The sequence below is a fragment of the Trachinotus anak genome, unplaced genomic scaffold (genome assembly GCF_046630095.1).
Source record: "Trachinotus anak isolate AG129_WGS33_773 ecotype Australia unplaced genomic scaffold, CSIRO_AGI_Tana_v1 ptg000032l, whole genome shotgun sequence".
In the NCBI taxonomy this organism is placed as follows: domain Eukaryota; kingdom Metazoa; phylum Chordata; class Actinopteri; order Carangiformes; family Carangidae; genus Trachinotus; species Trachinotus anak.
Window position 1 is genome coordinate 7,199,355 of NW_027273883.1, and position 112,906 is coordinate 7,312,260.

General features: G+C 43.0%; 2 protein-coding genes and 1 long non-coding RNA gene across 4 annotated transcripts; 2 read left to right on the forward strand and 1 right to left on the reverse strand.

The window, feature by feature from the left end:
• Nucleotides 1-3,460: 3,460 nt before the first annotated feature.
• iglon5 (IgLON family member 5) lies at nt 3,461-99,483 on the forward strand. The gene is made up of 8 exons (XM_071470067.1): nt 3,461-4,135; nt 77,929-78,007; nt 81,037-81,269; nt 83,198-83,317; nt 89,140-89,271; nt 89,541-89,661; nt 90,783-90,934; nt 92,481-99,483. The coding sequence occupies exons 1-8, from the start codon at nt 4,075-4,077 to the stop codon at nt 92,582-92,584; spliced, it is 1,002 nt and encodes a 333-aa protein (XP_071326168.1). The 5' UTR covers nt 3,461-4,074; the 3' UTR covers nt 92,585-99,483.
• Nucleotides 99,484-103,252: 3,769 nt separating this feature from the next.
• Nucleotides 103,253-105,851, forward strand: LOC139613026 (uncharacterized). Its single transcript, XR_011686676.1, has 4 exons — nt 103,253-103,976; nt 105,343-105,429; nt 105,515-105,556; nt 105,711-105,851. It is a non-coding gene; the product is annotated as an uncharacterized lncRNA (long non-coding RNA).
• LOC139613024 (free fatty acid receptor 2-like) lies at nt 105,467-109,702 on the reverse strand. Of its 2 annotated transcripts, none has more exons than XM_071469314.1 (2): nt 109,631-109,702; nt 105,467-108,984 (listed from the first exon to the last, which is right to left on the reverse strand). In XM_071469314.1, exon 2 carries the CDS (start codon nt 108,734-108,736, stop codon nt 107,726-107,728), a length of 1,011 nt encoding a protein of 336 aa, XP_071325415.1. In that variant the 5' UTR covers nt 108,737-108,984; nt 109,631-109,702; the 3' UTR covers nt 105,467-107,725. The 2 variants fall into 2 exon arrangements, with proteins under 2 accessions (XP_071325415.1, XP_071325414.1); XM_071469313.1 differs by having other exon boundaries at nt 105,467-108,987.
• Nucleotides 109,703-112,906: the final 3,204 nt, after the last annotated feature.

Below are 112,906 nucleotides of genomic sequence, written 5' to 3' on the forward strand. Positions count from 1 at the left end.
CCTCTAGTAGCCCATAATAATTTCAGATCCCCTTCAGTCAGGCCCTGCTCTGACCTAGCCTTAACATACGTCTTGGGTGATCCGATCAGAAGTGGACAGCTCTAGGTAAATGTGCTCACACCTGCCATTAAAATGCGTCTCCACATGTGTCTCGAGTGACCACTTGTGATCGGATCTCTCTTGCCCGCTCTATATGCAAATAAACAGGTACGCATTGTATTGGAAACATGGGGCTGTTGTCAGTGTGTGTGCACGTTTGTGTGTGTCTGTGAGAGAGAGAGAGAGAGAGAGAGAGAGAGAGAGAGAGAGAGAGAGAGAGAGAGAGAGAGAGAGCAGGGTAAGGACAGGTTGAGCAAATCATTGTGCTGTGCAGAGCTTTATAGTGACATGAGGTTTTAGCCATTTGAAACAGTAAAATATTTTCAGTTTTTAGACTGTGTGCTGTCCTTCAGTGTGGCCCAGGACACATTTGTGTTCACACTGCTAAATGAATGTGGCCACATGTGGCCCATACCACCTCTGTATGTGTTCTGAGTGATCAGATTGCACATGTGTCCAGAAATGTGTCTTTGGGTGCGTTCACACCTGTACTTAGAGTTGTCCATTTGTAATTGCACCACCCAAGAAACATGTTAACACCAGGTCTAAACAGAGTCTCGCAAAGTCTAGCAAAGTACATCGGAACTGGCCTCATGATCATGACAGACACTATAGTTGGTCATATGACATGTTGTCCTTACTCCCAAGCCTTCTCATTGGCTCTCAGGCCTGGAGTCCCCAGCAGGAAAGTCTGTAGCCTATTATTTTGGCTTCAGTTTTGCGTAGTGGAGAAAGTGATGATGTCTAGTCTTCATGGTCTCTGCTTCGTACCCAGTGCAGCATCATTTACAGTATGTGCTCCTGCTACAGAAGAGAACCAGAGTAGGTATTGTGACAGACACCCAAACTGACGATGTCCATGTGAGAAATTAACATGTTACAGTTAGTACTGCATGTGTAAATTAAAAAAAATGCAAAATGCAGCAGCATTTCCTTTTGGTGATGCATGTCTTTCCAAAATTATGGCTGGATCCAAATGTATGGACTTTACCGCACTTCATCACAAACCTAATCGTCCTGTTCCTGGGAAGTCTCTGCATGCTTACGTTGGTCCAAATACACAATTCATCAAGTCCACAAGCAGCCTCAAGTGGACTTTCTGCAGACTTCCAGAGACTTTCAAAACAGACTTTCTTTCCAATACAAATGCTGTTAAGAACCATTCAGAAAAATACTTTGAAATAAGTGTAAGGCTCAAAAATTTCAGTTAACCTCCATGGAAACACATAAGGGCATTAAACCCTCATCTCATATAGTGCATTTCATTCCCTCACAGTCCAGCACTCTTGCAGACTTGACCTGATGATAGTTAAGACGTTACTGTGCAAAAGTCTGCGAGGGCTCAGTCTGAAAGTGCGGAGGGATGTTTGAATTCAGTCTAAGAAATATTCCTCCATCCCAGCCTCCCTGCAAACCCACTGCCACTGTGCTGAGGATGTCAAACAGTATGATGGGAGCTGCGAGGTCTGAGGGTAATTGGCTTTGTGAAATCTGAGTCAAAATGCAAATTTGTGTCAACAATTTTGCAGGTGTTTCTACTTTTATCTAATAACTTGGAACAACACAGTACAAACAAACTGCAACTCGTGACAGGTCTATAAATAATATCTGTAAGTACATGGAAACCCAGCTGAATTACAGATTGCAATCATGAATACCATTAATGAAGCTTTGCAACTGCATATACTGTATCTCTTGTTTAGATCAGAGTCTCGTGTGTCACACAGAGGCAATGTTTCTGTGCCAGTGTGGAAGCTGTACATTGTTGTCCTGCGGCAAATATTGTATGTTCAAAGGAAGAGGAGGCGGGGGACATGCTGATTAGAGGAACATAGACCATGCCGTGCTGGGCTTAATTGTTTAGTCCAAACAATGGCATATAGTTAATGGGTATAAACCGTGTTTGAATTGGTGTTCCCCTCAGGCCAAAAAGACCTGAGCTCTATCTATCTATCTATCTATCTATCTATCTATCGATGTAGTGATGTAATTTGCCAGTGGTTAACGTGAACATGACTGACTCCTGGTTCACACAATCCAATTAATAGTGAATAATAAAGTATTTACAAAGAAATCACACACTATAAATAACTATTGCTGGGCTTTGATCAGCTGACTCATTCATCAGGCCTGGGTTTTCTTAGAGTTTGCTTGTTCATCTTCCTCCACTTTTCATCTGGGGCTGATAAGCAGTCAGTTTATCCCCCGTTGTATTTATTTTAATTCCGTCCAAATACTGTAGATCAGCAATTGGTGCTTTATTACTTATGTACTCAGCACTAATAAAGCATTAATTGGTTATTTGGGGAATAAAGAGTGTATTGGTCAGAAATAGAGCAATACAATACATCAGCTAATATGGAAAGAATAATTCTAGGAATACAGCAAATATGGCAAAAAAAAAAAAAAAAAAAAAAAGGACCCAGTGGGCACTGTGTGAGCTGTATTTGATTTGTTTCTGACTGAGGAGGTCCAGTGATATGATGCAATATGACTGTAATGAACTACCAAATGTTAGGAAGTTAGTAGTTTGACAATCAAGTTTTCTGGGAGTTACACAGCTTCTTGTGCAGCAGCCATTGTCTGTCTCAGGCTTCCAGCTTTCAAGCAAGATGATTAGCTCAACATGTGAATTAGATCTTTACTAAAGGCAACTGCTTCTTGTGCTTTTAGTAGGCTACCTTACGCAGCACCGACTAAGAGACTAACATGTTTATAAATGGCTCATTAGTACTTCTGCTTAAATACAAAGTGTCTTCCTAAATGGGTTATGTTGCCTTCCATTAAGTCAGCAGGGTGATCAGATGGTGTGTTTTCTGCAGTGCTGTTACAATCTGCTCAGCATCTACACTCTGCCCAGTCCACCCAGTCTAACCAAAACCTGCAGTCTATGTATGTGGGCAGTTTTCTCGCTCATTTTACAAGCTTCTCCTCCTCTGGTCTGACAATATTGATTTCCAGCATTTGAGTAACATCTGCTCATCAGCGGCACAACCTGTCATTCTAGCTCATTCTCTTTTCATTTAGCGTCTCCGAAACCCATATGGTTCCACCTGCCCCTCACTCGCCCCCCACCTCTGTCCCTGTAGTTATTATGCCCGCCTGTCCCCCTGTGAACTGTTTTCTCTGAGTACTGCAGCAACACCGAACCGGCTATAAATCACATTGCATTATCACCGCGCCGTGCTTCGCCTCGCGTTTTGCCCGCCCACAGCGCGCTTCCGATTGGCCGTGGACGCTCCTCGTCCGGCCTCTCCGAGCCCTACATCCGTGCAGTCGTAAATCCCGCCTCCTTCCTTGGGGCCGGTGATTGGGAGAAAGGGGCTCTCCTTGAACTGTCAATCATGCTCTTTCTTGTGCGCCTCGCTTTCAGTGCTGCTGCCTGCGACGCACTGAGTGCGGAGCCACAAGACGCGCTGCATACCAACAGAGACATAGCGGAGCAGGCTAATTAAGGCACAAGTGGCGACTTGCGACTGATCAGGACGCACAGATCACATCCTGTTCTCTGTCAAAGAAAAAAAAAACAAAACAATATATTTATGTTAAGTCATTGGACAGTTTGAATTTTACCTCCTCTTTCCATGCAGCTTCTGAAATATTTTCTCTTTTCCTCAAGGCACTGAGAGCCAAACTAAGTGTCTGGGATATTTGTTTTTTTTTTCTGCTCTAATATTTTTCTGGTTGACAGATTCTAGACAGGAGAAGATAAACAGCCCCCTCCGCCTCTCTTTCTCTCCGACGGGGGTCATCAAAAGGAAAAGTCAAGTGGATAAGACTTGATGTTTTCGTCCAGTCACATGTAGAAGCGTTGGACTATTGCTGTTGACATTCATCCACTGGGTCGTTTTTTTTTTTTTTATTAAAAAAAAAAAAAATAAAGGCTACACAGATTCCCCGCAACGGTACCATTAAGGAGGAATACCAAGGCATCTGACTGCAAAAAACAAGCAGAAAATCAATCACAACTCCATCATGGGCTGCCCCCTCTTGTGGAACGCGTTTGCTGGCTTGGTCCTGGCTCTGCTGTCGAAAGGTAAGTTCTTACGAGCGACTTCGCTGCGCTGCTGCGTCTCTACGCACGTATCTTCGCATGTATTTTCTGAACACGGTTGTGGAGGTGAATACTAATGATGAGAAGTGGTGGGGGGTGTGTGGTGGTGGTGGGTTGGGGGAGTGGGAGTGGGGGTGGGGGTGGGGGGTCGTCTACCTGCCTGTGAATCACGCGTGTCTGGCTGTGCCACTGCGCTCACAGCTTTCCCATTTGCTCACATTAAGACAGAAATGTAGAGAGAGAGAGAGAGAGACTCTGTGTCCGGGTGTGTGTGTGTGTGTGTGTGTGTGTGTGTGCGTGTGCGAGAACGTTCGTGCGTGTGCGCGTGCACGCGAGCGCGGCAGCAGGTTCATCTCGGAGCCAGCCTCGTGGCTCGGCGTGGGCAACGGGCGATGCATGTTAAGATGTTTACTATGGAGGAGGAAGGAGGAAAAAAAAAAAAAAACAGACTCCCATCCCCAGTCTGCTGTGAACATTCCTTTACGTGACGTGAATTGCCCGGTATCCCACGCACACGACGCACCACCATAGCAAAGAGTCGGGGGGGGGGGGGGGGGGTGATGGTGGTTAATGTCAGTAGAAGCAGAAGCGATGCAGAGAGACTCAAGAGAGAGAGAGAGAGAGAGAGAGAGAGAGAGAGAGAGAGAGAGAGAGAGGCACAGTGTTTTGTTCTGACTTCAAAACCAAGGTCGTAACAGACAGAAAGAGATAAATGGTGAAGGATGGACAGTTGGTGGGAGGTGGGAGGTGGGGGGGGTGCATGGAGGTCTAACATGAACTGACTGAATAGTCAGGCCTTAGTTCTCTTGTATTCTTTAATCACATTCATTTGATTCAAAATTTCTCCGGTTAAAACCTTTTTACAGTGTTGACATAACTTGCACAACCTCAAGGTTCAGATGGGATTTTTAACTGCTCCAGTCTGAATCACAGTCAGTGTAGTTGTGTTGTTGTTGTCCACAGGGAACACTGACCAGGGAATATTTAAAAACCCTTTTTCATTTTTCATCATCCCATCCATGCTATGGGATGTCCCACCATATATTAGTTGTGCATGGCATTCTCACCATGTAGTCTAATTTCCCCCAGCCCATCTAGCACGAACACACATACACACACCTGGCTCAATTAGTCCTGCCTTCATCCTGTGGGAAATCAGTATATAAATAAATTACTCTGGCCCTTAATAACAATAATTGATGTGTCAGTGCAATAAGATGTGAGGTTAACAGCCTGCAGATGCAGACGGGCTATAGCCTCCTGCTCCTGAGCTCCTTGTGGGCAGGAGAGCCCAGCTGGTCATGGTCGGCTTGCCACAGCAAGCCCCTTCCACACCCGGCAGAGAGCAGACGGACGGCCCTGCAGGACGTACACAGCACACAAACACAATGGGCCCAGCACCACACAAACCAACCCCACAACCATATTGAGACTCATTTCAGCTTTCAGCCCTCTGAATTTGGAACCTGTGGGTTTTGCGATGTGAAGGTATGTCCAATCACGTCAGCCACAGTTGAGGAATGATTGGATATTGATGTGAGTTGTGCACATTGCAGCAAATGCGAATCAGACTCATCTTGGAGAGGTTTCCTGCCTGCTGCTCTGAGTTGCTGTTGGTCCACAGCAGGTTCGTCTTTTAAGGTGGAAAGCATGCATTATAAAGGAAGAACATGACTGTTAAAAGGGCACTGTCCGCTGCTTGATAAATCATGCAGCAGTGGAATAATCCTTTGTATCTGTGCCCCTGAGAGTCAGGCTAGTGTGGTATGTGGTTGCATAAAAGCTTCCTCTCTACTGTATAGCAGATTGTGTGTGAGTTATTATTGCCCAGTTAATGATGTATAATACAAATGCCTCTCAATGACTGTACTGCTTCTACAGCATTTTATTCATCTGAAGATATTTCTTCCTCTTGACAGTGATTATCACTCATTTAGCCACTTCACATTATGCATGACAAATATTTATTAAGAGAGAGTACCATTTTATCTTTAATAACCTCAGAAACACATAGTGCAATGCGGTTCATACACTGTACAATATTCTGGCAACCAGGTTGAAAAAGGGCTTTTTCTGTGCTGCAGAACACCATTAGGCTATTCAAAGGCTTCCTACTGGCTTGGCATTGGAATACACAAACCACAACCCCACCATAATGGGTGTGACGGTCAGTTGCTGGCATGCCATCATACTTTTCCCCTCCTCATTTACTCTCAGTTTTTATTTAAAATGTCTGAGAACCATAACCACTCAGGAAAGGTGGATCGCCAAGCACCCACTCAGACATATAGTAAAATATCTACGTATTTCTGGCACACAAGCTGTCTGCAATTAATCAAAACCTGTCTCATCTATGAGACCAGACATTGTGAGGCTTTGCTGCGTTTCTGATGATGGAACATTAAGGCTGTGAATGGACCCACACGCACCTCTGCCAGAAATTAAACAATTTACCCTTTGCTCAGAGGATCTCTGTTGTGACACAAACCTGCAAGCTCTGATCATGAGGATGATGTCGTCATTGATTCAGTGAAAAATGAAGTTGACAGGAGAAATTGCCTCCGCTTACTTTGTCACAACAGAGGACATTTAAGGTTATATCTCAGCGGATTTTTTTCAATGCTATATTTAGATAACTAAGAAACAGATTTCTGCCGCACAGGTATCATTTACTGCAATTCTACTGCAAGAAATCCCATTCGCACACATTGTACATCACTAATGTTCAAACAGTCCAGCAGATGGGTCTTCCCACCAACATGCGCTGCTGTGATAGAGGTTCTGGAAGAGGAAATGTACAGGGCAGGGACAGGCGGGGTCGCTTTGTAGCCGACCATCCTTCTTGTTTCAGCAGCATATGGGGGCCAAGTGGGGTCAATGCGCATTGCACATGTTAGCATGTAGCCACCCACCTTCTTCCCTGCCCCCTCACAGACACACACACACACACACACACACACACACACACACACACACACACACACACTCGACTGGATCGCCACTTTGGCTTGGGGATGAAGAGAAGGGAGATGCCAGCATCAACAGATGCCTTGCGCTCTTATTCTGGAGGGGCCTCTGCTTTTTCTCCCTCCCTTTGAAATCCGTGGTTTCTGTGTGCTGTTGTTCTCCATGTTTGGCTTCGAAATGCTCTACCATTTTGGCAGGTTTTATTTATCTGGAAGAGTTGGAGTGAGAGGGCCTGGGCCTGGTCTTGAGAGCCTCAGGGACAGGGGTTAGAGGTTTAACCAGCCTGCATCTGTGGTGTGAACGTTTCTTCCCCTGGGTTTCCCTTTTTTCTGTTTCTCTTGCTGGTGCGTGGTGGCCTTTGGTGCAGTGCATCTTCCACTGAATCTATACCTCACATGTAGTGGAACCAATAGAGTACTGTAACAAAACACAGCTGTCCTTTGACCTAGGACTGGCACAGAGGTACTGTGATGGAAAAAGAATAGGTGAGTACAGAAACTTAATGTTAATTAATGGTTGAGAATTGAAAATTAAATCATGTGATCTGATAAAGATAGAATAGACAAAAATGTTGGTTTGCACAGGAGAAGCATTGTGAGTTATGTTTCAGTTTTAATTGCAGTGTTACTAAGTTAAGAAGTTTTGCTACATGTGGGCACTAGAGCTGAGCAGGCTGGTCCCCGGTTTGACTCCCGGACATACTCTGTCCTGCATGTCATTTCCCTACTCTGTCACTCTCCACATTCTATAAATAAAGGCCTACAAATGTCATTAAATAACTTAGAAAACCGACTACTGTTGGTGGTTGCCAGGTTGGACGTGATTCTCTATAGCAGTTTTGCCCAAGATGGTGATCAAACTCAGTTGTGAGTGGTCTGTGTTTCTGTGTGTTATGTAATGTGAATAAAGGTGGGTTTTCTCCTCTGGCGTTATTGTTCCAATTAAACGTGGATTTCCAGCCGTCTGCCTCTCAGTTGGATCTGGCTCCCTGGGGCCTGATACGACAGGTGACACAACTTAAATGCGAAAAAAAAAGGTTTCCATATGATTTTTATGAAATATTCCCTTGTCAGATCTGAAAAACCACGTCATCCAAGCGTATACATGTTTTGTGATATTTGAGAGTTTTTTTTTTCGATATTCACATGCTTCCATTACTTGCTTTTAAATTTGCAATTTCAAATTGCGAATAAAGCAAGTTAATAGAAATGATTTAGAGGTGTTAAGGATCCATATCAAGGACTGTAAAATACAACCAGCTCAGTTTATTTTTTATTATCCCAGATGGGAAAATTGGCTTGCAGCACAGCAAAAACAAAGACATGAAAGCCAAGGTAGACACAAAGACAATAGGACAATAAAACTGGGATTGTCTTTTTGCTATCTGCAAAGAGTGCAAGTTAAGTGAGCCTGTTGCACATAGTAATAAAGAAATGTTTGAAACTATTGCACCAGGGTCTTGGAAGTCTTTACCTGCACCGTAAAAGAAGCAGCTCAAACTCTATATTAATGAGTGCTAGGTATCAGTAGAAATACTGAAGGACCAGAAAAGAGAATAAATTTAAGCTGTATTCATTATTGTACCCTCACTATGTGGGTTTTGTAGCATTTCCAATTACAGGCAAGACAGAGATCTATAACCCTGTGAGCTAGTGACCCCACAACCTGCCAACCTGAACTCTGCATCTCGTTGTGTTAGCAGCTCTCTGGAAAGAGTGGTGACCGGGAGGTCACAGGTCCAAATCCTTCGAGGATGGTTAGCCTCGGCGTTGCCGTGGACGATAGGTGGACGCAGGACCAATTCGCTGCCCTTGAGATTTCTCCTGTCGGTTTTGATAAACACTTCACTGGGCCTCACATATTGGTTCGGGGGTTTGGCAATTACACACAGTGTCAGTGTCATAAATAATGATTACAGCAAGGCTTGTTTGCAATTATAATTACAGTTATAATATATGGAGTTCAGTGTAATGGAAAGGAACTGGGACCGCTTTCAGCTCGGGACAGGTAGTTATACTGTGTTTAATTACTGTAGTAATTCGCTTCGTTACAACCTCCCCTCTTCCTCCCCGTGTCCCAGTCCCAGCTTAAAGACCTGTGTCCGTCTGGGTGTGAATATGAATGTGAGCTGTGGGTTCTCGGTGTAACAAATGAAAAAGGGTTATGTTTTATTTAGTGTAAGGGAAGGATCGTTCAAGAGGGAGCAGAGTGGCTGTAGAAGCGGGGATAAGTGGTGGCTCATGTACTCACATCAACCATTGCCCACGCAGAGACACACACACGCACACCCACACGTACTCTCACAGAGAGATAAACGTATGCATGCAGACACTGTGGAATAGCTCCTTTACTTGGGCTGCTGGGAAGATGAATTTCAACTATTTGCCCGCTGAAGGTGTGAGCGGTAAATCAATGAAAAGCCAATGGAGCCGAGCCACGAGGGAGACGAGGGGACATCTTTATACATATACACCTAAGCATGGATATTAAAATCTCCCATTGATTCCTTTTCAGAAGCGTTCATATAGGGAAAAATCGAAGAAGCCCCAGCAGCGTGGAAATTTCTTCCCTTTGGTTTTCGAGGCTTCAGTTCACACTGCAGATTGAGCTGTCTGCAGGGAAAAAGAGAGGCAGAAAAAGAGATGTTTTCTTGTTTGCTGATGTGCAGATGTTTCACATTTAAGAGGAATGAATACTGTTAGAGGGGGAGAGAGAGAGAGCACTGTGTGATTTTCTTCTCTCTATTCCTCCTCCTTCTAGTCTTTTTTTGTGCCAGGGAGTTAGCATCATTGGAAACACAATTCAGATTAGTGCTGGCTGCTTGTCCTAGGGGAGCCGGGAGGGACGAGGGTCCCGCTTCTCTCCCTGTCCTCATTACCAAAAGACAAGGAGCTCGCCGGCAAATCAATGGAAAAGGCTTAGGCACTAATGCAGGCCATGCCTGGTGATGGGACTTGGCTTTGTGTATGTGTGTGTTTTGTGTCTCAATGTGTGCATGTGTATATGTGTGTGATCCTTCCCTTGTGTGTGTGTGTGGAAGTTTAATCATTTGTGCGACAACAGAAGGCTGGAGAAAAACATTAGTTTCAAACGACTGCTGAATTGCTCGCCGTTGGAGTAACCTCAAAACTCCTGGTTAACTGCCCTGATATTTACCACGGGGACATATACGACAGCACGGAAGCCCTTTAATTACGCAAAGATAACGTCAGATTCATCAGTGAATCCACTTAGTTTAGTACTAACACTGTTACCATTTTAATTATAACTGCTGAGGGCATTGTTGCCATGACTACTACTACTACTACTACTACTACTACTACTACTACTACTACTACTACTACTACTACTACTTCAATAGCCTACAGTTGTGTACAACTTCCTTTACACTGACAAAAAAAACAAACAGAAAAAAGAGCAGCACCTTGGTGTTTCCTGTCAACAACCCCCTGCAGCGGATATAAAGAAAATATGCCAAACAATCCACCTGTCTCGCGGCTCAATCTGCGCCGCATCTGTTCTCGCCGTAGCTATGCTGTTGTTGTTCTCACATTTGCCTTCATCCAACCCTCGCGCCTCTTGTTTTGTTTACACAGGTAAAACTACTGGGTGCAACAAATGCTAAATAATGGTTTCATGTTGTGGATTTTCAGCCCCTCCGCCGCCTCTGACATCTTGTGGTGCTGGAGGTGTTCCTGGGTCTTGTGTGGAGGGGAAGGGAGGGCAACAGGGAAGAGAGGGAAATAAATAAAACTGAGGAAAACAGATCAATAAATATTTCAGCAGCTGCTCCCTTCACAGACTTCTCCTGAAGCCATAAGAGGTGGAGGGAAAGACAGAGAGAGGGATGGATGGATAAAGTGCAAGAAAAAGAGAGAGAGAGAGAGAGAGAGAGAGAGAGAGAGAGAGAGAGAGAGAGAGAGAGAGAGAGAGAGAGAGAGAGAGAGAGAGAGAGAGAACAGGGGTAATTGTGTTCCAGACTCTCATTCACAGTGAGCGAGAGAGATGGAGGGTGAAAGAGAGAGAAAGAGAATGGGGATAATTGTGTCCCAGACTTTAATAGACAGAGAGAGAAGGCATGAGTGAAGGGTGGAGAGGCGACACAGGGTGTGCTAACGAGCACCACATACCAACATTGTCTCCTATGGGAACAAAAAAAAAAGGCATACGAGAGGCTGGGCCCCCAGACTTTGGCACTACATAATAGTGACTGTAAGAATCTCTCTCTTCCGGACTTTCACATAATTCTAATTCCTGTCAGGAGTTAGCGACAGACCGTGTGGGTGTGTAGTTTGTGCAGCGAGCAGCTCTAAATGATAATGAGTGGGCCAGCAGCTGAGACGACTAACGTGTTGCTGTGAATCAGGCGTGGCCAGTGTCACTGCCGCCGCACTCCAATCATCAGCTGATCTGTTCTCACATTGCCATGAAATTTGCCCACACAAGATGCACATTACATGCGGCGCGCGTAGCGTGATATGTATGTTTAATACTGAGAGCGAGAAGCAGCAGGAGGGAAAAGACAGAGGGAGCTTATGAGGGTGGACAGGCCGGAGAGATGGAGGAGTTATGAAAAAATGATTGAAGGAGGGATGCTGGGGAGGGAACGAGGGAAGAGAGACAGATGGTGTGAGGGAGGAAGGGGAGGAGGGACTCAAAGACCCGCAACAGGCAGTGATCGAGATGGATTGATTTTGCAGGCAGATGATTAGGTGGGATAAAAAAAACATGGCAGGTTTATCCTGCCAATGAAAACTGTTTGGGTGATATTGCTGTGAGTGGGAGTAGTAAAATTGTTTCAGGGTCACTTGTGTGATATTGCAGCGTTAAGGAGCTGGTGCTAATGTGATATGCTACTGGTTAGGGAGTCGTTCCAGCAAGGCAGCACACCTCTAATAAGAAGCTCATGCAGTGCACCCACAACATAATAAGTGGATTGGAACTTGTCAAGAATCCACAGTTTACATAAAATGTTATATTGAGATCCTCTTTAGGATTGTCAGGATATACAGCAATCAAATACCACCGTTACATGTTTTGTTGTTGCTATTTGGATAGCAACATAATTAGGAACACAAACCATGCCCAGTGGTAGACAGTGCTTGGCGTATGTGCCCTCCACTCAGAGCTTGTGCTGCGAATTGGAGATATGTCACAATTCCCCTGTCGTTAAAGGCCGACACGTGGCTCCGGCTCCAGCTGTGAAGGTGCCGGTGGGATTTTCTTGTAATAAAGTGTCCATATTAGCGCGACATCCTGACAGTAAAGACTCAGTTAGGCAGAATTTCACCAAGGATTTGGCTGTGATAGCCCCATAAATGGACTTAGAGCAAAGGCTCCACAGCGTCTTGAAAGATTTTTTATTCCTTTCTCCGTGCCCTCTGGGTATTTGGGTGTTAACATTTGCAAAATATCATACACAATTCTTTTTTTTCCTTTTGAACAAAGCATCATATTTGTGATACTGTGGTGCTATTGTAGTAAGTGGGATATTAGGTGAGATTTCATCAAACATTTTTGCTGAAATAGATCATTAATTGGGTTTGGGAGAATATGCTGCTGTGTGTTATTGTGTTATGATATTTCACTAATTAGATGCAGGCTTGGATAACGCTAAAAGCCTGTGCTGCCCTCCCAGTTCTGTAATGCACTGAGTGAAATTCCATTAGTGCTTGGGCCTGCATTGGGGAGTATGTGAGCACAATATTCAACTCAGACATTGTTTAAGACATTTCAAGGATCTGGTGTGCTTTTAAATTGTCCTTCAATTACATTTCATTCCTTTATTCACTGAGGGATTTGGCTGAATAATGCAATCTGATTTGTTGTGTAATATCATTCCAGGGGTGCCAGCGTGATTTCCAAATTCCGCACAAAAATCCTTTACTTTAGACTTTTCAAGGCTGTGGCACTTCAAAAACACATGTCAATTACTTTTTTTTCCCCCTCTTGTGTTGGAGCAGCACTAAATATGAAGGAATCTGGCCAAGCTGTGCTCATTAAAATGCATAAAGTCAGTCCTGAGATGCAAGTCAAATTTCCAATTAAGATTTCTCATCATGGTGTCCTAGATGCAGTAGTTATTACAATACTAGAGGAAATGTAAATGTATCAATAAATTATCATTGCCTGAATCTGATATTCCCGGTCATTCAGTGTTCTGGGTTAATGCTGTGTTTGATATACTGATCAAATATAGTCCTGGAAGCACCCGGAAGTAGATTTAGTACATAAAAACAAACATTTTAGCAACCCTTCCTTTAGAAATGACTCTGTGAAAATCATTTTGTCACAGCAAACATCATACTCTCTCCCCATCATGGGGTTACTGGCTGTATCGATGTGACCTTTATCCGGCCAGCCGACCTCCAATTCCATTACGAAGTAATGAAGGTGTCAGAAAAGGGCAATTAGCTGCTTAATGTTTGGCAACAGTACTCTAATATAACACTTTTGCTGACAAGTCAATATCTGTACCTGACAGCAACTGCTGTACACTGAGACACGATAACAATCATTGGAGTTGTTGACATTATAGAAATTAATTTCTTTATTTAGGCTCAACTGAGTCTGTTCCACTGCATTTTTACAAACTAAAATATTTCTGGTGAGATAGACAGGTTGAAAAAATAATCTGTGATCGAGATGTCCATAAAACGGTGCCATTAAATGGTCAGAGACTGAGTGATGATGTGTTGACAGGCCACCGATGCAAAATAAAACATGATAGGGTTCAAGATAATAATAATAAAAAATTTAAAAAAGCTGTTTTGCCAAACAGCAAAACAAAATTGTTATCAGGCCGATGTGAGAGCAGGACCCACAATATTGAAGATTTAAATCATATCTGAACCACAGAAGATAAACGGCCCAATTCAACACTTGTTATTAGGCTTCATGTTGCCCTATTTCTCGTAAATATCTGCTTTATCAAACCTTCAGTTACCTTTGTTTGTTATTTTGGGTTTGACAGCTGTAATCAGAATTGATTTGGATACTGCTGGGAGGCAGCTAAATCAGACATGACAAATGTGGGGCAGACAGTGCAGGTGTTTTCTCAATCAGGCCGATGTGATTCATCCTCTCATGAATCCATCATGATCAAGTCTTATTGACAGTGGGCTTCTATTAAGATTTTTTTTTTTTTTTTTTTAAAAAGGGACAGAAAAAAATAGACAGTTGATCGACTACATTGCCAAAAGTTTCAGCAAAAACATGCATTTCAATTCAGCCCTACAGAGCATTTATAAATCGAAAAATGTTGGAAGGAATTCTGCTGGTGCTATTGATTTTCCTTTAATTAGATTTTTTTTTTTCTTTTTTTTTTTGGTTTTGTGTGGTGAATTAATGTGGAGAGTTACGATGGCAGATGACTCGCCTTAAGGTTCAATTATTTCAGACAGTTAAAGCAATGACATCATATACTGTATATAATGGTTTTTACTTTATGAAAACATGTCAGTAAAACTTGGCGTGAAATGCTGAATGTGATGCACTTAAGCAAATATGTTTGATATCATGTACTGAATAAGAGGCTCTTTAGCCGGAGCCTGTCATTTAATGCCTCATTTCTGCTCCCTGCATCACAGTGAGGTTTTTTATTCTCAAGTATATAGATGTCTGTTGTCAGCATTTTGACAGTGCAGTTTGATGTAGCGCAGTGATGTTTTTTAAAGCAAGGATTTCAAAATGAGCAGAGATTCTCTTTCATACAAGTGTGCCGTACAGGCTGAAAGCAAAGATGGCACAACACAACTTGTCAAGCCATATAGAGTGAATGCCTTTGAAATGCTGCGTGTTTGAAACTGCAACATTTCAATTCAGAGGACAGCAATTACACAGTCAGGCATGGAAGTGGGTAGAATTGCATTACAGTAGCGCCGCATTTATTGTAATGTAAAAGCCAGCCAGTTTGTGTTCTGTAAGTTATGCTTTGTTGCTCAGCCCTGGGGCCCCTTTGGCTTTCTGACTGTGCCCATTCACCCATCACCGCTTCCTGCTTTCAGCTCACACTTGAGGCCATCTCTTTGCTGGTTCTGGGGCCTTCTGATGCCTACAAGTGATATGGACATAGGTGATAACCAATACCATCAGAGCTGTCAGCCTTCTGTGACTGCCCCGATTACCTACCACATCTTCACAACTTGTAATAAAAGCTGTGCCTCCCCTGCTGTGTTGCCCCCTGGAACATACTCCCTTTGCAGCAGGTTTAATTTGAATGTGTGCAGATATTAATAACTTCATTCAGTCATGCTTGTTAGAAAATGACACCAGCCAGTCGTCTAACCAAGAGGTATATCACAGCAGATGTTAGTGAATTTACTCTCCATGATCACAGCATGACATTACTCTAGGGCGGTACAATCTGGCTGTTATCACTGTCACGATGATAATCTTTTTCCTATGTCTATATGTGTCTTAAAATGGCAAATATATGCATTTTATAAATTAATCAAATTATACTCCAGTTCATTGCATAACATCAGACAAAACTCTTTACTGTCAAACATTTCATTTTCTTAATTGTTAACTACAGTTGGGTTAATTTGAACAACAAAAGTGTGTAAATTGATAACAGGATATAATCATATTGTCAAGTTGGGATATGATAATATGTAATTATTGCCCAGTCTTATGTCACTCAGACAAAAACAGCAATAGTATGATGGTAGTATGATGATACCTCACTCAGTAGAACCAGGAATTAGCTTCACAAATAGCATTAATGGCCTAATTAGGTCAATATAAATAAAAATGACACTTTTAAACACAAAGGGGGTATCTTAGATATCTGTGACGTCTCATATTCTGATAGAACCTGACACGTTACGCAGACAGTTGGTAACACAAAAAAAATATGTGAAAGCATTTATTTTTTTAATATACCCGAGGGATTCTGGCGTGGCATAGAGGAAGAAACTCTCTCCAGCCATTTCAGAGACGCAGGTTTGATCCGTGATTGCAGTGATTCCAGCTCGGCCGGGCACTCCATTGAACAGATTTTAATGTTGGCTGATGGGAAGCCAGCGAGCAATCTGTGTGTATTAGGGGACACACCTTCACCACAACAAAACAGGGCATTGGCAGTGATAAGAACTGTAGAGCAAGGGCAATGTGTCTTTCCAAAAAGTGCATAAATAATATTTTTCATTCTACAGTTTCATACACACTCCCCACAGGGGCTCTGGACTCTGTGTTGCAAACCACTGACTTTGGTGTGACATTGAATGGATCCATCTTGCATAAAGTCTGGGGAATTGATTAATCCTGTTTGTAAAAAGGTCAGGGGGGGCAGCACCTGTAATGGTTCCTAAACATAAGGAAGTAGATGGTGAGAAGAAGCCTGCGACACAGAAGGTAATTGGCTGGGCTGGAAAGGGTAAGGCCACTGATGGGATGCACTCTGCTTTGCACAAAGGATGGATGGGCCAGATAGAGTTGGTTGAGACAGAAGCACACCATATGGAGCACTGTGTCTGGCTGTGGCTGGTTCTTTTATTTATTAGCTCTGCCAGGTTGGTTGCCACATTCATTTCATGCCTGTGTTACTCCACCTGCAACTTCGGTTGGAGCTGCTGATTTTAAGTAGCTCCATAACAGGTGAACACTGGCTTTCTCTCAAACCGCAGAAAAAAAATTCAATAAAGCAATAGCAATCTGGCATTTATTGTAATTACAAGTGATTAATCATGTTTAATTTTTCCATATTAGCTTTAAGCTTTTGATCCTGTGCACACACTCGCCTTTGGATCTCATATATTCCCTTTCAGATATTCTGGCTTGTGTCATTGAATACAGATGTGCTTTACTATAACCCCCAAATCCTGATTCGAGCAGCACAGTGGCAAGGTAACTAAAGCTGACAGATCAACTCAGCAGTCCTTCACTGACTAATAATAACTTACATCATGTTCCCTGGCATGTTATCTTTATTTTCATTTCTCACCAGTGCTCCCTGCAGTTGCTCATAATGTCAGACAGTTCTCAGTCACTGATTGATTGAAAGAGAATTTGTTAGAATGGAAATAAAAATATTTTCCGACAAAATATATTGAATATGACAGCCATCCATTTCCAAAATAAGACACAAAGGAAATATCCGGGAGTTGGATTTGAGCTGCATACAAATCAGACTCATGCCTGTTGTGTCACATGCTCAGAAAATTGGGTCTGTGAAAATTCAGTCCTGGCCAGAAAGGTGAGTTGTTTGTTAATTGCTAGGGACAAACCAAACTGAAGGGCGGTGGAGTCTAGTGGTGAAGAGAGGAGTAAAGTGAGGAGTCTGACCTCTTGGCCAATCAGTGAGAATTAGTTCGGAGAGGAGGGAAGAGCGTTTTCTGTCGAAAAGAAATACACTCAGCCTCAAGCATCCAAAAAAGAAGGTTATGTCATTAAGATTTGACACAAGATCTGTTGTTTCTCCATTGCAGGTTTCCACAAATAAAATCTGCAACAAGTGTGTCTGACAACTGAATCCCCTCTTGGCCTCTTTTTCTGTCTGCAACAGGATGACCTACCTATCCAAAAGATTGTCTGGGTCCGTGATCCAGGTACTCAACACTAGTCTCGTCTCATGGTCCATCAGGGCACACTGGGGAAATGGCTCTCCTCTTTCTTTTTTCTCTTTATTCCTTCCCCCATATCAAACAGACAGCCACTACTAAAAGATTCATGCATGTGGACTTTGGGTCATTAAAGAATGATCCACAGCAAAGCTGTTTTTTCACCCTCATAATGAAATCCAATATTCATGAAATGGATTTTCCTCTCTACTCTCACACTCACTCTGGCCACAGATGTGTGTTTGCTGGTGTATTTAGTCTGTGTTTGCACAGCCTTGTTAGGCTAGCATGGGTTAATGGTATCCTAAAGGCGCATTTTCAGGCCACCCAGTTAATTACACAGGGTTGACGAATGACCTTGCCATACATTACCTGTGTAAAGCAATGCAGAGTTAGGGCATATCTGGGCTTTTCTAAGATTGGGGTCAGAGTAAAAACCAGTTAATCAAACCTTAGTTGATGCAGTCCAGTCCTCACCATACTGAGCTTCCAGTTAGAGGGACCAAGACAACACAGTCAGATTGGTACATGTGCATTGGTACATTATGCAAATTTGGACATTAAAATAATACTATTAATACATTTTCGTACCTCATTAATCTGTTTCTTATCCTGCTTGTGCATGTGTAAAGTTTCAATTTTGTAATGTTCAGAATTATTTGAGGCATATATAATTTCCTCAGGGCACAACTGGTGCATTTATCAATCATGGGGATGGGCTTAATAATAATAATTATTGTTATCATCATCATCATCATCATCATCATCATCATCATCATCATCATCATCATCATCATGATGCAACTTCTTTATACATAGCAAATTCTATACAAAAATACAGCATGAGATGAGATTGATATTCAAAAGGTAATGATTTAATTTTGGATGCAGTGTTCACGACACCCTGTGATGGTTATTACATTGTGTCTACAGTTGGTCTAAATACAACAACCAGCCCTCCACCACCTCCACTGGTGTAGCCTCAGTTTGTGAAAACAGGCTTATATACTGTGCAATTGGATTTACTGCATGTATGAGGATCAAATCATCACGCAGTGACTCAGACATAAGTTCCTCCCCACTCACAACACCTGATACTCTTAATCCAGTCAACACAATGTAATAACTCCTGGAATAATACCCAGGGACCCAAGTCAAGATTCTTCCTCTAATCAGCCGGTAATACACTCTGGCACTGGAGTCGTTCTGGAACTGACCACTAGATGGCATAAAAAAGAATCTTAAAAAAGAAGAATTTTTTTTTTCCCGGTTTGAGCTTGTTAATAAATGTGGAATTATTAATCAATTTTTCACTTTCCATTATCCTCTTCTTCAACACACTTATTGGCCTTTGTGGATGCTGGTTACCTCAGCTTCAGGCCAGATAGTGGACAGCTCATCAGTATGGGTAACAAGAGTTGGGGTGGGACCTTCACCGACTGAGGGGAAGAAGGGTGGAAAAGCTTAAAAGCTTAAAGTAATAATTCGCTTCCGTGGGTATAAAGCGGCCATGTAGGCCTAATTTAATTTTTTGGGTTAGCAGTCATACTAGATTTAAAATAAAAGCAAGTGAGTGACACCAGTGTTGATACCCGAGGGCAGTATTGGTGGTTGAATATTCATGAAGTCATATGGGGCTTTGTGTTGTAAAATGCAAAGAACCAAAAGGGAATTGGTGCAAAACAACCTTCCTGCTATACTGAATTACAGCAGAATATTGAAAGTCTACAATCTCTGTGATTAAAATTGTGCCCACAAAACACCGCTATCACCACTGGCATCAGTAGCAATTTTAATCAAGTCATTTTTAAAAAAAAAAATTATTTTGTCATCTCATGAAGATATTATGCCACATTTGATCCTCACCACCTTCATTATGATAGCCACCAACACACTGTTATCATGTTATCATCAACGCTGATAATCAGCTGAATCTTTCCTCCCCATCTTCGCACTGTTATCTCCATCTTTATCACTGCTGCTAGTTCTCAACATCACACTCAGCTCTGTGCGGCACATTTGTGTTTTGTTGTCGCAGCGACTCACAGTGTGTGTTTTTTTTTTTGTTTTTTTTTAAAACCACAATTACATACTCCACTGAAGCAAAGGAGGTAATCCTTTCTCTCACTGTCTTTGATTATATTTCATTGCACTCATTCTTCAACTCACCACCACCCTCACCCCTCCCCACACGCATGCATCCTCCTCTGGAATGTGTTGCTACCTCCAGATGTGGACATCTGTCCTGACTGCTTTTTTGTCATTCTGTTTTTAACTCTAGGTTCCCACTTTATCTTCATCAGTGTATGTCTTACTTAAAACCTATTTCCATGCTTCTTTCTCTCAGGTTCTCTCTGTTCCTTTGGGTGTTCCTCTCCCAACCCATCTGCTCTCCATTTCTTTTTCATTCACATTGACCCCCTCTGTGTCTTCATGCTTACATTGCTCCTCTGCTCTTACTGGGTCATAAACACTGAGAGCACTGGGTAGGGTTTTGGGAGTGTTTTGTGTCATACGCGTGTTTGTGCACATTCACATGTGTGTAAATAGCTGTCATGTGTACATTTGTTAACCAGGTCTATTCACAGTGTGAGTATAAGTGAATCTAGCATCCGGGAAAACGGACTGCGGTGGCGCACAGCGTTCATGTATGTGCGTGCAGCATGTGCTCATGGCTGTGTTGGCACGTGTAAGTGTGTGACGAGAGAAGGACGGGTCACGTCTGTGATGCCTGAGGCTTTGAGCGCATAAGGAGGCGGGGTGAAAAGGTCAACACAGGGTAAGCGCTTCTCTGCCTATAAAGCATGAGTCACCACAGGAAGTGGAAGCCAGTAGAGGTCCAATGCAGTGAGCACCCACCCCCCCTCCCCTACAACCTCCTGAGGGGACCTCCACCCACACGAGGGACAAACGCCTCGTTATCTCCTTCATCGTTATCTCTGTTACTGTCGTCCACACCTCTGTTGCTGTCACTGCGAAGGAGAATAAAGTCATCACCACACACGCACGCACACACACACACACACACACACACACACACACACAGGTGGGAAAGGGAGCGCTTGCTCCATTAACAAGTGTTTTCTAATTGGCTGTGAGCACTGACAGACAGCCATGTGCCGAACAAGAGCAAGAGCTTTCTATAAATACAGTCTAACAGGCTTTCTTCACCCCAATGTGAAGTGCACTGAGGGGAACGCACACGTGCACGATTCGGCACCTGCCTTCACATAAGCACACACGAAGCGCGAGTTAGACAAACAAGTGAATAAATCAGAGCCTGAATAAATCGGGAGATGTGGCTGTATTTTTTTCCTTTTGCCTCATCTGTTCCTGCCTTCTGCTTGATCTTTCAGCCTCAACAGGAAAAGAGAAATTGAATTAAAAAGTGCTTTTGATATCTCTTCCTTGCTGCAGATAAATAAAATGATCAGACTGTCAACAGGATGACTTCCGCCCCTGTTTCACCCTCCTCCTCCCTCGAACACACCCGCATCCCTCCACCTCTTCGCCCCCACCTCCTATCCCACCCCTCTACTCTGATTGGAATCTGGAAACCCATTTGCTGTCTCGCTCTCAGACCCAACTCAGGCCGTGTCAGGTAGTCTGCGCACGTCCCCCCCTCAGTGCTTGTTCCCTCGTTCCCCCTCCCTCCTCCCTCCCTTCTCTTTTTTCTCTCTTTTGCTCTCTTCTTTCGTCTTTATCCCCCCGCCGTCTGCTGCAGGCTCTGTGGAGAATTTGCCCAAATTACCTGTCATACTGGCAGCTACGTGTAAATAAGCCCGGAAAGTGTGTCGCTTTCTCAGTAACCCCCCCCCCCCCCCCCCCCCCGCCCACCCCCAACCCTCCCTTCTCTCTTCTTTTCCCCAGCCTTGACGCTATCTCGTCTCACTTCAAACCGCCCTTCCCCTTCTTTTCAATCCATCACATCTTTCCCCCATTTCTTCGTTTTTTTTTTGTTTTTTTTTTTAACTTGCCCTCAACCTCAATCTCCCCTTGCTGTTTATACCTACTTCTCTCTTTCTCCATCTCCGCTGTCTCAGTTCACCAACTGAACCATGGGGAGGCTTGGGAAGTCTTTGTGGTCCTTTCTAGTGGGGAAAATGAGTTTGTTGCTGACGCCACAGGGAGATATAGCATGCAGAGAAGCAGGCCATTGACTACCTGTCATTTAGCCTCTGGGCTTAGTGAATTAGAAATTGCAGCCTTTGGTCCGCCTTCCTGCTAGATCCAAACAGCTTTGGGTGTCGCAGGGTGGGGAGCAGGAGGGAGGTGGTGTGTTGCATGAGCTCATCAATGAACACAACACAGGTGCATGTCTGATAAGATGTACCAACATGATGTTTAATTTATATGCCTGTCATACAGTTAATAGATTTATCCCATTTACTGTCGTCCCGAAATCATCAGGGGTACGCGTCGTTGTTGTTTCGGTGTTTCCACACATTTGTTAGTCAAGGTGGATGGAGGTGGAGGTGTGCGAGCGAGGTCAAGGCCAAGCTCTCAGTTCAATTTCTGCTTTAGAAGGTGTAATCATCGCTCACCCAGGGGTTACAGGTGCAAAGACTGTGATTTGGAGGGAGGGAAGTGGAGTCCAAACCTGGAGGAGGATGTTGTAGTGAAGTGGAGAGAGCAATAAGGAGGAGGACATGGAGAGAGCGAGCTTTTAGACCTTGTGCAGGTAACAGAGTCAGGCTCTCACCAGACGTCTTATAAGATTTATCGAGCACCCAGTCCCCCCATCCAAATTATAGGCCAAAAGAGATGTGTCATTCTGATGAATGAAGAGGGCTTTTTTGGTCATTTTCTGGGCTTTTTTTAAAAAAGGAATCTGTCAGAGGCAAACACTCCCAACACCCGTCCTAATTCAAGGACAGCATTTCTTAAAAGCTGGGCTACTTCATTCATCAAAATGCAGTGTGGATTTGATGTCTTCAGACTGATTCAGCACAGGCCAACAGAGCTGGAAATCACCAGGGTTTGCCTACACAAATCCAGGAAACCACCTCCGCCTCTGATATTCAGCTCTTTTTTTTTTTACCTCTTATCCTGAAGTCCAAAAGCCCACTTTCAATGTTCAGTCTGGGATTTCATGCTGCGTCTCTCTTTGTGATCAGATAATTTATACATTTGTTCATCTTTTACACTTTTTGTAGGGGCTATGAGTGTGAGGTGCCGCCGAAGGTTTGCAGAGATGATAGCACCTGTTAGCCAAAGAGGGCTCAATCATGAGCGGTCACGCATCACCTCACTGCGATCCCGCCATGTGGGAAAGAGGGCAAGATATGCACACCGGGCTCAAGCTGCAGTGGGGGAGCAGTGTGGTTCTCCTAATTGGAGATGGCCTGCAGCTCTGGTAAAATATGTGCAGAGGAGGAGGAGGGAATAAAACATGGGCAGGTAGAAGATCAAGACCTCAGAGCATCTTTTGCGGGTGTGTGTTTCTCTGAGGGGTGTGCAACATAGAGCTTCTGCACAAACGCATCAATGCAAAAGCACATACACATCCCTCCACAAACTCATGCTAATCCATGTGCAGTAATGTAATATATGCATAGCGGTCCCCTGAGGTGTGGCACATCCATGAGGAAAGAAAGCTAAGAGAGAAATTCCTCCTTCTAGTGAATCTTATTAGCATACCTGTTGGAACATCATACCTCAGGGCCCTTTTCTTCCCCGTGTGCAGTTTTCTCAGACATGGAGCTGGGAAGAGATAGAGGTGGGTGAGCATTTGTGCAGGTGCATTCAAAAGGAAATAACAGGCGCTGTTCCCTTACTGGATCATCTCTTACCTGTGCAGCTTTTTGAAAGACAACAGTGGATCTTAAAAGCAACATGGTGTGGGTGGGGGGGTGGGGTTTGAATTCCAACCCACTGCACCTCCAGACTCTGATTACATGTAATAGTTTGTGTTGCAGACAGTGTTTTCAGATTTATCTTTCGGGGCTATCTTCCATTCACATTAGCCCAGTGCCTCTGCCAGTCAGTCAGCCATGCAGCCTGGGCAGAGAAGCAACAGAGACAACGTTGGAAACTGTGACAGCAAACTGAGAGAGACGGCTTTGATCAGGGCAGCTCTGTGACTCCACACAGCCCTATTTACTCTGGTCTCCCTGACACACAGCTGCCCTATTGTCACAAAGCACGGAGAAGCTTCAGGACCCTCTTCCTCACCTCCTCTATGGCCCACTGTTAGCTTGACAAGCTGAAGCTGAGGCTTGATTTCTCCCACGGCTAGAGTGCCAAAGAATATCCACAGAACAAAAGCCCAAACAAACATTCCCAATTAAAAAAAAAAAAAAAAAAGCATTCATGAAAATGTGATAGCCACAGAAAAAAAAAAAAAAAAAAAAAAAAAAAAAAAAAAAAAAAAATTCTATGCAACATTGCCATAGACGAAGAAGAAAACATGCTTTTCCTAATGAGCTCAGGATAAAATTCCCGCACCATGCCATGTTGGCTTTTCAAGGCTTGATTTCACATCCATTTATCCACCCCCTCACAGCAAATGGGCTTGAGAATTTATGCTTTTTTACGACTGTGGTGCTATCAAAGCAGAAAGCTGCCTTTGGATGGAAGAAGAGATAATAAAAAAGGGGTATACGACTGGATCAATACCGCGGCACTTGGTGTGTTCACTTGTGTTCAGCCAACAGCATAAAGGTGTAACAGAGACTGAAGCGCTCGAGCCAGATGGCAAGAAGACATGGTCTTGTAAAAAAGTTTTGTAGGTTTAATTTTGTTTCTATTTCCTGAAAGAGTAATTTAGTCGCTCACCATCAGGACTTCCTTGTCTTTTCTGAAACAGCACTGCATTATGTTTACGCTCTGCTGCAGTTTGGTTGAATGTCGTCTTCTTTTTTTCCCCCCTTCTGTTTGATCTTTTTTTTTTTGTAGTTTTTTTTTTTGTTTTGTTTTGTTTTGTTGTGTTTTCACTCGCGTACGCAGGACACAGACACCAAGGCGGAGCTGGATCACATACAGCTTTGGCTCTCCAAAGCTGATTGAATTCCTAAGCCCATTTCCTTTCAGAAAGAGAACCAGAGAGAGCAAAAATTATGCATCTCCCAGGCGCTCCAAGACTGTCTTCTGCCTTTTCAGTCTCTTCCCAATTTGACTGTGTAACAAAATCCCAAGCTCAGATTGAATGATATGACCTTCTTATTCACTCTGCTGTTGTACGTAGCATGAGCAGGATCCCCTTCTTTTTCAGCCGTGACACTAAAAACAAAAACTTTCATTTCATTTTCCTCCACAAACCTAATTTAAAAAAAAAAAGAAAAAAAAAAAAAAAAAAAAAAAAAGAAAAGCTTAGAGCGGGCAGGGTTAGGAGTTATTGATCGCTGCGTATTACTTCGAAAGGAACGCTTTGCATCTCTGCAAATGAGCGCATAATGGTATCCCCATGATGCATTATTTATTGGATTACTCCAGTATCCAGGAAGAATGCTTGCTCAATATGTTGGCAGTGCAGTGAGACGAACATTAGTGGACATGCTCAGATTGGGATTGATTTAATATCCCACATCGCTAAAGCACTTGGTACTCAGTGTTTCCCCGATTGCCAAATTATCCTGAAAACCCAAACACATTAACCCTAATATCAGTCTTACAGTTATCCTGACTGTGTTTGTGCATCACTGTCCAACAAATGCCTCATCCATGGTGACATGTGAATTCTCAGAGGTATTGTCATTGCTGTTGGCTACGCCATTTAATGATTGTGAACGTCCTAGAGGAAGTACATGTGCAAGGACTATTAGTCATGCTTTTTTTTTTCCCCCTTCTCTCTTTTCTTTAAAACACACAAATGACACATAAGGACAATTCCATTTGCTATGATTCTCCAGGCAGATTAGCACTGTAGCTCGAAAGCCTGTCCACTATAGCTTTCCTTTGGTGCTAAGAGGGGTCATTGACACGCCACAGAGAATGGCTCAACTCCCCCTGCATTTTATTAGGAAGAAAACTGAAGAGGAGGCAAAATAAAGAGAGAGATGGAGCTGAGAATGAGGAGAAAGAAAGACAGATGGGGAGTAATAGGGGTATTTGTTGTAATGGAGACGAGAAGTCATGGCAGTGTCAAGAGAAAGCACTTTGCTGAGCATGGAAACACTGAGGAGTATTGTTAGCCTTGGTGGAGAGTAGTGCAAATGAAAGTTAGGGAGGGGCGGGTGGGATTCGTGGAGGGCGATAATGAGGTGGTCAGAGTTGAAAAGACAGCCTTGCGTTGCACAGCGAGGATGAGAAAGACTCATAGAAGGAGACGAAGAAAAAGGTGAGATACATACACAGAGGCGAGCTTGACTCGTGTATTATTGCTGACCGTATTGATTTAGCTGGGAAAGCTGAAAAAAAAAAAAAAAAACAAAAACACAGAGCTGTCTTGAAACCAAGTACTGATGGATGAGAGCAATGGATGGGGGGGGGGGGTGACAATAGTATTATTTAGACGAATGGAGCGTTTGTTCTCCACAGTGAACAACATCCTAGTGAGCATTTGGAGCAGTGTATATATAGTTTATCCTAACTTTGTAAACAACATCCTTTCATAGGTTTACAAAAGGGAGTCGTTGTTATCCCTGTAGGTTAGAGGCAGATGATCTGCTAACAGAATGACTGTCATCAACACTCCCAGGGAGGGCAAACTGCATGTTTACCATTGCTGATTGTTTTTTGAATGACTAATACAGGCAAACACAAAATGGTTGTTGTTGTCGTCGTCGTCGTCGTCTGTAGCACCCCCCCCCCCACCCCTACCCACACCCACACAGACCACAACCTCTTACAGAGGCAATTAGAAAATCGAGCAAAGACGTAGACATGTGAATAGAGGGTGTTGCACGTCTGACTCTCTCCTCCGGGGGGGGGGGGCACTGTCTGTGACCTTGAGCAAGGTACGCAATTTTCAGTTGGTGAGCATGTGACGAGCAGCAATTCCACTGAACAGAAAGTCAACATGGGAGTCATCTCATCAAGCTGACATGCAGATAATAATATGGCTGAAATTTGAGAAAGACAGAATGTTTGGGAAGGAAAGCTTACGGCTCAGCACGTCTGTCTGCGGACGAGTGCTCATCCTTGGCCCCAGCCGTGGTTTTTTGTGTGTGCGTGTGTGTGTGTGTGTGTGTGTGTGTGTGTGTGTGTGCCTGAAATGTGCCCGGCGATGTGTTTTGATTGTGTTTGCGTGCGTGCCTGTGTGAGCCTGTGCATCAGTGATCTGTGGCTAGAGCCATCCCTCAGGTGTCTGATATCTGATCGCCTGGATTGATCGGCCCAAGGAGAGCATGACATTCAGCTCGTACTATCACGCCGCGAGCTCTCCCAATAAGGCTGTAGAGCAGCGGCGGTAGAGCCCTTTGTTACAGGAAGTTAATTAGGCCTGCTTGAACCACACCAGTGAAAAAAAAAAATAAGGAGAAGAGACAGAGTAGCTACTTGCAGTCGCACTGATTTCCCAGCAGTGGATAACTGTACGATGGAGCTTTCCACGGCTATGATGCAAGGGTGGGGGTGGGGGGGTGGGGGGGCTTCCCTCATTTTGCTGTAAGGCGAGTCCCAGGGGATGCCAGCTCTGGCTTCAGACGAGACACAGAGGCTTTTAGTGGGGCTCCAGGCAGCACAGGTGGTGCCCCTTCATGCATTGATCTCTCAGTGCTTTTACTATAGGGAATGTCATCCGTGACAATGGAATACACCCGGGCACGGCTATAAGACATGGTGCATTGTAGCCACACAGTGGAGGCTGCTCACAAAGTATACGGCATTGCTGTCAATCCATCTTTATGTCAAATGATTGCTGCATGAAATGCTGACTTTACTAATGGAATTTAATGGTCAAAGATAGTGAGCTGTACTCTGTTACCGCATTGAAAGCCTCAATGCATTTCTCAGGCCTCTGCGCCGGACCGTTGTGTTTTAAATGCCTTATGTTGTATTTCTTATTACTCCTTCCTTTATTTATTTTTCTTCTACAGAAAGTGCTCTGAACTGCATTTCAGTTGCTTTAAAAAAAAAAAAAAAAAAAAAAAAATACAGTTGCCTTTCCCTCACAATGCAGCTCTGGTTTTGTGTCAAGGCCTGATGTGATATAATGTTCCTTTATGTGGAAGCATTTAGGACAACAGATCATGCCCATTCAATGCATAGTCTTTTCTTATGTAGTCCACAGGACCACTTTTTCACAACAGAGCACTGGACACCATGACAGGTATCTCCCATTCAGTCTAACTGTTTTTCTTCTTCTTCAAGATCCCTCAGACAAAGCTCTCTCAGTATCTGCCAACAAAAAGTTCTCTTTCTGCATACCCAGGAAGACCTATGCTCACATAACTTGACGTGATAGATAATCGTCTTATGGGACAGATTTTTTTTCTCTCTTTTTTTTTTTTTTTTTTTTTAAATAATCAAGAGTTTAATTCTATTAAAGGAGAATTAATAGCAGGAGCTCCAGAAGACAGTGGATCCCCCTGGATCTAGATCAGGAGTCCTTCTAGTGGAAGATCCCACAAGACATCATTAACATTATCTTGGCTGACTGGCTGCAGGGACAGATTCTCCCTCTAATTCCACCACAATGTCCTGAGTAATCCCCAGTCACAAAACTTGCTTTAAAATGTGGGACCAAAGTGCTCTCATTACCCACTAAATGAGGGACCTCAAGGTTAGCAAAAGCGGACAAAAAGGATTTCATAGATAATTGATGAGACATTATTCAGTTTGTGTGGATCAGCTGTGTTGTTGCGATGCCAGTGATAATAGAACTTATCCAGGTGGCATTGCCTTGATATGGTTCATCTCTGTTGACATCACAGTCCATGCTGTGCATTTCATCTGGCCAGCAGCCATGGTCATCAGCGGCAGTTATTGCTGTCTTTGATCATCAGCTGGGAGGGCAGAGCCTCACACTTCACTGCACCTGGTTGGCTCACGCCCCTGCATACTGTATACCTACCTGTCTCTCCCTACAGTCTGCTGTGTCCTTCCAAACACCTTTCACTGCTGCTGCTCTCCAGATGTCCACCATGGTAAACAGGATGGAGGAGGAGGGGGTGGGGGTGGGAGGTGGTATATGTGGAAAAGGAACATTTTGTAAATATTGTCAAGTCATTCATGTACCAGCTGCAAGACTTGGTCATATCTAACACTGCAGTCCACGAGCCATGTGTGCCTTGTTGTTTCCACTTCCACGAAAGTCTTCATTTCCTGCTGGAAACATCGACACAAGTATGCAAACTCTGTATTCTGTGTTAGTCTAATTAGTGGCTGGGAGAATGCACCAAGGAAGCAGCAGGTTCACAGTGAGGTGAATAATTTTGTGGTGAAGCAGACTGCCTGTGACACTATTGAACATGTGGCCTCAGAGGGTGCCCAGCTGATGTAATTGCATATGTTTTAGTCAGTACTTGTTTGGTTCCCAGGGATCAAAGGCCGTAAACAAAAATTTCTTAATGTGTGTGTATTTTCTGAGGTCAGCGTGTCCTTTTCTCACCAGTCATTTTATGCAGGGCACCTACTAAACCTTTCATAATTTGCTAATGTAGCATTTCAGTTCTGAGGTCAGCTGTAATAACGCATTTCTGAACATTTAGCCTTATCCGGGGTTTTGCTCAGAAAGCACTATTAATGTTCCATTCCAATTTGTTATTGGCAAACAGTGTGAAATTGCATGAGTCAACAGCTTCACTGTGGACCTGATTTGCATGAGTTTGCCTTTTGAAACAACATCCTCCCTCTTAAAGTATGTTTTAGTCTGCACCATCTGGTCCTTAGTTCAGTGCTGTATCAAGCACTGAATAGTCATTCTCCCACCAAGAACGGAAGGTTTTAATTTCCCTCTCAGTATAGACGCCTTTAGCATTCAGCATCTAAAACCAGAGTAAATTATACGATGTGGGATTATATTTCATCTGCTGCACTGAGTAAATCTTAATGGCCATTTTGTGGATGGACTAACATCTCTGATCTCATAGATCTGATTTGTGTTTTTTTTGTTTTTAACTGTGAATAGTGTTTTTTCTCATCCTCAAATGCCAAACTTTACAAGCCATAAAAATTCCCTTCTACATAGCAGTGGCAGTGAATGTATCTAATGTGTATTTTTATCACGCCTTTGAAAATGGGTGGCTGCCAAGTGGAAGGATAATAAGATGTGGAACGTGCGGGTGAATTTTAAAACAATTCCAATTTTGCCCTCCGTTTCCATTATCATAATCTTCAAAGATGCTTGTCTTGTTCATTTTGCTCATGACCCTGGCAAGTAAGTCATTGAATTTCCTGAAATAACTGCAAATAAGAGAGCCATCATTAAGATCCCCAGCGTGTAGGAGTGATAGGACAGCAGAGACTTCGAATATGAAAGGACATCCAGTTGATGGCTTTGCAAATGATCTGAACTCCACTCATGACATGAATGCAAATCTGTCAAGTTTTCCTCTTCCTTCTGCAGTGCTGACTGACCCCCATAATTAGATGAGTGCTGGGAGATGTGCTTAGCTTGTGGCAGTGCTGATGTGAAAGAGAGTGAAGTGTTTTTATACATTGTTGAAAAGGTTGTAAAACTGATAGTAACACTGTACCTTGAGTTGACTCAGCGCGGTTGTTCTAATCTCAGAGGAATAGTTTTGAGGAAATATTTGACTCAGTTTTTCGGCTGTTTTTTTTTTTCCACTTTGTTGCTTGTCACCAGAAAAATGTGCTCGGGTAGGGTTGGCTAATGTTTGAAATTTTTCTATCTCAGTGCTAACAATAGCTGAGTTTTACTGAAATAATACTTTTAATGCCTTCAACTGAGAAATGTAAAAAAATAAAAAAGCACAAAATATGACAAAATATGCTAACGTTTTCAAAGCTTTGCCTAAATAATACAGTATATTCTTGAAGCAGCAACATTTTCAGATGTTTGGATATAGATCGGGAAATGTAACTAAGAATCTAAGCAAAAAAAAAAAAAAAAAAAAAATTTAACACCAACATTCAAAAGTCAATTCAGTCTGTGCTCAAAACCTCGATACCCTGCCCTCGACACCCAAAGCTACAGCAATTAAGAGTCTATTTGTAGAGTGTAATAGCTCTGGTGGGTGCAGCATGGACTCAAAAGCAGAGCTCAGAGGCAGAGCAGGTGAGGTTACTTTGAGGTTTACTTGGTCAATGTTAAAGAAAAAAAAAACCCAAAAAGGCCAGCAACAGGAGATCAGTTGGCAAGGGCAACAAACAAGTCCAAAAAAGGGATGAAGGCAAAGAAGCAAAGCCCAAAAACAAGCAGAGAAAAGACCAAGATCAGGGACACTACTGTAGCATAAAAGACAAGCTGACAGAAGACTGGCGTTTGTGGGCAAGTGTATATATATTGAATGGGGTTGATGAGGGCCAGGTGTGGCTTGATGTGGAAATTAAAAGCAGGTGGGTGTGGAGATCAGGTGACTGGGAATGGCCAAGAGCATCTGTTAGACAGACGGAGAATAGCAAGGACTGGAGAGATCCATTAATAAAAGAACTGGGGATCTGAAGTTGAAGAGAGAGACGGAGGATGTGTCCTCATGATAGTGGATTATATAAATGTCCTCTCCTGGGAACTGCTGATATTGTCCTAAACTTTTTAAAAGCTCCAAAGTTCAGCTTTGAGCTTCTAACACCCTAAACACAGAAACTCTGTATTTGAATCTATCACGTCTACCCACCGGAGGAGACAATGTATAATTAGTTTTGCCTTTCAGATCATTATGAGGGGATCATTAGGAAAAGATCATTTCAGACCATCAGATCATCAAGGGGAATTGGCCAATGAGCCAAGCCAAAGCCGTTCCACTTTGAAATAAATGAATCATAATGCTCGATTCTGTTTCATTGTATTCTGCCTAATTTGTTGATCGTGTTGTCGTAGTCCACCGGCAGGACTTAAAACGGGAAGTGTTGGATGTTAGACGAGTGGGAGCACACGTGTCTCCAAATCTATTTTGTTTTAATATTTACTCATTAGACTCAATTATTTTCACTGTGTAATAACATATTTAGGGGATGCTATCAGAAAAGTAAATATTGAGTTAAATCAGGATAATAACAACCTCTGCAGCGGCATTCCAATGGGAATATAATTATGGTAATTGCGTATTTCATTTTTAGTTACATTATTCAAGAGTTTACTCAGAATTAAGAATCACTGTCTGCCTTTTTGTATAGTATGTATACTGTATATTTGCACGGTATCACTCATTATCCCGCTACATTACTATTTACATATTACATGCATTGTGACTGCAGAGCTTTGCTTCTGTTGCTGTAGATAGAGGTTCTTTTGGCAGGCCTGGGGCTTCCTTTGCACCGTTTTACAAGCTTCCACGGAAACACACTGAGCCCCCAAGGTGAGCGGGAGCATCCATACTTGTCCTACTTAGCTGAACTTTCCCCGTTCTCCGCTGCTCTCGCCAACATTTCTCCTGCCTTCAACGTTTTATCGTCAGAATTGATTCTAATATATTCTTTCTATCTTTGCATTTGAATGTTTCTTTTGTTTTAAGATGTGGTAGAAACTGTCCGACAGCACAAAATCATCACATAACTTGTCTGTAGAACTTTGGTCGGGTAATTGATCGGCTGGAATTTAAGTTTAACGGTTACAATTTTCTAATTTTGTAGTGCTGGTCTTGTTAATGAGTGAGCTGGTGGAAAACACATTTCAAGCCACAGTATGAAGCCTCGCTCCTGAGCCAAACTAAGAAATAGCAATTAGTGATATATTATCTGTTCAGTAAATGATACTTTTGGGTCCCTGCTCTAAATAGCTAACCTACTAGTCTCTATTTTGAGAAGTGACTTTATTATTCTTGCCATTTACAGGCCACTTAAAGCTGTGACAGAAGCGTTTTTGATTTTCTTTTGCATCTTTAGTCACAGCTAGAGATCAGTCAGAATGATAGACATATTCATCAGTTAAGCATATTTCATGTTGTGAATTTACTGCACAATTGTAGATGTGCTGGTTTATCATTGTTCTTATGTGATTTTTTTGAAGGAATATTTGCACAATCTTTCATCAGCAAAACGTGTGCACAGTGTGACACACACAACCTCAGGATTTGCATCTGTGGTGGAATTTATGCATCGGTGTCAATGCTCTAAAATCCTCTTAGCACATTTTATACATTTGATCTCATTTAAAGCTGTCTAGTTCTACACTGCACCGATGAGCGCTCGCTGCATCACAGGTGCAGGTGCTGCACGTGAGACAATGTCATATATTTATGTACCGAGGAGTTGTGCCCTGTGGTTTCTCCTTTTGCTGACATCTTTGTTCTGTAGAACATGGGCACAGACAAAGAGCCTGTCTTCGCACCAGTGTCGACCAGCGCTGCTTTGAAAACCGGCATGAGAAATGATTTTATTTCTAATTATTTAACTGATAAAAGTGCAGTATGTGTGGGTGCCAACCCTGAGTGGTGCAAACCCTGAGTCTAAAAAAGCTCAAACGTGTTGAGAAGCAAATCCTGCACTTACCCTCAAGGTTTCTTTTCCCTGTCCTGACTTGGTGCATAGCAGTTTGGGATCAAGGGACACAGCAGGGGACAAAGAAGAAAAACTGAGTTGGCTATGATTTGCTGTGTTATGTACATACCAAGCACAGTTCTACCTGCCACTGCAGAGAACTAAAGGCAGTGGGAAGAAAAATGCAATGCAGCACTTTGATCCATTTTAAGGTGTGTTGCGGCCACATGGCGCCACTGTGATATAAATTGCCGTAGAGGTACAGTAAATAAATAAAAAACAAAGTCGCCAGACTCCATTGGAGGTTATAGGATTGTAATTTAACTCAATATTCACACAGAGGACAAGGTAACAAGCATAAAATCCCCTACACCTGGCTGTGGCGCGTGTCCAACTGGCTGTCGGCAGCGTGGAGCCGACAGCAGCAGGCCTGGGGACTAAAGCGACATGCCACATGCTTTTTTTCCCTTGCTGGTGCTACTCCCATTGAGACTTATTGTTTTATTCTGTCACTTATTCGCTTCATAGCTGCCCTAATCTAATGCAATTTAAGCCACTTACATTTTTCATACAGTGCACATTAGTGAGTTAGTACTGCCTGAGTGGGCCAGGTTAAGGACCTTCCTGAAGGGCATTGTCACTGTGACACACTCCCTCATCTTGGGACTTATACACTTTCTTTTACTCTCTCCTTCGCCCACGCCCTCTGTGTGGAGTGGATGCAGGGGCTACTTCACACTGGGGCTCCTGAGTAGGTGGCTCAAAACCATTTGCAGGCTTGAATGGCCTGGTCCTTCTCCAAAATACAGCCTTTTGTTTTCATGACTTTTTTTTCTCTTTCATTGACTGGACAGTATATCACGCTGCATAAAAGGCCGAGACTGAGGGGGCGCTGGAAATAAAGACAAACATAAATCTCTCAGCGGCACACCTGAGCCAAGGCATAATGCTATCTTGTAAATGACAGAGTTGTGGCTTAGCATTAACATCGCTACATATGGTTGCTGGTAGAGCAGAGATAATGAACTGTGAGTGTTTTATGTATGTTTGCCTTTAGCCTCCCCTTGCTCACTTAATGCGCGTTGTTATCTTATGTGCCGGCAGTCCAAGGCCAGACCTTACTTCCCATTCAGTATTCAGGATTACATAATTGTCATGCTTTACTTATGGAGATGCGTGTGTGGATTAAGGAGCCCAGGTGAGATGAATCTATCAGGGGAGGCACACGGAGCCAAAAACCAACGTTAGCCAGCCTTTTAAACATGAAGAAATAAAAAAAAAAAAATGAACTGCATGTATTAAAGCTGCTTGCAGAGGGTTTTATTGGGTTTGCAGTCCATTACTCTCTTGCTCACTTTTTCCCCCTCAATTTCTCTCATTCCCTTGTTTTTCTGCTGCCTCCATCCTTCTCCTCCATCCCATTGGTCTATCACGCCATCATGGTGGTTGTCAGAGATGGAGGAGAGTATTCTGGCTACAGAAACTCACATCGATCTGCTCGCTTGCAGTCCACACCCAAACCTGCTGACTCCTGGCAGAAAATAAAAGGAAACAAAAAAAAAAAATGTCAACCCTCAGCTCTTTTCTTCTCTCCCCACCCCTCCGTTATCACAAACATCAACGAGATAGGTCACTCTTTGGTCCCTTCTTCCTTCCACCTGACCATACCTGCCATTTTCCATCTCACCCTTTTCTCTCTAACCCCCCCCCCCCCACCCCCACCCACCCACCCACCCACCCACATCTTATCAGATGTGACTTTCCCCTGTGTTTGCTCCCCTGTTCAGTATTTTTTTTCCCATCCACAAGATCCAATTTTCCAATTCCCCTCCCCATCTCTCATACCCCCCCCCCCCCCCATCTATCTTTCACCCTCTCCTCTTTGCATCTGCTCCTCTCTGCATCCCTCTGCACATCCATTGCTCTGTGTACACAGACGATCAAACAGTCACACACATACACATCCATTTCTCTCTGCCCCCCCCCTGCTGTTTGTGGCCCATATTGAAGGCTCAGTCTTAGGGGATTAGCCGCAGACTTGATCAGAGTCTCTGTGGTTGCCAAGGTTGAATCTGTGGCATGAAGATTTACAGCAGACACTTAATAACACATGTTAGGGTCTTGAGCCTGGTGTCTGCCTGGACTGCTCATTGTATGCTTGTCTTGAAGTGAGCATGTCCTTTCTTGAAGACATTTTGCACAGACAACAGACATGATTTCTGCCCCACGAACAAAACTTTTCAAGAATAGGTTTGGTCATGTACCATTACCTGATCCCATCATCGTCCATTGACTGGTGCCCTACAGGCCTCACATTATTCAAGTCTGTTGATGAGAGCTAAAAATATTAATGTTAATAAAATCAGCTAATATGATCACTACAAAAGAGATATCTGTCATTAGAAAACATAAAGACCTATCATCACAGATCTAGTAAGGGAACAAATCCAAAACAAACCAAGGTCTTTTTGAAGATGATAGCACCTTTAACACTTTGTACCCTTTGGTATTTTGCAGATATTCGATCATAAGTTTCAGATAATTATATTCTCATTCAAAACGGATAACACTTTGGAATAGAACTCTTCAAATATTAACCGATCGAGGATTTCAAAGAGAAAGTGCAATTTTTTTTTCTTTTTTGTTCATGAAAGATACAAGGAGAGTTAGCCCTGCCACTGCTGTGTGCAGTGTGCACGCGTGACCCAGAATATCTAACGTTTTATCTTTCTGCTAGAAGAAAGGTAAAAATGAAAAGGACTTACTAATTCCCCTGATTGGTGAGTCAGTATGCTCAATTTTTCCAAATCAATCACAATTCAGGAATTACATTGTAGGTGTAAAAGGATTTGATGCATTGCATATTCACTCTTCAGTAAGCAAGGCGGGAGCACATTACACATTCAGTTTTCCATTACACAGCCTTAATTTATAGAGTGTTTTCATCAAAGCCTGCGCCAAGCTGCGAGATCAATGGGCGTCATGTCTCCTGATGTGGATTGATACTGGACGACAGGAGAATCAGTAACAATTCAGCTCGCGTCTGTTTACAGTTTGGTATGCAGCCATGCTATTACGATACGCCGGCTGCCAATGAGTTGACAGTCAGAAGGCTAAGAGCCCCCCCCCCTCCCTACTGTGATAAGACAGATCTGATCCGCTCCTTCGCTTGGCTGATGTCAGCAGCATCATTAGAATAAATGAATCACCATATTGCACTGTCTCTGCTTCTTCGCTTCATGCATACAGGAGGAGGCGTTTATTGGCAGAAACTTGTGTACACGCGCTGTTATTTTGTTTTTCATTAATTGACCTCTGCTCAAGAACACACGCATTTGAGCTCTCCAAATGCAGTCAAAAAAACCTGTTTGTTTACACAAATGAGTGTCCGTGTTCCTTGTTAGGCCTCCAAACGAGGTCTTAATTAGTTAATTGGCTTGTTACGCCGATTGCTCCCAGGGCAGCCGGTGTAGGTTGGCTGTCATTCATCGGAGGCCTCCACAAACAGTAAAAAAGGGGGAGTTGTTTTGACCAATGAGAGACAGGAAGGGGAGGGAACAGGAGGAAGTGCAATGAGAAAAAATGTGGCGGTCGCTGGTTGATTTAATAAAGTGTGGCAGTTCAGTGGCTCGCCATTCCGGAGTGGGACAGTAGCAGTCTCTCCGTCTGCCCTCAATCTCACAGCGGAACAGTGGGTGAGGGGTGACTTTCAATTAGCAGAATGAGCCTAATTAATCAGCGAGGAGGTGATCTGTAATGGGAACCAGCAGCAACGCCTGCTCATCACTGTGACGGGGTGAGAGGTTTTGCCGGTTCCGTTGCCATGTCATGGTGACCTTCACTGCTACAGATGGGGAGCAACAGAGCGCACACATGACAGCCCAGAATCACTATAACCCTCATTACCGAGCAATATGGTTGAAATTTCTTTTGTTGTCATACATATTGCAAGTGACCTGTGCATGATTGCACACTGTCAGCTACAAGGTTTGGAGCATGAAAGGAACATTTCCACAGCGTCCCCTGTGTTTAAATTAAGCCATTGCATTGGCGAATCGGATTTATTATGTGGTATTCCTCAAAAAATGTAACATACTCTTGGCTCTCCAGGTACCCAGAATAAAAAAGTAAAACATAATTTTGCAAGTCTAGGTTCAAGATGCTGAGTATAATGTCTACCTCAGATATCCGGCCCAGCAGAGATGCTGCAAAGATGTCTGATTGAAAGAGATTTATGTTGATTGATAGAGCCTCCTGGAGCGGGGACTTGGAAAGAGTCTCGGAACAAGCAGGGTTTATTAAAAAATCTTTTTGGGGTTTTATTTCAGCAATCTTTTCACCAAACTTATTTTTTTATATAATCCAAAGAAGTTTTAATTTACATCAACTTACTGGAGACTGAAAAATGAGGAGGGCCCAAGGAACACTAGTCGAGTGTGGCTCTGCAGACCTGTCATCACTTTGAGACCGTCCTTATCAGAGAAACAACTGCTCCGGTTGTTTATCCAAAGAGAAACATATGTTTGCTTTTTCCTTAGAAGTCATATCTTGCATGTTCATTCGCAATTAAGGAAGGAGTAATATGCATATATATATACTGCATATCTCTAGGAAAAGTCTTTGAAGGTAACTTAGCTAGCTATACATAGCTCAATAATAGGGCAGGCGCATCAGGAATTGCTCATACTTTATAAGTAGCTTTTGGAGCTCATAAGGTTTTCTAATGCACTAAGAAATTGTTTGTTTTACTGTAGACATGGGGATATGTAAAACATAAAGAAAGAACTCATTAAAAAGTTTGAAGTGTAGCAGTTTTATTAGGAAATCGACTGTTAGATTCTCAAGAAACAGTGTGATGCAGGGTTCGTCTGGCTTGGGGTGATGCAATGGGCCTCAGTACAAATTTCAGCTTAGATGATCTTCAGATTACCCTCCAGGCTCCACACTGTGTCCTGTGATGTAATGCACTATTCGTAACGATGAGCACACTTGCGTGTTGGCATGTTCGAGGCGTGTGGGAATGAGACATGAAAGTGTTTACACATGAGAGAATGTATGTGGAGAGCTTGTTGTTGTGTGTGTGTCTGCGCTGCTTGTATGTGTGAGGTGTGTACTACAGTTACTGGGAATGGCGTGGGTGTTGATGGTGCATTCATATTGGCCGTGGACTCAGCAGATCTCCCTCTTAAGGCTAAAATGTTTGCACTCGACTAAAAGCAGAACACCCACATGCGCCTGGGCTTTTCATATCCAGTTGGCTGTTATACAAGTTGAATCCTGATGGTAGCAGCTCCATGGGATCTCTCCTTTTTCTTTCTGTTGCTCCTTCTTTTTCTCTCTGTAGTGATAACACCATCATAGATTGCTTCAGAAGCAGAAGTTTCACGAATGGTGTTACAAGGGCGCAAATTATCATCAAATCCATTTGCTTTCTATTCATCACCATAGCATTGTGCTTTGTTTAATTGACTGTGAACCTGCTGGTGTGCATCCAGCTCGTGTTCGGCAGACGCCAGGTCTCACAAATGAGTCTGGGGGGAAATAAGAGCAGGCAACAAATTAGCCAATTGGCATGCATGTCAGGGTGCCGTGTTTAGGGTGACGGTGGAGTGATGGACTTGATAGACGGCAGAAAAAAAATCAACAGAAAAAAAAACCAAAAAACAACTACAAGTGTGTGATGAACTAATGGTGGCATCATTTCCACTTTGCTGTCACCCAGGAGCACTGTGGGGAGTTTCCGCTCCTCTTCTCCATGTTCTTCTTAGTAGCTCTCGTGCTCTCTTCTGCCCGGACCTCTAATTACAGAGTTACATTCACATAAAACATGCTTTTCTGTTCTGTTCTGTTGCATTTTTAATTACACTCTTGAACCAAAAGAGGTGAACACTCAGGACATTGAACTCAATTTGCAAGACTCTGAACGTAAGTGGAAGAGACAATGAGTGAGAAAGCAAGAGAAAGAAAACACATCCATGAGTCAGTGCAGATATTTATGATTTCCTTGATTTGACTGTAGCTCCCAGTGAATGCCGGGGAACACAAGAGTCTCTGTATATCTCTGAAAAGGCACCCAGTGACATGGAGTGGCAAAGAGGTCACAGATCACTGGGTTTAATTGTCCCTGATGGGTGGCACTCAGGGCAAAACCGGGACTGCTTTACTTGACTTGGTCAATATGTGCTTGTGGTGTGTGTGTGTGTGTGTGTGAGTGTGTGTGTGTGTGAGAGAGAGAGAGAAAGAGAGAGAGAGAGAGAAAGAGAGAGAGAGAAAGAGAGAGAGAGAGGAGGAAAGTGAGTGGCATTTTCCTCCTACTTGCTTTCTGTTTTAACTCTCATCCCATCAACTGTCCTATCACGTTAGCATCACTTTGTCACTCCCTCCACAGCACAACTCCAGGGCTTGTTTCATTAGCTTCTATTTTAAGCGGCACCCCTTGTTGTCCTCCTTAAATTACACTTAGTTATGAGTTATGAGCCTACCAACTTTAAGAATCCTGTCAGATTTAAGTCTCATTTGACCCTTTCCCCAGAAGGTGGTTTGTGGAATGCAATCATGCGTCGGCTCAGGGTTTGCCGGCTGTCGCTCATGTTGACAGTTTTTTTTTTTTTTTTTTTTTCATATCTTCCCGCTGAGCGGAAAGCCACCATGCATTTTTATGCCTCCATCAAATGGAAATCAGCGTTGAATGACATTAAAAAGTGTGATTTGACCCGACAGGGTAAATGTACTAAAAGCCAGCCCAGGACTTCCCCTGTCAGGGAGGGACACAACCTCTCGCTTCAGCACTCATGATGGAAGCTGTATAAGTGGCACAGGCTGTTCAGATAATTAGCAAATGAAGTGGTTTCTCAATATAAGTCAGTAAGCCCATCATGTTCTTCTCCTAGCAAGCTGATATTGACAGGCATGCATTTAATAACTATAATTAGCAATATCCCCTTTTCCCTCATTCTGACTGGAGTTCATCTGCACTCAAAAAGGATTGTTGTGTCAAGATTTATGTCCAGGCTAATGTATTTCTTTGCTGTGTAGGAAATCCTCATTATCCATATAACTATGGCAGAGCTTATCAGAGCAACACTCTATCCATTCATTTTCTTACAAATTGACTAATAATTACAAAGAAAGGCTAATTATCTTCTATAATAGTTACCGATATATCAGAGTATCAATAACTTTGATGAAATACATGTCTACACTGTAGCTGTATGTTACTTACTTGCAGCAAAAAGTGAACACGATGAAACTATTTTTCATGAGACCCACCCTCCAAAAATGCGCTGTCGTTAATTTGCTGGATTTGATCATTAATTCTTAAATTAAAGATCATTCTTCTTAAATCAAACTTTCAACAATCTAAATACAGGCAATCCCTTCCAGCTTCTATCAAGAGACAGAATGTTTTGATATGATTCCCACCTGGAAGCAAAACATGTTTCTTGTCATCTGGCTTTCAGAAGAAAGGAACTACCTAGATATCACCCAAATACTATTCTTTAAATGTATTACACAGCCATCTATTTTCATTGGTTGATACAGCTGAATAGGATTCTTCTGAGGACAACTATATCCAAGTTTTTTTTTTTTTTTTTCCGCAGAGCAATTCACCACCTGGCATCAAAGTCTCCTTCAATATCAGCACCTCCTGCATCAGCCCAAGCTGTGCCAAAAACTCATTAGAACTTCCACTGAGCAGAAATGAGTGTCACGGGACAGAGGGAACAGGGAGTAAGCGATACAATTGACTTTCAAAGATTTGAGAAAGCAGAGCCCGCACATCGATACAGAACCAGAATCTTTATCACATGTGGAATTGGATCAGTCACTTTGGATTGGAGAAGCAATTCACAAGGGAGAGCGTTATAGGATGGTGGTATAGGCTTGGCGGACTGATCAGGCGGGAAACAGGTAGCATCAGAGGCAGGGAGCATCACGAAACACCGGCTTTGATGGATGAGCTCTAGACCCACGCTAATGCTAACTCCTGGCAAGGCGGCAGCGCCTGTCCCCAGCCATATTCAGCTGGGAGACAAAATCAAGGTATAAAAAAACGTTAAAGGAAGGAATCGCAATGAAGCTCACTAGCAGCCTTAAAAAGCTTGTAAATCCAAGCCTCCAGTTTATCATGTTGCCTGTCCAGTGCATGTGTAATAAGTCAGCGCTGGTCTGCATGGCAGGAGTATTACCGCGCTTGAACGGACTAATTAAATGGATCACTGTAATTCATTTCTGTGGATGCCTAGTGGGCCAGCCCCGTCGAACACTCTGACCTTTAGCCTTTCCCAGCCAACTCTGCTCACTACACCAGCCCGTTGACTGGTCCAGTGGATTCAGGCTAACAAGCTATTAGACCATCCAGATGGTTACGGTGGCTGGAGGATCAGGCTTAAAACAAAGCCGGTCCATTGTCTGCTGCAACTCTGTGTGTGGCAAGATGTCTGAAGCCAGAAGTCTCCCCAGAAGCCGTCTCAAGCTCATGGTTGCAGGCTGATATGAAGTGAAAAAAGACAATTCCATGCGCTTTTCCTTGAAGTCATTTCACAAGCACTTATAATCTCTTCAGAGGGAAGAAAAAGAAAGCTACTGCTGCTGCTCCTTTTGTTTCCCCTCTTCCCCATCAGAAGCACTCTGGAAAGGAAGCAAACTGGAACAAAGAGACAGTGGGGACCAACACAGAAAAATAAATCTGCTGATTTAATCAGGTTGCTATGCCTGTCTCTCACCAAGTGGGTTTACTCCCTGCCTCCAAGACAGGAGGGAGCCCTGACAGCGACAACCAGCATCTCTCTGATCTAGTGCAACCAAGAGAAGAGATAATGTCCCTCCTCTGGGGGACATGCAAGTTCAGGTACTGTTTAATTATCAGCTCATTAGGACATGTCTTCAAGACTTAAAAACTGAGTGAAACCGCCAGGGTGAGTTATTATCCAAATGACCAGTTGAATTTGGTAATTAAGGCCGGGAGCGTAGAGGAAATGAGCAAGCCAGTTGGACTGTCAGGGGGCAGTCGGACTTCACCTGGTGCTTGCTAACCTCCTCCTATGAGGTGCTCTAGCCCACGCAGCCTCAACATGCTCCCACAGCTGCGGGCCCAGTAGGAGATCCCGGCACTAGAGGACCAATTTAGAGCCAAGTTGGACGATTGAATCATGGAAATAAGACTGGCTGAGCATATGAAAACACATAATTTCTCGCCAGTCCTACTCACTGATCTCATCATGAAATCCTGCAGGAGCGAAACTGGGTCTCGATGTGCTATGCAAGCACTCCAACAGCGCCTTGATGTAAATACGTGTTGGGTAACAAGGAGGAAGAACACAACAGAGCCAAACCAGGAGGCAGGTTTCCCAGCCTCCGGGGAAATCACAGCTCCAAGCAGCGTCCGCCATCCGACAGAGAGAGGCCCTCAGATTCATAAACAAGGCTGGGGTATTTAGGCGGAAAAGGAAAGCAGGGAGCTTTGATTTAATGTGCATCAGTGTCAGGCACTTTGTGACAGCTGATGGGGAGATATACAGTGGACTGTGTACCATTTAACCCACATGACACACTCTCTGCTTCGTGCTGCCTGTCTGACAGACTCACTGCCTCAACAGGGTGAGCTGACTGACACGGTGACTCACAGCAACACAAAGTCTCATTACAAGTAGGGGAGGAGAGAGAAGGCTATTCCTGGTTCCCCCCCTCCAGGCCAGGATGCTAAGAGGCCAGCCGACAAGGTTGTGCGTGAAGATCACTCTCATCTGCTCGAGAGGTGAGTGGATTGTAGCCCAATAAAAGAGTGACTGAACGGCGACATCATCAAAGGCGGCAACAAGCAGCCGTCTCCCCAGACCTCGGGGGGGCGTGTTTGTCTTTTTCAGATCAATAGCTCCTACAATGATGCCCTGAAAGACAATTTATGAGGCATAAAGGACAAGTGCATTGGTTCAGCTCAAACTGCCCACCCCCCTAGTCCCTGAGATTCTTCTGTCTGATTCTCTTTAATTCTATTTTTTACCTTTTTCACACACCTCTAGCTCTGATTTTCCCTCTTTTTACTTTGGTTTCCACTTTCTTTTCTTATCTCCTGATTTGGCAGTCATATTATCTAAACACTCCTCCATCTTTTAGTGTAATCTTTCTCTGTCATCCCTTCATTTGTCACCTTTCGTCTCCCTCTGTCCTTCCTTTATCTCTCCACAGCTACATCTCTTTCACCATCCTTCCATCTTTCATTAACTCTCCTCTCTCTCTCTCTCTCTCTCTCTCTCTCTCTCTCTCTCTGTGCTCCACAGTGCCAGCTGTGTGATGAGCCAGGGGCTGATAAGCGGTGGTCAGCCTCTCTCCAGATGGCAGCCTGAGCAGCAGCTGCCTGGGGGGTGGGAGGATGGGTGGTGATGAGTAGGGGTTGTCGTGGAGGAAGATGGGGAGCGTGGGGATGATTACAGTTTTGTTGCATTTCCAGGTGAAAATGGGCACACACAAAAGAAAATCAATTGTCGGCAGCATGCTATGGTCTGCCTGCTGAGCCGCTGTGCGACACACACACACACACACACAGGCATCCTCTCTGCGGTGCGGCTTCCGCTCTGTCGCCGGAGGTGCTGTGTCGATGGATCGGCTTTGTGGAGTCGTCGCTGGAGAACGCTGCCTCTGGTTCTAGAAGTGGAGTGCGTGTCTTCCCATATGACATCCCTCTGCCACGGTTGCCTGGAGGAAAGAGCCTCAACGGGGGGATCGCCTCCATATGAGGAAGAGGCAGTGATCTAAGGGTGTGAGCGACGCCATTTGTTTGAGTTAAGCGGACTTTTTATGCAACCACATGAATTTGTCGAACAATGTCGGGAACGAAAAAAAAACATATCCTCCCACAATATTTGCTTCGTTGTGAGTCACTGATGTACCATCATACCCTGGTGCGTGATGTAACCATAATTCCTTTCATCTGCAAAGCTGAATATGAAATCAGTGGCCTTTTGTTCTTGCCAATGTGCTCGGTCACGGTCCTGGCTTGTCTCTATGGGTATTCACAGTGTGGCTCTGAGCGAGGGGCCATTGCAGGGGAGGAACACTTAAAAACAGTCAATAGTTTCGGCTGTTTCAGCAAAGCCAAAATGGAATTCCTCACATGACCAACTCGTTCAATTGACATACTCATAAATCCTGGAATAAAAGTGAAATTCAATACGAACTCCTACATCACCAGTGTTTCGTTTTTTTACTTTTCAGGCCACAACATGGTGACGCCACATTACACACATACTCGATGTCTGACACACACTGACTGACACCCACTCATGTGCACGTTCACCTCACTTGCTCTATTGATCCCCTCAGAAAGTTTATACCATTTCCTCCAAGCAGCCCCCACCCCCTTTTTAAACTGGGATCCAAACAGGGGCTAAACTCTCTCAGCAGCTCTTCCATCCACTTCAAACAAGGCCCCGTTTTCTTAGAGCTGTCGGTGGGAAAAGCCAGCACCAGCAATGGAGCAACGCCAAGGGACTTGTATGAGAGGCATACAAGAGAAAAAAAAAAAAAAAAAAAGGGTGGGAGAGTCAGAGTGGAAAGAGAAGGACTGGGAGAGAAAGTGAGTGAGGAGAGATACCCCCTGTGCATGACAATGAGGGGACCATTCAATTAGCATCGCTTTATGGCCCCTGATGTTGATTACCTCAGACAGGCCAGCAAGTCCCATCCTTTTACTGATTAAAACCAAGAGGAGCGCTGCGACGAGACACTTGGAGGGATTGGTCAGACAGTGGAGCCTTTCTAATTTCTGTTTCATAAGCAAGGAGATACAAGGTCAATGTATTCTTGGAAACAGAGCCCACTTGCGTGTGTCACTCCCACCACCAGGTAATTGGATGTAAATGGAACACAAGCTGGGAAAAGCAGTAACTAGGTGTATATTTTCGAAATGGTGTTAGTACACACGCCTCACATGATTCGCATCCACCAAGGAAAGTGGTACTTGACACGTGATTAATTACACTCAAATGTCATTACCCCCTACGGAGTAATCAGGCCGGCTTCCAGAGCGCTGAGCCGACTGCCAAATGTGTCAGCAGTGACAGTCTTTGATGATGGTCCGGTTACATGTACATCATGGCCAATGATTCTCAATTTAGAAGCTGAACACAGTGAGCTGCTGCTCGGTGACTTCAGTTCGTCAAAGCATCAGTCTTCTCATTTACCCCTTCAACGGCTCATCTCTCGCTTTATACACTTACTACTGTACACATCAGCAGGTATTTCTCACTGTACTGCCGTTGCCATTGTGTGTGAGCAGTGATGTGATAATTGGCCCGATCGCGCTGGATAAACACTCTCAGAGGCTATGAAAGCTACAGATGGATAAGCTTTAGCAAAGCTACATCGCTGTTGTCTCGCTCGGAGTTTAGCACCATCAGTTAGGAGGCATCCAACGCCAGAGGGTTAATCAGGAAGACATGCAGTGCCCCCAAATGTCGTGGGCATGCCTAAAAATATTCTGAGTTCTCACCTGCTTTCATGTTTGTCCCACCCTGTTTTCATGGCATCACTCAAGGTGACATTGTCATCAAATGTCGAGCGGCATAATTGTGGGCACCGGGAAATAAACACTGACATTAGTGCCTCAAAGGCCACTTGCAGCAAAGTGTGTGTCTTGTCTGCCTGCTAAAAAGAGCCATGACAGACAGTTCTGACATCCAATGTGGGGTGTGTGTGTGTGTGTGTGCGTGTGTGAGAAGACGTGGGAGGGAGGGAAGGTGAGGAGCAGAGTGAGGGGGCAGAGTGAGCGCATGGTGCTCTTAATCACAGTTTTGCCACCGCCACCATCTGCATGTTCGCGATGTTTGTTGCTTATTTAATAATTCATCCTAAAGCCACTGACCCACTCAATTAAATCCCCCACGATTCTGTCTTACATTTTCCCTTTTTCTCCAAGAATGTGGCGTAGAGGAGACAAATAAATATTGCAGTTTCAATATTCAAACAGTTGCGGGGAGGGATAAACAAGTGGGGGGAATTGGTAAATACGATTGCCTCGGTAATTAAAGAAAGCAGGCGAGGAAGGCGTGGAAGAAAGGGAAAGGGGAATGGACGGGAGGATGTGTTAGTCATATCTGAAACGTGTTTGTGACAAGATTACATAAAGAAAAATAGAAGCGGATTACAGAGGGCCGAAAGGGGAGGAGGAGGAGAAATGAGAGAAGGAGTAGGAGGAGGAATGAATTGGATGAGGTCTCGGAGGCCCCGAGGTGTAGACTTAGACCGCCATGACCTCACTGCTGAAGCCCGGCAGATGAGGTATGTGTGTGTGTGTTTGTGTGTACATGTGGATATTTTTGTGCACTGATTTGTGTGGGTGCACTAAAGAGTGTTTGGATGTGTGTGAAACAAAGAGAGATAAGAGGGGATAAGGGTGAGATATAAAGCAAATATACAGAGAGTGTTTATATGGGTGGTTTTGTACAGTATAAACACAAAGTGAGAGAGAGCTGCTGCTGTTTGTATATCCATGTAAAGGGTTGATCGAGTGTGACTCTGTTTTCGGTAGAGGATTTTTTTTTTTTTTTTTTTCAGAACGAGGATACCCATCAACCTCCCTATTCAGTCCCTCATGGCCTTTGCTGCCACTGATTTGATGGGGGGCATATACCTGCGCTTGTGTGGTTGCCTCTGTGTGTCATGTGTTTGCATGTGCATTTTGCGTGTGTTTATAAGCATTGTGTCTGCGTAAGTGTGGGTGCACTATGGTTCACTGCTCCCCTGAACCTCATTCAGTCAAAGGCGTGGGCAGTGATGGAAAGTGAACAGCGGGTAGACATTCTGAGAGTGGAGAGGTGTGTGTTTTCTGGGGCGGCAGAGGGTGGGGAGTGTCTGTTTTTGGCCGGGGCGGCGGCTGGTAGCTGGAGGTGTTGCTGGCGGCAGTGTAATGATGGCGGAACGGGGAGGAGGGGATGGGAGAGCCAGCAAGCAAGCGGCGAAGTAGATCAATGACACGGCAGACGCAGCTAGAACAAAGTGCTCCGGCCCTGTGTGTTGATGTGGTGGAAATTGCATCTTCAAGGAAACGTGCTTGATGAGATTGTGGGATCAATAGAGCACGGGGGCTGCCAGGCTGCTGAGCGGCTGGAGAGGCAGGAGAGGCCGAGGCTGGGCCTGAATGAGAATGGGGGCACAGACCAAGGATCCGTAACCTTCCTCTGATGGTCTAATACAATATGTCACCTCAGTCACTAGAGGGGCTGAACCAGAGAAATGGGGGGAAGGGGGCCTGCCAACAGTAAAGGCTGTTAAGGTCTTTGGAATCCAGAAGCAAATTGAATGCATTCAATTCCACCACAGCAATCCTGGGATTGGCTGAGAGGCTTTAAACAGGCGGTGGTGTGTAATGGGCCCGCCATGCATGCAGCAAATGTAAGTGATGTCACCAATCAAGCATCCTGTCTCATTTACATCAATGATAAACATTAATGGGCAGGAAATTGGATCAGTAACACACATTGACACGTCCACGGAAGCACACACACATACAGAGCATACAAAGTAGGATGATGGACAGTTAGGATTTAACTTTACAATGTACACTGAAACACATTTAATAAGCACATATACTGTTTCTTTTGCTCTCTCTCTCTCTCTCTCTCTCTCTCAAAAACACACAGCATCTCCACAAGTGCCTGATTACACACTCATTCATAAGGTCTCCATCAAAAAAACACACACAAGCACACGTACGCGCACACACACATACACCTACAAAATACTCATCCAAGTCGAGCAATGCGGCAGAGATTTTTTTTTTCCCCTCCCCTCCTATACAAGGCTGTTTCTATGGCAACAAGCTCCAGTTTCTGGCACTGAAAAGTGGAAACTTACAGGAAGTATGAGCAACCTCCAGGGGGCGGGCAGGGGGATGGTTGGAGGACTGGGTTGGGGGTCGGGGAAGTGGGAGGGGGAGTTGGGGGGTCAATAGGATAGAGAGAGGGGAGATGCCTGCAAGTTGAGTTTACGGGCTTGATAATGGCCAATTATTTTGTCTCCTCCTTCCTTTCGAGCCTTTAATTCCATCTCTCTCTAGTGCTGGCTCTCTACCCGTCTTCCTGCCTTGTGTTTCTCATTCGACTAAACCAGTTTGTTTAAGTTCATCAAGGACGCCTGACTGACAACAAAGCATCTGACGCTAAAATGCATTGCCATGCAAGTGGTGGCGGGTGGATGGAACTTTGTGGCCCAGCCTCAAGGCCTGACATGTAGGTCAAGAATGCCTGGAGACAGACAGCTTGTTGGCCATCTCCTCCACTGTGTCTGCTGTCTGTCTTTCTCCCTCCCATTCAAATTCCCAGACGAGTCCCTCTCACTCCTCCCTCTGGGCTCATAGAATTATTCTGCTCAATTTTGAACTGGTTTCATGGAAGATTTATCAATGTCTCACCTATAATCTTGACAGCGAAGTGACCAAGGCTATGTAAGTGCTTGAAAATCCCTCAGTTCTGAATTATAACCCTAAGCATGGAAAAACACATTACAAATGCAGCACCATGCAACTGCAGCTTGATTATCTGCGGCGAGAAAAGTTTTTTTTTTTTTTTTGTTCTCTGAATATGAGTTTCTGTTTGTGTTGTGGAGAGTTTGCCTGAAGGGGACAGGCTGATCGCTTGGCAGAAGTACTGGCGAACAAACTTGAGGCCATTTTCACACCTAAGTCTTGCTTGACTTAGTGCAATATTAATGTCTCTCTTCATCGTCATACTCTCCTCTCCCTTCACCTCACTTCCTCTCTGGAGAGATATGCAATGCGACTGCGACAAACATCTAAGCGCTTCCTTTTCTATCGTTTCATTGCTCTCGGTTGCTTTGGCTTACACTCGCAGTGTCTCTTCCTTTCACCTTCCTGTTTTTTTTTTTTTTTGTTCTTTTTTCTGCTCATTGTCATATCCTTACCCCTCTATCTATCGTGATACCTTTCCAGCTCTCTTTCAGCCTACACTTCAAAATGACTGTGACTGACATATCCAAGTGCAATCCCACTGCACGCATGACTTTAAAAAGTGAAGTTTTTACATTAAAGTAAGACATATACATTTTAAAGACATTTCATTCACAGCATTTCCCCTCCACTTGATCCCGATGGATTTACAGGTTTGTACGCTTATCAGCCGGCTCACAGGGTAAAGTGCAGAGTGTGTAGGTTTGAACTGATGATATGTATGAAGGTTGAGCTCAAACGTTGTACATGCAAGGAAGGTAGACGTTTGGGATACTTGATATTGCTGCTCACTGACAGTTTATGTAAGCATAGTGGATTGAGTGAGGACTGCAGATACATGTGGCCAGGTTTAAGAGGGAGAAAAAGCTTTTATCGTTGTGGATTTACACCTCAATCTTCATCATACAGTAAGCTCTCCTACAGTGCTCCGATTCCTCTGCCCTTCTGGAGGAAAGTAAAAAAAAAAAAATCTCGACAACCTTCCAGCCCCTCCTGTTGAAGCACGTCAAAGCAGCGCTGCATGATTTAGAGTTATAATTCAGACAGGAAAGACTGGAGTGAGATGGACTTGGATGTACAATTTTTGCAACTACATCATGGACTTCTGCTGTCTGAGCCATCTGATTGGAAAGAGATGTCTTTCTCTCAGCAGACCTGTATTTGGAGTGAGTCAGCTGGAATCTGGCTGGCTAACTTGAAATTCTGTGATCGACTCCAGAACTTTGAAGATGCCTCTGACCGGCTCTATAAATTAGTTTTTCTTATTTTTCCTCCACTGCATTCGCCTCCTAATCCTCCCATGAGTCACTGTTTCCCTTTTCTCTCTGTTTTCTTTTGGCTTGTTTCCCTCCTCCCTACGTTCATCTCCACACTCCCTCTGCCACTTTCCCTCTCTCTCCTGCTCCGTGTCTCCCTTGTTTACCTTTTTCTCCCTTGATCGGACTTATACAAGCCCAGTTCTTCTGACCCTCGGTACCTTGTCCTGCCTCTAGCCTTTCCACAGGAATGAACAAATCTGATGATCAATTCTCTCCCCCTTTTGCAGCACACACACACAGACACACACACACACAGACACACACACACACACCCCAAACTGCCATATAGTGTAGAGATCGTCTGAGCCTAGCTGCCTGCCAACCAATTACCACACCACATCACCAGTCCTGCCACCTGTCCCCACCCCACTCCTGTGTGGCTCTGCGCTTCAATCTATTCCTGTCCACTTCCTTCTCCCATTACATTCCACACTTAGACGAGTCTGCTTTTATCACCTTTAATAACCCACTGTGCCAAAGTTCTACCTCCTACAGGGCTAAGACCCCTGATTGTCTTACACCTCCACCTACCCCATCAATCCTCCAACAGCAATTTACCCTTCTCCAACTTTAATTAGTTTCGTTTTTTTTTTTTTCCATCTCTTTTCTCTGCTTCCTCCACGTCTGTCCCACCCATGTCCCGCTTAGCAAGCTCCCTGGTCCTGGTCTTGGCTCTAATTAAAAGGCTCTCTGTTATTAACACCCATTTTCTATGACTATTATTCCTCTTCCTTGAGTGTGCAACAGTCATGTAGTGTGATAAATACGTATCTGTTACATTATGAATAGCTAAGGCTTGATAATGTTGTATCTGTCATTTAGTCCTATGTCTTCCTATGTTGTAGTACACTGGAGCAATATTTCCGATTTCCAGCTAAAAGTCTTGTGTTTTGTTTTTTTTAACCAGCTGTTTGCACACAGAGTGTACAACTTGTACAACTTGTTTTTCTTTTCTTTTTCTTTTTTTGTACACTTGGGTTAAAAACCTGGGTAGTGTGGTGAATTGTGGGCATTTGATTTGCAAACTGGAGTTTGTTTTTCTGCAGCTTTGTCTAGACAGACCCAATCAGTCCTGGGTTTTCCGACAAATAGTCTTCCCTTCCAGTTCTGCACTTCATTATGTAAGAGGTATTCTAGTAGGAGGCACCAGCTGCATCACTAGCTTCTACTCTGGGGTGCGGGTGTGGCAGCAATGGGAAATTGAATGCCTAACCGAAGCTGTTGCGGCTGGAGCTTTCAGCTGGGTGCCTACAGTTCTTTGCCTTGTTTATTGCCTAATTTGTTTGGCCTAGTGTAGCTGGGTTAGACATGTCACTCTGCTAACAGGCGGCGGGAGCCACAAGGTCAGTGGTTAACAGCTCCTGTGAACTATCCTGCTGCCTCCTGAACATTTTTCAATCGAAAGGTGTATTAAAAGCTTGAGGAGACCCATGAGGGCTTGGAGGTTAAAGGCTCTGCCAGCCAGTTAGAGTTGTTTACATTTGAGCAAGCCTTGAGGACAGCAGGCAGGTTTCACACTGTTGTGTGAGAAACTGCACAGACTCTATTCAGAAGTCCAAGAAAAAGACAGAAGAGGCTAACTAGTCAGCTGTTTCCAGTCATTATACTGTCTGAAAAGCCAGCTGAAAACCCTCAGACCACTTTGAGAACCCCTTTGTCCAAAGAATAGTCAAAAACAGCCATGCTGAACGAGGCTTAGCCTTTCTGTACAGGTGTCAGGTTGTGTTAACAGCAGAGCACTTATTTGTCCTATTCATCTGTAGTCTTTTTGACCCTTTATCCTCTATCTGAGCAGCCAGCGTCTTCCCTCTGACTCCTCACCTCAATTTGCTGCTTCACATCCACAAGACCCAGGCTTCAAAGTTCTTGTGACTGGTGTGTCTATCTCTTCCCTCTTTCTCAGAACTTCCTTTTGAAGTAAAAGTTCAGTCTGGAACATTTCACGACCAACTTATTTTCTAGCCGTTTCCTTGATTTTCTATTGATTCCCATCTGCCATGGTTGGGTGGAAAAGGAGAAGAAAAAGAAGAATGAGGAGGGTGGTGGATCGATGTTAGCTTGACCTCCTATGGGGGGGGGGGGGGGGGGGGGGGGGTCACATTTCGGATTAATGTCATTAACCCTTTCTGGTTTGCTAGCCTGGGCTAAAGGAACAAAAAAGCTAACGATTTGGGCTTTTTTATTATCATTATTTTTATTCTAAAAGCAACCTCAACATTCAGATTTCCATGCAATTTTCAGCGCTCTTCCTTCATATTGAACTTGCAAATGCTGTGACTGTGAGATGTGGGTTTTTTTATTGGAAATCGTTAAAGGACATCAATTTGTGAGCTCAAGGCCAGCTTCGGAAATGATTAAGGCAAATATCTGTATCCAAAGTAAGCACTGAAGATGTACTGCACTGCATCACTAAATCTTCCCCTGCAGCTATTTCTCTACTTTTATTGTGTCTCTGAGACTGTTGTCACATCCTTGACACACACTGAACACGAACAGAGAGCATTTTGCATTGTTTTTAACACATGTGGAGACCCAGAGCCATACAGATCAGAATCCCAGATGCTTTCTCTTAAAAATACAATCAAATTGACATGCTGTTCATGTCCATGTAATCAGTAAATCCAGTCATTAATTATGGTAGTGTAGTAGACCTCATCCACAAATGGCACAGCTGCAAGCAGCAGTCTCCTCTGTGTACTCTGCATCTCCATGCCGTATTCCTAGAGCAACTCCATAGAGCACTCCCTCACCAGTCGTCCTCCATGGCTTTGGCCAAGCGTGCAAATGGCAAATGGACAGCGGGCGCCCCAGTGGCCCTCTCAGCCCATGTCTTATTCATGAGCAGGGGTCGGCGTGATGCCCCTCGTCACACACCATGTCAGAAACACACTCTGCCCTGCGCACCGAAGCCTCTTACTGCACTCCCCCTCCAAACCCCTTCCTTCCCACTAAAACCCCTGTGACATTTTCACTTCATGTGCCGCTTCGCTCCTGCCCTGCCTAGCAAGGAAAGTGATAATAGTAATAGCCAGCCGTAACGGCAGGAAACACTCAGCTGAAATGTAATCCAATGCAACATCCAGCTCGCAGCGAGTCATCGCTGCTCTATAAGTCACACAGATGCTGCATGAATATGGTAATGTGATTACTGGTGGTGTTTTCTTATATTGCAGCACATCAGTGAGGAGAATGTAATGTTGTGGTCAGGCTTCAGGCCAGAATACAGCCTGCCCATCCCACCAAGCGTCTCATAAAGAGCAGAGAGTGGAGCTAAGTGAGGGGGAGTTGAGGGTATTAGATGATTACATGGCTCTATGATTTCATGAAGATGGGTCCAGCTTCCACGGGCAACTATGACATCAGCAGTCTGACATTCAGGATGAAATGTCTACTGTGCGGCACCGGCACTGTTAAGCCAGCCAAGTCAATAAAGTCGTAAAGTTGTGTTGAGCACCGGGCTTTGCTTAAAGGTCGGGGTCGCTGTTTTGGTGACCAGGCAAAGGTGTTGGCTGCAGAGGCGGTGGTGGCTCTATCATCAATAACATCCCAGTTCTAAAGAGAACTACAACTCCAATTATATTCATTTTCAGAGGACAAATATAATTACAAAGATCTCACTTTGACCTGATGTTAAAACAACAATGACGGAGACTTTCTTACCTTAGAGGGTTAGGGACTACTCTCAGGTAAGTAGAGGCGAGCCAAATTGAAGAAATTATTCATTCATAGCAGCTTCATCTTTGTATAGATCTGGCAGCTTCATTGAGAAACAACTGATCGATTAAATTTTAACAAGACACCAGTGATGGACTCTGCAGGTTTTAAACAGCCAATCCATCATGGCTATGGCGCTCCTTCTTTTGCCTTCTCCTCAGCTCCATCCATCTCTTCCTCCTAACTGGTTTGGGGAGGGGAAAATTATCTCTTGATTAAAATTTAATTAAAAGCCATTTAGCTTTTTTTTCCCTCCTCCTTCATTGCCCTTAAACGAAACATCTTTCCCCTCCTGGTGGGAAGCACCTCACTTTGGTGGCCGAGAAACCACTCACCACTCCCTAGGACACTGATTATTTCCCAGCTGCTTTTATTACACCTATAGATCAGCGCAATCAAAGTCCAAAAAGGGTTCATAAAAATGTCTTTTTCTCCTCAGACTGGTAAACAACCACTCTTTGGGGGTCTAAATGGAGATGTATCCCCATATCAACTATTCCCAACTGTCTGCTACCCCACCTAAGGTTCAAAGTTAAGTCCATGGAAGTCGAAATCAGCTCTAATCCACTTATCTCATCGATTCATCCAGCTCTGACCCCTCTTGCTCTCCCTCCCCCTTGCCTAGAGATCATATCTTGGGCCCTGTCCCTGTGCTGTCCTGCTTGGCCTCAGTAACATGCAGTGGCAGAGGGTCAGGATGCAGAGCAACACTGAGGTTGCAGAAAGGATCCCATCCTCTCAATTAGTCTGCTCCAGAGCCTTCTGTGCCCTTCGGGGCTCAGGATTTAATTAAGTAATTGAATAGATGATTCCCATTTGGCTGGCTCATGCCATGCCAGCTCCCCCTGTGGAAGGTAGTGGAAGTGTGGGTTTGCATGTGTGTGCTGTGTCTATCTCTCACTCCCCTGTAACTATCCTGATGGCAAAGGAGAGGTGCTGCTTCTTTCTAGTGATGTGACATTTGAGCATGTTTGTGTGCTTATGTGTGTCAGTGTGCCTTTTGTGTGTGTGTGTGTGTGTGTGTGTGTGTGGTCATCCTCCAGCTGTGCTGCTGCTCCTTAATGACCCGTGCAGTGCCTGGGAGCAGGGGGTGTCACAGCGTCGTGACTAACAGCCTGGGCAGATTGGCTGCTGCCAAAGCCCCAGCCCCAGCCAAGCCCCTATGCACAACACACTGCAGCGCACACACACACACACAAACACACACACACAGAAAAACACCCATACATACAAACACACATCAGAGTGTCTCCTGTTGCTGAGATTCCTCTAAATGTGTTTACGTTGCTGTGGATGGCTGCCTTAAGACGTTATTATGAATTTATGTGTCCGCCGGGTAGAGATGTGTGTGTGAGTGCAGCAGACATGTTTGCGTTGAGTGCATCTACGTGGAAGGATGAAATTGATTGTGCAGCTATGAAAGACCACAGCAGAAGACATGTATGTGTGTGGCATAGGACAGAACCAAGGCTGTATTAAGTTGCTAGGAGCCCTGCAGCAGAAATGAAATAATTAGGACTGGTTTGAAATTTGCTGGTACAAAAACAATAAATGTTTTAATACTTATTTATATATAAACAGTGGTGGAAGAAATACTCTTCTTAAACAAAAAGTGGCAACCCCACAGTCTAGAAATACTGTGTTGGTACAAGTAAAAGTCGTCCATTTAATTTCTTTTTTTTTTAATTACAAAAGAATTATCATCAAAAATATAATTACTGATTCTTTCATGTGTACATCACTTTAATGTTGTAGCTGGCGGGAGAGGTGGGGCTAATTTTTAATTAATTTCTTTACATAGTGTTATATTATTGATCTGAATCTGCAAAGTAATAAGTTGTCAAATAAATGTAGTGGAGTAAAAAGTACAATCTCTGTCTCTGAACTGTAGTGTAGGAGAAGAAAGTGGAAAATGTAAAACTGTATTGAAGTAAACTATTTGAGTGAATGTGCAAAAAGCAACCAACGTCCTCAGATGTTATTGATACAAAAAGTATTGAGGTCCTATTCCCAGCCATAGAAATAATAATAATAATAAAAAAAAGATTTTGAGAAAGAGCCTCTCCACTACATAGTACCTCAAGAATAGGTAAAAATGTAGAAGCCACCTTGAGAGCCTTCTCATTTTTTTGATCTTTTGCTTCATTTGTGCTTCTTCACGTTCAAATCTACAGGCAATTCATTCACAAACAGGGCTCAGGAGGTAGAGTGGACCGTCCACTAATTCGAAGGTCAGTTGTTCAATCCCCGGCTCCTCCAGTCTGCTTCTCAAAGTAAAAAGTGCTATGTAAGTGCAGTCCATTTGCCTTTACAAACTAAACACCACAAGTGAACCTGAGGTCTTTACCACTGCAGATACCCCAGTGTTGTTGTCCACTTTGCCTGGTTGCCTGACTTAAATCCATGAGTAGCAACCCTTGTATACAAGAAACAGAAAGCCAGCCTGGAGATACAGCAAATTACATCCTTCTGTCTGTGTGTAGATATGTGTGTACAGTCCTGGTGAAAAGTATTGGCATCCCTGAATTTCAAGAACATAATTCAGAATATCTGAATAAATAAATGCAAATGAACTATTTTTTTTATATAAGACTATTTTAATAAGTTGTCCAAGGTTACTGTACAAAAGGACACAATTATTGGCACCCTACACTAATATTTGGTTGCAATAAGAATGGCAACAATGACAGAGTTTCTATATGCTTATTTTTGTGGCCAGCTAGAAGCTTTCTGCACCTGTCTGCAGGTAGTTTCTGCCACTCTTCAATTGCTATGCATTCAAGCTCTTCCAGGTTTTTGCAATGGCAGATTTCAGCTCTCTCCACTGGTTTTCAATGGGATTTCAGTCAGGACTCATTGCTGGGCAGTTTAAAACACTTCATCTTTGCCTTTTCAACCATTCCTTTGTGATGCTGCTGGATGTGAAATTTGGGTCACTGTCCTGCTGAAAGCACCGAGACCTTTGCCTCAGACCTAGTTTTCTGACACTGAGTAACACATTTCGCTCTAAAATGCCTTGGTAATCTTCTGATTTCATCATCCCTTTGATACATTCACTGCCTCCAGTAACAGAGGCAGCAAAGTGGCCCCACAGCATGACAGAACCTACGCCATGTTTTACTGTAGATACAGTGCTCTTTTCCTGTCGCCTATAAATGAGCTGATCTGCTGCACTCCCATAGAGCTCTACTTCGGTTTCATCTGTCTGTAGAGCATTATCCTAGAAGGACTGTGGCTTATTTAAGAAACACCTTGCAAACATTAGCCATTTTGTGCCCTTAAGTCACAGTGTTGTCCTTGGCCGTCGTCCACGGAGCCCTGCTTGGTTTAGTGTGCAGTGTATGGTACGGGCTGAAAGCACCACTCCAGATGGCTGCAGGTCAGCCTGAAGCTCTTAAGTCGTCTTGTTGCATGTTGTTTTTTCCTTCCCACAATCTGCACCAACCTTTGCACAATTTGCTCATTGAGTTTCTTCTCAGCGCCACGTCCTGGAAGTGTCCGAACAGTCTTGTGGCTGTGAAACTTCTTGATACATTACAAACCATTTAAACAGGGATTTTTAGGATCTGTGCCTCACAGCCTTTGTAGTGGAAGTGTTGTGTTTTTTGATAATAGCATTTCTGATGCTCTCAGACAGCTCTGTTGCCTTCACTATTGTGAAGAAGAGACTGGAAACAATTAGCCCCTTTAAGGTCATGTGAACGCTGAAAATGAAACACAGGTGAGTCTTATTTATTTTTATTTTGATTTCTGCCAATAATTGTGTCCAGGGTACATTTTGTGTTTGTATTATTTCTTTGTTATGCAAGTTTTGTTTTTGTGTTTTTTTTCTCCCTTTTGTTCAGTAACCTTGGACATTTTATTAAAATAGTCCGGTAAAACAAAATTGGTTCATTTGCATTTATTTCTGGAGATATTCTGAATTATGTATTTGAATAAATAGGACTGTGTGTGTGTGTGTTTTTTGTTTTTTTCCAGTGGACATGCATTTGTGTCAGTGTGTAGTATGTGTGCACACACGCATACTGGGCAGGTGAGTGATGAGCACTGCAGTGCTTTGGTGCAAGAGCTTGTGGTTAGAAATCACAGGGGGACCCAAATGACTTGATTCGCCCTGCGGCTCATATAGATGCACCTACTCCCTCACAAACACACAAGCACACAAACACACACACACATATACACACACACACACCTCTTGGAGATATAAGAAAGAGAGAGAGTGAGGTGGGGGTGGGGGGGGGAAGAACCCTCACATCCTTTTAACTGGGTCTCATAAATCACAGACAGCAGCATGGCAGGATTATGTTGTCAAGTAAAAAATTGTGTGTGCTTCTGGTGTGTGTGTGTGTGTGTGTGTGTGTGTCTCTGTGTGTGCACATACGCTCCCCTGTATGTGTCTAATGTGGTGCAGGCTATGGTAGGACAGGTGGCGAGGCATTGACACAGCATTGCTCAGGTGTTGTTTGTTGGGGAAGGGATGCACAAAGCCACCTCACACAGTGGAGACAGCTGAGCGACGTGAAAAACGGCTCATCCGAAAAACTTAACAGGTGGATGAAAAGCTGAAACAGAGATGTAAAGGTTTCACAATGAGGGAGAGGAGGGCACGGAGTGAGTTTGTGTATGTATGAGAGAGACAGTGTGCGAGAAAAGAATTGGAATGGTTCAGTAGATTCATCAAGAGAGAGGGAATGAAGAAAAATGCTAGAAAAATGCATTTTGATAGCATGGGGGAAGTGAAGTGGGAGTATATTTAGAGGCGGAGGAGAAAAGATGGAACGAATGAGAGAGAGAGATGGAGCGGGAAAGAGTCCATCATAGATCTGTGGTTGCAGGCTTCAATCAATTATTAACGCCATGCAGATTAGCAGCCGAGCCAACAAACGATGCAATGATGGCTGTCACTTTCCCCCGCACAGCCGCCTACCTCAGGGAATGATGGAGAATGAGAAAACGACAGAGGGAGAAAGGGAGAAGGGAAGGGCAATGATGAGAGATGAATTGGAAAAAAAAGTTGGAGCAAACTTGTTCTTTGGTTTGTTTATTCTCCTGGGAGAGAGATAGAAGGAGGGACAAGGACTGTATGAGCGAGTGAGGAGTGTGATGCTTTAATATGGAGAAGAGAGGAGATGAAGTACAATCATCATCTGCTTTCATGACTGGATGAAGTACAGTTTAGCTCAGCATAGAGTTACATATAAAGATAGATATCCTGAGGCGATAGAGATTTATCAATTTGTGCTAAAGCCTCCTGACCAAGGTAGCCATCCTTTAAAATCGCTGCTTATTGTCCATTTGGGGCAATGATGCAAATCAGTGAGCAGCACCGCTTTTTGTGCAGTGGTGATTTTGATAATTAATCAATGGTATCAGTCATTTATCAGGGAAGAAAAAAAAAAGGTTTCAGCTTTTGAAATGTGAAGAATTGGTGTTTGTCTTTGTTCCATCCTTGTAAAGTGAATATTGTAGGGTTTGTTGCTTCGACAAAAGAAGCAGTTTGAACACCTTCTATCCTTTTAGGAACTATATGATCAAAAATGATTCGTTCATAAAGAGCTGCACTTCTCAGCTGCAGGTGTAAATGGTGGATTTTTGCAGCCATGTGATTAAGTGCATTGATTTAAATTATTTAATGCGCTGGATTAGCCAAAAAGAGAGTCTTTATTAAACATCTTAAAGCCCTTTTGTTATCTTTGGATTTCTCTTGATTTTATAACTTTAATTTTTTTGATTTGTCACTTTATTCCCCTTGTTCTATTGTCTTCTTTGTCTCTTCTATCTCCTTTTTTCCCTTTGTCTTTTTCCTACATAGTATTTGTAACTTCTGCTTTGAAAAGAGCAATATAAATGCAGCCTGCTCGCTTATTTGTTATTTTAAATCTGGTTTCTTGATTGAATTTCCATATAATATGCGATTACATACTGTATCACTCTAGGGATATAAAATTACATCCAGTAATGTTGCCCACTGCTTGTTCAGATGTGGAGGTGCAAAAACGTGGGACGCTTATTAGAATATAAATTAAATACATTATTACATAAAATGTTTGTTAAGGTTTTAGCATGTAACCCAGCCATTACACCTCCAGAAAAGGTGTGAGATTTTAAATGGAGTGCAGCAGCCACACAGAAAATCATGTAACACCAGGGAGAACAGATCTGATTTCAAGCCTACATCAATACTCTGCGTTGTTCCCCGGAACATCCAGAAAACCTGGGAGTCTAGACATTATTTTCTCTCCATTTTATCACAAGTACTTTATCTAAAATGTCAAGAGTACAAAAGCACAGCAAGGTGATGCTGCACACTTTTCCAAAAAGTTTAGGAGTAGACAGAGGACTTGCACTTCTGACCTCTGCGTGGGAGAACAGCTTTCACCTGGGGCGCTGAAAGCAACCACCATTGTCGAGGGAGATGAGGATGATGATGACGAGGCAGTTTGTTTGCAGAGGGGAGAGAGACGAGAGAAAAGGGACGGTATGAGAGAGAAAAAGAGAGAAAATGGGAGAAAGGGTGAGGGGAAAGCTTTGGTGTGGGGAAGGATTGCTAGGCCTTAAAGTGTATAATGGCACAACTCTCAAGGGCACCACATCTGGGATGCCCTTGAGTTAGCACAATTAACCTGTGCACCCATCAGTACTATACATAGCCCTCTATAGAGGTTTAACACAGAATAGTGCTTTTTGAGCATGTTAAATCTCCCAGAATTCATAAATCATTCAGTGTTACCTCAGGATGTGCTGACCATATAGGGACGCCCACACAAGATCCACTGAGTCTACAGTCTTTTCTCTGGTGTCCCTGTATTTACAGTATTCTCAGTATTTACATTATGATATTAGAGCTGAGAGTTGGGCTGCCCTCACCTGGCGATCACACCTGTGCTCAGCAGAGCTTCGGGCTACAGCGAATGTGTCTTTAGAGGATTGTTTTGGTTTATTGGGCCCATTCCCTTTTTGGTTTGGCCACATCTCATATCAGTAGTTACAGAGTAGTACAGAGACTGAAATCTGAGAATAGGAAAGTGAGCTCAACCAAAATGTAAATTTGGGTGCACTCATTTTGGTTTCACCTCCAAATAATGTGGATTAGATCAAGTGTTCACAACCTTTTTTACATTTTGATCTCTTAAAGTAATGTCTACTTGAAAACTCTCCTCATATTGCACATTTTGAACAACAATAAATTGTGAGTAGCTCCAGAAAAGAGTTGTTTTCCATCTCCGATTGTTTCATTTGAATAATTCTTGGAGGCCTGAGGTGAGGTGAAAGAGGTGAAAGCATCTGGTTTTTCATACAAAAAGGGCAAAAGCCAGGAAAAATACAATAATGGTGTGAGGCTATAATATGTTTTGTCCTCTTGTCTATTCTGTAAAACATCTCATGGCCCCTCAGGTTTATCTGGTGACCCCTTGAAGAGGTCCAACCCCTAACTACCATAATGAGATTGAAGCTGGAAAAAAAATTTATAATGCTTTTAGAATATTTTCACTGAGACATTGGATGTTTTTTACTGAACAAATTATGGCTCCAAACCTTCCTTCATTCATCATCTTATGCGTCCTTCCATTTCTGGGGCCTCCACCCACTTTTTGATGCCCATAAGGTGCTCAGAGACCGTGGGGCAGAATGAATTAAGCATTAAGAAACCTTCAATGTGTGTGAGCTGAATTTAAAAAAAAATAAAGAAAACATAGATAAGAGTGTGGTGCTGGTTGAAAAGGCGGGAGAGAATCACAACTTCAGGGTTGTTTTCCTTGCCTGAAGGCTCCCTTGCAGGGAAAGAGGTTTCAAGCTTGCCAGAAAGAAACAAGGATTTGCAATTAACTAGAGAGCCACTGTAAAACGATAAAAAAAAAAAAAAAAAAAGGATGGTGATGGGGAAAAGAGCAAAAAGAGGAAATACATTAAAAGTGGATAGGTGACGTGTGTGCACACTGGCTGTCTGGCTGGACTGTGCGCATCAGTATTTCTATGAGGCTTGGGAGGAAGAGAGGTTTAGGTGAGGGCATATTCAATGATGTGAGTTTTTAAAAGAGGTGATGGCAGACGGTCTATCACTGCAGCACTCTGTCTTTCTCTCTCTTTCCCTTTCCCTCTTTGTTAAGCCAGAGCGCCTCCGCCAGCGGCTGCCTGCTGCACCATCTGTGGCTGCAAAGTGCCCAAAATTCATTAGTGGAGAGAGGCAAGGGAGACAAGGAGCAAAAAAAAAAAAAAACAAAACAAAATCCGCCATGAGAGTGACACACGGGGAGGGGACAGAGAGGGGACCGAGAGGCCAGGAGCAGACACGGCAGCAGAAACCAACTTTTGAAGCTTGTTAATGAAACATCTCCCTCAAAAGAATGTAGAATAGTGGTAACGAGAAAGAAAGAGCAGAGGGAAAGAAATGGACTGAGAGTGTGAAAATTGAGTCAAGAAGGTTGAGGTGCACCGAGAGAACGGGAGAAAAGAGAGAGATGATGCAGAGCAAAAGAGAAACGGGAGGAATGGAGTGAAGCAAATGGAGAAATGAGGCAGAGGAGAAGTGACAATGGAGAGGGAGCTCTCGGAGAGGGGAGCCAAAGAGGGGGAGATGATGAGGAAGAAGAGGAGGAGGAGGACTGAAGGGGGGGGGCGGCTCTGTGTGGCGACAAGATGTTCTTTGTGCCTGTCAGAGTCTGACTAAAGATCAGGATTTGTGTGACACATCTGCACTAAATCTCTAACAACGACAGTCTGTCTGTCTCTGTCTTTATCTGGAGAGCTGTGTCTCTCACTCTCTTCCCTGTTTCTCACCATATTTTTTTTAAAAATGTATATCCATTACCTGCCTCTGCTCTGTCTCCCTCCTGCCTCTTTTCAAAATTACTCCATGGTATTTCTGCTTTATTTGACAGACTCTGCAGTGATAGGTGACAGGAGGAATAGGAGACGCAGATTAAATACAGCAGAGGTCCTGTACTCAAAAACTCACAGGTAGTAGGTTTCGTCCTGCCCGTCCAACAGGATGCTTTTGTCTCAGTTTCACTCTCTCAGGTATTATTTTATTTCAGGACCCCTCAGCCTTTTATTATCTTAGACCTCTATTCTGTTTTTCATTGCACTTCCCTTTCCCTCTCCTCGCTCATTCACTGACTTCCTCAGCATTCCCCGACAGCGCTTCCTCCCTGTCCACCTCTCTTTCTGTCACCTCCTCCACCTCCCACCTTCCTTCATCCCCCCACGACCAGCTCTTACGCCGTCACCTCTCTGCAGCGCTGACTCACGATTCCCACGGGGCCTGTGAGGTGACAGGGATCATAGAGCTTTGTAGAACTTGTATGCTGAGATAAGCTGCCGAATTAGAGGGTGGAGAAGATCAGCTGTGGCATTGCAAGGGCGAGGAGATGAGCAAGGAGGTGAGAAGATAAGAAAGTGGGGAGGGAGAGAGAGGAGAGGAGGAAAAGTGGACTGACAGAAGATGAGGGAGGAGTGGATCAGCATAGTATATGATATGTAGACACTATTGCTGGCAGATCAACAGTTGTAGCCAGCCAGCATGAGGATGAAAACACTGTGTGTATGACTAACTTTGTAAAATTTTAAAATGAGAATCAGGATGTACAGTTGATGGCTACAAGCATGATGTCATGCTAAGATACCAAGGCTAAAGCTGCATGCCTTAGACCAGTGGTCTTACACACAACAGACAAAGGTGTTGCAAATCATTTGCAGAACGGCACAGTTTTCTGAAAAAAAACATGTAACTATAAAAAAATAATTAAGATATAAAGTAACATTTAATAATTTAAATGTTTTATAATGAAATTATCTTTAAAAACTTTAAAACTATTCAACTTTTCATCTTTATTTCCCGTATCAAGGCCTATCCTGGTTCAACCTGGTCCTGGTTGACCTTAAGAGCTCTACCAGGACAAAAACCAAAGTACTGATCATTGGTTCAAAGGCTCAGAGGGAGAAATTAACCCTCAGATTAAACGCACTGGGAGTAAACCCAGCCCATGAAGTAAGACATTTAGGAGTGATTTTTGACTCGGATTTTAATTTCAAGGCTCATGTGCGGAATATCACAAAAACGGTATTTTATCATTTAAAGAAGGAGAGCACATATTATGCCTACTTTAAAATCGTTACACTGGTTACCTGTTAGTTTTCATATTGATTTTAAAATTCTTTGATTAGTTTATAAGGCCCTACATGGTTTTGCACCAGACTATCTAACGGAGATGATTTCAGTTTATGAACTAGGAAGGCCTCTCAGATCCTGTGGTTCTTATCTTTTAGCTGTTCCATAAAGCAGAACAAAAACATTTGGTGATGCTGCTTTCAGCCATTATGCTCCAAGCCACTGGAACAGCCTTCCAGAGGATGGGAGAGGAGCTGAAAATATTGATGTTTTTAAACGTAAATTTAAAACCCACCTTTTCAGTCTGGCTTTTATGTAGTGTTTTATAATTTTATGGGTTTTGTATTCTTACTTTTTATAATTTTTTATTTTAGCATTTTACTTTTACCTTTATTTTTATCATCATCATTATTTAAATTATTAAATTGTGTTTGATCACCATTTTTACTATTTTATTCAAATCGATTTATTTTAAGTAATGTTTTATATTGATTTATTTCTATTTCATCTTTTAGTACTTAACTTTTAACATCCTAACGACTTTCTTGTTATATTACTTGTTATATTACTCTTGTTAATTTTATTCTCCTCTATTGTTTTTTGGTGTGTATTAATCAGTCACTTTGTAAAGCATTTGATTAGTTTGAAAAGTGCTATATAAATAAAGTGTGATTGATATCAATGTGATAAGGCAATGATAGGAACTTTTATGTTTTCGCCGCCGTATCACATCATATACTTGTTTGCTATCTCAGTCTGATTGCGTGCTAAAAGATGACATCCATGGCAAAAACTGGAGTATCAAAATGGATAGGTGGTTAGCAACAGGAAAGGACTAAAAGGAAAGTGAGTCAAGAGACCGATGGTGATTTGATAAACAATCTCTCCCCCATCAAACAGAAGAGAAAAACTGAGCTTCCCCTGCTTTCTGTTCAGTCCTGAATGCTTGATCGTTATCATTGAAATAAAAAGTGCTCTGAGAAGGCATTATTGGGCCTCTGTATTGTTACGGGGTGAGATTTTTAAGTGGGCTATGAGTTGGAAAAGGTTGGGAATCACTGCCTTAGACTGTATGTCTGTATGTGAAACATAAGTCTGTTTGGCTAGTTAGCTCACATGGCCTACTTGTTCGTATTTTCAAAAAGTCTGTTTTCAGGTTTAATGTTGCAAGACAAAAGGCTTTTTGGATGAAGATGAACTGATGTGTTTGCTAAAGGTAATGCTAACTCCAGTTAGCTGGTGGTGCTGGAGGGTAAAGTTCCCCAAATCCAGGTGAGAGCAGGACAGAGCTGCTAACAATTTAGCCCAGCCTCGAATAGCATCCAGTGCCAGAACCCACACGGATGTGCTGTGTCGCGTATGGAGCTTTTGTTTTTTAATACAACCCGCAACTTCTAATCCTAACAAACAAAGACACTGTCCAAGTCATTCCCTACAATTGTGCTTTTGGTTTTGGAAAGACTGAAGAAATATAGAGTATCGCTTGTGCTACAACCCCAGTGCATACACACACTGCTTCAACATGTGGAAAAATGCTTGACAGAGCTGCTGTGCCAAACTATGGTTGTTAAGCTGTGATTGGATAATCACTTTTCATGGAAGTTTAGCCAACAGTCAACTGTCAATCCATAAATATATGTGGCTTCTGCATGCAAGCCCACAATATTGCATGCAAACATCAAGTATGTACCCTATGGCAAACAACATAGAGATTGCCAGCTTGTGCATGGCTGTCACCCAGACACAGGGTGAAAGAACCATGCAAATGATTACATGGAAATACACAGAAAGAAATAAGGAGAAAGGAGACTGAGAAAAGCACCGAAATTCATTCATATTCTGACAATGTGTCCAGCTCAGTGCACAAGGGCTTAAACTGAGAAAAAGTCGCCCCTAATAAAAGTACAGCTGACAACTGCTGGAGGAAGTAAAACATTAGGCTGGGGGTGTGAGGTCAGAAAAGGTCTTCAGCAAACGAGAATGAGCCGCTCTTTGAGTTGTTCTCCCCTGTTCTATATCTTCATCCTGCTGTCAGCTTCTCCTTATGTCCTCCTCTTCCTCAAGGGAAATTTTTAATGCTGTTACAACACACTTGGCTTGATGTGACACACAAGTTGCTAACAACATTTTTTTTTTTAGCTGTTTAACTGTACAGAAGCTTTGGCAGAAGCTTTTTTTTTCTCACCAATGAGCTCCAAGGCCAAAGAATTTTACAGGGAGAAATTCAGTATAGACTAGACGAAGAGACCAATATTTCAGCTGACAGTAAGCCTTAGTAGAAATAGAATGCAAGGCAGGTTAAGAAAATGTTGTTTTTGTGTTGTGTGTTGTGTTTTTAAGGACACGGGTGATATTTCCTCCATCTGAGATATCACTCTCTTGCTCTAACAGTGCGGGTCCAGGAACCACATGAAATCTCTAGATTTAATAGAAGTAGATGAGGCAAATTGTGGAAAAGTGGGTACACCGAAACAAGTCAATTACTTCACCACAAAATAACGCCTGGAACACACTCAGCATCACAGATTGATGATAAGTTACATAAGAGTGAAAAAGAATCAGAGGATGATTTTTTTTTTTTCTTGAAAATATTCACCTAATCTTCTCCATCATCTTCTCTTTGTTCAAAAAGTTTGTTTTTTTTTCATGGATGCTCTGAATGTACCGACTCAGGCACAATCATGTCTTGCTGGAGGTTAACTTCCGTCTCAGGGGGTTGATTTTAATCCTTTATTTCCTACATTTGCACGCAAGTCTGGAGTAAACATCTGGCTAATGTTCAGTTGGGTCATTTGCGAAAGAAGAGGATGCTGATGCAGTATGGAGAGTGGAGATAATGAGACAAGCTTGTAAAAAGATTAGAAATTATCAGTCAAAAAACGATCTGGCTGTGACACATTCACTTCCTCACTTGCTGAGTAGTAATAATGAATGACATGGAAAATGAAGAAGCTGTCTGATAGTTGTCTTTTGTGGGTTTTATAATTTAAAAAACTATTACTAAATTTTAAGAAATATGAATACCTTATAATACAGCTTAAAATGAGGATACTTCTATTTCCACTTCAAAGTCTCTGTTAGTTTTGTAGTATTTTAAGGAAACATTCACACAGAATACCATAAGCTTTCATTGAGCAAGAGTCATTGCCATACACATTAATTCTTACGCACTCTGTGCAATACATCCTGGCAGCTGCACATGTTTTATTATTAATATCTCAATCTAAGCTATGCCTTGTTGCCCCTGTGTTTCACAGTGTATTGTCTGCTGTAAAGTGTAACACACTTAAAAAATAAATGATTCTGCGGATTTCTTTGCTGTTGGTTATCGACGGTTGCAACATAACATTTGTGTGCGCGTGTACATGTATAAGGACTCTCTGCAGTCTCCACGTGGTCTGTGTGCGCTTGTGGCACAGTAGTAAAATTGTTTTTGCAGCTCATTCACACATGAGGGAGAGGGGAGCCAGAGATCATTTTCAGTGCTCCACATGAAGGAGCATTAATCCAATTCAAACAGCTCGAAGGAGACGGCCCTCTAATAACTTATGGTGACTTAGGAATGTGTTTATGTTTGTAACAGTGCACTGAAAGATTAATAACCTCCACAATGGGAGTTGCACAATCCTTTCTGCAAGAAAACACAATAAGAAATCATAGACGAAATAGAGATATATAGAGACAAATGAAAGGCAAATTAGCCAGTGGTGCTGTATTTAATTACACATTACTTCTGTCACAGCTTTAGTTATGCCCCTGATTTCCTCATATTCCTTGATAGCCTCGGGCTTTGGTAAAACAGCTTCATCAGGAACATGAGCCAGCAGATTCATCAGTGGCTCAGTCCACCAATGCTGACATTAACGCACAGCTTAGCTTCGCCCCTAGTAACTGGCTGTGTGCTTGTTTCCTCCTCAGACAGACTATGACACGTTAATTCACCTTTGCCTCTCTTCTCATCTCTCTTTTCTTGATTCTCAGTATTCTCAGTATTCTTTTTCTGCATGTCATACACGAGGCCGCTCTCAGTTCTGCTCAGCTGCAAAGATTAAATGGGCTCTCTATCGATTGCTCTTTTCTAATGCACCGGCCTTTTCAGGGAGATACCAAAAGCATGTCATCACCCAGGCTGAAAGAAGGGGTTGGAGGGTGAAAAGGGAGGGAGACTCGTCTTCAAAGTTCAGTATATTTTTAACTCAGTGGGCCTCTTTGCTGAGCAAGATGAAGAGAACAACCAGGGAGCATGTGAGCAAGAGTATCATGCTGTCAAGGGAATGGGAAGGGGCTTTTCTGTAATTGAGCAGCAGCAGCATGCTGATGGTGCCAGAAACTAGCTGGGGTGTCATCCGGCTTCCATCTGGTGCAAGACAAGGATGCAGAGAGAAAGAAGAAGGGAGCTCCGAGATTTGGTGAAGGAGAATGCTCTCCAGCAGGTAGCCCACAGAGGGAAATGACGTCAGCCAAACTCATTCCAACTTACAGGCCGAGGCCGGAGCTCGTGGTGGCGGCTTGAATGTCTGCCACGGGCTCTCCAGCACAGCTGTAGCCAAACACAACTGGCACGGCGGCTATGTGTGCAGGAGCTAGCGGTGCCGAGTCACAGCAGTGGAGCAACAATGGCAAGAGCTGCAGTGATTCAGAATGCAAATGAACCCCATCCACAGCTGTAAGGATGGCTGTGGGCACAGCCAGGCGGAATCCAACTGCACACAAACAGACGGAAGTATGCAAACACATGCACGAAAACACACACTTTAACTCTCTCTCACTCACACTCACACACTCACACACACAGACATGCAAGCAGCAAACGGATTTATACAAGCTTGCAAATACATACAGTACATGCACACTCTCTCTCTTTAACACACACACACACACACACACACACACACACACACACACACACCCACACAGACGTGTGCTGATGCTTTCTTCATCTGTACTTGCCAGCGTCTTAGTGCACTGTACCATGCCTCCCTCCCTCCCTCCCTTTTCCTCCTTCTCCCATTCCATCCCTCAGGAGCTTCCTCCTAAGCAGGTGTTAGCTGATTTCTGTTCCCTCAGGTAATTCTGTTTTGTTCTTCGCAGCAAATACTGCTGCTGTGAATTATCCTGACAGCACCTTACTCCTGGGCTCTGGCCCTCACCTTCTCCCCTCCCCTCTTTTCCTTCTCCTTTGCTGCACCCTGCGCTTCCATCCTTCCCTCCCTGGCTGCATTGCCTCCTTTCATCCTCACTCCCTCAACACCCCCCTGTGGTGCAGGTAGTGAGACCCCTGGACGAGCAGCCCAGTGGTCCTGAACAACACGTCAGCCCCCTCACACTCACACACACACACACACACACACACACACTGAGCTGGACTTGCACACACTCAAAAACTGTTCACTCAAACACAATACTCACACATGCATGAATTCATGGATGCACACATGTGCTTAGATGTAACCCAGGTGCACTTGAAACCATCACATTCAAGCAGTGCAGTAAGTTATTTGGGTATTCACTGAGCTCGAAGTGTGTTGATGTGAAAATGTTGCTGCTCTCCTGTAGCCAAAATGTTGTGTCCCTGTTGTTTTGCTGTTTGCAAAAGGCACAGACAAAGAATGACTTATTTTAGATTGCTCATTACCATGATGGCTTCAGACAGCGGCTAATTTCCCTCCATTCAGTCATCACAATTAACTGGCCTTATTACTCTGTTTGAGTATATTACATATTTTGCATATTTCCACAGAAATATGTCATTATCAGTATGAAATGAATGGTGGGAGGAAAATTAATAAGCTAAGTCAGTGGTAGTGCTGTAAAGGCTTATGCATGCAATAAAAACAGTCTAAAACAAAAGCTAAATGAGATCTTTTATTCAGCTCCACATTGATTTGAAACTGTTCAGAATTCACTGAATGCATTTTCAGCACATCAGCTTCTGCCTCTGATGGAAATTGCATGATTTCAGCTCTTTCAGTGTAACTTCATGTCCAGATTAACAACAGTGGCAGTAATTCTCAAGCTCTCGTCAGACTCTTTTTCTCATTAGTCCTACTTTTCAACAGTGTCATAAATGACCATTGGCAGCTTGTATTGCCTGGTCATCCATTTCACACACATACTGCCCAACACTCAGTTGACTTTTTGATGCCTCATTCTTTTTGACTCCACTTTACAGCCAATGGTCCTATCGAAAATAACTGCTCCCATGCTATTACACCCCTTTGTCTCCTGTCACTATCGCCCAGTAATTGCTGTTTTTATTGTAGCCTCTTAGAGGCTCAAGTGTAAACTATAGGGTAAGCCTTGCCACTGTGCTGCAAGCTTAACTGCATGGCTGGAAATTTTTGTTCAGTCTTCAGAGCTCCTATAAACAATGAAAATATGGAACACCAGAACACATTCAGAGGTTTGATATTTATTTAGTTTGACATTATAATAAAAGGCTGGGTGATAAATCAATTTCATGGTTTATAGACTTTAAGTTGAATTACCTCTTGTTGATATGATCTTGTTCTGTTCTCATTTTACAGAATTCTGTCGTCCAAATCAATTCATGTGAGCAAATGGTGATAGAAAAACTAATCGTTATTTAAATTTTTTGTTTTACATGTGAGTGTCTTTCATAACAATGGAACAGAGCTCATAGTGTTAACTATTAACTATGCTGTGTGTGATTTTGCAAATCTGTCCTTCTAAGAAAAATGACAGCGTCAGTCATTGCAGTACGTGGTCGTTCAGTCCTGTGGAGCGATGTGCGTGTCCACATTGTGTTTGTACGATTTTATAGTACGTGGACACAATCTTAAAGAAATATACATTTTCTGATATTTGTAAATGCCTTTAAAAAGTGCCTTTCAAAGTAATACATTTTTCATCATAATTTCTAGTATAACACACATGAATTCAAGACTATGATGTGCTAACAGTTGGTTAATATTTCAGCCTTTCCATTTGTTGTCCCTTTACTGTGTGCTTTCACCATAACATGACACTAAAATGGGAGTTTACAGCTCAGGTTTACACAGTATCACAGAGGGCACCATGCTACTGTATTGTACTCCTTCTGGCTTCTTATAAAGTATGTTAGTGTCAGAGGATGTTGGATGCAGAGCTACTTGGGGTGAATCAGTATTTTAAGCTTCTCTTTTAAAGCAGTGACAGCACTTGCCCACAAATCTGTCAAATTACCAGTGCACAGGGTGTATTTAAGGGAGTCTACAGGGCCTTGTGCAAGGCGGGTGTGTTTGTGTGTGTGTGTGTGTGTGTGTGTGTGTGTGTGTGTGTGTGTACTCACTGGGAAAGGAAGTAACAGTTTAACTACTGTATTGATTTCAGGACTGCTAAGGGGTTTAGGCGTCAGTCCAAGGAAAATGGGGGGTAAAAGAAAGTAGAGTGGGGCTCGTCCCTGGTTTTAGCACGCTCGGCTTTTCTCCCCAGCCACGCTTGATTCAATGGTAAAGATCTGTGGCTGCCCATTGAAGTTGTACAACTGCTGCATTGAGAACTGTATGGCTCTCTGCACTCTGCAGTGCTCTATTGATTGATGTGTGAAGAGGGATTAGTATGTGGGAGGGAGACGGGTGGGGGGTGGGGGGGGATGCTGGGTGGGAGGGGACCAGAGACAGAATTGTAGATGCAGCATGTGTACAATAAAAAGGGGCAGATGTCACATCTTTGGTAAGGCCAAGTTAGACACCCGAGGGTGATGCCCTGCTTTTCTGTAAGTGCTGAACATTTTGGCATGCTCGTGAGATCAAGCTGTGTTAGCAGTTGTACGTGTGGCAGAATCGCTGGGATGAGGGGGTCCTGTGAGGCCAGCCAAATATATGACCTTGAACGATGAGCAGCTGAATGCCTGACCAATCCTCCTGATGCCCCTGAACGAGCTCGCCAGTTAATGTTGAAATAAGCTCCAGTCAGGTAAACACCTATTTCAGTCATTCCACCACACCCCTCCAGGAGGGGAAAATAAAAATCTTTGGTCTGAGGGGGGGGGGGGGGGGGGGGGGGGGGGGGCAGTTGACATTACCAGACAGATCCAAAACAATTCATTCACTGTGACTTCTCTGACATTTCTTAGATTTCCTGTCAAGTGGAATCCTGCTGACATCCATTTTGCTTCACCTGCAATTGTGAAAAGCAGGCGACCTGCATATCCATCTTGTTGTGCTGTTGAGCGAAGCGTCCAGGTGGTTTCTCACTTCTTGCCCATCACTCTCTCCCTGCTCTCCCGTTGTTCTGTCCCTGACAGGTGGTGCTGAGGGTGGAAGGAGCCAGAGATTTCATCGATAGGCAGTAGAGGGCCTGAATAAGTAGTGGAGTGGAGAAGTAGAGGTGAAGGGGGAGGAGGAGTAGGACAGGAGGATAGGACTTCAGAGAGGTGGACATGAGGTTGGATTTGGGCCATCCAGAGTTAATGGGATCAGACGAGCAAGAGAAAGGGATATCTGTGCCGGTTAATGTTTAATCCCACACCCCCAACCCCCTTGTCTCCTGCCTGAGGCTCCTGGCATCTGATAATCCTTGGGCTGCCTCTCTTCATCATCAAGGTGTCGGAGGGAAGTGCCTCTGTAAATATTTAATTGGCTGCAGCATGCCGGTGTTAATTATGCGGGTGTGTCTTTCCTTTGCTTTGCTCTCTGCCCCAGCGTTACTGACTGTGTCCTTGCGCTTTTCTCTCCTCCTCACATCAATGCTACTCTATTGCTCTTCTTCTAACTGCTACTAGTAATGCCAATACTGCTATTACCACCTCACGCTGCTGCTACTTGTACTGCAGCTGCGCCACAACATCCTGTAATTCCATATTCCACTACAGCTTTTCCTTTTTCAGGACCTCATCTCACCCTGGCTATCTATTTTCACCTCTCCCTTCCAACCTTGTACTATGCCTCTCTCCGTCTCCTTTCAAATTCAAAACCACAGTGGCCCCCGTTAAAACAGATTATTGTTACGGGGCTCACTGCAGCCTCTGCCGTTATCCGTGTTGACGCCAATCATGCTTTCAGAAGCAGCTTTCCCTCCTCTCTCTGTTTATTTGATCGTCAAGGGCAATGCAAAATAGATGAACAGTACAAAGACAGCCTCACAAGGACTATGCAGGCTAAAGTTGTACAGCTCAATAAAGATCTGCTCATAAGTGTCTGCCAGTGGCAAGTGTAATTACAAACAGTCGCATGTAAAAGTCAAGAGAATACAAATCACATAATAGATGTCTTATGGGTGCTGAACAAACAGCCTTGCAATGCTTTCACAGACAAAAGACACAATGCAGGAGACCACAGAGACAAAAACACTGGACCACGAGTGGAGGGAATTATATGACTGTCTTCTATGGACCAAGGATAGATAAAGTGTTATCCACAGACGAGTAAAACAGATTTCTGCTTTTGCAGGATGGGGAACAGCAGAATTGAGAGGCAAAGGAAGAGCTACATTATTGGTGAATGAATGGTCTGTCAGCTCTGCATTTTCCCTGTGTGTAATCCCACAGACATGTCCATAACATTTTATTCCAGACAAAGCTTGAGCCATCGGGGGGTCATTTGGACGGCGTTCAAGTGTGTATGTACGTGTGTGTGTGTGTGTGTGTGTGTGTGTGTGTGTGTGTGTGTGTGTGTGTGTGTGTGTGTGCACATGTATGGTGTGGAGGTGGGGGTTCCACTTGTGTGCCAAAACAGCAGGTCATAGGAAGGACAAGACACCGGTAGCTAGGGCTGACTGTAGCTGCTAAAGACAACAGTGAGCAGTGAAATTCAATATGCCAGTGGCCATGCCAACACCAGGGGCCACTGCAGCGTTCACCACCAGCGCTGTTCTGCAATGTTATTTGTCATGTCTCCATTCAAAGGCAGCTTTGTTGCGTTTTATATAGGCTAAGGGTTTCTCACTCTTGTAAAAATCCTTTTTTGTTTTTTTTTAGTAAATTGTGTACTAAAGGGGGAGAATTCTGTTTCCACACTTTAGAGTCTGCAGGGTAGGCGCTAGTTTTAGCTTTCCTGTTGGAAAACACCCTCCTTTCTGGAGTGTTTGTGGGCAAGACTCCTGAATCCTGGTGGGTGCAGTTCATCAGTCTGCATGCTGAGCACCCGGGAAGGAGCAGAGAGAAAAGGGGTTGTTGAGATAGATCTCAATAAAGCCAAAAGGTAGCCCAGAAATTGAAAGTGACATCTGAAGATTCATCTTTGGTCATGCAACAGGACGCTGCTGGTTGCACTCTGGACTCATTGTTGCTCTGTTTGATCACGTCCGTTGTGTTTGGCTGGCTAGATTTGAATTAATTGCCTGAAAAGGATAAATAATGTGGAGTACATCAAAGGGAGGGAGACATGCTGTCATTAAGCCAGATGATGTTTACATTGTGATGTTTTACACCCAACACTCCCACTCGCCCATAAATGAGATGCTGCAGATGCACACTTTATATCCCTTTATGTGCACAAGCAATAACCATTCCCCTCGATATACAGTCTGAGACCACTTTTGGACCCCAATGTACACATTACAGTTTTATTACAGTATGATTGCATTGGCTAAACTCTGGGCTCAAAATTCTCATTTTGCATGGAAAATGAAAACAACTGCGTCACGTCATAATTGAATGTTCTGTTTGTGTTTTTAGTCACTCTATAGTGTCGTGACTCTAGGGACAGCAATGTCAGTTGGTCCCCCAGTTTGGTCCAGACTACAATATCTCACCATCATGAAGTTTTGGGATTATGTTTTCAGGTTGTCTGCCCCCCCCTCCCATTCTCGAAAACATGATATCTCAATGGCGCCTGGAGGGAATTTCTTTGGATTTGGCACAGACATTCACTTGGACTGAAGGATGAACTGATTAGGTTTTGGTGGTCAAAAGGTCAAAGATCAAGGTCACGATGACCTCACAAAACATGTTTTTGGCCATAACTCACAAATTAATACACTAATTATGACACAATTTACCTCAAATGTCTATTAGGATCAAATGACGTTATGACATTTTATATCCAAATGGTCAAAGGTCAACCTCACTGTGACATCACAATGTTCTGCAAAAACACTTTTGGCCATTATTCAACACTGTAACTCAGGAAGAGGAGATTGTGATCATACAGTATTTCCTGCAACTTGGCTGGTTGCTGGAGGCATAAAACCCTGAGGCAGTAATTCTAGTTAATGTAGAAATTATTTTTTCCCACATTTGTGCATGTTTTCACAGCTGTTTCTTTTTACCGTCATCAACCTTAACTATAAAGCCACAGCCAGTTCCAGCCAGTTAACATTCCTGAGGGCTGGGAATTTATGTGTCATGGTCCGCTGTAGGTTTTAGATGTTGTCTTGGTGCCAAAACAGCTGTCAAAACAAATAATTCATTTCATCCATTCTCGCACATTGTTGTCAAGTGGGAAGAAAAGTGAGCGTGAACCTCAGCACTGTCCTGAGCTCTCTTTTGTGTCAGGGCCGAGGTGGACTCCCATTTCTCAGCACAGATGCTGGTCCTGTTTGTTTGTTCTACACATTCTGCTGGTTTCCACAACATGACTTTTGGGTGAGCACCTTAAGCTGCGCAAAGGTCAGAGCAACATGTTCACCGGGGACTGAGCGTTCAGAGTGAGTGACAGAGGTCAAAAAAAGGTCATACAGTAGTGAACGTGTGTGCACATGGAGAGTGGATGCGAAATATTTGTGTATGTGTGCATTTCGACTTTTGTGCATCTAGATGATCTCATATATTGTATTTTCCACGGGGGATGTGAAGTGAATCTTTGCTGTGTTTGCTGCCACGATGAACTCAGACAGACCTTCGTCTCAGCCGGTTTGTCTCATCGATGAGGGTGTTTGTGTATGTGTGCGTAAACTTGCACATCTGCGACTGGTCCTGTGGTTGTGTGTGTGTGTGAGAGAGGAAGTGTGGGCTGGATGTGCTGACCTGGTTATCATATTGTGCGGAGCCTGGGAGTGGAGGCAGGGTGATACAGGTTTTAGAATGTGAGGTGCCAATCGAGCTGTGAAAATGGGAATTGAGTAGGGAAATGGGAATACCTCCCCGCTGGTTTGTAACCTTCGCAATGTTGTTGGAGCATTCAGCGTATGCATACATCATTCATTCAATCAAAATGTGTGTGTGTGTGTGTGTGTGTGTGTGTGTGTGTGTGTGTGTGTGTGTGTGTGTCTCTCCGTCCATTACATGTGTGTCCCGGTGGTTACATTATATGATAGAGCGTCTTTTCTTTGTGTTTGTGTCTGTAATTGCGTATGTAGGGTAGTGTGTATTTATGACAGCATGTCACACTCGTCTCCAAGCCCCAAGCCCTGGAACTGAATTGAATTAACCTAAATAAAGTCTAGTGTGTAGAGTACAGAACACTTGAAAGGGAACTGCTGAAGGCTCGAGCTGAGAACTGTCTGAGTCTAAGACAGGAAGCATGAGCACAGTGATGCAGTGCAATATTACTTTATTGTAAAAACCACAGATAAACGAAAGCTTGTGACAGTTTTTGAACATTGGACACAATGGTTAATGTGCTTCGCCCCTCCCTCAAGGCTTACAGAGAGAGAGAGAGAGAGAGAGAGAGAGAGAGAGAGAGAGAGAGAGAGAGAGAGAGAGAGAGAGAGAGAGAGAGAGATGGAGCCAGTGCTGGGATCCTTGGCCGGCCTAGATAGCACAGCAACAGTGGCAGCAGCAGCAGCCATTAATGCGATTACAGCTTTTAGCGGGAGATTTTCAGGGCCAGTTTTCTTTTGAGGCATCATTAGTTTGTCCTCTTCACTTGCTCTGCGCCGGTATGTTAGCAAACAAATGTACACATTCACACCCATGAGCAACGGATGCCTCAATACTGTACCTGCTCATATACACACACACACGACCAGGAGCAACCATCCATACCCACATGAATATATGAATACACAAGCATGAATGTAGCCTATATTAACCGTAGCATATCCACACAGAAATGCCAACCAACTCTTACATTCAAAAATGCACAGAAAAAGAGAGCAGCCATAATTAGTCTTTCTTTAAGAGATGATAAATTATTATTTAGTGTAGTTGGCACTTTGCAGGACTTTCTGCTATGCAGTTTGAAAACCTTTTGATTAGCAATCCATGATGTGCATTATAATTCTGAAGCCTCTCTTATTATTCTTTGTAATCAATGCACGAGCCTTCCTTTGATTTAAAACCCACATTTCTCGTCCGTGTACTGGTGCATTGCCGTCAGTTTGAGTCTCATCTCTTATAGCGGTCTCCCACTCGGCATGCTTAACGCATCTTTGACTCTGTGCAGCGATTTAACAAACGTTGAGGTGCTTCTTAGCTCCTGACTGCAGCAGCTTCATTTCATAAAGTCGCCATTTATTAAACCTCAAGGCTAGACCGCGGCAAAAACCTATTGAGATATTGAGGTCATCTTGCAGACAGAGGGAGAAAGAGATTGTCGGAGATGGAGGGAGGACACAAGCTGAGGTATCTGGTGTCATGCTGTGCTTTGGCAGAGTTTAGATGGACAGAGCCAGGTGTCTTATTGGGGAACGGCTCACCTCAGTAGGCAATATCCCTGCCAGCATATAAGGTCTTTGGTTATCTTTGTTTGCAGTCCAAACAAGTTCAAGAAAATGACTTCAAACTGTTTTGAAGTTTGTTTTTTTCTCTCACCCGTGTGTGTCAAACACACCTCACAGATGCCAAGTTTGTACTTCCTCTTCAACTAATGGTTCACAGGATGTGTGTCTGTTCTTGTGTGCGTGTGTGCTTTATTGTAAGCATGTGCCTCTGTTCTGCGAGTGTGTGCGTGCGCGCGCGTGTGTATTGGTAGGCAGGATGAGCATCCCTTCTGTTACCGTTGCTGTCCCTTCATTTCACGCTCCGGCAGCTCCGCGTGAATCCTCTTCCCTTGGCTCATTATCAGTGCTGTTCAATGAACGCGCATCCCACCAGAATGCAGGGTAAAACCAAATCATTATTCAAGTATGGGGGTCAGTGCAGACATTGTGACTCTTTTGTTTAGTATATTTATTACTTTCCCTTCAGAAATAAGTAAGCGGGATGCAGAGCACATCCCAGCCCAAAATGACTTGAGGTAGTCTATCCGCAAACACCTGACCCCAGATTGATGAACACCAGCGGAGCATTTGGTGCCATTACTGGATGCTCATTGGTCTCTTGTTTTTCTTGGCAGGGTCCAGTGTGCACGGAGCGGAATTCGGACACCTGCCGGACAACATTACAGTGCTGGAAGGAGAAAACGTCACTTTGAGGTAACTCTTGATCCTACACCTGCACCTACTAATTACATCAAGAACATGTTTGCTTTTCCCACGCACCTGTGATGCCAGTTTAATTGCCAATTCTCTGTCACATAACTCCCATATTGTGCCATGTTCTCCAGCTTTGTTTTTCCTACAGCTAATTAAATAATAATAATTTTATAAAGTCATACTTTCTGTCTACAGTCACCTTTTCTAGATGTAACAGTCATGACGCACTGGGCGGCTCGGCAGGTGGGCCTCCTCTGCATCTAACCACACCTGCCTAACTGTGTCTGATAAAGTAGAAATCACAGCTGCCATTTGTAACTCGCAAACCAAGCACAAAAACAGCCAACTTGCTTTTTCCCCCCCTCACATGGATGTGACCTGGCTTGGCAGTTATACTCAGCAGTGCAAAAGAAAAAAAAAAAAAAGGAATCCAAGTCAACATTACTTTCATCACCTTTAAGCCTACACCTCTGAGCAAATTCATCTTTTACTCACTTTTTCTCCCTCGAAAGAAAAGTGGGTCTCCCACTAAACCAAAATATATTACTTTGAGGCCAAGTACAGTTCTGTCAGTATTTATAAACATCAACAAATCTTTCTAAAAGTTGGCAAATCCAAAGAACCAAAATGCTGATCTGTCATATTATCAAGACATATAGCCTGAAGCTGTTTGAAGTTATGCAGAAGTCAAATCTATATTTAGAAATCAATTTATTTTGGGGTTTTTTTTATTTTATTATTATTTTATTTAATTTATTTTATTTTTTTTTTTTTACACACAAGACCTTAACTGGAATGCACCCTGGTGCATACATCTGTTCTCTCAGTGTCATCTTTTTCTTCCTTTTACAGTTTGACATTAAGAAAGTTGCGCAGTAGTGCCACATTACAAGCACCTCAGGCATCTCCTCCTTGTTTCTAGTAGTAACAATTGTGCCACATTCACTGGTTTACCAGAGCATAGAACATTTAAGATGTAGTCTACAGTTCCAGTAATTCAATTCCTTCGGCTTTTCACTGCTTGTGACCCCTCGACAAATGTTGCATGAGTCCATAGGGTTTGACCATTTCAACAAACGTTCAATTATTCCGTCTCAGTTTTTGTTTAATTAAATTAAAAACTGTAGCTCATAGATGCCTGAAGAAGTAAAAGAATAAAAGCAATTCAAAAAAGATCCCACGAAGATAAGATACAAGTCTGAAAAAAAAAAAAAGCCTGTTTCTTGGTTTTCTGCTTGGCTTCCCTATAAATCGTCTCAGAACCTCGTAGACTTGGTGTTTTGGATGGGTTCAGACCCCAATTTGGGAGCCTCTCCTTTAAACTGTCCTCAGTCATCCTCTGAGATAAGATTTAACTGCACAGAACTTCCTGTATAGCTTCATCAGTAGAGTTGTGATTGTGTATTTTGTAATAAGATGTGTGTGCAGGTTTAGTCTGCACTGGGCAACAAATAGCTGACAAACAAAAGGCTAAAGAGCTTTATAAATAAACTCCATTTTCATGTAAAATCACTTTTGCCCATGTGGCACAAATACTTGTGTTATGCTTGAGACAATGCTGTTGTGTTGGCTTTGATGCAGGCCATTAAGACGAGGCACATTTGATGCTATTATGGTGCTCATTTCCTCTGGGCTTGCAGTCCTGTAGCAACATCATCAGTGCAGAAGTGATTAATTTTAAAAATAGATTAAGAGAGCATTTGTACACAGAAAATGATTTTTTTTTTTTTAATGCTGGGCTTTCTTACTATATTGTCTCTTTATTTAAACCCACCAGCCACAAATTGAATCGTAATCTAAAGTGTTTTCTTCTTCTTTGCCTTTATTTCATAACCTGTTTGCAGTGGTTTGACCCAAAGTTCATGTGCCAGCCTGAACCATCAGCCCAGTGCCTTGATGCCTGTTTGTCAAAGGCTTCCGCCTGCACTGTGGTTCTTTTGTACGCTGTGGTGGCACTGCCACTGACCTCAAGATCTACCTCAACAGTGATATTTATCCAGGTCATATCAATCAAACATGAGGACAACAGAGGCATATCCTCAAACTAGCTGCAGCTAAGGACATCTAGTGGCCAAGCCAAGAACTTAAGTCACACATTTGACCAGTGGCTCCTCATGAAGCAAAAAAATTAATTGATTTCCTGCTCCTTAATCACCACAGCACTGTTATTTTGCTGCCCCATACCTGTCATTATTTTCATATATGTCTCCATTTATCAGTAGATACATAAAGCACGAGTCCACAGCTACTTCTGGGCATACAGCCAAAGGACATATATCAATACTGTATGTATTTGGGCTGCATTAAGTTTTCAGTGTTATCTTGCAGTCAAAACAAAGAATAAAATTGGTATAATAAAATAAATGATCATGATTGGATTCAAGCTGTTTTTTTTTTTTCTGACTGATCTCTATTTTTATAATTTGACCCATTTTGAATGATGCATAAAATTTTGCTCATTTGTTCTGCGTTACCCAAGAGGTTACAGACAGACAAAGAACAAAAATGTAGGGAAAAGAAAAAAAAAAATATGATTAAATGAGTGGAGAGACATAATGAATGCAGATGCTTCCATACAGAGCACAAGGTTACCAAATGCTTTGATGAGTAAGAAAAATTGATGCGAATAAAAGATGCAGTAGCTGTTTTTCTACCTAATTGAACGCCTATGGGGAAATTTCAACCAAGGTGTTAGATCGTCCGTGCCACCGTTTTCAATACACCAACAGAGGGGTTGTTTTGTGCAGAATGGTGACCCGTGCTTCAGTACAGTCTATTCTAAGGAGCACTGATGCTGTTCTGGTGACACATGAATGCTCAGCACTCTACCAAGACACTTCATGCTGGTTCTTCCTTTAATATGTCACCTGTACCAACTGCTACCTACTGTAATGAATATTTACCAGCCAGGCCAGTCCAAGCCGTTATATGATGTAGCAACCGCCAATTTAACAGTTTTCAATATCAACCCTATCAAAACAGTGTTAAACAGTCCTCTCACCTGTCGCTCACCTCCTGTCCTCTCGCAGATGCCGGATTGACGAGGAGGTGACCCACAAGGCCTGGCTGAACCGCTCTAACATCCTGTTCACGGGGACAGACAAGTGGTCGCTGGACAAGCGTGTGACGCTGGTCAACAGCAACAACAGTGACTTCTCCATCCACATCGACAAGGTGCAAGTAACTGATGAGGGGCCCTACACCTGCACCTTCCAGGCCAACAACAAGCCCCGCATCGCCAGCGTCTACCTCATCGTCCAAGGTTGGCAAGCTGAGTTGAGACGCAATAGGAATCAGTTATGAGTGAAGTGTTCACTGCATCCAGCATAAGTCGTGACTCATTTCCCTAATATATCCAAACTCTGCAGATTTGATTGCCACTTCAGCTGCAAAAGAAAAATTTATATCTATCTCTGTGTGTGTGTGTGTGTGTGTTCATGGTAGTGTTAAAAAAAAAAAAAAAAAAAAAAAAAAAAAAAAAATCTGCTAAATGGTTTGATTATACGTTTCATTATTTATCCAAGCATAGTCCTGTCTATTGGGTGTGATTGAGGTTTGACATCAGGAGAAGCAATTAAGATTTTCTATGGTTATGTTTCAGTGTTGCTTCATGCTTAAAAATGTATGACAGCGGCTTAGTATTTAATGTTTGAGTATTTAAGGTTCAATTCAATTCAATTCAATTTTATTTGTATAGCGCCAAATCATAATATACATTATCTCAAGGCACTTTACAGGGTAAGGTCAAGACCTTACTTTGTTACAGAATAAACCCAACAGTTCCCACAAAGAGCAAGCGCTTGGCGACAGGGGGGAGGAAAAACTCCCTTTTAACAGGAAGAAACCTCCAACAGAACCGGGCTCGGGGTGGGCGGCCGTCTGCCTCGACCGGTTGGGTTTAGGAGAAGATAGAAAGAGGGGGAGGGGGAGGAGAGGGGAGAGAAGAGAGAGAGAGAGAGACCAGGAACAGCTGTGTCGGTAATGGTGTTATCAATAATAATGACATTATTGGTATAGGTTGGTATTTATGGTTCCATCAAGGTGTAATTAGTTGATTTTGTCTTGAAAGCTTGGGTATGGGGCTACAGAAATGCAAGCTGGTGCAGGTGACAGATAACCAGAAAGTCAGTTGCAATCATTTTCATGTGACCTGTAAAGGTTGCTTGTCCTTAGGCAGATCAGATAGATGAGGATGTGTGCAGAGGAAATGAGGTACACAAGGGGCTGTCCAACTGCCTAACTAAATAACTGACAGTGCACACCCACAACTAGGGCTCAGTCATTGAGTCCCCCCCCCCCCCCCCCCCCCCACACACACACACACACACACACACACACACACACACACACACACCCCACCCCCGCAGATTGCAGTTATACATCACCAGCACAATGAAAACTTTTAACAGGATATATTAGGTACATTCCACTGGAGTGAAAACACAGAGGTCTCGCAGCTCACAGGTGGCAGAGACAATGTCTGCTGTGCACTAACAGAGTTTTCACATCACATTGCAGCCAAACAAACACTCGTGTCTGCAGGGGCCAAATCTTGGCACAGATGACCATATATGCCTAATTCCAAGTCGCCTGCAATTTCAGCCCTAGCTTGATATCACACAAAATAATTACACCCTCAAGTCAGTGCATCACGCAGGAGGCAGCTTCTCCGCCACTCCAATCTGCGCTTCATTGCTGCAAGTATTCAACTCCAGCAAGATAGAGAAAAATAGAATCCTTGGTAGATGTTTCGCAAAAATTGTCTCAGGGCCATGCTCATTAAAAACAATGATAATGGGCCATTTAAATTCAAGGGCCATCTTGTTATCAAACTAACTACATGCATAGTGCTCCAACACTTTGTGAGTTTGGGGCAAAATAGTATTCAGGGGTGGTCATTTGCTTAAAAAGTAAAAGAAAAATCTGACTACCACTTAGAAGTGTCTCTTTTCTTTAAAGATCAAATTAGATTAGATGTCAGGAGAAGGAGATTTTAATGCCCATTTTAGAATTCAGTGCATTTTAAGTAGACGGTCAAGCATATTGTTGCACAGTTCACTAAGCACTCAGGCCCAGATCATTAATCAGCTGATGATTGCCTTGTCTGTCTAAGGTGCAGGGATTTGCAGTGTGAAATAAAGAGGCAATGATTTTGAGGTCATATTTTAATAGCATGATCTTGTTTTTCAGTGCCAGCCAGAATCGTCAACATCTCACAAAATGTGTCAGTGAACGAGGGGGAGAATGTAAACCTCTACTGTCTGGCAGTGGGTAGGCCTGAGCCCACTGTCACCTGGAAAGACCAGAAATGTAAGCCACCCTTTCTTGTTTTCTTGTCTTCACATCCAGAGATCTCCTGTTCACAGCTTCACCTTTATCTCCCTGTCTTCACATTCATCCCCAACCCTGTTCTAGCCTTTTATAGTCTTTTTTTTTTCCCCCCTTCCAGCCTAAGCGCTTATCAGCATTCAACTCATGCCCATGTCTTTATCCCCCATTCCTGTGTCATCATTCTTAAACCCAGCTGTTCAGTCTGTCCCCTTCTTAAATTCATACTGCCGGATTTTCCCTATGTCCCAATGTTTTGTCCCAAATAACCACACATTATACGTAATTATCCCCACTGCGCCGCCCGTAATCATCAACATCTGTCTTCATCCACTCTGTCAACCAGCATCACAATGCCAACTGACGCTAACAGCCACTTTTGGCATTAAATCAGTTGTTTTTGTCTCCCGTGTGGAATCAGCTGTAGATCAGGGTGGTCAGGGTGCACAGCTTGATAGAAGTCAGATCCATTTCATTTGATCAGCATTTTATTCTCAATCTGCCCACATCTCTGTCACCATTAATGTCCAAACTCAAGTCAAGTAAGCGGCACGTGGCCTCTAGAGATTGCACTGGTACCGCTGTATCATCTGTTTGGCACATAAGGAAAATTGCTATGTGCTGAATATACCATTCACTGTATTATGACTTTATATTCCTGAGTGCATTTTGCCACTGTAATTATTAGAATTTAAGACAAGATTGTTGCTGCTGTTTTTTTTTTTGTTTTTTTGGGGGGGAAGTGAACTGCAAGCTCAGGAGCTGGAATTAGCATATAATATAAAATATATTGTCATGTGCAATATGAATGCGTGTGCCAAACAGTTTTATAATATCCTGGCTTTAAATTTATTTTTTTTTTTTAACTTTTTAGGTGTTTTGAGGGTCAAATAATTGACTCTTTGTGAGGCTTTTATTGCATCAGTGTCAAAGTACTATTTGTAAATCACACAACAGTACTGGCTGAGTTGTAGCTTGACTATAGCAGCAGCAGCAGCAGCAGCAGCAGCAACAACACTGATCAAATGCGGCAGCGAGACAGCAATAATAAATAGGTCAATGTGAACAACTGTGCAACACTGTAATTATACTGTTAGGCCAATAAAAGCACAAGCTACTGTACTGCTGTACTGACACACAGCTTTGAGCTCGCTCAGAGGTCTGTTCCTCCTCCTCTCTCCTCTGTTTGTCCCTGGGTTAGCCTGCTGCGCATGCAGTGTCCTTCTCTGCACAGTGAGTGTTTGTGAACCTACACAGTACAGTACAGTACCTCAGGCATGGACAAGCCTGGTAGCGATCACTCTCTCACACACACACACACACACACAAAAATAGAGGAGAAAAGAAAACCACGCATGAGCGCACAGCTGCAGCAAACACACAACCTTACATCACAAAGTCTGTGTAGTTGTCCTCACTTGCAAGCCTAAAGAATTTCTCCTCCGTCAGCAGTAATCCTCCCTCTCCACTCCCACCATCTCACCTCTCCTCCCCCGCCCCAATAACCCCTCAGCTCGCAGAGAAAGAGATATGGGCCACATTGCTATTCCATGGGAGTCTCTGCAACCAAGCCATCAGTTGCAGGAGACCAGGGGCAGTGGAGAAGTGGGTGGGGAGGAGTGGGGTGGGGTGGACAAGCCCAAAGAAACAGCAAGAAGCTGCCAGCCATCTGTCCCCATTACTCAGAGACTGCATGGAGAAACTGCAGGGAGAGGGAGGGGGGATGAGGAGGAGAGTGTATGGGGAGGTTGGGTGGAAAATATGTGTGTGTGTGCGCGCCCGCGCGTGTGATTAGGTGGTTCAGTGGGCGGAGCTACTTGGACCCCCTCAGAGGTGAGACAGATATGGAAAAAAAAAATAATAATAATAAATAAAATAAAAAATATATATATATTTTTTTAATTTAAAAAAAAAAAAAGGTCTTTGACGCCTCTGCAACTTCTCCAAACATGTAGATAGTGATGATGCTCTGCAGGAATGTTTGCAGGCCTTCAGATCCTTCATCTTTGCCAAAGCACAGACACAATTTGTTGTACTCATTCAGTTTCACTGGCATCCATCAGTTGACCCACTCAGAGACATACAGGCGTTCTGTCTCATTCAGTTAAATACACCGGTACATCACTACCTTATCATTTGACACCCCATCCATTAAAACACACACAGGCTTAGCATGCTTGTGATGATGGGGAGGAAAAGTGATAGTTTGGTGCACACAAATAAGTCAGAAATATGATGGTAACCATACAGGGTGAATATATGGAAGACTGGTTTTGGGGAGATTGGTTAAATAAGTTGGCAGTTGTGAGGAGGGTTGGATTAAAACATGGTTTGGTCTTGATTCCTTGCAACAAGCAAGTGGTGAGTGGAAGCCAAAAAAAACAAAAAAAAATCCCAAAACACAAACAGGCAGTGAGGACTAGAGGCTCAAAAACCATGGCTATGAAGGCACAGTAGACAATGTGGCAGAGGACTGGTGTTTGTGGGCAGGTATTTGTACTGAGTAAAGTCAGTGAGGTTCAGGTGTGGCTTGTCGTGGGACTTAGGAGCAGGTGTGCAGGGGGATTTGGGGAATCAGGTGACTGGAAAGGGGGAAAGTCTGTAGGCATCAGAGACTGTTTAATTTTTCAGCAGTACAATGTCAGTGCATGTCTTGGCTACAGTGCACGTGTAAGGGGTCCTGATTAAAAATGTGTATGTGCTTATATTAACAGTTAAGGCTGGCAACACACTGTATTTTTGTTATTGTTAACAAAACCATGGAAAGACCAAAACCAACAATGTGTCTCCCAACTTCTCTACCCTGTGGCTCTCAGCCCTGAGCTTGTTTGCTCACACAGACATGAATTTTGAAAACTTGAATAAACAGTTTGATTTAAAGAAAATGTTAAATAATTTCTCACAACAGCTGGGCACTGTTCAGCAAACCTTACAGGAGTAAATATTGTATTTGTTGGGAACTATTTTCAGCTGCGAATTAATACACATTGGTGAGTATTTACAGCAACAGGACAGTGTAGATTGGATTGACTCTGAATAAACTACAGTGCCCATGTTCAGGCTAATGAAGGAACATGTCACACAGTCCCACAGTTTGTCTCATTGATGTTTTTTTAATTTAGTTTTCTGACAACAATGGACATCTGTCACACAGAGGAACAATCTACATGAGGCTTAGGCTACACAGACAATAGGATTAATTCATTTTAATTTGAATTTAATTTTCATTCATTCATATTGGTATCAGCCTCAAAAATCCAGTAATGGTCAGACTCTAAGAGAAAGAACATGTGTGTAACTGAGGGAAGAATGTGGAATAAACTACTCAGATAGAAAGGAAGGAAGTAATTTTAGTCATGTGTGAAGAGAGCCAGAGCAAAGTGGCCGTCCTGTTTCAAATTCAGCTGTAGCTTCATTTAGCTCAACTAACACATTTCAGCCCCTTACTCTTCCAAATGACAGGTTTTACAGCCTGTCAGCCTGTCCATCCTTCTCTGTTTTATCCCAACATCAGACCTCTCTAGTGTTTGTAATGGAAATGGATAAGAGGAGCCGAGAAATCAAGTGCCCTGATGATCTAGTTGGGCTCGAAGTGCTGCCAGGGAAATAGAGCACAGTTTCACTGTAGGGCAGGCCAGAGCCCCTGATCCATTTTCCCCCTTCTCACCCACACACACCCTCCTCTCTTCTCAGGTGCAATCCAACTATCTCTGGTGGTCAGGAGTCAGGCTCCTTCAAAAGCCATAAGTGGTTGATGGAGCTGTATTTTACAGACCATTGTAGGAGTGCCAGGGGCCGGCTGCAGTCAGATATGATCTCCCACCAAAGTGGAGAGAAGTGTGCGATGCAGGTCCAGAGATCTCAGGGGACGCAGAGGGAGGGGAAGAAAGGGTGAGATAGAGGGCTGTTCTGCACTGTCATGTTACATCACACGTACTGTAGGTGCTGGGATTGAGAAGTCAGTGAAAGAACCAACCGCATCAAATAGCAAACTCCACATCTCTCACCGCTTCTCACTCTTTTATGTTGCTGTTTCTCTCTCTTTGCTCTATCTTTATATCTGTGTATCTCTTTCGGTCTCTTGCTCGGTAGGCTATCTCTCACAAATTGCCACTCTGTGTGTGTCTGCAATGCGTTCTCTAGCGCTTGATTGCTCTCATTTTTTATTTTCTTTGTCCTTTTTATTTCCCGGAAGTCAGGTGTAGCAGCCCTGTGTGTAATTTCTGATTCTATCATATCTATGTCACAAGAGGGCTGTATTTATTAGACTAATGGAATGAGTGAATAACACTGCTGCACCCACCCCACCCCAACATCCAGTGCCCGCCTGCACTCGCTCGGATGGCACAGGCTGCCATCACCGCGGTTGTCGCTCACTGCTCAGCCTCTGCCGCAGCAGCTGCAAATAATCGTCTCCAGCTCAGTAGCCGCACTAATAATCCTCCAGTATAATCTTCAATTAGAACCGCCGCACTAATCTCTGACAGGAATAATCGTGGCGTTTAGCTTCCTTTTTGTGTGTGTGTGTGTGTGTTTGCGTCGGTGTTGCTCGAAAATGTGCTTTGGAGCCGTTTGTGTGCTTGTGAGGGGAAGTGAAGGTCCACTGATTGACAGTGGTTGTGTGTGTGTTCGGGGGGCTTTGAGAGGGAAAAGTGAGCAGCAATTTGAGAGCTGGATTTCCTTGTTAGTGGTGAGATTATATATTATGTCGTGTTCCACAGTCTGACTTCTTTAATGGGGTAAAGGGGAGAGAAAAAAGGCCTAATGGTTTTGGAGGCTGTGAGACAGCTGGCTGCTAAGACTTGCAGGGAGGAAGAGTAAGAGGAGGGGGGGGTAACACCCTGACTCTCATTCTTTCTCTGTTCCTACTCTCTCTCTCTCTCTCTCTCTCTCTCTCTCTCTCTGCCACCGTCGATCCAATAACACCACCAACTTCCATTCCCTCACATGAAGGAGCAATAACTTGTAGCTCGTCCATTCACCTCTCTCCTCTGCAGAGAGTCCGTGGCTGTTTGTCGCCCGAGGAAAAAGAGTGAAAGTGCGAGACTGGCTAATTCGGTTTTGGGGGCACCTGGGAGTTTGTCAACATCAAATAACAGCCAAATATTCTTCTCGCTATATAATGTAGTGAACAAGCTGTCACCCCCTGGTGTGTCCACTGCTTGGAAGCAAAGCTTGCAATTTCCCCTGACACTGGAAAAGTAATGGTGTCACTGCTGCCAAACCATGTTTATTTACTTTGTATCATTCGCCAGCTGACCCATTACTGTTGTGAACAAGCCATCCTGAGGCCCTCAGCTTGGATCATGAGACAAATATGATTGAAAATCTTGTTAACAGATGTTTCATTAAGACTTAGAAATAATTTAGCATCATCATTTATTTTAATTTATATGTATCCTTTTTGGGTGAAATTGTATTCTTATTAATATCATGCTGTTGTTTTGTGGTTTCCAAATTAATGGTTCCCTGCAGCAAATAGTAATTTAATTTAGAGTTTTGGCTGACAGCTCATTGCACACTTCATTGCATTAAACATCGATTAGGGTTTTTTTGTTTTTGTTTTTTTTGTATGTAATCTTGCATTGTGATCGATTTCATTCAATAGTCTTATGGATGTTATGATATTTCTTTTCCACCATATCACCCAGCCCTATACTATATGTGTGCATCTGTTTCTCCCCCCATGCTCTCAAATCAACTGCAAGAATGATGCATGTCTGCCGACCCACAATCTTAAATCAGAACGCGTCACCTTCCATTTGCTATATAGTGACCTTTGACATCTTACCTCATGTCAATAGATGGTTTGGTGAGTGAGGGGGAGTTTTTAGACATCACAGAGATCAAGAGGCAACAGGCCGAGGACTATGAATGCATCACCAACAACGGAGTGGCTCCGCCCGATCATCAAAAGGTCAAGGTCACAGTAAACTGTAAGTATCCCCCAGCAGCCCAGTGGTGATAATTCAACTCACACCCAGGCTATAGCACAATGATGTATTAATGGTATATGTAAATACTGTAGATGCATTATTATGTATGAATTCATACATCTTAATTTTGCTCTCTCCGGGGGTTTTTCAACCTTGCGGGACACTGTGGGCTGACCTGACTTGACTTCCCAGCGAAGGCAGATGTATACTAATTGCTGAATTCCCTCCCTCTGTTTGTCCGTTCTTTCCTCCCTTGGTTTCCCTGCCAGACCCTCCCATGATCACAGACATGAAGAATATGCCAGCCCACTTGGGTAAGACAGCCATCTTGCGCTGTGAAGCCATGGCAGTCCCACCAGCCTCCTTCGAGTGGTACAGAGATGATCACAGGTGAGACCAGCGACGAGTGCAGAGCTGGTCTCTCTGATACTCAGACCGCATTCACAGCAAAGCCAGCTGAAAGTTGCTTTTCTCCCTGTGGTTCTTCAGAGAGCATATGTTTTTTCACCCAAAATGCAGCTTTTGGAAAAAACCTCAACACCAAAACACTAAACTTACATTTTAGTATTGACGTTAATTCTCTGTTTGAGCACAGGTTTTTGATAGGCCGTGAACAATGCTGTCGTCGTTAACGTGTATTTTTGCTTTGTGACACTGACATTGATGGGTTGACACCTCAGTGCAGCAGCAGAGGAATAACAGTGTGTCTGCCTTTTGCCAATAAAATTGTCTGACAACAGAAGCCGACAAAATATATTAATAAGAACTTAATAAGAACCAGCTGAGATTCAGAAAAGTAAGCAAGCTGTATCTTTCCCCCTTCATAGGTGTTGGCTGTAATGCACAATTTGCTGTTTGCCAACCAAAGGAGGATGGAGAAGAGATTATTGTTTTGGCATTTCAGTGTGGACAGAGGTCTTTATAAATAAATTGGGAAAAAAAAAAACCTGAAAAACCTAGTCATTTTCACACATTTCTAGCATACTGTGGTCGTAGTCTTGGCTGCTGTCCATTTGTCTAACCTCTGACATTAGTACAGGTCTGAGATAATCATGTATGTTTTTGCCGCCTCTGCAGAATGATTAACTTGTTCGAAACCTATTTTCTCTTTATTTCTTATACATAGTCTGTCCTTACAAGTTTATAAAAGGTTCTGGAGAGCATAGAAGAGTTAGGGTGATTTGGCATAAAGGCAAAGCCAGACACAGAAGTACTTAGACAAGCCTTTGCAAGCCAGAGAGAGCTCTTAATAAAGTATAATGGGCCCTAGCAGGAGGTCTCTGTTATTTATGGACTGTAAGATTTCACTATTAGCACAAGGTGAGACAGTGTGCAGGGGGACTGTGCTGCATGGTCGTCTCTGGAGAAATTGAGGAAAAAAAGCCTCCTCTGAGGGCTGAGTCACTAGGTGTGATGCTATGTTGTCTTATCTCTTTTTCTGTCACACTCTTTTTCTCTTTTTCTTCCTGCTTCCCTCCTTCGCTTTTCGCTTCCCCACCACTGCCACCCAGGCCGGTAGAGAGTGACAACACCCTGACGATCAAAAACGAGAAGACGCGCTCGCTGTTGCTGTTCAGCAATGTGACAGAGAAGCACTTTGGCAACTACACCTGCTTTGCCTCAAACCGTCTGGGTGCTTCCAACGCCAGCATGCTGCTGTTTCGTAAGTTATCACACGGTACGCCGTGCAGGTGCACACACACACGCATGATGATAGAGCGTGCACGTGTCTGCCAGCCCAAGCTTTCACACGTACATAAGCACGCTCAAATTTATCTCATGTGACTATCAATCAACGTGCAGGAGTTTGAACAGACATGACACGCTTCCACAGAACGATACATATGCAATGACACACTGTTTTTCCCTCTTCACCCAATCTCATTTTTGCTCTGCACACAGCGCAGCATTTTCTCAGCCCCCTCCTCCCTCCTTCTCCCCATTTTCCTTATTCTCCGCCCCATTAAAGCTTTGCTTGCCTATATTACCGTCTCTCTCTCTCTCTACCTCTCTTTCTCTCTCTCTCTCTCACTCATTCACGATCTCACCCTCCATCTCTCGTCTATACACATTCCTGCACACACAGACTGTCTCTCTTCCCTGTCCCGTTACCGAAGAAGTTGTCATTTCTCTCCGAAACCCAATTCACATTAACCGTTTAAGCATCCCCAATGAGTGATTTCCTACCCTTCCATTTCCCAGCAATACCCCCCCACCCCCACCCCCCCAGTGCATTCGGCATTACCATCTTAAGTGAGTCCTTCATCTATCCCCTTTCTTCTTTCATTCCTTTACCCATTATCTCGGCCAGTCTCCCTTCAATGACTCACTCTCCCGTCAGACCCATACATCTTCCTGCTCTCTTTTTCCACCAGCGCTGCCACTTCTGTCAGCCTATCTCTCCATCATCTGTCCTTCTGCCTCCTCTTTCCGTCCAAATCTACTCCTGCCATCGTTAGAACACAACAAACCCATTTCTGTTCTGCACCGGCCACGAAAAAAATCCGACAATAATCGGATACTTTTGTGGCATTTCTATTCATACGCTGTCCCTCACTGTCATTGCCTCCCCCGACTTTGTTTGCCTGCTTTTGCACCTCTTTGTTCACCATTTTCAAAGTGCCACATGTAGCCTTTTAACATCAACAACCCACTATCACATCAAAATTGGCACATTACTGTAATTACTCTCAACCAGTGAGCCCATTTCTGAGACCACTGGCAGCCTGCTCTGACTTTCACTTTACATTATTCACTGTGGACTTGTCCAATTTCCAATCCTGATGTAACTTTGTGTCCGAAACATGATTGAATAAGATGATATTGACTTTTGTTTTTGTTTTCTGGAGGATCATTCTCAGGTCATCACTACAGCATTTAATGCTTTGTCACTAACCACAACCAAACCTTTTGACATATGAAAAAAAATCAACACTTTATAAAACCATTTCAGATGGTGGAATGAGTGTAGAACTGTGGGATTATGGGAAATGTAGTTCTAATTTTGATACATTATATCATTAGTGTAAAAAAATTGGCTAACTCATAATTGTTTAAAATAATTATACTCTGTTATCTTAATTAATTTGGTAAATTAATTGTAATGTTTAAAATTTTATGCAAGCACAAACAGAGAACCTTCACCTCTGACAGTGTAACTAAACTTATTTCTCTCCTCTTCTCTCATTTTGCTCTCTCCGTTCATCCAGGACCGGGGGCCATTCAGGGCCGAGGGACCGGTTTACACGCAGGGATGAGTGTCGGCGTGTGTGTTTGGGTTTCTCTCTCCGCTGTTTTTCTGGTGAAGGTGTAAAGATTGAGCTCCATCTGGAATTGTCCCTTAAAGCCCCTGAAAGCTCCCCGGCCCCGCCCCCTCTCCCTCCCTTCCTCCCTCCCTCCCTGCCTCCCCCCCTCTACGGAAGGAAGAAGGAAATGAAATTCTTTAATTACGAACCCATCACTGTGAACAAAAAGAATATGCATTATTCCAGGAGCCATTGAGTCATTGCATCAAACGGCCACATCAACCAACCCCCCCACCCCTCCCACACACACCCAAACCCCCAGCACCCTCAATTCAATTTTGAGGTCAACTCATTGTCATTATCTCTTTCTCACTCTCTCACACTCAGTCTGTCTCTTTCTTTGTCTCCCAGAATGCCTTGCAGATTTGTCTGACTTGGTACCTTCCTCCTCACCCTGTTACCCCCTCATTATTACCACTAGGCTGATGTTGATAGAGAGTGTATATTAATGATTATTGTATCGGTGATCAATGAGAAAATAGATAATCTAACAAATGGACGATCATTTATGTAATATACTACATAGACTAATGACTGATCTACAATGTTTGCCTTATGGAAATTATACATGAAATCACAATATTATGGTGGATATTTATGGAAATGATAATGTGGTACTGGCAGTCATGTGACCTTTTGAAAAATGTCCAATTGGTGGCCATGAGAAATGTCACCCTTTGATCACACACACACACACAACACACACACACACACACACACACACACACACACACACACACACACACACACACACACACACACACACACACACACACACACACACACACACACCTACCATGTATGGCTTTTTGATTTTAACTGTGTAGCAGTGCAGCTGCTATGAATGATGTCAAAATGTATAAAAAAAAAAAGGGTGGGTGGTGATGGCGTCAGTCTTAACTACCCCTTTATGTTATTTGGGGGGGTTTATACCAAGGTTTCGCATGTAGACCCCCTCACTACCCAAACCTTTTTAGCCTCCCCTGCCCCTCTGTTCAACGTGCTGTCTCTAGTCGCCCTTGGCATCGCTATAGTGTTCTCTGCTCCGTGTCACGCCCCCTCCTCCCTCCCTCTTCCTCCCCAGTGTAAATATATGCAGTACAGAGGCCACGCCGGTGACCTCAAGTCGCCTGGCGCCGAACGACATCTCCCATCAGCCTCGACTACGCTCCAGTCTTCTGAAGCAGCAAGAGACTGTCCCGTGGCAACAATATCTTCTGTTTCAAAGCTGCAGCTCCATCCTCTGTGTCGCTTGTTGATAGCATGTACCGGTTAGAGATGTTCCTGTTGTGATACCATACTCCCTACACTCCCTCCCTCCCTGCGCTGTGTCTGTTTTACTCTGCAAGGTTACCTGCTTTTACTTTTTTGGTGTTAATAATACTACCGATGATGATGTTAATAAGTATTTGAATAACTATGAATAGTAATTCCATGTGAGAAAAAAAAAATGAACAAAATCCGATGGTAATGAGCCGTGCGTTGGAAAAATAATTTTTGTACTTTACTCTCACACACATTGAACAACTACAATGAAAAAAACAAACAAAAAAAATGTAAAGTTTTCAAAGTGATGTGCTCTATTTTGCCATGACAAGCTTTTTAAAAACACATTTGAAACAGTCTGAGGGATTATTTCATCCGAGTACAGAAGAGGTGAATGATGATGTAATTTATGATTTGTAACAGTTTATGTATTGGACCCTTTTTTTGTCATGCTGTTAACTGCATCACACACACATTTACAGAATATTTCTCCACTTATCATAGTGTGTCTCCCTCCGACCTGCTAGATAAATGATTTGGATCCATGTCAGTCTCTGGTCATGGCTGTAAGTCAGTTCTTGTTCGGCCAGACCGCAGGGAGATAAAGATGTAATTAGCTGTTACCTGTGGCTGGCTAAGTGAAGGAGCCCGGGCTCCACCTGTCCTTCCTGCCAGCCAATGATGGCCCCCATAAATCAAGCTCAATCCTGCCACTGACAGGAATCCTCTTCAAGGACAACCTCGCCCTGGTGCACCAGTGCTCCCTCCAGTGTGTACCTGTGACATGCAGGCATGGGCACTACAAAACCCCCATGGCACAATTATCCAGCCACTTCCCCTGTACAGCACAAACAGCGGGAGGTAAGCCTGTATTTCAGTGCGTGGCGCTCGTTTTCTCCCCTGAAACACTGTTCCACTCACATGCAGCGACTATATGCAAATTTGCCATAATGAGCCTGCACGGAGAGATGAGTTTACCCCGGCTGAACCCTGACTACTGCGACCTTAAAGGGGAATTTCTCAGTATTGAATCAGTTGTTTGAATGTGTTTTGTTTGATTCTGTTTGAAACCAGCAATAACCCCCTAACTCTACTGTGCAAGAGGTATCAGATATGGTTATAAAGCTGTGGTGTAATATCTGCCATTAACAAGATATATCAAATAAGTCTGTTGTTGTACTTTTACTGTGTACAGTACTCTGCAATGATTGTGAAGCTTTGTTTAAATGGCCCTTAATTTAAAACACTACATGTTGTACACAAAGAGTCTTGCCCTCTGCGATGTATTCGGGTTGTCCCGTGTGACTGACCACACACTGTTTGTGCATGCACCTTGTTGCTCCAAAAATAATGATGGATTCCATTTCAAGCACAAAAGCAGGTCGCTTGGTCAGTGCTTCTTTTTTTTTTCTGACTCAATCACCTTTTCATCCACTCACTGTCTCTGTCTCTCATGCTGCTTTTTTCTTCTGTTTCTTGCTCATATACTTGTCCATGTCAGCATCCCACTGAGTATGTCAGTGGCATATAACATCTGTATGTACATAATCTGTCCTTGATGAAGAAAAAGAACAAAAAAACAGAAGAAAAGACAAAAAAAAACAGACAAAAAAAAATAACATACTGTCATGTTTCTCAATGTGGGTTTGAAAAAAGCACGTCAGTGTTTGTGTATGGGTGGATTTTGAAAAAAAAAAAAAAAAAAACAACAAGCAAACATTGTATGTTGTGTTTGGGGTTTATGGGTAAAGGGTCCAAATACAGGGAAGGGCAATATGATATGAACTTGTAGTGGTGATAAACAGAATGTGAGCATTTGCACAAACAAGCAGCAAAAGAACATGTCTTCATGAGTCATGATGTATGTAAATGAGTCACACTTCTGGTGTCAGAGTGGAGGACTGGAGAGGGTGTGGGCAAGAAGGCAGCAGATCCCCAGGGTGCACAATTTGAGGGTGGATAAAGATGCTGTTGAGAGAGCACCCGCTCTGACGGGCCTGTGGGAGGATACTCTGACAATGGAAATCCAAAAGCTGAGAGCCAGAGGGAGATGGGATGACACTAACCAGACAGTGAACTCTCCATTTAGAGGGAGAAGACAGACAGACGCTCATATTTCCTTTCCTAACTTGAGCACTGTGGTCTTCCCCAGGGGAAGGAGTACCACACACTATTTATGGTTGCACTATGTAATATGAATAGAATTAACATAGCCTTGATCACAAACACTGTCTGGCCTACTTCAAGTGTATAAATAACACCCCAACTGGGGTTCAGTGAGTTTACAGTGATATAAACAAGACGTTTGCTCGGCCCCTAATTACATTCGGCGCACCCTGATGAGAAAATGTTGATTGGCTCCTGCAGCTGAAGGTTATGATAATCTGTTTATAGAATCTTTGTTAACAAGCTGCCATGAAACTGTTGTTTGGAGTTCACAAAAGTAGCATGAATTTCCAGTTTACAGCACATGTTTTTGCTTATGGAGAGATTTAATTAATGGGTTTACACATGTGATAACTGAATAGAAGTATATATATATATATATATATATATATATATATATATATATATATATATATGAATGAATGGCTCTTTTTTCTGTGCAGTGCAGTGTTATGACATGGACTTGAGGAACAGGGATTGTTAAAACACTTTGAAATACATTTAACAGTTTCGGATCACTGTGCCTTTGCTGAGAGGAGTCAGGTAATTAAGCTCTTTAGGGTGTAAGAACCGATACTGCACATAGTTCCTGAACTGTTGCGGTGAAACAGTGAAATAATTATGGTGCTTTAAAGACGAGACTGTAGAATAGCAAAAGAAATGGTAGGTTTGAATGTACCTCTTTCTTCCTTTCACAATGTGGCAGCGGGCTCAGGCGGCCTCTCCTACAACACCCTTGCTTCGTAGAACAGATCCTGAACACACCTTCAATACAGAGTGCAATGGTTAATCAATACATTCGACTGAATGGCTTTGGAATAGAGCAATTTCTCCCGGCCTGCCTTAGCAGGTCCCTAGAAGTTAAATTGATCAAGTGTCTATAGACCAGCCTTAGAACAGAGAGCATAATTCATCATGCCTGATACAAGACACCCCTAATTGCACATCGATTTTAAGCCCTTCTCTGAAACTATTTGGGCGAGCTGTAATGTCAGCTCAGTAAACTGTGTGTTCAGAGCTATGGTTCAGATGCAGGGAATGAAGAATTAATCGTTTGTTTTTCTTTTCAAGTCGATCCAAGCTGGTATTTGTTGTTTGCTTTGCTACATAGTAAAGTGTTAACCGACCTGCTCCACGGGCTTTTACACTGTATGTGCAATTTGTTAGGTGCTGCAGTGTTGCACTATATTTTATTAGTAATGACAGAGATGTAACCTGATCATTTTGCAATGGCGAATGTCAGCAGCTATTGATACTATGTATCTAGAGGCTTGTGCCTGGGTATAAAATACACAAAGCGAAGGTGTGAGCATGCAATACACAGTAAGAAATTATATGTAAGAGGCTATAATTTAATAATATGAGAAATTACCAACGTTGCACACCAGAGTCAGTACACCAAAAAGGATATGCTACGCAGAGTGACTATATATGAATGATTATCACGGCTCTAAATCCCCTGCTCGCGTCCTTTACAGCAAAGCATGCCTAATTCCCATATATTATCCTAATTATCCATTGTTTACCAACTATCTACAGGCTCATTCAGTTCTCATGGGCAAAGTCAATGTTGCAAGTCTATTAAGGCCCAGTACTTTTCCATTACCACAGCTAATGAGTACATTAGTATACAGCATGCTAGAGAGGAGTGCGATGAGGAAAGTCTCCGTAACAGTGAGCACCTCAGGTGTTTGTAGTGACGACGTCAGATTTGTTCATTAAAGAGTCACATGACAGTAGATGTAGCTCTAGATCCAGATTCATTAATTGCAGTTGTTACATAGAGTATGATAGATTGATAGATTAATTGATAGACTAATAAATAGATTCATAGATCGATAGATAGATCGATAGATAGATTGATAGATAGATACATACATAGATAGATAGACAGATTAGATAGAATTTTTAGTGTTGTGTTTTGTGGCAGTAATTAGCTGAAATTAGTCAAGCAGATTCCTGCATATCATTCAGTTCAGGTGCTCTGTATATATTTACAACCTCAGCTTGCAGCGATGATGTTGGTCCATGGAGCCATGAGCCTCGCCCTCTTCCTCACAGATGGCATCTTGTCAATCACTCACCTCTCTAAGAACAGGAGCGTCTGCCTAATTAACAGCGCGCAGTCCTCCACCAGTTGAGCAACGGCAATGTTCGCACCGACCATATGCAACACAATGGAGGCATCTCGCCCACCATGTCTCCCCTAGTCATTAAGTCGCCCACCTCACATCTCCAACATAGAAAGAGTCCCATTACATGGCCTCTCTGAATCACAAGCCCACGCCTGGCATTTTCCTTGTCAATCAACCAAGGGGTAAATATTGGTTGTGGTGCTGGGAACTGACAGGGGAAACTTGGATTTCTTTCAAAAGTGACAGCACCAACTGGTGTTTTTGAGCTGATTTATATTGCAGTTATGAATATGGTAGGGATGCCGGGCTGCGGTGGAGTCACCGATGCAGGCTACAAGTGTCCTATTACTGTGTAAGGGACGCTGGAGGCTGGGGTACATGACAGGATGTATGATAGGGGCTGGTCATGTGCTGAGTGCCTCAAGAGGGCAATAACAGTGAACAGACTGCAGGAACCCTCACTGCAGAGTAATGGAAAATGTCTCATTTGGAAACTAATAACAAATTTTACCAGAAGAGAACCCACCGTGTATAATTGAGGGAATGAGTTGGCTTAGGTTAGTGTTGAATGTGAAACCCATCTCCCTCTCTCTTGCCCCCTCTTTTCTACTTGCTCTCTCTCTCTCTCTCTCTCTCTCTCTCTCTCTCCACACACACACACACACACACACACACACACACACACACACACACACACACACACACAACAGTTTCCTTCATTCTTCCGGTCCTCCGTTTCTATTTGTGTGGCGATAAAATATAAAAAGTTCTGCCCTGCCACCCCTTAGTGCTCCATGTTTGCCCACTCTGCCATTGCTGATATAAGATATAAATGGTGTGTTTGTATGTGTGTGCGTGTATATATGAGTGTGTATATCTGTGCATCTATGTGCAAGTGTGTATTTCGCTCCACAAATGATCATGAGTAATTCAAGGGGCTTCTCATGTGAGCATTAAACAGTATGTGTGCATCTGTATTCTCTGATCCACACAGGGCAGGCGTGTTTGGTTCATTCATAACACAGACCCGAATTACAGGCAGTTGTTACATTTGTCAAAATCTCATCAATGTAAACACACAAGATGGAAAAAAAACACAATGAAAGGAACAAAACATTTGTCTTCCACACTGACAGATGTTCAGTGTTGTGAAGCGATGATTGTACTTTTTGATTCTTTGAGTTGCTGAACTTGTCTCTTCTTTGACTTTTGTTTCGGAGTGTGTGTCTACTTTTTTTTTTTTTTTTTTTTTTTTTTTTCAAAATCCATCAAGTGGAGTTTAAAATGATATCAAATGGAGGGAGACAAAAAAATAAAAACCAGTTTTGTTTTTAACAGAACTCACTGTGTGTGGTTTGTTGCTGGAAGCGGGGCTCTCTCTTGGCCCCTGTGGTTAGAAAGAAGGTGAGCTTGCTCTTTGCTTCCTGCTGAGTGAAGACTCGGCTTTTGTTGTGTTTGCAGGTTTGTCTCAAGAGGTTTTTTTTTTTTTTTTGCCTTTTATTAAAATGTCTGAATGTTTTGTTTGACGAGACACTAACACATTAAATGGTTCATATCAAATTACTTGCCAACAAATGCCTTAAATGCTATTAGTGGATGAAAACTGAAATAATAGAAATGATCTGTAGTCATTACCAATCATTAATATGAAAATGAATCAGTCCTAACCAGTCTGCCTGGGTCCAGGTTGATTAAAACAGTGCTTTCATGTTTTTAGTGTTAATTTCTAGCTGGGTTGCAGCCAGAAATTAGAAACCATATGCACAGAAGGACACTCTTCACTTGCCCTACTCTTGTCATTGACAAACATCTGTGTCTCCTCATCTTCAGTCTTCTTTTATTTAGTCATTAGTTATCAAACTAACTGAAAATGGCTTGGGGAGCTCATATATTATGATAATTTATTATTTTAGTTTTAGTTTAAATCTGTCCAGGGAGACTTTATTTAAGTATAAAGTTGTATTGTGTGAAATAATATATGAATAGCAATACTTTCTGTGTAATATGTAACGTTTCAATCACAAAATGAAAAGTCAGGAAATGTCAGATTAGAGTTTTAAATATTTAAAAGTACATACTGTGTATAGAGCCTTTAGGCGTCCTGGGGGGTTCAGCACCACTTGACTTTGCATAGCACATGTAGTTACTTTCAATGTGGTATTTGATAAGTACATATGCATAAGGCCGGTAAACAGTAGAAGTGGATCTTCTCACCAGATATGTAGATAAAACTTTCTGTCGTTGTTTTCAAAAAAACAAAGTGATAGTCCTTTGAGTCACTGCAATTAGTTTCTACTGAGTGGATTCTCTGTAGTTTTCAATTTACAGTGACAAGTTTTAGGCAGACTCTTTCCCTCAATTGAACTCACATTTTTCAACTCTTGTTTCTTGCTTTGATGATGATGATTACACCTAGCATCCCAAGTTTTCTCCCCCACCCTCCCCAGAGGACGCAGATCTGAATTCATTATACTGCAGCTCATTAGGCCACTCAGGAAATTCATATTTACAGCTGAACATTAGAGAAAATCAAAACAAAATATATCAACACATTCAGTAATGTGCTGCAAATCCTCTAAACAAGAAGAAAGAATGTGTTACTTCTTGTAAACAAACTCAAAATATGGAGTTGTTGTTTTTTCTTTTCTTTGAATGTTCATTATTTTCTCTTGTATCAAGGTTTTGTTTTCCCAGCAATACTTCATTAAAACTCACTTTTTACTAAGATAACTATAAATACAAACCTTCAGTGCCTAAAGCTTTTTGTAAAAACATTACATTAGTTCCTCCAGAAATAGGTAATTGCTTAAAATCAATAGACAAACCAAAATGATCAAAACATTTTTGATCATTTAAAGAGCTTCAGTACAACTGTAGAGGGAAACAGAAACTTGTAGAAAACCTGTAGAGCAATGATGGCAGTAGCACTGCTGCACTGTTCAGTCTGCATGCAGAATGGGTGCCTATTTGTTTGCCAAGATACTGACACATGTAATTTTTTTTCTTAGTTTTTTTTGTTTTTGTGTTGTTTCCCCCCCCCCCGACAGTCTCTGAGATTCAGGTTTCTGTCGATGCATGACCTATTAATGAACCAGAACCTCTAACCATAGAGTGCAACCAAAAAACAAGCTGACGCCAACACATTTTAAAAAGCACAGCAAGGCTTCAGGTTTAAGAGTCCCTGAGAAATGATTTCACCACTCAAGCTTGGAGTAGGGAACAACAGCAGCATAATGGCAAAACTGCCTCACCTGTGTTTGCTTCTTTTGTTGGCAGACCAAGCATCAGGTCAGTCATGGTACAAAATGTCTTGTCTTTGTACAAACTGTGACCCAACGTTCAATTATTGGTATTTAATGATATCTGTTAAACTTATCTTTCCTTTAATTTCATTCAGTTAAAATGTTTTCTGTTGGATTTTGTAATAAAATAACATAGATTTACATTATAACTCCTTAAGAAATGTACCACCTGTGGTGATTCACAAATGTAAGCGAGTAACATTACAGCCAGGGATGGAAAAAAAATCATTGAATCTTGCCTCTCCCTTTAATGAATAAAAGTAAGAGGTGGGGAGATGCAACCTGTTTTTTGGACCATCATTTTTGTGTTTGCTGATGTTCTTTGTCATCTGCGCTGAGAGCAACTGAGTGTTTTGCTTATCTTTTCTGTAGTATTTCATCATCACACTTAATAATCACTTCATCACACTTAGCTAGACAAGCAATCACTACAATCACACAGCTATTCTAAAGCTGTTGAAATCTTTTATACTCAAGTGTGTCTGCATTAGTCGTGGTTGGAAAAAAAAAAAAACGGTTTTAGAAAACATCATTTGTTGTGACGGGAAGTTTATCACATTGGGAGCCATTCAATAAGTGTTTGGTGCATTGTAAAATTGGACTAAATTGACTTCCAATTTTGTTCTTTTGGGTGTTAGAATTTCTGTCTGACCATCAATGTCTGGCAATCCTTGCTCTCAGCTGTCACCCAGCATACTAAACACACATTTAAAGTATTTGTAGTTGACCCCCAGTTCTGCTCTGTACTTTTTAAAAGTTCCTTGTATGACATGTTGTATTAATGGCTCTGTCTTTAGCCCTGACAGCGACCCCAGAGGGACTGAGGGTTAGACAGTATCCTCCCTCTCTCACTGCGATGCGGGGCGAAACGGCAATCCTGTCCTGTCATTTCAAAGTTGAATCCCTAAAGTACGGGGTTCAGTGGTTCAAAATGAAGCCGGAAAAGGAGCTCATCTCAGAGTCATCCAGGCAGATCTTTGTGAAGAAGAATCAAACCTCCTCCTCCCTGGTGATTACTCGGGTCACACTGAAGGATTCTGGGCGGTATTACTGCGAGGTGAACGTCCTGCAGAAAGACCCAGAGAGGGGCAACGGCACTGAGCTGGTCGTTTTGGGTGAGAAACAAATAGCTGGTTTCAAAAATGAACATGCCCCTAATTCATTAGAGTTGCTTTGCTTTGGTGATGTTGCCATGCTGGTAATTATGCCTCATTTGTATCTTCTGTGCACCAGAGTCACAGCGTTTAGTGTGAGGCAGTTTGATACAAGCACATGCATCGGTGTGGACCATGCATCACCGTAAGAGGAGCAGCCAGGCCCAATCTATAAAAATTCAAGTCATGTGAAATTCCCTCAGAGTTCATCTTTTTGCCTGAGCAGTTTCATGACAGATCTAGAAATAATCACCCCGGCACCACGCGCAGTGCCTTGTATCGATCTTGCCCAGGGAATTGAAACTCACCAGAAAACAAGGCAAGGAGGGATGGCTAAATTATTATGTGGAAATCCTCCATGCGGAAGAAAAGATTCTTTTTGATTTTCTTTGGCTGCAATGTTGCCTTCACCAAATAACAATTAATATTACACGTTTCTTTCCCTTTTTTATTCTTGAATTATTTTATTGCAGATGTATTCTGTATTATATCTATTCTAATTATTCTTTTATCAATTATTTTATATTATTTACTTTTTTTTAAATTTAAGTATCTTGTCACTGTCTTAAATGATATGCAGTACAAATGGTGATCATAGATAGTAGATAATAGTAGAAGAGGAGGAAGCAGTAGGAGAAATAATGGTGGTGATAGTATTAGCAGGATGATTCACAGAAGCAATTTAGTGGAAGACACTTTTGTTATACAGGCTTTTTCTTTTCTTCACTTCTCAGAATGTTCTTCTGATGCATTGATTTTGTGCAGCGTGCATATATATACTGCAATTGGAGCGTTTTTACCCATGTCATCTCCTTGTATTCTTCCTTGCTTAGATGGCTACATTATGACTAATACTCTTTTCATATGTCTGTCCTATTTTCCTTTGCTGCTGCAATCTCCCACTTTTACAATGTGCTTTGTTCCTTACCCTCCCTGCACTACTAGCACCACCTCCTGCTCCTAGAATATACCTCCAGATTCCCCCAGACTCACAGACTGGTCAATGGGCTCTCCTCTGTCTCACTGGGGGATTCTACCCCAGCAAGCTCACCCTCACCTGGACCTACCAGGGCACAGCAGCCATTATCGATCACCTGTCAGTCACCAATTGCACCCTCCCTGCCATCAGCCCTCACGATAACCTTCCTGAACACGTGGCCGGTGGAGGCCTGCTGTCCGCAGATCAGTTAGTGAACTCCACGCCGTCACACCAGCCCAAGTGTTTCCACTTGACGGACAACCACAGCCAGGAAGTGTACCTCTTCAGTGTGTTTCTTCTCCCATTGAAACAGTCTTTGGACACAGGGATCACCTTCACCTGTGGAGTGCAGGACCACCCTGCCATGACCTCAGCTCTCTCTGCCTCCTTCACTTGGGGTAAATAAATAAAAAAAATCAATTCAGAGCCACTGGTCGTAGAATTTATTTTCTACCTGTTTCATTTTGAAGTTTTTTTGTTTGTTGTTCCAAATATTCCTCAACATTAAAATGTGACTTCATGTTATGCCCATCACTTCCAATTACTTCAACTTTGTTTCAGGGAAATCATGTTTTTTTCTTCTGTCGCTTTGGTGTGACAGATGGCTGTAAATATTACGATACCCACTGTTTGTTATGGAGAGGAAGCCTGTCAGAGGTATGAGTCACTGCTGTAGCAAATTTAGAGCATGTGTCATTGCAGCTTGTAAAAATGAAAAAACAACAAAAAAACCCCACTGCACTTAGTTGCTGAATTCAGCTAACGTTGACCTAGAATCTAAAAGTAACCTGATTTAAACTGCTGAACGCACTTTTCAGATTTCCACGAAGCTAAGCCCTTGGTGGAAAGAAGCTGAAACCACAAGCAGTTTGCAGCAGTTGCTAATTTACACTCAGAGCATTTTACAATTACAGAGCAACATTATCATTCATTTGGAGTCAGTGGTGATTCTCCTTTTAGCTCTAGTTTGGAGGTAAAGATCTAGCTGTTTACGTTCAGCTATGTTTCCATGCTAGTTGCTACCTCTGTCTGCTGTTTGGTGCTGCACAGAGAGTGTGAAGTCGGTTCATCAGTTGTTGCTAAAAACGCCACCGCGCTGTGAAAGCAGTGAGGCCGAACCAAAATAAACCGAAAACCGAAACAGATGACCTCTCTCCCATTAAATAGACATTCAGTTCACAACATAAACAAACTGATCAGAGCAGCTTTAGTAATAATCTACAGGCTTACATCTTTGACTCTTTTTATCAAATAAAAAAAACAAAAAAACAATTTATCTATATGAGTTGCTTAGTTCTTGTGCTGATGATTCAACCAGGATGTTTTCATGCCTATCCAACGTTTAACTTAACCTGATCTGTGGAGAAAGTGAACTGGATTTTCACCCTGGACAACCTCCTTCTACATTTCCAGTCTAAATAAATAACTCAGTGAGTCTGCGCTGACACTGAGTTCAGTTGCGACAGAGCCTCACATACCACAAGTCACTTGCTCAGTGTTTGCCCTACTTGACTGTTAATGTGGGTCAGACATCGATCATTCCAAGGCAACAGATTGCCTGCAATACTGCATACTTGAGCAAATTAATGATTTTCCTAATCAATGTTTAAACACCTCTCCTCCCAGGGAGGAGGTGAACGTCCATCAGCCAAAGCCAGTTCAACCTCCCTGATTTCATTCTGTCGTGCTCAATAGCATGATAAGTCAGTGCTAATCAGTGTTCTTTTTTTTTTTTTTTTTTTTTTTTTTTGCTCTACTTTCCAGATGCTTCCCCGAATCAACTGGTAGCATATTTGAATATCCTCAAGATGTGTTTCCTCTCTGCAGTGACTGTTGTGTTTTTATTGGAAGGTAAGTAAATAAATCTCTTAGCAAGAATTACAGGAAGTTAAAAAAAAACAACTTTATTTTATTCATGTAATCTTGCTCTCCACAGCGGTCAAACATTTCAGTGTGAATGGAAAATGATGTCTGCCACGTGAGTACAATTGCCTTTGGCAAACACATCCTTAACACACATACACACACACACTCACATGGGGCTGTTTTTCTTATTGCCTTATCCCTGTAACCTATCACACATTGTTAGGAAAAAGTCAACACTGACGCAACAACCAATTATTCTCTTCCAGGATACACGAAATGAAAGAGGAGAGACAACAAAAAATAAAGGACTGACGGATGTTCGGTGCAGCTCATCTCAGCAGACCAACCTTTGACAAACAACATCACACAAATTCAAGTCCATTCCAGTAAATGAGAATTAATTCTAATTAACACTTCATTGTGCACCATGAAAATGTGTGTATACATACCCCTCTCTCTCATATTTGATATTTGAATGTCTCCCAGTTTCAAGCGTCATGCTGTATATTCTGCTTTGCTTTCACATACTGTATCTCCTCCAAGCACTGATGCATCTCTGATTCCTTTCTTCGCATCAAAGCTATTTATCTCTGTAACCCTTTTACCACTGTGGCGTGCTGAGTAGCGTGTTTTTGGATTTGCTCATTGTGTCAGTGGCTTGTAGCCCGCACATCTTACTCATTCACTCGGGTCTGTGTGTCAAAATGAATGCTTCATGCATGATCCACCTGTCAAACAGATACAGTGATCAGCTCAACCTCCGCGCAGGCCTAATCCTCACAAAACAGGATTACGGTCGATGCCAGCACTTGCTTGTGTGATAGCATTGTTTATGTTTGCAGTGTGTGGGGCGAGATCTTGATTCACGTGTTGGAGGAAGTTCCTTTTTAAATTTAGGCTTGCCTACACTGCCAGGAGAACCGAACACTGCCAGTAATAATGACCATTAAATTTAGAGCGAGATGATGGATCTGCAGCACAACCAGATTAGTGATGTCAAAAACAAGCTTTTTTTCCCCCTGCTCAATAAATTTGCTATTGCTCAGACTTAATCCTTATTTTTCATTCTAAACAGCTTTTATAAATGTCATTATACTGTGAAAAGAAAAGGTGTACCAACATGGCTGATTATCTGGTGATCATTTATAAGTTCATGTGATGCATCACTTGCTCTTACGAAAAAACAAGTTAGTCTTTATCTCTCCTCTTTCATGCGCACAGACAAATAATCACCTCGTACCTGACTACTGCCCATGCAAATCCACCCATAAATTACGTAAATGTGTTCGTACATGATTTGTTTGTGTTTCCTTTTTTTTGTCACGTCTCTTCCTTCATTTTTCCAAAGAAATTTATCAGTCATAAGTTATGTAAAATATGTTTATATGATTTGTGTATGAAAATAGTTTGTCTATATTTTGTCTTATGCAATTACAACCCCCGTCATACAGTGCTCACACATATTATGTGCATATTATTCATACATGTATGCTACTTTAGTACCACATATGGTTTAACTGTGGCCATGCATGTCATTTGACATATACAACAAAATGCTTTTAATTAAAATACAGTAAAAATATAAACCAGAATCTGCATCAGATTGTCCATAATCATGTGGGAGAACATACAAAATAAACAAAGTCTGTTCACATAAAAAGCACATTGTATAATAGCTGCATACTATACATCTTTTTGTAGCTGTGTACAATGCCCAGTCATTCTTAACAAGCTTGAATCGTTTTTCAATTCTTACACTGAAGCTCTTTTTTTTTTGTTGTTGTTTTTTTACCAGAACACCTAGCACATAATGTGCATGTTGTTACAAACAGACAACATATCCCACTTGTGGCTAACGCCAGTGGGAGACCTTTATCTCTTATTGCTTAGAGATGACGTCCAAAGCCGTTGCTTAGATGTTCATTTTGTTGCCATTTCTTCTGCAGCGCTCCACAACACCTGATTGCATTAACGGAGCTCTTGTGAAATCCTGCTTTTGTGTAAAAAATATTTTTCATTTGAATGTGACAGTTCATAGTGGCCTGTCTCTGTGGCTTTATACATTACACTGCATAACTGCTGTGGCCTGCCCAGACAGAGAGAAGGTTTCCAAATAGGAAGTTGATCACACAGTCAAACAGAGACACGCTGCGCTGTGTACAGTATACCCAGTCATCTTCTCACACATAAAAACATAAACATGGCATTAATTTCCTGCTTCCAGGGATAAAGAAATAACAAATTGGTGAAGGCAGCTGCACGCCGCTCCCTTTCAGTCAGCTCAGATAGCATTGATCTCCTGTGTGTGTTCCTTATCTTTTGCAGTCTTGTTAATTCCTCCCCGGAGCATGTGACAGGACATGCACCTGTTTAGGCGACTTTTAACCCCTTCCATCACACTACCCACATTCCCTCTTACGGCAGAGGAGGAGAAGTAGAAAATAAGAGGGTCTAGACAAGCGTTAAAGGTGCTGCACAACAGGGCCTTGTCTCTCCAGTCAGGACTTTTCCATGTGATAAAACCCACAATGTGCGAGACGTTGTAGGGGCCAAAACATAAAGCGAACACCAGCAGCGTTCCTAAAGCCATGCCAATCGCCCGGAGGCGCCGGCGCCGGTCAATGTGCTGCAGCTTGGACAGAATCCTGATGAAATTAATGTAGCAGAAACTACAAATCAGGAAAGGGATGCAGAAAAGTACCACACAGAGCTCCAGACGTACAGGCAGGAGGACGTTCAGCTGAGCCTCTGTGAAATTCTCATAACACACCTGCCTCTTTTTTTCAACGGTGGCAGGGCTACCTGAGGCATTCAGGCCTGAGATGTCATTTGAAGACTTCTCTGGGCTGATTAAAGGCACGATGAAGACAATGCTCAGGTGGGCAAAGGAGAAAATCCAGAAGAAGATGCTGGCACCAACAGCATAAATGGGTCGTCGCCTCAGGGAGTGCTGGATGGGGAAAGCCACACCCAGGTAGCGCTCCATGCTGACCGCAGTGAGGAAGAAGGTGCTGTTGTAGATGGTCATGTAGAAGATGAAGCCGGAGAGCGGGCAGAGGGCGTATGGCATCTCCCACACCATGTTGTTCATCACTTCCTGCATCTTAAAGGGCAGGAAGAGGAGGAAGAGGAGGTCAGAGATGGTCAGATTGAGGAGCAGGATGTCAATCGGTGTGGCTCTCTGCCTCACTTTCTTGCAGAATGTGTAGAAGGCAAGGACGTTGGCCGGGAAGCCCAGCACAAAGGTAATGATGTAGACAGACAGACACAGACCAGTGTGGCACTCCTGCATGGTGGCCGCAGTGTGAGTTAGTTAGTAAGTCAGGAATCGAGATGTGTCACATTATGTCCTTGACTCTAGGGAGAGAGGCGGAGGATACACGGCAGCACAGGGAGGTTCGATCTGTCAGACAGTCAGAGCCACAGGAGACGAAGGCTTCTTATTGGGTCAGCTGCCTGGAACAAACCTGGCGAGACAGCGTGGTTTTCCTGTCCCCACCGATAAACCAACGCTCATCGTTTCCTTGAGGGCTTTAAGCTCTGCTGATAAGAGAGAATGGAAAGAGATTACCACACTACACAGCACAGTATTTTGACCTATTGTCCACCTGACACTTGGTTTAAGAGTGCACTACTATATTTTGTATACATTAAATTTTTGCCTACAAGCTGAGAGACCACAGCAAGAAACCAGAGATAAACTCTTATTCCTTAATATTTCTTTCAAATTTCTCTCGATATCTCTACTTCAGAGTTTACTGCGGAGCTGAATTATCTCTTAATGAGGAGCCAGTGTTTTGGTCTGGCACATGGTTTTATATACAAACTGTAATACTGTGTTATTGCTTCCTCCATGCTGTAAATACAGTACAGCGATGCTTTTATCATTAACTCCCAGCTCCGGTTCTCACTATATGCGCAAATACTGGGGATGTTGTGAAAACGATGACCCTCATAAACATAATGACTTAACTACACCAGGGAAATGAGTGTCTCAGAGCTTTAGCCGGCTCAGCTTCACAACACTTTTTGTCGTCAAACAACGTCTATATCTAATTCCTGCATCTTATCATGAAGGATGTACAAAATGAAGACTGAAGGAAATTGGTAGGATCATTCAAACAAATACTAAGAGAAATATTTTTCTTTTTTAAAGGAATGATTTGAAGAAAAGCTAGTTTCTTACCCTTTGTGTCATGAGCTGGGTCACATCAAAGTGAAGGTATCTGACCAGAGCTCAGCTCTTATATTGTGGTGACAAAGCGGGGGGATTTTTTTTTAACTCTAGAGGAATGTGTTGAAATGAAAGAAATGTCACCCACTGAAGCAACCTAAGGACTTCCTTCTCGTCTGAGGTGGTGGTGGTTAGTCAGTACACAAATTTTCTCACACAGCGTTTTGTGAAAAGAAACTGCCTTGAAGAAAAGGAGTAATGATGGCTTACCTTATTCCTCCGCTGTGTTTCTTGGCACACCCACATGTGCTGATTGCTCAACTGTTTTAGTTGATCTCCTCTATTCACCAGGCTTCAGCTCCTACCTGCTGTTCCCTGGCACGTCCCCCTATTTACATGATAATCTAAACATCCAGCGCAGATAATAGAAATTATTAGGGAGATACTACTGCAATTTATCACCCACACTCGCCAAACATGGTTTCCCTGGTAACAGCTGGCCTTTTTTGCAGTGAGTGGCGCAGACGGTCTGTGCGAGCCTGTGTGATTGTAGGTTATTAAATCACATTTAGTTATCCATGCTCGCTGCCTCTCCAAGGACCACCTTTATTATGAGAGGGAGGGAAACAGCATTTGACAAGAGACGTCTTGTCATCAGATTGGTCCCTCCCTTCACAGCATGTGGCGAGGGCAGCAGGGGCAAACTATATGGTTGTCCAAACACAGGCCTGTTGTTTGGATAGCCAAACACTGCCCACAATAATAATAATAAAAAAAACAAAAAAAACATGACTGACGTATGGTGAGGCTTTCCATTATAAGATGAGTCTGTATTCTGCAGCAGGGATACACCCAGAGATGTGAGAGGTCACTGGCCCTTATTTTACTTACTGGCTAATATCACAGCAGCAGGGTCCCTCACACAGGTGAAGCATGAAGCACAGGTAGTCATGGTTAATTTTGTAAAGTAAGAGAAACAAGCTTTTGAAGTAATAATGACTCCAAGGTGTACAAAGAGTCCTTTTGATGTTCCTTAATGTATGTAAATCACTCTGAGGCACTTCCACTTGAGCTTAACCTTTAAACACTTGATTCCCATGTGCAAGTTCTGGATATTTTGCTACCGTGTGACCTAACTCCTTGTTGGATATTCGTCCCTTTTAACATGTCTGTAACTTTTTGCCCCCTGTTATTGATCTTATTTTAAAAATAAAAACCTCCTGTCAGTTTCTCACATGCTTCTGCACCCCTGACAAGCCACCAAAGGGAAAGCGTTTGAGTTTCAGGCACCGTGCTCCTGTCCGAAATCATTACATTTGTATTCCACACATAAATTTCACACAGTCACATTGTATTATGCAAGCCAGAGTGTTCCACTGTGAGAGCTGGTTTTACAGAATGACATCAGGGAATTTCTAAAACGCTGCTGGAGCTCAAACCTTAATGTAACACTTGGTGATATTTCATCACTGCAGGACAACCCGCTTTAGTAATTAGCCAGACACAGTTGCCCCACTTGGCAGGAAACAGGAGCAAATCTAGAGAGAAATGCAGATGGGTTCTCACTGTGCACTTTCACAGTACATATTTTCCTTTTGCTTGTCTTCTAAAAGTATATCAGGGACAGAAATACTATTTTTAACATTAGTCTATTGCAGTTTTCCACACTGCCCCAGCTCTCTGTGTAATATAAAGCATCCAGAGTTGGATCATTATACATTTCCTCACTTAGTTATTAATAGCTTTAACTGTACAGATTACTGTTATCGTTATACATAGGAAAAGGAGGAGCGGGGCTGTAACCAGGATTTTTGAAATACTGAAATTCCCCCACCACTCAAACCAGATCAAACTGGGATTTTTCATGTTCCTAAGTTACTTTTCAGTGAACTCGTTACAATTCAGGGGTGTGTTCTGTACATTTTATTTCCCAACATGAAGAACTAATTGTAATTTTGAATCCACACGGCCAGAGATCAAATTCTGGTGGTGAAATACTGAATGCTTTACTTGTTTATTTATTCATTTTCATTGGCATAAAGGTAGTTAAATGTAGATTTATGAACAGTAACAGGAGAATCTGTTGTCTCAGCAAATGCCCCAAAACAATGTGTGTTCATGTGCAAGTGACAAAGTCGTCCAGCAGCCGTAGCAATTTAACTTTTATTTTATTCTTTGTTTTAGCGTGGATTTTTCATTTTTGTAAAAACCAACCCAGAGCCTAGAAAGTGAGAGTTATTTTTGTGAAGTCATCCCAGTGTTAAGTCTCTGGGCTGTGCCTCAACTTGTTCATGTGTCATACAACTGACTCATTTTTCAACAGTAATCAAATGCGTCCGTTTTGAAAAGCACAGACACATGATGAACCATCAGATCCTGAATGAATGAACAAGGTATTTGAATTTGGAGTTACTGATTAATAGCGCTGCATATATTTTGAGCAGGGACTCACTGAGGCTTGTGTTAATGAACAGCTGATTCATTCTTTGAGGTGTGTCACGTGTGCTTCTAAATGCACCAAATAAACAAAGCTGGAGGTTCCAGGCAGGTGCTGCAGGTGTGTATGTGGGAAAGGAAAGAAAACAATGGACTTTCCCAGCAGCACTGGACAGTTTGAGTTGTTTGAGTTTGGGATGTAATCATACAGAGCTTTTTGCAGCGCGATGATCTTTGTGGCAGAATGTACAAAATGGAACAAGAACATGGCTCAGATGTACAGTGTTGAAGTCCAGAGAAAAGTCTGCAGAGTAGCAGCCTGTGTGGTTACTGAAGCAGCAGGAGGAGAATCATACATTATATAAGCCAGGAGCAGAGAGGATTTATTGGTGTGCCAATGGAACAGGCTCCAAATTTCAGAAACCAAGTGATGGAGTGAGCAAAAGATCTGTAAAACCATGAGTGATTGTTTGTCTTATTTTCTTCTTTCTTTTTCAGCTAAATTAATACTGTATTTTACCAAAACAGGCGTAGTTTATGGTCCTCACTGAGATTTTTTTTAAATCTCAAGTATTCTAGAGGTTAAATAGAGAGGGTGAGCAATAACGCTTAATGGAGCTGCAAATTATAAATGATTTTGTGAGGATTTTAAAGGACTCTTTTAGTGTCCCGTAGAGTGTCTGAATATTTTACCAACAATAAAATATTATGGAAAATGGTAAATTACCATTTTGTTAATTAATGACAAACTTATACTAATTATTAATTGAATAAGAAGAAAAGAAAAGCTGCTTGATCCTTAATATGAGCCACCATGTCATGATATTGTCCAGAAAATAAATTGACCACCAC

Bases quoted from the DNA above. Each gene is read 5' to 3' on its own strand.
- iglon5 (XM_071470067.1), top strand. From the start codon at position 4,075: ATGGGCTGCCCCCTCTTGTGGAACGCGTTTGCTGGCTTGGTCCTGGCT. The intron at 81,270-83,197 runs GTTGGCAAGCTG...CTTGTTTTTCAG, and splicing joins CGTCTACCTCATCGTCCAAG to TGCCAGCCAGAATCGTCAAC. The intron at 89,662-90,782 runs GTGAGACCAGCG...ACTGCCACCCAG, and splicing joins TGGTACAGAGATGATCACAG to GCCGGTAGAGAGTGACAACA.
- LOC139613024 (XM_071469314.1), bottom strand. From the start codon at position 108,736: ATGCAGGAGTGCCACACTGGTCTGTGTCTGTCTGTCTACATCATTACC.